At 36.5% G+C, this 121,896-nt stretch overlaps 2 protein-coding genes across 6 annotated transcripts; both read right to left on the bottom strand.

The window, feature by feature from the left end:
• Positions 1-1,079: 1,079 nt before the first annotated feature.
• On the bottom strand, positions 1,080-29,666 carry Non2 (upstream activation factor subunit spp27 homolog Non2). Its single transcript, XM_081734619.1, has 7 exons — positions 29,532-29,666; positions 20,085-20,175; positions 16,486-16,711; positions 11,872-12,042; positions 10,941-11,090; positions 6,908-6,962; positions 1,080-5,085 (listed from the first exon to the last, which is right to left on the bottom strand). The coding sequence occupies exons 1-7, from the start codon at positions 29,572-29,574 to the stop codon at positions 5,024-5,026; spliced, it is 798 nt and encodes a 265-aa protein (XP_081590745.1). The 5' UTR covers positions 29,575-29,666; the 3' UTR covers positions 1,080-5,023.
• Positions 29,667-46,025: 16,359 nt separating this feature from the next.
• beta4GalT7 (beta-1,4-galactosyltransferase 7) lies at positions 46,026-82,934 on the bottom strand. Of its 5 annotated transcripts, none has more exons than XM_081734616.1 (6): positions 82,911-82,934; positions 74,761-74,915; positions 73,181-73,383; positions 54,422-54,645; positions 53,701-53,847; positions 46,026-47,940 (listed from the first exon to the last, which is right to left on the bottom strand). In XM_081734616.1, the coding sequence occupies exons 2-6, from the start codon at positions 74,858-74,860 to the stop codon at positions 47,667-47,669; spliced, it is 948 nt and encodes a 315-aa protein (XP_081590742.1). In that variant the 5' UTR covers positions 74,861-74,915; positions 82,911-82,934; the 3' UTR covers positions 46,026-47,666. The 5 variants fall into 5 exon arrangements, with proteins under 5 accessions (XP_081590742.1, XP_081590741.1, XP_081590740.1 ...); XM_081734615.1 differs by lacking the exon at positions 82,911-82,934 and adding an exon at positions 82,525-82,661; XM_081734614.1 differs by lacking the exon at positions 82,911-82,934 and adding an exon at positions 82,490-82,650.
• Between the last annotated feature and the right edge of the window lie 38,962 nt (positions 82,935-121,896).

Here is a 121,896-nt window from a genome sequence, read left to right as displayed (position 1 = left end):
TTCTGACCAGGTGAAATAAACTCCTTATGCATAATTCCACGAATGTCGAAAAAAAAAATCAGCATCAACCCGATGCTGCTGCGAACTTGTCGAGCTTTTTTCGGCCTTGGAGAGGATGGTCTTCCATTGTGATGATTATTGCTTCGTTTCCGGATCATAACCATAGATTCAAGATTCATCACCTGTAATGATTCTGGATAAGGAGTTTGAACACTCTCGAACTCTTTGTTCCAGCCCAGTGGACATCTGAATCCTGAGGTTTTATAGTCGATGCTGAGAAGGCGAGGGACAAATTTCGCTGCGAGGGACAAGTCTCATGTTCAGTACATCGGATAGAATTTGTTGACATGTACTGTACGACAGTCAAAGTTTTACAAACAACATGAATTGTCTGCCTTCTGTTTTCGCGGATCACCACGCAGTTTATGATCGTTTCCGGTGTTGTGCATGTTGATGGTTGACCAGAATGTTTGTCATCCGTCACACATTCACGGCCTTCTTTGGAACGCTCGAACAACTCAAATGTTCTTGCTTGATTCAGTGCACTCTCGCCAAATGCCTCTTTCAGCATGCGGTGTTTCGGCTGTAGTTTTCTTCAACTGGACACAGAACTTGATGCAAATCCGTTGCTCCATAACGTCAGCCATTTGACAAATCGTTGCAGCACTGAAACACGTCCTGACACGCACAACTACAACTCACAACTGAATGCTCCAAACATGACGCAACTTGATGGTGCAGTAGCTAATACATGTACCTCGAGTCATCTAGTGGCAGAATGTCGTACTGCTACTGGTTTGTTCGGTGTAAAAAAAACTCGAATATTTTAGGTAGCACCTCGTATTACCCCTCCTGAACCCCCAAATTTCCATACTTTATAATAACAGCGACGAGAGTATATCGTATTGAACGTAAATTATTTGGTATATGTAATACAGAGTATAACGACTAATTAAGTTCAATGATCACTTCTTATAATAATTCAGATTTTGCATTTCTTTGCTGATAATACATTTAAAAACGTAGTATGCCAAGTTTTCAAAAAAAAAAAAAAAAAAAGCGTAAAAAACAAAAGAAAGTTACAGAAAGATACATTTTATTGACGTTTTCTCAGGATAAAAATAAGTACACAAAAACTCCACTGAAGATTAAAGACTATGAAATGACCAAACAGAAAATGAGGAACATGGAAGCTACGTTGCAAATTTTCCTGTTGTGATTTATCACTAATCGAAAACAAATGCCAGTTTTCGTTAATTCTTAATAGATTTTTTAAAAAAAATCTCTTTTTCAAGTCTCTGTTTTCAATTGGAGTCTCATGGATTTTTAAATGAAACTTCTGAATAATTGTTGTTGACCACTGAAATAAAAAAAAGTTCGTATTCCTGCTTTCGCTTTCATATGTACCCAACCATTCGAATCACACACGCATGCAAATCACATGAGTAAACGCTGTAAACAACAAGAGACTAGTCCTTCGATAAATATATATATTACAAATCACCTGGGGACAATATTTTCACACTCAACCGTTATAGAAAACAACTCCATTTTCCATTTCGAAACATTGAAACAAAAATAATACAAAAAAACTCAAAAGCTAGAACAGAACCTGATTTTATTTATTTATTTTTTAAATGGGTAACTCTAAATGTAATTGCCACTACACACACACTCAAAAGTATAGTTTCTAATAATAATAATAATCATAATAATTTATTACGCAATTCAAGTCTCAATATTCGTCACACAACATTTCCATAAGTATTATACGATTTTTGTTTTATTAATACCTCAGTCTTTTCTTAAACCAGTTGTATACTTAATACTTTTTTTATTTTAGGACAAAAAAGGATGTTAAACCTCATCGTTAGGAATGAGATTCTGGCACATTTGCAGTCTCTCTATTACACTGGCCCACCATTCAACTGAATTTGAAAGTCGGAACGAATGGTCATTGCATTTGCATTATTTTATTTACGGCGACGCGAAATTCTTAATTTACAGTAACTCCCCAAAGACATTTCGCAGCGTTACGAGTCTCCGGACATTGACAAACCAAGCGTATTCACTACAAGAAAACATGGGATTTTTAAATCAGAAATATTGCATCATTTATAAGGTTAACTGAACGAATTCTGATGGAACTTCTTTCTTTTGACATATGAGAAATAATACATTTCGTTATTACGAAAATATACTTCTTTGAATGGATGAACTATGATCTACTTCCGAAAATAATTGGTTTCTTACGGAAGTTACAACTTTTATTGTCTTGACCTGAAAAAGTAGTGAAAGGATTTTTTTTTTTTTTTAATTCTAACAGCAACGCTCAAGGTCTATGAGTTCATTAGTTAGTAGCCATATTGTTTCAACTCGTGAACATAATTTTTGGAACCCTGGACTTCGACAACACAATTAAATTGCAAATTGCTCAGTAATCCTTTTCAACATTTTTTTTAAAAAAGGACTCCATGTTTTCTTATGTGAATCATTTGTTGGTCTTCAAAAGGACTGGAAACTCCTTAAAGACCTCTCACCATTAATCGTCAGTTGTTTCGAGAAAAGACAGAAAGGAAAATATGCAGTGTACAATGTCTTGTGTTGGCAATGACTATGAAATTAACCACTAATCTACTATTGCTAAAGAACACCATTAAAACTGACTACTAAACTTCCCAGTACTTAAGAAAATCCGCAGGTAAACTGCTCTTAAAAAGAGTTCGTAGTTGTTGCTTATTGCTGATAAAATTTCGTTGGCTAACTCAATTATGTGTTGACTGACTAGTGGATAAGTTATTCTGTTGTTATTCTTTTAAGTACTGCAAAATTCAGCAGTCAAATTTATACATTCTTAAGCATCAGTACGTTTTAAGTGGTAAACCAGTATCAAGTGACAAGTTACAACACACGTGGAAATCATATTTATGTTCCTTAATATGTAACCAGAAGCAGAAAACAATGATAGACCAGTTTCAAACTCTCTCTCCAAACTTAATCTCACGCCTCTTTTCGTTCACATGCAGACACAGAAAAAAAAACAGTTGTTTTGATCTCTGTTTACACACAAGCAATATTACGAATTTGAAAGAAAAAAAAAATCCACTTACGTCAGTATAAAACGCTGAAAATTGAAACATGAACTGCTCGCAAATGCTCTCACTCATACGAACACATCTCCCCCTCCCCTGCATTATTTGTTTCCACAAATACAATAATCTACCAGAAAGCCCAACAATCAGGATTTTAAATCGTTTAAATGCAACACAAAAGTGAATGAAAAATGGCTTGCTTTCATCAAATTTTTCGGTTTGTAAATGAGAAGCTTATCGAACATTGAGCATCTCCATTCGCACGTTATTTTCGGTAAAATATCCTTCCCAATGAAAACGCTTCTTAGGAACACTGAAGTTATTATATTATTAATTAGTGCAAGAGGCGCCGAAATAACACGATCTCAACGAACTGGTGTCTTTCCACCAATCACTGCCAGATGAAGGTCTCATTTATCTTAGGCACTGTTTTTCTCCTGTGTCATATATATATTCTGAAAATTGGGTGTGAATGGAGATGTTCACTATTGAAAGTAAGGTCTTCTAATTTACCTTTTTGAAATCTGCACACGTATGAAGTACTACTTGCAGCTGGGAATCCTTACGCCCTCTGTATTCTAAGCGCAATGGAACTTTTGTAACCAAAGAACTGTTTTGTATTTGTTTCTTTAATTGTCCACGATGAAAAATATTACAATTACATACGGAAATCTGCATTTTCAAAGAGCCAATTACAACTTACATGTGTCGACGCTTATCTAGATGTTAATGCAAGAACTTTCTCACAATTTTTCTACATATGTTTTAATATTCTCCCTTGGATTCAGAAGATATTATGAAATTTTACGTTTTAATATCACATTATACTATGAACTTAGTTTAATTTTAACATAAACGGAATGCTTTTGTCGGCCTCAACGATGTTAATAATAAAGGCGAAAGCTGCAAGTAGTGACGAAGTAGAAAAAAGTATATTTGAAAATTTCCAATTTATTTGCCAGCTATTTCTTACTAGTCCTGTAAAACAAAATCTCCTGAACCACGAGTATCAAACAAACATTTTGTGTGTCGAGGGCAGGAATTTTTGAGAGAAAATTAACATAGATCCTAACTATATAATAAATTTTTTTATAAATGTATAAACCTGTTGAGCTTAGTAGACCAGTAAACACCACCACTGATAGGAAAGAAAGATAATACTTTTCCTCCTTGTTTAATAGAAATAAACTATTGGTTTTTTACATGCAAAATGCTGCAGGTCATGATATCAAAATCAAATTTTAAAACATGAGTTTATATAAATGTTATGATGCATGAGACAAGATGAGATGATAACATGACAATGTCTACAAATAAACGAAAAAAAAATTAAAAAAAAAAAAAGAATGAACAAACGAATATAAACTCTACTTATGAGGAAACTACACACAACACGAGAATTTAAACATCACAGTTGCTTAGAGTAGCTAACTGTAAAGACATCTTACTTAAATCTCTTGAAACGGTTACATCGACATTTACAAATATTCTAACAGTGGATTAGACGGTACCTCAAGTTATGAATTATGAACAACATTCAAGTATTGTAAAAATCTTGCTTAATTCTACCAATGGGAACAGGGTAGGAGACCTCACAAGAATTAATAATCATAATAATAATAAAAAAAAGCTGCCAAATACACAAATTGGCATCGCAACTGGTTTCCTCTGATGCCGTCGCTAACGGAAAATAATTCTGGTAACACTGCTACGAGTTTTTTTTTTCTTATTATTTAAATTGAGACACAAGACACTAAAGCAAGACAGGGAAATAATGTCCATGTACGCCACTAGAATGCTTCCGTCCCCTTTCTCTTCTGAATAAGAAAGGCTTCAACACACGCACACACACACAAAGGATCGGGGAAGAAAGAAACGGGGAACTAATCTTATTATTCTGGGGTGCACTCCTCTTTCCCTTGTCCCTGCTGTTAATCGATGAAGTGGTTCTTCAGGTACTTCATCATGCCAAATGTGCGGAAGCGCTTGACACCTGCAACACAAACATATTATATTATACTGGATAGTTCGAAGCGAAGAAAGAAAAAAAAACATATTTCCAACACTTATCTCCATGTTCCCTGAGAAAAGATATTTTAAAACTGCCATCTGCAATACCCTTCAAAGACAAATCGCTCTTATGGCAAAATTGGTATGTTTCTATTTCTTCTCACATTTTTGAAGAACTGAAATGAAATCTTATGTCCTGTAGCCTAAGAACAGACATGAATGATTATGGAAGAACTGATAGGGAGAAAATGAACGGTCCCCCGAAAATTCACGTGCACGATGTTGGCCTAAACTCATGGTCGGGGATTGAACCAGGGATCCCTTGTCCTAGAGAATAGCGTTCTACCACTGAGCCACCGTACCTCCGTTTTTCATACTTGTCAGAAGAATGATTTATATTTGAAATGTAAATGCAAATGATGATTTTACTTAAGGAACATGAAAATGTTTCTCACATTTTTTAACTTAAGAAGAAGGAAAAAAGATTTGATTACAATACAACAGCGCATTTGATTATTGTGGTTTTCTGTGTCGAGTACGCCAACAATCTTTCATAAAAGTCCTTTTCAAGTGGTTGATATGCTAGAAGCAGTGATACAAACAGTAAAATCCCAGGGATAGAAGCAAAGGGACGTAAAAGGAAAGAAATGTTAGCACTTACCAGAGTGGGCTGCACCTTTTAAGACCACTGTTTTGCCAACGTGACATTTCAGTATATGAATACGGCGGATACATAGTTTGTAGATGTAAGTACTAAACTGTAATATGAAATTTCTCGGTATTCTTGCGACGTAGAAGGTGTCAGTAAAGTTCTCGTAGTCTTAGGTTTGAATATCACAGAGAACGATGTCAGGGGAATTTTAATTGTTACTGCTGTCACAGATATCACTGTCTGGTGCCCGCTTTCACGCAAAAATGAGACATTATTCCATTTACTCATCATCTGGTGCTTAATTTCTTTAATGAAAATTTTCCATGCGATTGTGCATGTTTCTCCAACATAACCATTCAAATTAAAATGGCCCCCACGAAGCCCGAACTCTACACCACCAGATAACACATTGTGGGGAATAATTAAGTCACATGACTATCATGCCGGTCAGGACACAAAGAATTACACGAAAGTGTGGAGAAAACGTTTCGAACAACAAAGTCTGATTCTCTGCAGCATGTCAAGACATGGAAACCCATACATCTGTATGTATAGCACGATGGAGCACACACAGATCCACTGGATACATAGTTCGTCTACAAAAGTACTCAACTATAGTTATGTACTAAATAAACAAAGTACACTGACACCTAGGGGTATGGCAGATTTCTCGGACACCCTGTAGTACGCCCGAGACGCCAATTACGTTACAGAACATCCAGCTGGAAATGACTGCTCTAAAACAAGAAACAATGATGAAGAATTTATACAATTACTGGCTTCGACGAACTCGATCCAGAAGATGTTAGCAAGTAATTTATTTTTCAAACTCAGTTTATCACGCGCACCGTCAATTATACTTGCACCAAAGGGAGGGGATTTTTGAATTCCATTTATACGAGAGAGGTAGATAGATCAGCTCTAGTGTTGCCAAGTCATGTATGTGTTACCTCAAAAAACCGGAGTATACTTGAAGAGTCATAACCAAAGATCACTCAGCAACAGCTTATACTTCCCTGCTATCCCGCCTTTCAAACAGACGAACTTCAAGGAAATAAAAATTTTAGACGGCACAGTTACACGTTAGTACTATTTACATTTATACTGGGCTACTACTATTAACTACCAATATTCAATTCAAAGTAAAACTTACCGAAAACTGTCATCAATTCATCATCACAAATGGCGAATTGTTTATTTTTGGGATCCTGAAAGAGAGAAATTACTATTACACACAAGCAAAATCAAATTTCAGTTGGCATCTTACAAAAGGAGATATTAAAACGTTCAAAAAATAGGTTTTAACAGCTAATTCTAATATCTCTCGTTCCATGTTTCACAAGTGGACGCATCACATTTATAATTTTTTAAAATGCAGTATGTTTCAGAGCGACTAAAAAATATCAGTCACTTCAATGCCCCTGAGCTTTTGCTACAAATGTTGACATTTATGTTTGCGCCTTTTCTTCTGTTTGTGTATGTGTACGTTAGGAATAGATATAGATGTGGCAACGTATGAAGCAGAATGCAGATATTTCAGCATATGTGAACGATATATTTGAAAGTACGTTATTCAAGTTTTTCCGAGGCAAAGCGAAAAAGCACACAATGAAAACTACTACACGCTTTTCCAGTTCTATCACTGGTCAACTCCTGTGCCACGAGAAAGCAATCTCCCAAGAAACGACAGCGTAAAATGACAGGTTGACCAGAAATATTTGCACATTTGGGATGAATATACTTTATAAGTTGCTATTTATTTTATTGGTTCTATTCTTACACACACATTTGACATTTTTCATGACTGTATGGTAAAAGTTTGAAAGAATTAACTGCTTGATGACTTAATCCAGGGCCGGCTCAAGGCTACAGCAAAAGTCCGAAAAGTTACATTTCTGTAATTGATCTTACGGTGTAGTGTGGTATCTTAACTATATGTGATGTGAATCAACAAAAAAAGAACATTTTTTCAGAACGTAAAAAACTGGTCTACGGGCCTAAAAAATGCCTCACGGAAACTATAAATATCTTCTGCTTACAAAATACTACAATATAATGATTAATTTCTCAGGTAGTGCGCTGACAATATATTAATTATTTACCTTGCAGATGATACTGTTCTTATTACAGAAACTGAATCGAAAATTACGAGGAAGGATCAGAAACTTAGGTTACAAGGCCGATATTTCTGGAATTTCTTCTATTATAGAGGAATGAGGAGTGTGCGATAATTGCAATACATGGAGTAGGCAACTGTACAAAGTTTCAGTCCCCGTCACGTACTGCGTTAGTTGTAGGTAAACACGAATGGCGACTCGATTGGGATTTCGCGAAGAAGTCCGCTCATTTATTCGATTTCTGTGGGCAAAACATGTAGCTGCGGATGAAATTCATCGATAACTGGTAGATGCTTACGGAGAGACTGTAATATCTCGTCAGCATGTCGCAGAATGGTGTCGAAAGTTTGCGGACGGCAGAGAAAAGTCACCGACGAGAACAGTGGGTGACCCAGTAGTTTCGCTGGGGACATCATCGACTACCCTCCCTACTGCCCGGACCTTGCTCCAAGCAACTGTGGCCTGTACCCACACTTCAAGGAGTACGTAGCAGGCCGTCGCTTTTCTTCAGACGAGGAAGTGAAACACTACGTACCAACGTGGCTGAACACACAAGGACATAATTTTTATTAGGAGGAAATCTTCAAACTCATCCCACGATGCGACAAGTGCCTCAACCGATATGAGACGTCGTCGAAAAATAACCTAATGTACGTACTATCTGTTGGCTGTATTAGTTGTATGAAATAATATATACACGTTTCACTGCAGGCTTTGTAACCTTACTTTCTGATCACCCCTCGTACCGCGACTTGAGAAAAACCTGAATAAGATGTACATGGAATAAAATCAATATTGAAACGTCGAAAGGAATGGTAAGTGGAATATAACAACTACGCCAGTTGATGAGGAGAAAGAAGAACAGGTGAATAGTTTCCAGTGTGTAGGTAGCATCATTAGTAAAAAATATAAGAATCGAAAATGGCGGAAAAAGTCTTTTAGGAAGGAAAAACAACGTATTTTGTGGTTCAATAAATAAAAGAGTTGTGAAAAAGGTTCATCAAACGTTTAATGTGGAGTGTTGTACAATATCAGCAGAAACAAGGGCATTTCGACACTTGGTTCTATAATAATAATAAAAAAAAAAAAAATAAAATAAAATAAAATAAAATAAAAAACATTTAGTGCACTGTGTTGGGAATTAGTAGTTAACTATTTCACGAATTAATTATCACTGAAAAGTATTCTGTTTTTCTGTCTACACTGCCTGTGAATTATGTCTGTTGTTTGTGTCTCCCTACACTGTTATGTGCCTCGTTCTAAAAAAAATATCAGGCTCTGAAGTAATAAAATATTACGAGTCACTCACACTTTGTCCTGAGGCTACGGAGCTCACGCTTACATAGTGTGAGTGACTCGGCTTATGAATAAAAGGTTGGTTTACAGGAAACTGATTATACTTCCGTAGTGTTAATTATTGTATCCATAAAACTATGGTTCGTTCTCAGTTACGAGTTTAATTACCACCTACCCATTATGCATCTTAATGTAAATTTACAAGAAAGAATGAGAAAGTACAACGAATAGTGGGGGGGGGGGGGAGTATTGATCGAATAAGATCGATAACACACATTAATACTGTCCTCGGAGTATTCCTGTGGAGATTAAAAATTCTTCAAAAGATTATCGATATTTCGATTGCTTTTCTTCCAGATGGTTTAAAGCTTAAAACCGTGATACATAGTTGGCTAATCACATACTTAGCCAAAGTACTTTGGTGGTAATATCGTACTTAGTATTCTTATAACTGATTAGCTAAACAGTCGTCCTTCGCACTCGAAGAGTAATAAGTTTATGGAAAGGTTTGAACACCTACCTCCTTTAGGGCACGCATTTCAATGAACACATAATGACAAAAATCAGTAATGCCCTTCCCTTCCTGCCCCATTGACGATGGGTACTGAACTTGCACTTAAATAGCATGGGGTGCTATTCATCTCAGCGACCCAGAAAACTAGGACTGGGTACTAATATAGGTTTTCTATTATTTTTACTTCACGCCGTCCCCCTTCCTTATTCTTCGTCCCTATGCCGAAAATTATCAATGTACTGTAATATCGTTAAGATTCTTGGGAGGCCTAAGGTTGCAAACCACGTCAAGTATCACCTTAATTGGTTCGGTAATTATTGAGTGATGAGCTAACATAGTCGAACTCACAATCGCTTTTACATATACAGATTTATCCACTAAAGTACCAATCTAAATATGTAATTAGCCAGCTACGTAACAAGATTTACGCATAAAACGACCCAGAAGAAAAGCAATTAACAAATTTGACTGAAATATCGATGATCTTTTGAAAAAAATTTAAACTTCACAAGAATAGCTTCCAGGTCAATGTTGTGGTAATAAAAAACAACAATGTTGGATATAATTAAAGAGGAACAGATACTGCTACAATATTGAGGAGAAAAAAAAAAAAAAAAAACTAGTCGGCAGGACTGATACAAAGACTGGTTGAGTAAAGAAAAACTGAAAACATTACAGGTAATTCTAATAAGACGAGAACAGTATTTACGAAGGCTTCTAAATTTGCGACAGTGAGACTTGACAATAATGGCAGAATACTTACTGATTGGTTTATACTTCTGTGTTTGCTGCGGAAAGATGTTAAATCCAAAATCTTAAGAAAAACTGTTGTGTTTGCTCTCTGGTTCACATATCCCCAAGTTTCACTGCTGCACAACTAGGTTCAGGAGTGGAATTAGACTCAACTCTCTGTACCCTGCAGCAACTCTTATTTTCTTAACGTCCCTAGAATAACTCATTTTAGCCCATTTTAACCCCTTTACGCAGCAAACACATGTTTGTGCCTTTTGTCAGTAGCAAGAGGCTATACAAGACAAGACGCACCGTTTAAGGTGGAATCTGAGGCACTATACTGTGTTCGATGCTCTACTACCGAGACCTCATGTACCAAAAGCACGCACAACAGCCATTAGATGAGAGCGGAGGGCGGCAGAATACTTATGAAAACGATTATTTCAATATATATATTACGCAAATACTGCAGATGATATTAAGGTTAAAAAATACTGCTTACTAAGTTTCAAACTAATGCTACTTACATAGAGATTTCTCTCTTTGATGATGGTCCAGATTTTCTTGACCACTTCATGGCGAGGCATGCTATCTGCTCCTACAACGGCAGCCAACTCAGAACTCAAAGTTAATGCACGTGTGTAGCCTGTGCCATCTCGCTTTCCTCCGCGCTTGGCCTGCAAACAAAATCATTTATAGAGGATATAATGACATGATGTAAAAGCTTTAACAACTGTATCTTATTACAAACATTACACAACAAATCTTTACCATATGTACGTTTTGAAGTGGAAATATATTATACTAGGAAATTCATTAATACACATTTGACTGAACTAACATTTTACGAAAGGAAACCAAGATGTCATTGTTATAAATAAAAAGGAAAAGAACAGAATTTGAATTACCTAAGACCATTCTTTTAATTTACAGAATTTGCCTTTCCTATCCTAATAAATACCTGGACGATTCCAAAATAGTAGGCATCGAAATAATAGTTTAAAATACACTCAATTCACTTTCATTTCATCTTGACTTTTTAGTATGAATTTTAAATAAACCACATACTCCCTCACCATACTCAACAATTCTCGTTAAAGGAAGTATATGATGTACGTATCAAACAACGCAAAAATAATCGAGTTGGGTTGATTTTAACGTCCCTTTCAGCAGCGAGGCTATATGAGACGTGGATCTACTGATTAATGTGAAATCCGAACCACATGAGCTCCCGCCGGTAAAAATAATCGAAATTTGCGAACAGCGTATTATGTAAGTAATGGAAGGATGCAAATTAGTTAATCTTTTTAGATTTGAATCGAAACCATAATCCAGTTAGAAGTAAACAGAACACATGGAGAAATACTAATTTCCTTTTCATTATATTAAAATTAGTTCGTATATTTTTTATGTAACACAGGAGATTATGACATGAGACTGAAAATGGATGTCATTTACCCCTCCTCCGCCGCCGCCTCTCTTGGCAGTGCTCTTCTGCCGAGTCTTCGCCCAATCGTCGTCAGAATCATTGTCACTGTCGCTGCCCTTCTTCTTCTTTGCAGCTTTGTTGGGCTTCTTGGGAGCAGGCTTCTTCTTAGCTGGACTGTACTCGTCTTCGCTTCCTGCATCCTGGAAAACAAACATTTCATCACTGCAATTACTAATGAAATAAATTTTAAATTATTATCCAGATTACTAACCTCAATCTATTCCTGATAAATGACCCTCAACAGAATGATTTTAAAAAAGAAGCTTATATCACGTAACGCAGCAAATTGGTCACAGCTATGGTTCCAAACATCTGTACACTAATAACCGAAAACCCCAATAATGATATTATTCCATACTAAAATGATCCTATCAGCGTTTATCCAACCACATATACACTATGCAGGGAGTCTACTAAAATTCCAAAATGAAATTTCGTGACCTTTTCTTTACCAAATCATAAAATTTCCTAACATTTTCAAGAGCGAATTTGGGTGCGAATTAGGCCAAATTTTCATCCATGCGATAGAAACGTACTTTGCTTGCGATTTGGTAGCGTCTACAGCCGACCATAGACATTTTTGGTGGTGAATTCTGACGCTTTATAGAACAAAACTTTCCCATCTGTACTTACATTTGTACAGTTACCAAAAAAAATCGTGACCCAAAAGCTAAATTTCGTGACTTTCATGACGGTTTTCTGATTTCGTGACATTCGTGACAGATAGACACCCTGCTATGTTAAGAAACAAACTGAAGCCTTCTTGAAAACTTATGTATTACTGAACTGTGTATTAGCAGACTGACATTAGACAAATTATAGACCAGGCAAATACTGTACTATAAGGTCTTAATACATAGAATAATTTTAGTATGGAATAAATGTAGTTTTGAACTCCATTATTGGGGTTTTCGGTTATTGTAACTACGTACTGGTATCCAATAGTTCTTATAGCTACATAGTATCCACAGAAGTATGGAACGACAGTGTGTTACCAACTTGCAGCGTTACATGATGTAAAATTGTTAAATCACCCTGATGAAGAGCACTCGAGAAGCATGCTCGACATACTCATAATCATTTCAAGAATGTTGGTTACCACAGGAACACTTTCAGATACAAAAGTTACTTCTGATTTCAATAAATGTCTCTCGTGGGGTTTGTATACCCCCCCAAGTACGGCATTTCAATGTATTTTATCAATAGTAAACATTATTAAAACGAAACAATATTTAGAATTTTTTTGATTGCAATTGCATAACAATAACAACAAACTATAAAAATTCACAAAAGAAACATTCATAAACTTCTATATTTAAAAAAAAAAAAAAAAAAAAAAAAAAAAGTTGCTTTTGTAGTATAATTTCTCAGTAATGAATGGGGAATTTAGGTCTGAGTATAATACGTATAATATACGGGAGTGAAACGTGATAACCCACAAATGTGTGTTCATCTAGCTTTTACGAACACTTACACTTTTACGAACATTTTTCGTTTTTTGGTTTAAACTACCTTGATTTAAACCAGCCAACCTTGCCTAGGATCATGATTTGTACATTATTCTCTTCATAATAAATCAAATTTTCAAACGGTGTCCTTCAAATATCTCCGGCATGTATCTGGGGCGGGTTAATCACGAAAAAAGGAATTTTTTGTTAAAAATATATATTTTTTTAATTTTTACTCAGTGACCCCCCCCCCCCCTGTTTTAAGGCAGAGATCTGAAAATATTGAGGGGTACACTGAGTAAATGTGCAAAATTTCAATCCTTTAGGTGCAAAAGTAAGCCCGCAAAAAATAATATTCCCCAAATACCCCAGATTTCCGTATAAAACAGGATCTCAGGTAACAGTTTCCTGAGACATCTCTATTTATCCTAGGAGCATAGTACGTACATCATTTTCTTCAGAATAGAACAACGTTTCAAACGGTACCGAGGCGGGAAGATCACGAAAAAAAGCTATTTCTGTTAAAAAATATCCTTTTTTAAAACATTTTTGCCCCTCTGGACCCCGCTGTTCCCACGCCAAGATATGAAAACATTTGAAAATTATTAAGGGGTGCACTGAACGAGTGTGCAAAATTTGTCTTCTGAATGCAAAATGTAACCCGATAACAAAAAATACCTTTTTAAATTTATGACTTCATCACACACTATGCCTCAACGCAGAAAGGCGTGAAAGCATATGTAACGTGTTTTAAAATGCCTCCTGTCTTGAAGAAAACAATGTAAAAAGCCTTATTGGTACTTTTTTAATCGAATAATGAAGATACTACCCTATTACCTAATAATATGTGATATAATTTAAAAGGTTAAGCATTAAGGAAAAAGTACAGCAATGTTTATCAAAATAACACTTTTTTTCACAAAAGTTACTGATATTTGACAGGGGCCTATTTTTAAAAACTCAGAACTAGCTTGCGGCATGAAATACATAAATTTCGCCTAAAGTTATAAAATTAAAAAAAAAAAAAAAAAAAAAAAAAAAAAAATGATGGAGATGGGATAGGATTCCTCTAAATACACCCTATTATCTGGGAACAAACAAACAGACAGGCACAAAGAGAATTTTCGTCTTAAATGTCGATGGTGATTTCCCCGTCGGAATAGTTAACGATTTTAAAACCCAAACCCAATGTTACGAAAAGAAGAAAGCAGGATTGCTCCGTTACCTGTTCAAAACGGGATTTTCCCTAATCATCCTCTGCATGACACTTGTTTTCATAATATACTGTACATTTGAGTCTCGTTGTATTATGATTATTAACTTCCATAATCGAAATAACAAAACAGAAACTGGATTTTACTTATTTTCACTTTAAATTAATTTCTTTCGGAATTCGATTTAAATCAACGATTTTTATTTAAAAAATCAAGTGATTTAAATCAATCCACCCTGATTATATTCATTAAAAATTCATGTAGTTTTTAAGTTTAATGTAATTAGTAATAATCCCGTCCCAATCTCTCTCTACTTTTCCTTTATCGATATATATATATATATATATATATATATATATATATATATATATATATATATATATATTCCTAATGTAATGTCTCAAGCATATTAGCAAGATTGACCCCATACGCAGATGAAATTATTGGAGATTATCAGTGCGAATTTAGGCGAAATCGATCAACTATCGACCAGATATTTGCCATTCGACAAATACTCGAAAAGAAATGGGAATACAATAACCCGGTACATCTATTATTTATTGAACATTTTACAACATTCTTGCAGAATTTAAAATACCGGAAATGATAGTTAGATTAATTTAAATATGTTTAAATTAAACCCAAAGTAAAGTCCGAGTAGGAAAATTCCTGTCCACGAACATTCACTCCGAGAATGGCCTGAAATAAGGAGATGCGTTGTCGCAGTTTTTATTCAACTTTGTCCTGGAGTACGCTATAAGAAAAACCAAAGATAGCAATTAGGGTCTAGGGCTGAATGGTATTCACCAGGTTATGGCGTATGCTAACAATGTATATTTAATAAGGGATGACAGGAGAAAAACAGAAAGAAACGGGGAGGTCTTATTACTTGCATGGACTTGCGTTTAGAAGTAAATGCAGAGAGAACTAAATGCATGTAAGTTCGTCGAGATCCTAATACTGCAAATTATGGATGCGTTAAAATATCAAACACTTTCGATAAAATGGATAATTTTAAATATCTAGGATCAATATTAACAGACTAAAATCATATTCATGAAGAAATTAAATGTCAACTAAAAGCTGGGAATTCGTGTTATTATTCAGTTCAAAATATCTTGTCGTCGCGAATTCTGTCGAGGAATTTCAAGCTTAAAATGTATAAAACTATAATCATGCCTTTATTCTCTATGGTTGTGAAATATAGTCGCTTACTCTGAGGGAAGAACGTAGACTGAGAGATTTGAGAACTAGATCCTAACACGAATATTCAGACTCAAGAGGAACGGGAATGGGGGATGGCGGAAATTTCATAATTTATATCGTTTAGCAAACATTATTAGGGTCATCAAATCTAGGAGGCTCAGGTCGGCAGATCACGTAGCTAGAATGGAAGTAGGAACGCTTTCGGAATTTTAACTGGAAATCCAATCGGAAAACGACCATTAGGAACTCCTAGGCGGAGATGACAGAAGAATATAAAGATGGATCTCGCAGAAATAAGAATACAAAGTAGAAACTGGATCCAGTTGGCTAAGGGTAGAAGTCAATGGAGCTTTAGTGAGCGCAGCATTGAACCTCTGGGTTCAATCGGCCATAGAGTTAGTTAACGTCTGAAACACAATTCTTTCAGTATCGAGAAGGGAACCCGGTGAAGAACACTCCTATTCTGCACTGAGTGTTTGGGTTGCTTGAAGATGCTTTGATAACCCTGAGATAGCTTCATTGTCCTCTCTGAACTCCCCAAGGTGTTATTTGACCTAGTGCTGTTTCTTTTAGTCATTCATATATATTCATATATACGTAGCTTTACATGAACAGAAGTGGTAACTGCCGCTTAATGTATTTTTCTCTACAAAATAACTTATATTAGCTTGGCAAGAGTTTTAATGAATGAATAATACCAGGAAAAGACTCTTACGTCAGAAGCATCTTCGCTTTCATCGCTACTCTTCTTTTGTCGTTTCTTGGGAGCTGGCTTCTTTGCTGGTTTTTTCTTCTCCTCCTCCTCTTCCTCTTCTTCTTCCTCCTCTTCCTCTTCGTCTTCTTCATCGTCCTCATCATCTTCAGACTTTCGCTTCTTGCTGTCTTTTCCATCCTGCTTCTCTTCTAAGCACTCCATCACCAGATCATCCACCTCCTTCTTCCTACACACAAACAAAACAATACAGATTTACTTTGATTACTGTATTTTCTTTACCACAATTTATAAAGCTTTGTACGCACGATGGTACTTTTCATCATATCGAGTATCTAACCTTTCTTGTATAACAGGTTAATTATACATGATGGGTGAAATTTCTTTAAGAAAACATCATGTGTTAAAGATAACTACTGTTACTCACTTATATTCAGAATATCCTAGCATAAATAAAAAAATGAAATGAAATCTTTGAGTTTTACGTCCTACGCTTATGCCGGTTAGGCTAAAGAAGACGATGATGATGAGTAATGAATGAAATGGTGGAATGAAGAAAGTGGGAGGAAACGGGAGAAACCCGAGAAAACCCACGCACACGGAGTTTGTCCACCACAAAGTTCACTTGGCGGGGGCTGGGATCGAACCCGGGACTCCAACTAGCATAAATAAAATTAATGAGTAAAATTATTAATTTAAAGGAAGATTACGGTCTGAAGAATTTATATATACACACGTACTTGTAATCAGCTACTATTTAATCCTCCATAAGAAAAGCATTCCATGGTTATATACATCTTATGTGCTCTTCCGAACGTAATTTACGAGGGAGGATCAGAAACTCAGGTTACACGGCCGATATTCCTGGAGTTTCGTCTGTTACAGAGGAATGAAGAGTATGCGGTAATTTTTGTACATGGAGTTGGCAACTGTGCGAAGTTTCAGCCATCTGCCACCTACGGCGTTAGTTGTAGGTAAATACAAATGGCGACTCGTTTGGAAAACTGGTCTTGCGAAGAAGTCAGATTTATTCGATTTCTGTGGGTGAAACATTTAACCGCGGATGAAATTGAAGTTTACGGAGCGACTGTTATGTCTCATCAACATGTCACAGAATGGTGTCGGAAGTTAGCGGCTGGTAGATAAAACATCATCAACGAGGAGTGCAGTGGCCGACTCAACATGGTACCAACAGATTTGAACATAACTCACGTCGAGGAGCAGATTCAGGACAACACGGGGATCACGTTACGGAATCTGACGGCGGAATTTCATCTGTTCCCGCACTTGAAGGAGCACCTAGGAGGCCGTCGCTTCAGACGAGAAGGTAAAACGCTTTGTAACAACGTGGATGAACACGCAAGGACAGGATTCTTACCAGGAGCGAATCCTCAAACTCATCCCACGATGTGACAAGTGCCTCAACCGATATGGAGACAATGTCGAAAATATAACCTAATGTTTGTATTATGTGTTGTCTGTATTGATTATATGAAATAATATATCAGGGTCTGAAGAAATCTATTTCCCGTACTTCTCCCTGACCTTTGGCAGAAAATTTCCTGGATTCCATGACAGGTCGGATGACGTTGACATATAAATAAGGGATAAATAATGGTGAATATTTATATATAAGAAATTTATTCTATAGAGACAAATAATAATCAATTGCTCATACGTACATTCCACTTACCACTTATAAAAATCTGAGCAACGTTCCATACTGTGATCATTAATGGTTGGCTAAGCTGAAATTGGTGTACAATTAATGTTAGAAAAAAAAATACATTTTATAAAATTTTCCTGACCTGCACCATCTTCTCTGAATTCCCTGACCAGTAGGAACCCTATATATACACGTTTCACTGCATGCTGTGTAACCTTACTTTCTCATCACTCCTCGTAAGTCTGAGTAATTTGAAATAATGCTCTCCTTTGCGCCATAAACCTCTATGCCACTTGTTTACCTTTGCTACCTAAGGTTCCTATACTTCTCAGTGGATAACGAAATGAATTTTCTACATGGAAGCGAAATGGAAAAACGAGATAATGTTGCATTAATAATAATAATAATAATAATAATAATAATAATAATAATAAAATAAACTATTTTCAGTCACAATAGGAATATTATGATATTCTCAATTTCGACATTATTTTATACCTAGTTATCACTAAACTCATTACTTTATGATAATTAGCGCGCATATTTTCCTTAAGTATTAACCTGTCGTTTCCAGCTTCAAAGCTGGACTTCTAGCCCATTGCCTATCTCCTATTAATTACAAAATATACTTAGGTATATTGTTTGCCATCTTCAATTAAATTCAATAGAATTCTGCATATGCCATAATTTAACGCTTACGCACTATGCTTTTTATTAGTTTTTACGAGAAAATTGTATAAAAACAAGGGTACTTTAAAATAAAGGGTATTTTAAAGGTAAGAGTATTTTAAAATATTATCAATGCTATATGCACACTAAAAAGTTCATTCTATCCGACATCGTACACGTTATACTTTGAGGAATATTTCATACAATTACATCCAACCGTTCAATACTTGTAATATTCCATTTGAAATTTTCTGTACGGTGCTTCCCGTACTCTTCTTCGGGCCATAAAGAAAGACGACAAATTGCGTAGCACTGGAACCCAAGAAGCGGTATGATTAGCCAGGTGTCTTATTATTAAGTGACATATGGATCTGCACATCTGCTCTTCGCTATTATTTGTAGTTTCACAGGTCTTCTACCTATTTCGCCAACTATTCCCTCATAATTAAACCCAACTAACAAAGAAAAAAGTGTAATTTTACTTGGAATACGAAACCACACGTGGTACCATTTGAATACACACAACTACATGCAAAGGGTAAAATATTCAAGCTGTATGGATTTATTTTTTTTTGTTTTGTTTTGTTTGTTTCTAAATCACTTATCTACAAGAATGAAAGTTTAGTTGAAGGTCAAAGAGATGTATGGCTAACGAACAGTCTCAGTAATCTGGAGTTAGAGTTCGATTCCGGAACCAGTTACACGTTCTCTTGGATTATAATTAGTTTTCTTAGCTTATCACTACACGAACTTTTTTAACACACAAACTTTAATACTTAAGTTTTAATCTTCCCTTGTTTACACAATAATTCTCTACAAACTGCCTACGTAAAATATATTGTTCGGTTACGTAAAATGGTAATTTCTTAGCAACTCATCAAATATTTCAGTTTATTACAACTCAACCAATTGTTACTTTCATTTTCAACTCACCAATTTACTGAGTTTGATTGAGTTCGACGTATACAATAATAGTAAATATTTTAGAAACGTTTCGAAAACAACCTCAAATTAAATGAAAAGTACCAAACAAACAAGAAATCTTCAGAGTATTCTGTGAGGGAGAGAAAGTTTTTATATATAATTATATATAAAAGGGATCACTTATTATATATTGCATGTCCAGATGCAGTTTAGTATTTAGAAACACAAATCACTTCTGCCCTTTCCCTCAAAAACTTATGCTTAGGAAAAAAACATTGGACTAACTCTAACCTTTTAACACACTTCAACAGCAGATGGACACTTCAAAAGCAATAATATTTACCTGTCTGATAAGTCAACATCCAACTTTTCTTCGATCTGTTGTCTGACCTTTTTGGCAGACATTGTTGTGAGGTCTGCATCTTTAAGAATAGCTGGAAAGAGAAAATGAAACGGATCAGACGCCGTCACACAATGCACGAATTATATATATACTAAAGCAATTACCTCTTGTTTTGAGCTTTTTCTATCTAAATCGGTACTCTTTCCACTGGATAGGACTAGAAACTAGCTTTCTGGGTTTCTCGGCGATCACATTACACAGGGAACTGGAGGAAGAAAATAATGGAGAAGGAAGTGGTATGGAACCATTTTGTTAGGTACCATCCCAGCATTTGCTTCAAGTGGATAGCTAATCCGAAATTTTTTTCACACTTCTTCGACTAAGTGTCCCCATCAGGAATCAAACCCGGGACCGCTCGAACCAAAGATTACAGCGTCAGCGACTACGTACGATACGCGGGTCACAATTTCCAATGGAATTAACAGAGAAAAATAAGGGAACGAATATGGTAAAACTACCACACAATAATCGCTTAGTGATAGCATACATGAATAATCAGGAAGTCCTAGTCTAGAGGTGAGCATTTTGCAATCGTGTTTGTTCGGCGCAGGCTATGACTCACTCTAGTTCGCGCTTAATTATTATATTCGAGAGTTCTGCTGTAGTGTATAGTGCACAGAAAGACTTGGGTTGATTCTTCTCCATTAGTTCCAGTGATCCTACTGCTCTTGGACTGTGCCTGATTTCAGCGCCGCAAGTCTATGAGAAGCTCTGGGACTGTAATGTGCGCGTATTTACAGGTGCTCCTCCCTGCGTTTTTCCTAATACAACACTTTTATTTCTGACTTACGATTCTTCGAGTCTAAACAAACCAAAGTCTGAGAAGGTATAATGGGCAATTAGTACAAATACTCACTATACTAGAATTCTTTGAAGAGGTAACTGCAATGAAATTTTGTAACAGTAGTGTGTACTATTTATTATTATACGCAATATTTGGTAGTGTTCAATCATCACGGTCATGATGAAGAGACAGTTCACAATGTCTTCAGTACAGATACATCATATAGAATAACAGATTCACAATCCGTTATTATTTTTTAAGCACTGGAGAAGCTTATTAACTTTCTGAAGCAATGCAGGTACTCAGTAGATTCCCAAATGTTCCTTACTGACCGAAAATGTCAAGGCGATATTCTAACTCTCCACACGTGTTTTAAACTCTTCATATGACGGACTGACAAATGTGAAGGTCATCCACGTACTACATCTTTTTTCAACAGATTTGAGTTTTTATGTACCTCCACATAAAGTAATCTCCGGGTAAATCTGGTAGCTTTACGGAAATTGGATCACGGAGGTCACGGAAATTGGATCTCCTCTTCCTTTCATCCACATTAAGAAACGCTTCAGTAAGGAAATTATTAAGTTTAATCGCATAATGTTGTGCGGACACATTGAAATATGCATTCTTACAGTAATCTAAAAGGTGCAGTAGCTCATATCATGTTGAGAGGTATGCTCCTCCTATGACTTCCTGAAGTGGTCTAACCACATGATTCTACATCCAATCACACCATGCGTTGTTTTGAGTGTCTGGCTCGTGTTCTATCTTCAATATGGGTTTTCAAATCCCTAAATTCTGCAATTATCTTCGTGCACTTGACAACAAATATGAAAATGACTTGGTAATAAATACATAGTATTACTGAAAAATTTATTATGAATCCTATCAACATCAGACACAATTACAATAATGAACTCAGTCTGTGTTTATCAGGGTTGGCAAGAACAGTTTTTTTTTTTCCTTGATTAAAAGGTGAAAAGGATATAAAACTAATGCAGATGGTCTGATATGTCGAAACGTCACCATGAAGTTCACACGATTTAAAACATTTTTCTTTTTTTTTTCTTTCTTTGATTTAAACTTTTTTTTAAATATATATATATATATATATATATATATATATATATATAAAGCTAGTTTAAACCAACTTGGTTTAAACTAGTCAACCCAGGTGTTTATCACTTGTATGAATGTTCTGGAGCAGCTAGATCTTAGGCTACTGGCTCTAAGTCGAACTGTTGTGTGTGCAATTTGAAATTTGCAATTTGAAATATGCAAATAGAGACCCTGGAACTCCGCCATTCTTAGCTGTATGTGCTATCACGTACAGAGATGAGGAGATTTCATTGCCACTAAACTTTTCAAGTAGAGTACTTAAAACAGTCACTGTTACTACGAAATAAATCTTCTCTTGCTCTCCATATTATTGGAGATTGGCCGTAGAACTGACAACAAAGAAAAATGAAATGAAATCTTCGAATTTTACGTCCCGACGTTGTGCACTTCGATATTTTATAGCATATGAAAATAAAGCACCTCACATGGGACTTCAGCGGTTTTGTTTGTTTATTATTTCGAGCTGTGGTAAGTATTTAATACACATCTTTGTAGTTATCACATAACACTGCTAAAATAGTTAGGATGGCATTTAGTATCTCCCGAAAATCCATTCATGGCCTCGTAGGCATTACTATAACTTATAGTAAGCCGTTGTAAAAGACCTCGCTTGTGTATAACCACCATCGCTGACGCGCCTGCTACCTACGGACAACTCTTTGCTACCGCTCTGACCACTCTGCTGCCCTGACTCGGTTATATAATATATAGTGACCACCTAGCACAAGTTGATTGGTGTTTTATGCAATGTACTTTTTATGCCATACCTCCATACTGAATTTACGCTCATCACAATTAGAAATAACCAACTATAATCACTACTAAATGAGCCAGAATCACTACCAAGTGATTTGACGGAGAAACTAATACCCGTGACTGCAATCTATAAACAACACCTAAATTGGACCTATTTGGGAAGGTGCTAGAATGCTGGCCCACATACGTAGGTGAAGGTGGGTTAGTAGCCAGTGTGGTTCCTTTTCTTTATCAAAGCTCAATACTCAATTCACATAGAAACACCGAGCGAGTAAACGCAGGTTAGTAGCCAGGTTGATTACTTTCTGAATTACAACTCAATGGATGCGAGCTAGTGTTCTAGAACTCTGCCGAACTTTTTGAAATGACAAAAGGTTGCCTCACTGGATGCACAGTGGCTACCAGGCGCTAAATATCTGAATCAATCTATCAATCTATCTATCTATCTATCTATCTATCTATCTATCTATCTATCTATATATATATATATATATATATATATATATATATATATATATATATATATATATATATATATATATATATATAAACTATCATGGTTCTCGAGTTTATAAGCGTATCCAAGTCGCAAAACTTGTATTGTATGATATAGTAAAAGGCGGGACACGGAAAAAATTAAACACTTCAAATTATCGTCCCACAATTATGTCTCTTTACGGAGACGGATGATGATGGGAGAATTGGTACACGAGAGTTTGCGACAGGGTGGATTGATTTAAATCAGTCTGATTTAAATCGTTTTAAATCACTTGATTTTTTAAATAAAAATCGTTAATTTAAATCGAATTCCGAAAGAAATTAATTTAAAGTGAAAATAAGTAAAATCCCGTTTCTGTTCTGTTATTTTGATTATATGGAAGTTAATAATCATAATACAATGAGACTCAAATGTACAGTATAGTATGAAAACAAGTGTCATGCAGAGGATCATTAGGGAAAATCCCGTTTTGAACAAGTAACGGAGCAATCCTGCTTTCTTCTTTTCGTAACATTGGTTTTGGGTTTTAAAATCGTTAACTATTCCAACGGGGAAATCATCATCGACATTTAAGACGAAAATTCTTTTTTGTGCCTTTGTTTCTTCCCAGATAATAGGGTGTATTTAGAGAGGTCCTATCCCATAAATAACTGGTCCAAATGCATAAAAAAAAAGTTAATTTTATAACTTTAGGCGAAATTTATGTATTTCATGCCGCAAATTTATGTAGTTCTGAGCTTTTAAAAATAGGTCCCTGCCAAATATCAGTAACTTTTGTAAAAAAAAAAAAAAAAAAAAAAAAAGTATTTTGATAAACGTTGCTGTACTTTTTCCCTAATGCCTAACCTTTTAAATTATATCACCTATTTTTAGGTGATAGGGTAGAATCTTCATTATTCGATTAAAAAAAGTACCAATAAGGCTTTTTACTTCGTTTTCTTCAAGACTGGAGGCATTTTAGAACATATGCTTTCACGCCTTTCTGCGTTGAGGCATAGTGTGTGATAAAGTTATAAATTTAAAAAGATATTTTTTGTTATGTGTATTATTATTATTGGCGGGTTACATTTTGCATCCAGACGATAGAAATTTTGCACACTCGTTCAGTACACCCCTTAATAATTTTCAGATCTCTGTGTGGAAACAGCGGGGTCCAGAGGAGCAAAAATGCTTTAAAAAAGGATATTTTTCACAAAAGATAGCTTTTTTTCGTGATTTTCCCGCCTCAGATGGAGACATATGAATGGTACCGTTTGAAAGGCTGTTCTATTCTGAAGAAAATGATGTACGTACTATGCTCCTAGGATAAATAGGGATGTCTCAGGAAACTGTTACCTGAGATCCTGTTTTATACGGGAATCTGGGGTATTTGGGGGATATTATTTTTCGCGGGCTTACTTTTGCATATTTACCCAGTGCACCCCTCAGTATTTTTCAGATTTGTTTCAGGTCTCTGCCTTAAAACAGGGAAAGGGGTCCACAGAGAGAAAAATTTATAAAAGAAAGATATTTTAACAGAAAATCCCATTTTCGTGATTTACCCGCCCCAGATATATGATGGAGACATTTGAAGGGTACCGTTTGATTTTTTTTTTTTTATTCTGAAGAGAATAATGTACAAATCATGATCCTAGGATAAATAGGGGTGTCTGAGGATATTTTTATATTACATCCGGGTCATCTGGAGCATTCTGGGAATGTTCTTAGCTCATTGTTAAATAGTTTCCTCACCCTTACTACTCAACATAGAAGCTTGAAATTTTGTACACACATTTAGTACACCCCCTTAGTATTTCCCAGTTAATTTTGAGATCTGTGCGTTAACACAGGGGAATCCAGAGGGATCAAAATTTTAAAAAATGCCGATTTTTCTCAAAATTTCCCGCTTCAGGGACATGATAGGAAAATATAAATGTTACCGTTTCAAAAGCTGTTCTATTCTGAAGAAAGTGATAATGTACCATGATTCTAGGATAAATAGGGATGGTGCTGTAGCTGCTTGACTGAAAGTCTATAATTTACCTTTAAAAAGAGCCATAATTTAAAAGGGTTAAGAAACATTGTTTGGGATTGATATAGGTTAACGATAATTCAAAATTCAACCCCAATACTTTCACTTAAATGGCATAATTAGCATTTAATACTAATTTATAATGCTTTTTCTTCAGTTTGCGACTTGTATTATACGAGGAGGAAGATTTGAGTTAAATCAAAAAAATCGATTTAAATAAAAAAAACAACAAAAATGATTTTTTTTTTAAAAAAATCATGATTTTTTTACACCCTGGTTTGCGAGGAACCAACGAGAACCACCCCCCGTACACCAGGGTTTGCCCAAGTGGGCCCAGCCCGAAAAAACCCACCGTTTTTTTTCGGGTTGGACCCACCTGGGTTTTTGAGCTTTTTGTTAATATATTATTGATACAACCAAGGTGATCACATTGAAAGTGATTTTTATTAGATTTTGGACTTTCCTTGGGCGAACTGAATGCTTTCCAGTTAAGGTACACAACATTCAACATAAGACCTGTATAAAGTTCTGAATGCACTGAATGAATAAAAAAAACCTTACCTTACATTGAGATAATTAAGTAACAAATTAATGTATGTATTATGCTTATAGCCTATTTGAAAGAAGAAAAAAATGCAATTTTATATATTAGAAAATACTTTCCGTGAATAGTGTGCTCGCCAACTCGGCGACGCCGTGGGACGTTGTCCCTCATACGTTTGACGCGTTTAAAGCCATAGATGCTAGTACTACCAGTAAACATGAAGTGCATTAGTAAAACTATTAGTATTATTTCTTACCTTTGATGGTAACACAAGTATCCTTCAGTAAAGTTTAGTTTTCCAACAACAGTTCAGTGCAGTTATTTATAGGTACTCTTCAAATAAGCATTCTGTAGAATCAACACCAACAAAAGCGTAAAAATTCTCCAAGTTTAAGAAACTCGATACTCAGAGTTCCAAACTATGTACCGCTTACTATTTCAAGTGTTGAATTCGAACTTTCGTACTAGTGGAAGTTTCGATGTACAATAAAGGGAGCTGCATTTTCGAGGGAGGAGGAAAAAAAAACGTCCCGGAAGAAGTTCTCGGGAAATTCCCCCAATTGAACGCACAAAGCATCGGAACTGAATACTCCAACAATAAAACTACCGGTATGTATTTTATGCTGGAAGATATTTAATTTAATTTAAGACATTCTGAAACATCCTAACTATATATAAAACTACATGAGCTGACAAATTATTGAGCACTTCCTGTACGGCTACGATGATTAAATCTGGCATGATGGTAGCTTTCCGGGATTAACAGACAGAAAAATTGTCAAAAGTGAATATTTTTAATTTTTAGGGGGTCTAAAGAGGGGATGAAAAATCTCCCCATGCTATTTAAATGGGCCTTTTTTGGGCCTATAATCTCATGTTTTAGGTACTTAGAATTGGAATAAAAACTTCGAATTCGGTATCCTTGTACGTTTTCGTAGCAGTACCTAAGTAAATCAGTAAAAATTTAAAAATCCAACTTTAGAGTGGTTTTATAGAGAACTGAAAAATCTTCCCATGCTATTTATATTGAATATCTTTTACACCCCCAAATTATTGAGCACTTCCTGTAGGGCTACAATGGTTAAATTTGACATCATTGTAGCTTTTCGGGACAAACCCACAGCAAAATTGCCAAAAGTGAATATTTTTAATTCTGAGAGGGCCAAAGATTGGATGAAGAATTTCCCCATGTTATTTAAATGGACCTTAAAAAACTTATTATGTCACGTTTTAGGTTCTTAGAATTGGAATAAAATCTTGAAATTCGGTATGCTTGTACGTTTTCGTAAGCGTTACCTAAGTGAAACATCAGAAATAAAAATTTCCAACCATAGAGTGGTTTTATGGGGAACGGAAAAATCTTTCCCATGTTATTTGTATGGGACATCTTCCACACCCCAAAACGTTTAGGTCCTTCCGGCATGATTATAGCATTCCAGGGCTAACCGACAGGAAAATAGCCAAAAAGTGAATATTTTAAATATTGTTAGGGGTCTAAAGCTAAGGTTGGCTAAGGATAGAAGTCAGTGGAGAGCTTTTGTGAACGCGGCACTGAAACTCCGGGTTCCATAGGCCATAGAGTTAGTTAGTTTTTTTTTTAGTTAGGGGTCTAAAGGGTGATGAAGAAATTCCCTTGTTATTTAAATGGGCGTTTTCTTGGGATACAAAATCTTACCTATTAAATAGTTGAAATAGGAAAAGAAATGATGTGTGTGGGGAACGATGCCCCCGGATGGGCAGATTCAGGAAATATGAAGAGCAAGTTCACGAAATTCACTGTTGATGCAAAGGGCAATAGATAAGAAATGCAAGGTCGTAGGCCGGGCAAATCCTGGGGGCTGGGGGCAGAGCCCCCAGCTAGCCAAAAGCTAGTTTATTTTATAAAATATGAATTATATCTTTCTTAATGGTCTTAAATTAATTTTCTGGAAAGATCCCTCTTGCAACAAGTGCTCGGGAAATTCCCGTAATTGAACGCACAAGGTATCGAAAGTGAACTTCAACAATAAAAGCAATTTATTTTACGCTGTTAAATTAATATATTTGGTGTTCATATTTGGCAAACGTCACTGAGGTTTCTGGGATGATTCAATCTGTATTTGTTCGTTCGTCTGCTTGTACCACACATACTACAGGGAATCACTTCCGGTTTTTTAAGTGTAAATTTTCAGAATAGAAGCACGAGATACTCTAAATTAGCTGTATACATTTTGGCGATGATCCAACGTAAAATTTCAAAATGGCGGCCATTTTTTTCAAAACAGCAGTGAATATGACAATGATAATCTTGAAATATACATCACATTTTAACACTTTTGCCCCAAAGACATTGAAATATTTCGATAAAACCCAATTAAACCCAATAAAACCTGAAAATACCCGAAAAAACCCATATGGGCCCAGGTGGGTTGGGCTTTTTCAGAAAAACCCGGGTTTTTTCAAACCCTACCGTACACACACACCTGAGCCACCATGTCCCCACTCCCCGGCGTGAACACGAAAAATAGGGTGATCCCAGTACTATAACAAAACAGAAACTGAACACGTGGCGTGACATACTGAATATAAAAGCAGCTGATTTTTTTTTTTTTTAAAGTACACACACAATGGTAACTTCCCAGTACATAAATCTTTGCCTTCGAGTATTATGAATTAGACTAAATTAACATTAAAAAAAAAAGTGCAGATTTTTTTTCATACAAAACTTTCTTTCAACGAAGGAGATAACTGAATAACTACTGGTTAATAGAACAATGAAAGTATATACGACGCAAAATAATGTTACTACAACTATCACGTTCCCTCCAGTTTTCACAACTTAAGTGTAAGGGAAGAGTAATTAACTGTAATGTTTCATATGAAATGATTATTAGAATAATATGAATTCTAAACTTCAAAGACAAGAAGTACCGGTATAATGCAAGTTCAGCGGAAGAGGGAAATGCCGCAGTAATAAGTGGTTATTGAGGGGAAAAAAAGCAATCAAATCTAACATAAATAAGAAAATAATAATGATAAAACACTCAATCCTTCACCACGGATTTCAATCTAAGCAAAGTTGATTCGGCCACATTTTAAAATTATCACGCAACATTATTGCATCTTAGCAGATTTATTATCCATGATTCTAATTTTTAAAAATATGCATGTGCATATAAAATTCATATGCAGGGCATAAACACCAACAGTATACTTATAAAATTACATTCTAAAAAAAATTAAAATAAAATGAACAAACAAACAAGAAGCAATTTATTTCCTCGAAACCTCCTACTGTGTCGCGTCATTTTTTTTTTCTTTCGCATCATTGTTATCAAGTTTATTTTTGTGTAACTAAACATTTTCTACAATATAACTTCCATTATTATTTTAAAAGAATTTCAAAACATTTTCATGCCCATCTCACTTTGTTGAATCAGAACGAATGTTAAAATATATTTAATTTTGTGAGATATTCATATCGTTCCGCACCAAGCCATTTGGAATCAACCAAAGCTATCACCCCAAAACAACGGTTGCCTCATGAAGCCGATGCCGAAAATATAAATAATTATATGTATTTCCTGATTAGGACCTATAGCTAATATTTATAAATGTACAATATTAGTCAAGAAACACCATGCACTACAAAATTTATGTTAAATATACATAAAATGTCTAAAAAATGTAATTACCGGTTATTTCTTTTCTCAAATCTTCCCTTGTTATGTCTGCCATTTTGCCTAGTGTGTTTGAGGGGTACCAACATTTGAATACATCCACACAATGTGAGTACCAACGACCACAAATATCACCAGAAGACTTAAAAAAGCTACCATACAAACTTGTTTGAAGGATACCTATTTTGTATTCTTTAAAAAACTTACATTCATAGATAACTATAAGACCAAAAGAATCTTGAAAATATTGAAAATAAAAATTATTATGAAATGAAATTTCGGTAACAAAGGAAAAGTTATATTCAAGACTTAACTACTGTGGGCCCCATTCCGTATTGGTTTACGCAAAATTTGGGGAACGTCACGCAACGCAAAAATGCAACTACCACCCATTACTGCAATGTCGATTATCGCGAATTAAACCAAATTTAAATTGAAGACATTCGAGTTGCATTGAAAGTCAGGTGCCATGTGGCTGATATTTTTATATTATTAATTGTAAATAACAATTACATATATTATTTATAAACTTTCAAAAATTGAAATTTGCACTCGCTAGTACTCTTGCCCATGGGCGTCTCTGGCAGGGGGGCCGAGTATGGCGCGTCACCCCCAATATTTTGAAGTAGAAAATATTCAATATTTTATTCTAATTTAATTTATTTACTAACGACAGAATAAAACATAAATACTAATAATTATATTTACTTGGAATATAATATTCAGGCTGTAAAACAATTGTAACAGTTCTTGATATACCATAGGAGGTCCAAGAAGGTAAGCAGAAAGGTAACAATTGGAAGCAAAGATAATAAACAGGTTGGGCTAGGTAGTACAATTTAAATCACTTTCTTTGATGCCCCCAACTTTACGTGCCAGAGATGCTAGTGTTCTTGCCCAGTTGTCTTTTTCAATAGTGCAATTTCAGGTTTTGCTTGGAAACGTGGCAAAACTTTCCGATACACATAATAGAAATGTTCAAATCCTGATTTTTTAATATCCAGATTCAGGTGCGTCCTTTACGGGAGCAGGAGGGGCAATTTCCCCCCCAAGAGTTTGAGGAATACATATACTTTAACAGATTGTCTATTAATATACTATTATAAAACGTGAAAGTTTTATGTCGGTGATGCTCTTGCTCCTCTCAAGGAAAGTCTGAAATGACGCTCCTGTCTAGATTCCGGATAGTAAAATCGGAGAATTCCGGATTTCATTTACAAAATCAGAGTTCAGAAAATCTGGACTTAAGGGATATTTTTTTTTCGGATAAAACATGGAATTAATGAAAATCAAACTTTTGGATAAAATCCGAATTTAAGAAAAAATTGATTTTGGAAAAAGCTGGATTTTAAAAAGTCCTGAATTCGGAAAGGATATATAAAAATTCTAAGTCATAGATTAAGATAGAAATCAAATAGTAATGAATAATGGAATTTATGGATGGAGCATGGGCGTAGTTAGGAATTGTCTGGTGGGGCGGCTCGGATCTGTGAAATACTTCCTAGATGAGTGTGGAGTTAATATGAATAACTCATTTTTTTACTCGAGAAGTTGGGGGGGAGGCAATTACTCCTATAGCTCCGCTCATGGGATGGAGATACCAGTAAGAGAAAATAATACCCATTGTATTCACTAGTACAAAAATCGTAGCGATATAAGTTCTATGATAAGATCCCGATGATTTTTTTTTTCGTCTGTAGTAGTCAAATCGGCCTATAATTTACGTATGACAATTTCTACACATAAGACCCAGGTACCGGTATGATTTATAAAGCACATTCTCTCTACTTAGCTGGAAATTAAATTGTGACAGCTGCTCCCTCTTTCGTAGAAATGACAGCGAAGGAAACCTTTCCTCCAAGCATTTATGGTGTTAAGTAGTTTTAATTAGCAATTCTAAACGATTGTTTAGGCTTTCTGTAAATATTCTAGAAACATGCGGATATGCGCGCCGACTACGTGGGTGTTCCAGGGCTCCAGCACCCACATCACCAGATTTTTAATTTGTCAGGAACAAAAAATAAATATTTCTCACTTGCCATTATCAAAAAAATAATAAGCAATTAAAACATTGAGATAGAAGTTAAAATTTCTAACCTCTAAAATTATAATTGTTTCAAATGAGTTTGTGCAAAGGTAGTCAAACAACACACTTAACTTAGTCACTTTGTAGTTTATGTTCACAACAAAATTCTTGCAAGTTCTCTCTGCAACACCATTAAAATTATTTGCTTTCATAAAGATTTTTCATTTTAATTTCTATGAATGTGGTATTTTCTTCGATTACTGATGCTGATAATATTGTCGCCTCTTGCACGCATTGTTTAGACCTACATGTAAGTTGTTTAAAGTATGTTACGATTACATATGTTGAGAACATTCATTACAGTAACTTATCCTTATCTTTGGACCCGAGTTTGAACCCGTTTCTCTTGCGTTTAAGTCAGCCGTGTTACCGATTGAGTCAAGACAGCCCCAACTTATCCTTGTAGTACCGATATATTTTACTTTATCACAGGGTTCATAAAAGATTTTAACTAAAAGGAACTGAATCAAAAAATATCGAGACTCTCCTGAAAACATATAACACGTTTTGCCATTTATATACACCCACATAAATTTTGGAAAGTCGGCGCCCTTGTGTGGAAGTAGTAGCATGAAAGGGACCGGAACAGTTTTCGTTTTCTTTTATTTTTTCCTCCTTTTTTTCCCCACGCATATGAGGTTAGGAACAAATTACATTAGGTACGATAGTAAAATCATGGAATCCACAGTCAATTTCTGTGCCTTTTAATAGTCAGATGTGGGCATGATGAGCGAAATTTTTGGTTATAACTTAGTTTTTTACTAGCCATTCTCCTGCTGCTTCCCGAAACTCCTCTCTGTAATAATGAAAAATTTACTACATTCATTTTCTCGTAGATTTACATTATTTATTAACTCCTAAAATAGGGACACGTTAACATTTTCATTGTGTTATTTGAACCATTGAGAAAGTGGAAAAGTTGTAGTATTTTTGTGGAGACACATTGCAGAACCTAGGAGAGTGCGCCATGGAATTTCATCTTAGTGATGCCAGGAGGCAAGATGATAAGAAAAATATGGTTTTCTGTCTTATCTCATAATTTCTGTAGAAGTTTCGTCCAAATTCTCTAAGGTTTTTCTCATGACAGGATAGTACCTAACATACAGATCCCAGGCCGCTTCCTTCCTTCCCCAATCCTTTATTTCCTAGGATAGTGTGATCGCCGATGGACGTCATTCCTCATATACATGACGGGCTAACTTTACCATAGATGCCGAAAATCCAGAAATCTAATTCCTCATCCTAATCGAAGATTTTTCTCATCTCGCCTCGATCCTGGGAATTTTCTCGCATTGTCTCGTTTTGTAAATGTAGTACAACATTTGAGCCCTGATTTTTTTTTTTTTATTTCATATAGAAGTGATCATAATCCTTCTGCATCTGCTTAAGTTCACAATGGGCATGAAACAGTATTGCCAGTATTGCTAACTCTGGAGTGGGCTGAAAAATAGTACCAAATTGAAACGAAAAGGGCTGAATTCATTATTTTATACCAGTGTAATATATGGCTCTATAACATGAAAGTGGTAAAGTTCCAGAACACTTCCCCCATCTTCAAGAGTCCAAATCAAGAAAGTGCTCTTTTTAAAAATTAGTTTTTGAAAACATCCAAATAGGAAGGCCCCGAACAATCGTGGAAATAGATAAAACTTTTCGCAGGCCGCCGCAAATTAAAAGGGAAATCAGTTATCATCTTCGTTATGTATTGTAAGGAAACCAAACACGCCTCTATTTCAAAGTGACCAATAAACCAAAACTGTATTATTGCCATATATGAAAAAATATATATCAAACGAGGAACAAATCAATCAACTCCGAATTTGTGTATAAACAGTACATTATAATAAAATATTAAAATATAAATTATTGCGCATTTCTAGCGTCATTTGTTTTCCGGTATAGTTGGGATTTCGAATTTTCCACACAAAATTCTAGCTTTATGCGGTGCAACGTCAAAAGGATGAATGTTCAACAGCAGTATGAGTAACGTGAAATGTAGGAAAAGTCTTACTGACACTTTTAAAAATGTGACAAGTATTTGTTAAATGGTGCTGAATTGGGTAGAATTGCACCAACTTTTTCACAAAAGGGGCTGAAAATGCCAGCGTGGTACCAACGGGCCGATGAATGACAAAAAGGGCTGAATTTGATACAATTGTACTAAGTGCGGCAACACTGGCATGAAATAACAACATTTAAGCTAGTTTTACACGGAAGCATTTATCGTAGCATTTCTCGTAGCAAAAATCGTATCATCGATATCTTACCGTGTAAGGCTAGTTTTAGACGGAAGCATTTATCGTAGCAAAAATCGTATCATCGATATCCTACCGTGTAAAGTAGCAAATGCTATAGCATTTCTCATGCCATGGAATTTCTTGTCGATAGAACCTGCTCTATTTCGTAGCATTTTCCCCAGCAATTCTGCTCCGATTGCAGCGCCGTGATGTGTTAAAAGGAAGCGAAAGATTTTATTTAAAATATTCATGCTCTTTGTTTTTTGTGGGAAATTAAATTGTAGCAAAGAAAAATGAGTTGGAGTAGGGATACTATTATTATGTTGATTAAAAAATATGAGGAACATCCTTCTTTGTACAAAGTTAAAAGCGTGCAGTTTCACTATACAGATCCACACAGAAATTCATTTAAAAAAACTTTCTCGTTTCATTTATTGTACCTTCAGCAATCATTTCTGAGGTGTGCTCTTGCATTCTCCGGTACAGGTTCACTTTAACAGGTGGCAACGTGTAGTTTTACTATACGGATCCATAGTATAAGTAGTAGTAGTAGGAGGAGGAGGAGGAGTTAGTAGTAGTAGTAGGAGGAGGAGGAGGATTTAGTAGTAGTAGGAGGAGGAGGAGTTAGTAGTAGTAGGAATAGTAGTAGTAGTAGTAGAAGGAGGAGGAGTAAGTAGTATGCGATAGCATTTCCCATGCTATGGCATTTCTTGTTGATAGAACCTGCTCTATTTCGTAGCATTTTCCCCAGCATTTCTGGTCCGATTGCAGCGCCGTGCTGTGTTAAAAAGTAGCGAAAGGTTTTGTGCTAAATATCCATGCTCTTTGTTTTGTGTGGGAAATTGAATTGTAGTAAAGAAAAATGAGTTGGAGTAGGGATGCTGTTTTCCCACTATACTTCTTTGTGATTTTCGTTTTTTAATATGACCGACGAGAATTGTTGTTACAATTGCTATAGCTTTAGCTACCTCACGCTTAATTTCGGAGCCATAATTGAGCTCTTCTCAAGTGATTTGTTTGCTACGGCACGACAGATGCTTATCAAAATGCTACCGTTTAAAAGCACCATATACTTTTGATGCCATAGAATCAGGGTTGAATTCAGGGGGTAGCCCGGGGGGAATCTCCCCCACCGAAGAAAATTCATCCCCCCCCCGGAGAAACTCAAAGAATTTCAGTCACAAAATGTAGAAATTACTTCACATAATTATTTGCTTTCTTTCTGTGCACGTGCAGACGAAATCCAATCTCTCAATATACACATAAATGACGCAGACCCATTCTATATAAATATTAAACATGTAACATCTAAGATAGAATACCAAATAGCCAATAAAACTTGTATTTCTTAACGCTATGACCGAGTTTGGCAGAACATGAAATTGTCAACTGTTGAAGAAAGGTTTGTATCTTAGTAGGTACTATACTCTCGCCCTATATTGTATATTTGTAGGTAGCACTAGCACAGGTTGATATAGGAAAGGAAAGATAGGAAGATCTTTCGATCATTCCATATGATCTCTGATGTCAACAGATTTCAGTTCTTGAAAATGTACAGTTCTTGCATTATTTGAAATAGGGCACCTAAATCCCATTTCTCGCATCGGAAGTAACAGACGTAAATGTGTTTTACGATTGTTAAATTAAACACACCTTTCTTTAATTAAAAATAATTAAGTTAAAGGGAGAGATTCAGAGGACGTCATTTAGAGGGATCAGGGAGGAACAGTTATCCCTCCTGGATTAGAGACTTATATAGAATTTATCAATATGATAGTAGTATATAAGTGAAAGATCGCTATTGAAGGTGTTGAAGATCCTGCTCAGAGCCGTGCCATGGGGGAGGGGCAAGCGGGGCGACGGCCCCGGGCGCCGAAGTAAGGGGTGCAAAATTCGGGAGGGAAAAAGAACAGAAAAGAGGGAAAGAAAAACAGAGGAATAAAACACATGTGCACATATTATATAAAATAAAAGAAAAAAGTAATGAAAAGTGCTCAAAATCAGGGAAAAGCATGGTTTACTTTTTAAAATTTTCTCACCTTTGCGGCTGGTCTGTCGACCTCACTCATATATACGGGGGTGCCGTCGTATACTCTCGCGCCAAGCGCTGATTTTCCACGACACGGCACTAATCCTACTGAAGATTTCGTAAACTAAACTATTGATGTGTATGCAGTGAAGAAACCAAGGCTAATATGCTTGATTTAGAATCAGAAGTGTGAGAAAGAATGATAACTTTTTGTTAAGATATTTCTGTGTGTGTTTGTTTTAGGACAAAAAATATTTGAGTTAATTTAAATCTTTTTAAAAACTTCTACATTAGTAACAAACAATAACTACTGAATATAGGAAATAATAACAAAAATAGCTACTGTAAATAGCAGTTAAAGTTTAGTCTAAAATATTTTTGCCAGTCTTTATTTAATGCTTTAGATGAAATCAAACGATTGTTTTTTTTTTTTTTTTATTATAATTTCACATTGAATATTTATCAGCAATTAGTCTCAATATTAGGTAAGATGTGAATGTGAATGGAATTGTTAAATATGCTGCTGCTTTCTTGCAAAAATACAGAAAAACAACCGTCCCCCCCGAGGAGTTGACATTCCCCCCCGTGTGAAAATGTCTGAATTCAACACTGCATAGAATATTATATGAAATTTTTGGCAGCACATCTGCTACGAGAAATGCTACGATATATGCTTCCGTCTAAAACTAGCCTTAAGCTATATTAGCAAAACAGCACGTCCTGTGCAAGCAAACGACACTATTGTTGTCTGACTATGATACAAAATTTAAAATATTTATGGTTAGCAAAGTAGTTTTAATAATACGTTAATAATAACTTTAATTAAGAATTTCTCGATAATTACTCGAATTTAAGACGTCCTCGAATCTAAGGCGCACCTCGATTTCGCTGGGTTAAATTAAGGAAAAATTGTAATATATTCCGTTTTTACTATTAATAAAGCGCTCTTTGATATTATCCATTTTCCGTGATTTTTATATAGAATATCCCTCTCCCCTCCCCATCTTGCGGGGCACGGCATGATACAAATTATCCCAGGCTCGAATGTCATGTATGTTGAAAATTTGATCGAGATCGGTTGGATGGTTCAAGCATTAAGTTCTATTTATTTTTATATATTAATCTCCTCTACTCCTCCCCCTCCCTTAGGTTCCACCGTCAAAGAGAAAATATATATATAAAAAAAAACTTTCCAGGCTCGAACCTCATCTATGTTGAAAATCTGATCGAGATCGATCAGGTGGTTCAAGAGTTACTGTTTTATTTATTTTTATATATCTCTCCTCTCCTCCAACCCTACCGTCAAAGGGATATGATAAAAACCACTCCAGGTCCGAACCTCATCTATGTTGATAATTTGATTAAGATCGATTCGGTGGTTTAAGTGTGATAAATTCACAAAGACAGTCACTTTATTTTTTTTTTACATACCTAGGTATATGTTCCCCCTTCCCCTCCTCTACATTGTGCCTTCAAAGTAAAATGATGAAAACATCCCAGGTCCGAACCTTATCTATGTTGAAAGTTTGATCGAGATCGGTCGGGTGGTTCAAGAGTTCTTAAGTTTTTATTCATTTTCATATATTTACCCTCATCCCCTAAGTTCTAGCATCAAAATTAAATAATAATAATAATAATAATAAAAAAAAACTTCCCAGGTTCGAACTTCATCTATGTTGAAAATTTGATTTAGATCGATCGGGTGGTTCAAGAGTTATTAACCCACGAACCTAGTCACTTTTATTTTTATATTTATTGATTTTTGTATATCTCCCCCTCCTCCTCATTCCCTACGTTGTTCTGTCAACGCTGAAAATTTGATCGAGATTGGTCGTTTGTTTCAAGATTTATTAAGTTTTATTTATTTTTTTAAAAAAATTCCCCCTCCTCTAAATTTTACCGACAAAGTGAATAACTAAAAACACTTCCAGACCATAACTGCATCTACGTCACAAATGTGATCGAGATCGGTCGGGTGGTTCAAAAGATTAAGAGTCACAAATAGTCACTTTCAATTTGGATCTGAAGTTTTTTTTGTTCACAGACACTGCTATTAATAAGTAAATTGTGTAATGATTTGCGTATGTCGGTAAGTACTCTCCACTATGTTCATGGAATCACTTTATCAATTTATGATTTTTATACCATGAATCATGTAACGCTAAATCAATGTTGGAGATCTAAGACTTGAATGAACTAGTGCTGCCCACGAGATTCGATAAAATTATCGTCTTTTCTCGATTTTGAAAATGTACTTCTCGTCTTAAAGACAACCCGGGGAGGATGGGCAATCTTGCTTTGATTTGAAACTCTATACGAAAATGGAAACGTGTCTCAATTTATCCATAAAAAATTAACTGATAGTAAGCAGTGGCGCAAATCTGTCTTCAACATTGGGGAGGGGGATCAGGGGAGCAGAGTTGTCTTTAACATTGAGAGGTAGGTAGATCGGAGGCTTATTCTGGGGGAACATTAATTTCATCATCTCACTTTCGTTTGTGGCAATCGGACACAAATCATCACATTCCCCCCCCAAAAAAAAACATATTTCAAATCGGATTATTCGAGGAGACAGTTCTTCCAGTCCCAAGATTGGAGGGGGACATGTCCGCATTATCCCCTTCGGGATTTGCGCCAGTGAAAGGAAGCAATGGCTTTCTGGATGTTTCTTGAAAGACTCTTGAAGTTTTGTGTTCTTACAATCAGGCAATAGAAAGTAACTATAAAGCCATTTTTTTTATTAGTCCCAGTTACTATGTAAAATTTATAGCATTTTTAGATTATACTTAACATTATATGTACCCTTCAACGAAATAACTCACTACTTGAAACAATGCATTATAGCTTAATTCTAAATACAGAGGAGAAACTATAATAATGTAACTTTCAGAAATAAATAAGAAAACTTTACGTATTGTTTGTTTATGACAAAACTAATTCCTCGTTTACCATTAAAGTGTCAAATCATAAATATGGATATAAAAGTAAGAAATAAACTGAAATAGCTCAATGAACAATTAAAAAAAAAAAAAAAAATGTTACTATAAGTGAAAGTTATGTATCATGTTATGTGGGATGCTGGATCGAACTATAATCTTTTAAAATGTAAGCATAGTAAAGAAACGGTTTACGATAAATTTTAATAATAATAATAATAATAATAATAATAATAATAATAATAATAATAATAATAATAATAATAATAATAATAACTTGTGGAGTGGATTGCACAGAGTTTGATGCTTAACCTTACCTGGAACTGTGTATATAATTTCAAATATGTTTCAATAAAATTGAGGCATGTTCATCATGGCCGAAATTTTGGAAGCAATGCTCGTCGGAAAAGAATTGCAAAAAGCATAAACCGAAAGTCTTCTATCAAAGAACTTTAAATGTTGCTGATATTTTAGTAAAACATACAGTATTACGGAAGGAAATTATAAGATTAGGTTTAACGTAAAATTTGTGTAAACCAGCAAACGATACTTTTCTGCTACTTGTCTAATTCTAGCTTTGATATCTCCTACTTTCATCATTATTCCTTATTGGACAGAGAGCTAGCACATGAAAAATCACGTCATAAGGTACAAGTTGTTTCACCTCCACATCTGGTGCGGGTCGGCCGGAAACGTAAGAAAAACTTTGTCTTGCACGCCAAACCGGGGGCTTTTGGCTTTAGTGAGCCCCCGAAATTTTGAAAAAGGGCCAAAATTTAGTTCATAAGATACAAGAAAAAACTTAACGGGGTTGGGTGCGGAAGGATGCCCAAAACTAAAAACTCGTCCGTAAGACAAGATTGAAAATTCGAAAAAGGGCCAAAATTTACGTTATAAGGTAGGCTACAAGGAAATTTATTTCGCCATTTTGTTCCTTTCCATGTGCCTATCACCAAAACACGTCGTTAGTTTAAAAAATAAAATGGGGGCCAAATTCCATTAATACAAGGTACAAGGAAAAACTTAACGGGGTTTGGTGCAGAAGGATCATATAAGAGTTTGGATGTTCACATATACTATGTGAAAGTGGAGTTCTTGAACAAAATTCTGTCAAAAGATTCGCTTCTGGCAGATACTTCAATAGATCTAAACGTCTCCATCCTCTTTTTACACTAGCATTACAAATGTAGGAAGCACACAATTTTTTAGAGAAGGCCAAGAGTACATCACTGATGAAGCCTGCTCTGGACGCCGTGCAATATCTCATGGTGGTGACACTGTGGCCTGAGTACTAAAGTTACTGAATTCTGATCAAAGAATGAGTGTTCGGTTGTTAGGTGACGCAATAAACCTTTCGAAAAGTGTTATTCACCGGATAGTGACCGAAGGGTTGTAGATGCTAAAAGTGAGTGCGAACCTCATTCGCAACCAACGACCAGAAAAACAATCGTTTTTGTGTGTGTGAAGAAGACGCTAGTTTCTTTGGACAATGTAATAGCCGGTGATGAGACATGGATCTTTGAATATGACCCGCAACGGAAAAGCAAAGCGTTGAATGACACACGGCGCAGTCCCTTCGTCAAAGAAAGAAAAAAAAGGGGGGGGGGGAAGAATGAGCAAATCGAAAATAAAAGTCATCCTCACTGTCTGTTTTGATACTAAAAGAGTGGTCCATTCTGAGTTTGTACAACCTGGGCAGACCGTCAACGCCAAATTTTGTAAAAAAAAAAAAAAAAAAAAAAAAAAAAAAAAAAAAAAAAAAACCTGCTGGAACAAAGGATCAACCGCGTCAGGAGCGAGAACAAGGATTCGTGAAAGCTGCACCATGACAACGCTTCCTGCCACACCGCCTATGTCGTGCGCGACTACCTGACCAACATAATGATTACAACGGTTCCTCCGGTCTTGACTTGGCTCCACCAATTTCCTTCTCATTCCGAAGGTAAAAACAATCTCTGAAAGGACGTCACATGGACATCACCAAAACGACTTGCACGAGGATTTTAATACGGAATTCCAGGAGGCACACTGAACTAACTTTATGGTCTATGGAACACGGAGGTTCAATGCCGCATTCCCAAAAGCAATCCATTGACTTCAATCGTTAGCCACTGGATCCAGCTTCTATTTTGTATTCCTGTTTCTGCGAAATCAATCTTAATACTGTCTTCTCATCTGCGCCTAGGTCTTCCTAATGGTCGTTTCCCGATTGAATTTCCAGTCAAAACTTTGAAAACGTTTCTACTTTCTTCCATTCTCGCTACATGGCCTGCCTACCTGAGCCTTGGTAAACCTTATAAATTATGTAGTTCTTCTTGAGTCCGAATATTCGTCTTAGGATTTTACTCTCAAATATTTTCAGTCTGCATTCTCTCGGAGTAAGCGATCATGTTTCGCAACCATACAGCACAACAGGCATGATTATCGTTTGATATACAAGGAGTCCACACGAAACCTCCCTGATTATAAATATTAATTGCATGGAAACTATTAGTGCCAAAGAATAACGGTTTGCGGCATCTTGAAGACCAACTCTGTTCTTTGTTGTTATTTGTTGCAGATATTCAGTAACAAAATTTAGATGAATTTTTGTTATTTCTTGCAGATGTTCATGAACGGTTCGGACTATTTTTCTTCATGGAGCACACAATAACTGGTCCCGTTTATCTCGCCATGCTTGAACATTGCTTTTCCACAGCTAGTCCCTTTGCAACCAAACGTGATATTCCCACAGGATGGTGGCCCACCGTGCAAGTGTTTAGATGTTCGTAGGGCTTTAGACCGAACGTTTCCACATCGATGGATTGGGCACGATGTACTCACTCCTTGGCCACCGCAATCTCCCGACATAACCCCTATGGATTTCTTACTATGGGGCCATGTCAAAGATAAAGTCTACGCCACACCTGTACGTGATATTTCTGCTCTTCGTCACAAAATTGAAGCCATCAACTCCATCACACCGGACATGCTACATAACACATGGTGAGAAATTTAATATCGACTGGACACTGAGAGCTACTAATGGGGCACATATAGAAGTGCACATATATATATATATATATATATATATATATATATATATATATATATATATATATATATATATATATATATATATATATATATATATATATATATACCTGTTTGAGTTGTTCTTCAAGATGCCGCACATTGTTATTCTTTGGCACTAATAGTTTTCATGCAATTAATATTTGTAATCAGGGAGGTTTCATGTGAACACCCTGTATTTTAAGTTTCAAATATGTCAGGGAGCATACATTGCATGGAAATTTTGCTGGCAAATATATTCACGCAAAAGACATACTTTGAAAACTTTGAAGTTATTGTACCAATCTGATTAATAAACACTGATTTTAAAAAACCTGACGCATTACTTCTGGGACAAATCTTGTATGTTGAAGTTGTGTGTGAACATATCCAGAACATATCTATAAACAGACTCAGTTGAGAACCTCATTATTTCTTTGATGTAGGTCAACAACCAAGAGATATGAAACCAAAGAAGATATGAGATGTTCCGGGTAGTAAGAATGAACTCGAAGTTACGTGCAATTTGAACAGTCGGAAATTACATTTCAGATGTTCGAGTAGTATATCGAACTGCTCTGTGACAGTCACTTCTCCTGCGTATATGTAGGATTTATAGAAGTCGTTCCTCTTCCCCTTAGAAAATTATAGTTTCAAAGTAAATGAGCGATTAGTTACCATTCAGAGCGCATTTTCAGGAAACAAATTTTTGCTGGAGTCACTCTTACTACGCGGAACGCCTCGTATTTTTGTCTGTATCTTCTAAACAATGAAGTAACACCCGAGAGCAGAGAGATGGTGTATCCTACTGCTTTTGCTATTGATGATACGAGGCATGTCCACAAAATAAGTGTATTAGGGCCCTCCCGGGCAGAGGGAATTTGTAATTGCTATGTTGATCACACTGTCGTGTAGCTTAGCTCCTACCCTTTCAAGCGAGTCCAATCACGCGCCAGTACGACCAAAACTGTGGCCACAATAACGTCTCTCGTGAAAGATGATACAATTTGCCGCCAAGTGCGAGATTTGCAGCGTTATCCGTTATCTTGTTGTGAACAGAAAACCTTTGTCTGAAGTTTTTAACGAGATCAAAACAATTGAGAAGGGCAATTCAGAACAAGAGGAGAGAACTGCTGATGAAGTGAGTCTGCTTTTTGCACGACAATGCCACACCGCATAGGCCAATGCAACAAAGCAACTTTTGGAGTCATTCGGATGGGATGTTTTGAACCACCCCGCGCATTCCCTGGCCTGACGCCTTGACATTATCATCTGTTCACCTCCCTGAAGATGCACATGGGTGGGAAAAAATTTCAACTGACGAGGAAGTGAAGGTGGAGGTGAAGAATTGATCAACAGAGGAGGTGGCAGACTTCTTTGACCAAGGCATAAAAAAATTGATCCCTTGTCTCATTAGTGCCTCAAGAGGGATGGCGACTAAATGGAAAAATAGTTCACAAAGGTACTGATATAACCAAGTAAAAGTTTTGTTTTCAATAATTTTTTTGAAACCTACAAAAATCTGGTACATTTATTTTCTGGACATGCCTCGTAATATGGTAAAGTTGAATAAAATAACTTGAGTATAAAAAGAAAATATTTTATTTAGAATTTACAATAGTGATTAACATTGATTCCTCAAAAAAAAAAAAAAAAAAAAAAAAAAAAAAAAAAAAAAAAAAAGCATTATCGCTTAATAAATACTACCCAGCAGAAAACCAACTTCTCGGTTGGGAATGCCATTTCTTAAAGCTTCGGCTTAACAACTGCTTTTAATGACCCTTTCTCAATTACACAAGTATTATATTTACCTAATGAGTATATTTCTGTAATGAAGCTTAGCTTCTTCTATTCTTTAATAATTTCAATCGATGTTATGTGATCTTCATCGAGGGCGAAGGTTAAGTGAAAATGGTGTTTCTTACATAATATTATTGAAGTTTAAAGGATCTTTGACACTAAAATCATTGAGTTCTTATTAGTAATAAACATGAATCAAACAACTCCAAGTGAAATAATTCCATTCATTCTTCATATACTCCATTTAATTACGAAGTTACAGGGATGAATCAATACAGGTATTGAGCCGAAAGTGTAGCTACATCAGAAAGTAATTTATCTTTATGTAATTTCTCTTGTTAGAACTGAATACTACAAGTGATAGCTTTGTTACAGTGGAGCAAGTGACGATTATAATTTTTACCTATTTATTTTTACAGTTCTCTTAGTATGTCTTGCTTTGTGAAAATAAATTTTCCTACGCATATAAATATAGCCCCTCCTCTTCCTTTCTAGTGTCATAGCTTAAGCACTTGAAAGTTTAATTCCGCTGAGCGATTTGGATCTCGATTTGATCATTCATGATATCAGAATAATGTAAAGACGAAACGCACGATAAATACTTGTAATAAACAGTCCAACATGTGATCTAACACTTTGCTCACGAGATTAATTTTGTTGCGCCTGGAAGTAGCTCTAGTCATTCTTATGAGCCTGACATACTAAAAATAATACAAAATTTAACTTTTTTTTTCTTTTGCTTGTTTTTCATAAGTGAAAGAAGACAACGAAATGCAACTTATCACAACCAACGTTACTCTGCAACATAAAACATGAACCTGAAGAATTTTCAGTGTTGTCATCCATAGAAATTAGTGTTGCCAGAATAACATTTTCCCCAAAATTAAATTAAGGTAGCGACTAGAGGAACGAATTCAACTGCATTTGATAACGTATCATGTCGTTTTGGTATCCTGCATGAACTACTTTTTAAATAACATTATTATTTAATTTTAATAACTGTATGTTAAAACTATTTTGTTTATTACAAACTCAATACAACTATTACTTTAAAAAAACGTAGTTCACACGATTCCAAGACAACATGATACATAATCAAATGCAGTTGAGTTCGTTCTTCTAGTCTCTGCCTTAACTTAGATTTTGGGGGAATTGTTATTCCGGCAACACTGTAATTTCTATAGGTGACAACACTGAAAATTCTTAAGGTTCATATTTTCTGTTGTAGAATAACATTATCTATGTTGCATTTCATTATCTCCTTTCACTTATGAAAAACCAACAAAAGAAAAATGGTAAATTTTATATTATTTTTAGTATGTCAGGCTCTTAACAATGCATAGTTTTCTGAGCCATTAACGGATTGTTATGATGAAGAAAGTTTTACCATATAGAACACCACAGTAAATGTCCGTTAACGAATAATTCGAAGGAAAAGTCTACACTGAGACTAGGAAGAAGGTTGGTGTGTTATATAACCACGGTCTTCGAGCGTTGAGTAACAACAACCTTTACGGAATTGGTTTTTATACAGGGAACAATTTAACAGTGACGTTTTGCTTATATTCTGTGGCGGCCAACCTTTAAGTTACTATCGGGTTATTTAGACATCAGAGCATAGAAAGAAAAAAATTAGAAGACGAAAACGATAAAAATCTAGAGCATCAAACAGCCTGTAAATTTATTCCGCATTTCGGAAGACTAGACCATCTGGAAGACTAGATTTATTCTTTTTCTTCTTTTCTACGATCTGAATATCAAAAAGCCTCTTGTTAATATGTTTAAGAAGGGAAACCATATTATTGCTTTACTTATGTGAAGAAATGAATTCCTTTTATTAATGTAAATACACTTTCTATTTAACGTAACAGATAATCTTTAGAATCAATTACCTATCCGTCGTGTAAGTCGAAGAACCCTGAACAAGACTAAACCTTCCAATGCAGCAACAATTCTAGTCTTCTAAAGACCAACGAAGTCGTAAAACGGAACACGAGGTTACGATAATAATCTCTTGATTTCTAGAATTTTATGACTTTCATTTAAGAAAATTTGAATGCTACATTTATAAACGAAAGAAAATCATTTTTCACAAAGCAAAAGGCTTCAAAATAATCATTAAAAATATCTTCATTTAAAACATTTATTATGACAATGAATTGACTTTCCTACACGGTATGTGAGTCTACTGCTTATCCTCTCTATTCTAGAATAAAACTTTGGGAAGAATTTTTAAAAAATAATAATCATTATTATCATTTTAACTCATTTCTGCAGATAATTTCATCCCACGAGAACTTTCAACATGTATGTATGTTTTCGTTAGTGTGGTGTGAAAATGACAGCTTTTTATGGAGATTTTTTTTGGGGGGGGTGGGATAAATCACAAAAATAATAAGTTTCACGAGAACATGATGGTTCTCTATGGAAAATTAGCCGTTAGAGCTTCTTCGTGGTTAAGTGGTTAGAGTACGCGCCCTTGGCGTGGGAGACCCGGGTTTGATTCCCGGCGGGAGCTCATGCAGTTTGGATTCCACGTTAATCAGTAGGTCCACACCTCATGTAGTCTCGCTGCTGAATGAGACGTTAAACGCAAAATCAACTCAGCAATCAAAATTAGCCGTTGAATTTCACAAGTGAAACGTCCAACTATTATTATATTATACATTATCACTTTGCAAATATTCAACAGGTATTAACAAAACTATCCAGAGTACTATATATATTACACACGTGTTAGTAATATATGTAGTACCTTGATCAATTTTGTTTTATCAACTACTATCCCAAACGTTCTTTCTAAGAGAACTACTCTCTCTTCACCCTCATTACACCCCACTGTGGGAATCATTTGCGCGTTCTGAAAGATCACGGCGACCTGAAACTATCTGTAATCAGAAAGATGAGTAAATAAAATAAATTTCAATATCTTCCCTGTACTTCAGTTACGTTATTTTTTTCCTTTTAAAAATCTACTTAGTTATTGATAACAATGTCAAGAGCTGCAAAATGTTGAAGCACTCCAATACTTATTTAATATACGTGTTATCAATTAATAATGGCACTACTTTGTTGGAGCACATTGCTTCTTTCAAATTTTGGAAACTTTTTAAGTAAATTCAATTCTCACGGGAGCATTGAACAGTCACAAGTACGTTTAACGTACTTTATACCTTCGTTTGAAAGTAAAAAACAAGCATCAATATATTACCTACGTTCTTACTCGTCATAATGTTAACATATTGTAGAAAATGTCCTTTTATTTATTGATAATAGTAGTAACAACAAAAACGAGTTTAATCCTATGGTTAATCACTCCCCCTTTTCCGTAAGATATGCTGATTGCAAACGAAAATAGCACCCAATTTAAGTTGCAGAAATAAAACTCTGCCCATCGGAATCGGGAAGGAAAACATTTTCTGAGCTAGCTTTACAGTTTGTACCAAATGTCGAAAGTTTTGTTCCCTTCGCAACTTCTGGTTTGTTGATAATAAAACAATCTTACCTTAATTATCTTCTGAAATATTGATTTCATTTCATGTGGCATTAGTGATTTTATCAAGGAGGAAATGAGAACACTCAATCACAGATCAGCAAGGCCATACTTGAAATTGTATGCATGCAGCAAGGCATTATGAAGACAATGCTTACTTTATGCTCTTTTTTGGAACGAATACGTATTAGATCGCTCATTTCCTACAAAAGAAACGAACAGCAATATTCATAGAAATACCATATTATACTGGGTGAAATGTCCTTTTCTTAGCTAGTTTTAGTCTTCTTCTCTTTTCGTTGATAAAGCCTACTGATGACACACGAAATATTCAGGTACTGAAATAAATGTTTTAGAGATTATTAGGGTAAGATTATTTCATCCTTAGTGCGTCATGAAATCGGAAGCGTTACTGTTAATAATTATTCTACAATAATACACTCCTCGATCCTCCGAGAATATAGTTTCACAAATGAACCAAAACTTTTGTTGTTTGACTTAAAACTCTTTTAATATAATCACTTCGGAAGTTTCTTGGCTGACACACTTGATTTCTTCTGCCCGGACGTTCCAACTTCGTCACACTCACACCACGGTGTCAATTGACGATTACAGTTGAGCTGGACGTTGATGATAGTGACAGGCGCTTCATCGATCACTACGTTGTTCACCCGCTCCACTTTGTAAGCGACGTTGTGTAGACCCGTTTCCCTGTCTCTCCGCCTCGTCACTTCTCGCTGGTTGTAGCACTTCGTCATATCTCGTTTGCGGTGGGACCTGTCATGGATGTGCCTGCAACAATGTTTCCTTCGTTACTTTAGAGACTGGATTAAAATTAAACAAGGGTCTAAAGATGAAACATCCTTATGCTAATTAACAATTAAATCAACTTAATTGCAACGTAACTTATCAGAAATTCAAAAAGCCCCACGATCATTTCCATACTTCTGCAGACTTTTGACCTTGTTTAATATCGACTACTATCGTTGAATTCAAGATATGTCAAGTTTGCTAAATAACACTAGGTCCCATTTTTAATTGTTATTGTAATATTTTTCACGTGGTTATATTTATAAACATTAACATGTGCTGGTGCTTTTATTTTTAAACAAGGCCACATGCTTTCTTACTGAAAGTTACCACATAAAGCAGATGACAGAAATCACCGTCCCCACTTATGTAGAAAAAAGGCGACATCACTGCTCATAAAGAAAAGTATAAAACTTCAAGTACCGACACAAACAATACCAGTTTTATCTAGTTAACTCTTTTTAGTTTGCCTAGAGCTCTGAAAAATACCTAGCTTCATCCAAGCCTTTTACTTTGCCTCGAGCTATGAGGCCTCTTGCTCACTTTGCTTGCCTAAAACATTATAAAAACTTAACAGTGTTTTTAGCTTCCGTAGAGCTTTAAAAGTTTTTTTTTTTTTTTTCGCAACCACGCAGGTTGCCTAGAGTTTTGAGGAACATCAATTTCTATTTGCTTGCGTATAGCACTGATATTCTTAGCCCACCTCCACTTAGCTTGCCTAGAGCTTTGTAAAAATCCTTCCCCTAACTGTCTGGACCTTAAAACACCTATTTACCCTAATTATTTAGTAAATTTTATATTAAACTTAGTAAATCTCTGTTATATTATTTATAACAAAAACTTATAAAAAATCAATTCATCCTTGTCTAAATTGCTCTACCTTCTACCTCAACAATTTTTACATTACAGAGAGAAAGTAATTTTGCATTATTCACTTTCTTCCAAGAACACACAATGACTATACGTAAAGTCGAACTCATGAACATTTTTGACCTATCAGAACATAAGAAAGAATCTAATTGTGGACTAGAAGTACTTTAATCGACAAAAATACAGGGTGTTTCAAAAGTCCCTTACCACCCCTTTTAAAATCCGTACGGGTGTATCATATTGAACTTGATGTAGGAAATATACAATAGGGCCTGGAGTACACCTTTTGGATGATGGTTCGCGGACGGCCGCCATCTTAAATTTCAAATTTTTATTTCAAACGATAGGTGGGTCATGTGATACATAACCTTAGGCTAGAATTTGCTCAGGATGTCAAATCTGAAATCAGATTTCATGTATGTTTGTTTGGTGAGAAGTTATTCCTCTTTATTTGGTGATTATTCCTCTTTTTGTAGGCGGTAAACTATGCCTTAACAACTGAGAAACGCATCCAGATCGTCAAACTATAGAGTATGAGAAGTTCCTGTGCAGTAGCAGCCGGTTTCAATCAGCGCCATCCTGACATCACCTTGTGTCACATGTGGAGCACATTGTGTAACAGGTAAACATTAACTGTCGTTGTCCATAACTTCTCACGAAACAAAGATACATGAAATCTGAATTCAGATTTCCTGAACAAATCTAACCTAAGGTCATATATTTACATGACCTTAGGTCATATATCGCTTCAAATAAAAAAAAAAAAAAATGAAATTCAAGATGGTGGACCATCCGCGAACCATCATCCAAAATGTATGCTCGTAGCCCTACTGTATATTTCCTACATCAAGTTCAAAATAAATACATCCGTACTGATTTTAAAAAGGGGTGGTAAGGGCCTTTTGAAACCCCCTGTATAAGCAAAAATGATATAACAAATTGAAATTAGCTTCCGCTTGGATTGTGTTGGTATTTCTGTAAAAGATATTAGATGCAAATGAAATATTCATCCCAAGTGCATCATTCCCAAAGGAAGAGGAGGAAGGGGATGACAACATCTTATTAATCAAAATAGTCACTGACTGCAACCACATACTTTTGTTATCGAACACCAACGACTGGGTTCCGCGGGTAAGGAAGTTTGCGATGCGAAGTTCTCGCTGACACGCCGCATCGCTCGTTCATCAGGGAAGATTTTCCCTCCCAAGAAGGGCTCGTGACAATGGATGTCTGAGAATCCAACATACGTGAATATGGTGGATGAGGAACCAACTTATGAAAGATCTGCAACGTCCTTTGAGTGACATTTTCACGTACATTGTTGAACAACATGAAGACATTATGTCTTTTGAACATTTCTGGATGACTGAGAACAAAGCTGCGGTACATATCATGGAGGTAAGCATTGTAACAATTCGAAGAGGTGGTTTCGCCTCGATAGAGGAAGATATAATGGATCAACTCCTCCACAGATCACAATACCAGCAACAGCATCTAGGGGTTTTGGAAACCGTCCTGGATTTTGATCAGTATTCAACCACTGCCTCACCGTGTGCGTGGGTTTCCTCGGGATTCTCCCGCTTCCTCCCACTTTCTTCATTCCACCATTTCATTCATTTCTCATCTTCACCGTCTCATTTAGCCTAACCGGCATAACCGTGGGACGTAAAACTCAAAGATTTCATTTGATTTTCATTTCAACCACTGCCTCAACGTTTACGAGATCTATTTTTCCTCAATTCTATACAGGACACTTTCCAGATTATTCCATACCCTCAGATATACGGAAAGCTGGATTACATTTTGCTTGCAAAATATTACCGGAACTGTTTTCTGTTGATTTGTGTTAAGTTAGGTGTACTGATAATGTCATGCAAAACCAAGATGGGCGCCACACGAACACTTTGCTAATAGCTTTTCGCTAATAATTTCGCGGAAAAAGGAATGAATGGTTGTTTTCTCCTCTTTAACTTTAGTACAACTTTTGTGTACAAAAATAGATAAGTAACAAAATTTTATCAGGAACTATCATTGGTTGATTGAGATGGATTTGCGAAAACAAGTCTGCGTACTGCTACTGTTTTGTATAAGCTCAGAGTTTCATCCCATCATCAGGGCCATCATGTTCATGGATATTTAAAAAAATTAAAAAATAATAATATAAAAACAAAATATAATTGCGAAGATGCAACTACGTTTAAAGTAAAAAGTCAAAGTGTGAAACACTCAAAAGGGTTCACTTACATGAGGAGTTCTATCTTTACGTTTTCCAATGATTGTTTCAACACCATTGTTGTCTTTTTCGAATCAATAGATCTTCATGCTAGTAAGTGTTAAATCCTCTTTCTACATTTACATGTTCCCATTCACTGTAAACCTATAAGTACGAACACGGCGCCATGTTAGTTTTTAGCAACAATTGCAGCCTGCAAATAATATTTCATTTTTAAAAATTCTTTTCAATTCACGGTATTATAGTGGTACAAATGCTTCGTATTCTTACAGGATTTTCATAGAAGATAAAGGGTTTAGGGTTTTATAGGTTTAGAGTGGATGGGAACACTGAAGAGCATAAAACACGATGGTATATCGACTCGACAAAAACAACAGTAGTTGCTGAAACAATCATTGGAAAAAAATAAAAATACGACGCATCAGGTGGGCGAAGTCTTTTCATAACTTGAACAAATGTTCACATTTATTCACGTGTGATGACATACTGATGCATGATAAGATCCAACAACATTGATCCTGTCTCCACTGAGGCTCCATATTTTCTATACATTGAACAATCAGCTAGTGCATCACAAGTTACATTGGATGTTAAAATCTATCAGGAAGTTCCAAATATTTTGGTGCAAAAGCCAGAACTTTCGCAGTAATGTAAAAAATAAATAAAATTAAATAATACATTAGATACATTGATGCAGCAATCTTACTTATACAGTCAGTGACAAAAGTTCTTGCCGTTTGGTAACATTTATTTTGGGAATAACAGTGGTACGGCTGGAACGTACATAAAATTATATTCCTTTTAATTTACTGAAAACTGTACTCAAATTGTAATTCCATTCTGAAGTTATTTACGAAACTAATTTCATAAAACGGAAAGAATTTTTGTCGCTGACTGTACACAACATGGTAGCGTAATGACATTTTCTTTCTTCACTGCAGCAGAATCAAATAGATCTGATTTTTAAATAAGCCACTTTAAATAGAAATATCTTTGATAATTTCTTATAGAGCGTTAGGAACGTAATTAAATTATAAACAAAATTAGCGACCTAAGAACACTCTTATGACAACCAAAACTCCTCAACTGGTCTGGATATTTCGGACAAAAAACTCGCTTGTCCTCCTTTCAGCAGTGATAACCAAGCGTATATATCACCCAATACATAAAATCGGCCAAAAGTTAAGATGCTATAAGTCCAGTGGAAGTAATGGAACAGTTTAAAACTGTGAGACACCAAAACATATTTACAATGACGGAAACACCAATCGTATTCAAAGACGAAAGTCACTTCTACACTTACAAGACGTATTTTTTTTTTTTTCTTTTCTATTTTAACTGTAAGATGCACTAATATAGTATTTTAATGTCTATATATATTACAGGTTTTTTCAAAATCAGAATTTCTTTGATGTGTGGGTCCTTGAAGTATTTTTCTTGTCCATTCAGATACCGTTTCGCGATCAAATAAGCGACCCCTTAAAAAACAAATTCTAAAATTCAATGTTCCCACAATATTATTTTAATAATACAATTGGTGAATTGTATTTAGTTTTGTATAATCGAAAAAAAGAAATGTACAAAAGCTGAGTAATGTAAAATGGAAGAAATAAAGATATACTAATTGGTGTTTACTTAATTTAGGAGGACAAAGTTTGTAATAAAATTTCCCCAGTCTTTATCCCAATTACCTTTTTCAGTGTTAAGTTTGGGATTTTTTTGTGCTGATGAAATAAACATCAAATACAATTCTTTCGATTAAAGATGTTGCATAGTGCAAGACTGTCATGTCCTGTACTGTATATTCAGACAATCTGACGAGTTGTGGTCGTCATAGGAATATGTCTCAGGTCAGTAAGTTTGACCAATGACCTCCTAGAATTTACGAGAAGAGCTCAGAAAGTAAGGTTACAAAGCCTGCATGAAATGTGTATATATTATTTCATACAACCAATACAGCCAACAGATAGTACAAACATTAGTTTACTTTTCGACATAGTCTCTATATCGGTTGACTATCGGTGGGATGAATTCGAAGATTCGCTCCTGTTGAAAATCCTGTTCTTGTGTGTTCAGTCACGTTGTCACGGAGTGTTTCACCTCCTCGTTTGAAGCAAAGCGACGGCCTCCTAGTTGTTCCTTCAAGTGTGGGAACAGGTGAAAGTCGTTTGGAGCGAGGCTTTAGGGAGGGTGGTCGATAATGTCCCACCTGTTCAAATCTACTGATGATCTTTTGGGCCGGCCACTGTGTTCCTCGTCGGTGACGTTTTCTCCACCAGCTGCAAACTTTCGATATCATTCTGCGGCATGCTGACGAGACATTACAGTCTCTCCGTAAACTTCTACCAGCTGCCGGTGAATTTCAGCCGCGGTTACATGTTTCGTCCACAGAAATCGAATAACTGAGAGGACTCCTTCGCAAGACCAGTTTTCCAAATCAGTCGCCATTTGTATTCACCTACAACTAGCGCCATAGGAGGCGGGTAGCTGAAACTCTGCACAGTTGCCAACTCCATGTATTAAAATTACCGCACACTCCTCATTCCTCTATAACAAACGAAACTCCAGAAATATCGGCCTTGTAACCTTAGTTTCTGATTCTTCCTCGTATTTGAAAGCAGGAAAGATAAAAAGCCAACCTGAAAGTGTTGTTTGTTCCTGTTGTAATATTTTGAGGTCTTGATATGGTGAGATTGGCGTTCTTCAGGCGAACATAGAACTCGTCGTCTTCCAATCCCCAACCCCAATACTTGTTACTCATCCCGTTCACCTTCTCGAAATGTTCTCTGCAACAATCACGTGAAATTCAATTACCACAAAAACAAATAAAACACAATGCAATGTGTGAACCTGTAAGTATCTCAACGATCTCATTTAAGTCCTTTGCTCTTTCTTATAATGACAAATGATCTATCTGAAACTTTTAAATATACTTCATGTGTAATTTTTGCGAACGACACCAAATTATACAAAGAAGTCCACACAAAAAATGATTGATGTAAGTTACAGACGGATCTTAATAGACTAAATGAGTGATGTATTATAAATACATTTTAGCTTAATATTTCTAAATGTTATGTAATGACTTTTACTCCTAATAAAAAACACACTATGTTTGAATAAATATACTATAGGAAACTAATCGCTAAAAGGAAAGAAAATTATAAAGAGATCTGTAGAAACGATTTGTGCTGAAGAAAACAATTTTTTGCTGAAACGTATACAACCGTATAAAAATTCTGTGCGCTTTTGGGGTAAGTAATATTTTACAAATCAATACAATACTGTTATTATTATTATTATTATTATTATTATTTGCAAGAAATAAGTCTACTGTAAAGCGTAAACGAAATAACCCACCTATTGATTAACAAAATTCCTCCAACGAATGTCGGATAGTGGTAGCGAGGATGAAGTTCAGGCGAGGCGATGTGGAATGGTCCCTTGTGAGGATACGCGTAAGAGAGTTGATAGTTGAGAGGAAGGAGATCTACGTCGTGCATGGCAATATAATCACAAGTGTTACGAGTGAACAGGAATCCAACGTTGATCAATGAAGCACGATTGAATCGATATCGATCCACCTGTAATCAACACATACATTGTAATAAAGTTGTTACAACTTTTACGAAAAATAAAATATACATCCATTCCGAAAGTTCCTACAGCTTAGCTCTTTCAAAAAACTATTGCGAAGTATTAAATAGTATTAATTAACTTTAGACTTTGCGGTGTAACTGTGTAATACACTAAAATGTAACTTTGGGTTATCTCTGAAGTAAAGCTGTTTTATTCAACAATGCCCTGAAACGACAGCTTTCATTGACAAAAAAGCGTGCCACGGAAAAGGTGTTTGTCTGTAGGTAATGAAGCTCCTTGGTATTCCTCATTAAAATAAATTCATGTGAACAACAACCTTATTGACAGTATTCTTCGGGAGTGGGTGTATTAATTTATTGACAGCCGGAAATCACCTGAAAATCTGTTAAATTAATGAAGGAGTTGTACCAGCACCACAGAAAAGTATATATATATATATATATATATATCATTCATGTCCCTGGTCATAAAGGATAACTGTTGATGTATAACATTACACGACACAATTCTTTTTCAGAATAGATTTTGACTGATAGTTCACGATAAATACTTCGATAGCTGTATCTCCGCCTGATGATTTCCAGTTGTCTTCTAACAGATAACGTGGCATGAAATATTGCCGAAGTCTTGAATTCACAATTCCATTTTCGATCCAGAAACAAAGACAGTCCTCTTCTCCTCCATCCCAGACATTTCGCTACATTCCTTTAAACGAGGAGTCCTTTACGGTACTTTGTTGAATTCAATCGAACTAATTCTAGCTACTACTATGATACAGGCGTAATTCCATTGGGCAATATGTTCTATACCTTTTGGATAAACCACTTCCTGCATGCAACAAAATCTGTTACACTTATTATCAGGCTCGTATTTAGGTAAGTGCTATTCTGTGTTCGAGCACAGGGCGGCAAGATTTGGGGATTTTTTTTTTTTTTTCACAACAAAGTAATATTTAAAACTAGCAACCCGCAGACTCCCGCGAAGTGTTTAATTCATCTAATTACAGTAGTTACTAATTAGCTAGCTTATCTGATTATTTTTAAAAAGTTACCCCCCCCCCCCAAAGGGATGAGGATGAACTTTAACATCATGAAAACTGATACCGTTATACTCAGCAACCTCGAAAACTATGAACTCAACACTAATATCGGTCGTTTTCGATTACTTTTAAAATCTCGCCCCCTCCTTGCAAAGTGGAGTATGACTTTGAAGTTGAATTGGATTAAAAATGTCACTATTCATCTCGGAGACCCCAAAAACTATGAATTCAACTCTAATAATGGTCGTTTTCGGGAGGGGGGGGGGAGAAGGCTGAAAAGTTATGCAGGGGCGGCTAATTATTTAGAGCATAGAGGGCGCATAATATATAAATACGGGCCTGACTTATTATATCAGGCTATTTTAACTACTGAAATAATATACGGCAGAATAAAATCAAATAGCGATAAAACGATAACATCTGTACTAAATCTCGTTCGCGCAACGTTGAATTTGTTGTATTTTCTTCAGTCTCGTCCTTCCATCGCCTGGACTTCAGGTGAAACTGATCTAAGGTTGGCCCAGTGTCAATAGTCGCCACCGCAGAGATTGCCGCGAAAAAAAAAAAAAATACCGCAATCCAAATTCGTAGTTGCGGGGGTTGCCTCACATGAATTCAATAGTACAATTAATAAAAAATAGATATGGATTTTGGATAGTAGCTGAGATTCAAACAAATTTTTTCCGGCAACAACAAACTTATGATTCTGAGAAATGATTCCGACAACGAAATTTCAGGTTAAATTCTACTACAGGTTAAACAGGAACACATGACAAATTATACAATTAATACATAAAAGATGAAAACAATATGTAAAGGTAAGTAGCAGAGTAAATAATCATCCATAGTTTATACATTAGGCAATTCTTACAACAATCAAACTACACGCGAGTGTCCTAAAATATAAAAAGAAGCTGATCCATAAAGTCCAGATATTATATTAATTTAGTCAGATTGGTAGTATAGTAGTGTTTGACTCGCTATTAAGTTTTCTGTTGTAGTTTTGAGAGAAGTTATATATATATCTAGTAGTAATCTGTGCATGCATGCTAAAAGTAACTACATTAAAGCCCTTAAATATGGTACCTTCCTTGTTATTAATATCTGCCGTTTTTCTTTACATCTGGCGTTAGATTAGAGTGAATATGCAACTACTGATATGCAAGCATTGTATTGGTTTCTGATTCTTTCTATACACATATTAATATTACTATTTTACGTAGCTTTATATGATTCTCTTTTTACTTCATTATTTATATTATATCATTATTATTATTACTATCTATTCATATTCCACTTTATTTAGACGTATTCGTAATATGCGATATCATTGGAAGATCAATTAGACATAAGGAAACAGCAAACAGATATATGGCAACATGCAGTACATATACCATAGAGCCCTGACACCCATCTCAGTATCTTCTGTAGGCATAATTACATATAGATCCTAGCCTATTAATAAGTGTAGGCTTATTTGTTCCTTTAGTTGAAACTAGTTCAATTAAGGTTAACTACCCCATACTACCATTCACTCGGAACAGAAGAGGCCAAATTAAAAAGTAAAGCTTATACTGTGAATTTTGTTGATACATACTGTTTTAACTATAAATCTTTCATATTGAGTGGTTAACTACTATGAGGGGGAAAGGTTTCCACCCTCCGAACCCGCTGTTCAAGTAAACTTGCATTTTAATCGCCATTATCTTTCCATCAAAATCTACATTTAAATATACGTAGAAAACTCACAATACCTGACGTTGCTTCTATATCTTATATTAGATAAAGGCTCCACAGGTAGTCTATAACTTGTTCACTTTGATGCAATCAGTAAAATTGATGATTTTATGGGAATTTTCTTTCATTAAAGTTATTGAGATTCTTTTTCTATAAATGTTATTTACGGTATATATTCATTTTTTATTTAAAACTTCTTCTTTTCGAGGTGCAAATTTATTTCATTAGCGCTATTTGATTTTCCATTCGTAAAAGTCGTAACTTTAAACATAACATATATTTTTAAAATAATAATGAACAAACAGCTATTAAAATAATAACAGACATAGATTGAAATAAAATGGACGTGTTAACATAGTTAATAATATTAATTGTAGCGTAGATAATTTTAATTGTAGTGTCAGCTGTAGCGGATCACCACACATCTAAAAGCTCTCTCAACACTGAACTGAACTTTTCCTCAGAGATTGGTTATTTTAAAACTGATTAATTAGGAGCCAGATATTTCTCATCAAGAAGTGTATTTGTTCCACTAATTCCCTTTCCTTCGGGGTACTTTTAATAAATAGGTAGTTAAATGATGGTACGAACTTTTGCAATGCATCTCAATAAAACCCTGAATGTCGCTTTTATTATTCTTCACGTAGCACAAAAGCCCTAGTCTACTGCAAATAATAATAATAATAATAATAATAATAATAACCCAGCAGTTATGTTCTGTAGACCAAAAGGGACGAATGATCAATTGGTATAAACCGTGAAATAAAAAAAGTAGAAAGACACGAAAGAATCTTAGAATATTACAGACACGATGCTGCCCACCTCAAATTTACAAGGGCTGGGATCGAAGCAGGGACCATTCACATCAAAGACTAAGCGCTTAACCACTGTCACCAATACAATACGAAAACAATACACCTGACCTTTAGGTTTATTTACGTTCAAAGTCTCACACCATAATTTTTTCAAAAGTCATAAAATGTTATTGAATGGTAGAATTCTATGAAGCTAAAATAGTCAATTATACACGTAAATACCGTTTATAACAAAGGCAGATGTGGCATTTTCTCTAACCTCACAGCTTCTGGGAAGTCTCTCGTGAGGTTAATCACTTACACAGAGATCATGTTAAAAAGAAGTCTGAACTTACTTTAATTCATCAACATCACCAAATTGTAACTTCAGCCTAATGCTAACCTATCATGATGATGAGGTCGATCTCAGAATGGTGCCAAACTCTGGTTAAGACGAAATATCTTTTCTTTTTTTAATTAACTAATTTATTATTTATTAGTAGATATGTCTGTTCTTCACGTGGTTAGAATAAGTTTTAGAAAATCTGAATATTATAAGTATAGAAATTTCTCCATTTGTCTCTCTAGAAAAAGAATTTTCAAACCGGTGCAACACATATTGACTCATTTTTAATGAGGAGATCACACCTCCAACTTGCAGGAAGCTGCGCGTTGTCTTACTACAGAATCGAAAATTTAAATATTATACCGGTACAAATTTCTCCCCTTTTGATCTTTAGAAGTGTGTAATCGCCTGGTCATAGTCTGTCCTTCGTGGTTCTGCCAATGAGTATTCTCCTGACACCTGGACTTACCTGGGTAGGACATTGAAGGACCTTTCCAAGAAGGGATTACAAAATTGTTCCCAGATTGCTCGTCGGTCTCAATGATGAGATGAGCATTAGGCGCCGAGAGGTTCGGATGTCTCATCTCGAAAACCTCACGGACGATCAGACGGTCATCCAGACCATAACGCACACGAACATCACTCACGCATACAACGAAAACACACTGGGTAAAACGACACTATACTTATTTATTAGAATACTATTAAAAAGAAAAATAACGAAGAGAAACGATCACAACACTTAACACTGATTATGTATAATTATTTACTTTATTAAAACCACACTTTACTTTTCACTATACTGTAGCCCTTATCACTTTGATATATATATATATATATATATATATATATATATATATATATATAAGATTATAATTGAGATTTCACTATAAATGCTTTTCGCACACCATTGACGCACTTGAGGGATTAGCACTGGGGGAAGTGTCGCCGGGATAATCCCACGTAGTAATCTAGTTGCTGCTCCAAACAGTCCTGGAGAGTCGACATGAGTCTTCAGCAAAATTAAGTAGTCTCCAAAGTGGAATGCTAATGTTGGAGAGCGCGTTTATAACTGGTTTAGCGCACAAGGTATATGAACCTGGGACTTATTGACTGGGGGCTACCCGTAAGAAAACGTCCTTCACCGGCTAATAGCTTATGTCCCTTAGCATAATATTGTACTTGATGCTCAACACGACGTGCCTGGTTGCTGCCTCGAAACGTGGAGTAATACTCCCCGAACCATGAGGTTCGAGATACGAACTCCATCGGTCCATTAATCAATGTTGGCAGTTCATTCTTAAAAGCACCCAGGTTAAATCTCCTGCATGTACAAGCAAATAGAACATAAAAAGAGTTGACGTTAATATTAATCCACTGGCCACGACGCACAAGACATTGCGATAACTCGGGTGTGTGAAAGTACAGATAAGGAACTGGTAAAGCGATGTGGCTGGCGACGATCTGACGCTTCTGCACCTGGTCTACTCTGATCTGCTCTAATCTACCGCAATATTTCCATAAACGATTCAAGAAAGCACTTAATTCAGTTCCAAATAACTATAGAATATATACTGTGCATATTAATAAGTCAGGGAGAAACACTGAGAAGGTTCGTCGTTTACTGAAATGTTCTCACCACAAAGCAGTTTTAAATATATATATGAAAAAAAAAAAAAAAGATGAAAGACTTCTTTGTCCAGTTGCGTGAGAAAGAAGAAATTCCCACCGAAGAAAGAACTTATTGGCGTCGCAGAATAAAGTATAAATCGAAAAAATAATCACTGTCTTTACGAAATATACAAAGCGTCCACAAAAAATACTTATATAACCTGATGGCGGTTATAAGTGAAATATTCAAAAACGCTGAAATACGTGTTCAATTATTTTTAATGAGAATTTTACATCCTGAGTACTATCTACCTAACTTTAGGGACTTGTGGTATACTCAATTCTTGGAGGGAGGGAATAAGATATATATTTCTACAAGATATATACTTCTTATCCCTTGCTTCCATGATATTATCAGATTTCTGTCCAAATTTCATGATTCTACCTACAGTAGTATGGTCTAAGCATAGATAGGTTAATTACTTTTACTCTTTTACAGGGTGTCTACTAAAATTTCAAAATGAAATTTCGTGACCTATTCTTTCCCAAACCATAGAATTTTGAAACATTCAAAAACTAATAACAGTACCTATATTTTTTTTAGCACTTATCTATGTTATCTCTACTTTCTAAGGCTGTTCCCTGGAGCGATAAAAACTTGGTGTCTTCTCACAGTTGAATAAACTGGTTAGATGCGTAGGTGGTTTCGGCAATGCGATGCGATTTGTTTCGCTACTGCTCAAGGATGCCAGCAGAAAGACAATCTCAAGAGTGAATTTGGGTGCGAATTAGGAAGAATTTTCCAGGAGCGTCATTTCAGACTTTGATTTGAGGGGGGGGGGGAGACAAGACTACTTGATATAAGTAAAATTTCGGGTTTTAAACTCGTTTACTATTTTATTGATAAAATCTATATAAATCACACTCAGGGGGCAACTGCCCCCCTAAATGACGCCCCTGGAATTTTCATGCATGCGATAGAACCATGCTTTGCTTGCGATTTGGTAGCGTCTAAAGCCGACCATAGACATTTTTGGCGGTGAATCTTGACGTTTTATAGAGCAAAATATTTCCAGTCTTTACTTGTATTTGTACAGATAACAAAATTCGTGACCCAAAAGCTAAATTTCGTGACTTTTTCTTGACTTTCATGGCAGTTTTCAGATTTCGTGACTTTTTCATGACTTTCGTGACCGATATACACCCTGTTTTATATAATAATACTAGCGTCTATTACCCGCTTTGCTGGATTAAAATACGAAAAATTAGTAATATGTTCCGTTAGTTGATCACTTTTCACTATTACTGAAACGCTCTCTGATATCGGTCATTTTCATTATTTTTATGTATCTCCTCCCTCCCCAAGTTGCAGGGCTGAATTTCAATTTAAAAGTCATCGGAAGTGTCACTGTTCATCTCAGTGACCCCGAAAACTATAGATTCGGCACTAATATCGATAATTTTATATATTCCCCTCCCCTAAGTTGCACCGTCAAAGTGAAATGATAAAAAACACCCCAGGACCAACCCTTATCTATGTTGAAAATTTGACCGAGATCAGTTGGGTGGTTCAAAAGTTATTAAGTCACAAACATAGTCAGATTCATTTTTATATAGATAGATATAAATTGCCCTTTTCCGCTTCAGAAGTGGAACTTTCGAAAACGCTGAAACATGCAGCCCTCCATTTTTAATTTAGAATTTATATACCGAATTTCAAACCTCCAACTTACGTGTAAGCGGATTCTTACATTACACATTTTCTAAATAAAGAATCAGAAATCTAGCAATTAATCCTTTTCCTTCTTTAGAAGCGGAATTTTCGATAACACTGGAAAACAGTAGTCTCTTTAGTTTTAATCAAGAGCTTATATTCCGAATTTCACACCCCTAACTTAAGTAAATTCTTATATAAGACATATTCTCAATACACAGTAGGAAATTTTAATATTATAGAAATTCTTCTATTCCCTTTAGGAGCAGGATTTTAGAAATCACAGAAACACGTCTTCAGTCATTTTTAATGGCAATTTCATATACCGAGTTTTACCTTTACAATTCCAGAGATTTCTGAGATACTGTTTTTGGCAAAACATTTGCTTTCGTGACAAGATGATTTTTCTGCACAAATTTCAAGTTTTTATCTATAGTAGTCTGGCCTGGGCGTTGATCAGTAAATCACTTCTACTATTTTATATATTACTAGCTGAACCTGTGCTCTCAACAAAGCGCATCATTCACATATGAGCATGAATCTCCTTGTCATTCCTCACAACATCTGTACATGTTCCTTTACAGACAAAAGTGAAAGACGTCTTGATAAAAATCAGCAAGGGGTACCATAAACGGGAGATTTTTTTTTTCAATATCTTGCACCGTTTGCAAAATTGAGCCTAATTCCGGTTGGAGTTTCTAATTCATGTATTATCAAGGTTTTCTTTCTTCTTGCATGTAGCATGTAATAAGCAAATACATTACATACACAATTAATTATAATGTCAGTGATATATGGTATTCATTGGGCAAAACACTCCAAACAATAAAGATTCATCTTAGATTGGAGAAATGGCTATCCTTCGTTTTTCATTATCATTTGGCCATGAAACGCCAGAGATATACAACCCCTGTATACAAATATGTGTTGTTGGAATGTATAACTCGTAGGATTTGATGCTTTACCTTTTTTTAATTTCAACACTTCCAGTGTACCCCTAAAAACTGTAATAAAGAAATAACGGCCAAGTTTTTTTTATTTTTTAATTTTTTAATTAGACCTGGACAATCTACACAACATTTGGAATCGACCAGCGAAAGCGACACGCTTTCTAGCACTCCTGGCTTTCGAGATCTCATTGTCGGAAGGATTGGAGACAAACATATAAACCTAGCATTTTAATATATAAATGGATGCATTGAAACACTGTTGTACAGTCGCATACACAATTTAATGTATTCAAAGAAAATTCTAATTTACATCCTTCTTACTGTGTTAGGGTTTCTGATAATATACCAATTAATGTCATTCAGATACTTATCATATTATTGTAAATTATATTGCCATTTCCTATCTTTGTGACGTGAAATGGAGTTTTGTCATAGTGGAAGTTCGGGATCAGTTTTAGTCTTTCCACTTATCACTAACTTACTCACTGCGGATTCAATGGGGACGCCAGACTCGAGGAAAGCCAGTGGTAAAGACTAAAATTCTTCAAACGAAGCTCATAACATAAATCAATATTAAAACAGATAGTAAAAGCTTGGCAAAATATAACAAAAATTAAAAGATCGTGAAAGGAAAGGAAAATAAAAGAACGAATAGCAATAAGTAGAATAAAGCTAATGAAATAATAATAATAATACAACGGAATATCTAATGCTAAAAACCATAACAAAACGTAAGAAATTAAACGCTCAATGAGAGGACACTGGTTAAGTAATGCGTCATAAATACAACCTAATATCCATTCTCCGAGACGCAATTATGTTTTAAGCAACCCTAAACATTCTGTGTACGCTGAATTATCCGCACAAGAATTCTGCACGGATCTGCCACATATTCAGCGTGATGATATGCTTTTCCAGGGTTCTTATAGGTTTTGAGCAAACAGATTCCGTAACTTTTCCCAGACTTCATGGCTCATGGCTCTCCATAGAAATCCTCTTCTACAAGAAATTTCTATGAAATCGGCAGTGGCGTATTTACGATTTTGTTTTGGGGAGGGCTTTACTAACTTTCGGGGGGAAGGAGAAGGCTTTGCCTGAAAATGTGAAAATTCTGCAAGATATTTCATATACTTTACTATAGTAAGATTTCGGGCGGGGGGGGGGCTTAAGCCCGGAAGCCCCCCCTAAATACGCCACTGGGAGTCGGCCTCCTCCTTTTCCTACAGCCGACCGATCCTCACCAACGTGGATCCTTCACTCGTAATTTTCCTTTGATATTATGATTAATTAATACATATGTATTATATATTCGATATAATTGTTATACATATTCTATATTAATTAAATTTTGATTATAATGACGACGTTAACAAATATCACAATACTATAATTATACAAGAAAGAACAATTGTGTTCAGCATCTTGACAGTTTCAATCAGCACCATTGTTTTCAATACATTGAACCTTTTTTCTTCTTCAGCTCTTTAATTTCTGCATCAATTACACACTGTTTTCCTTCATTCTCCTGACGTACATGTCAATTTCTTCTTCTAATTTCTTGCATCCAATGTCACTTTTTGCAGCTTTCTTCTGTTCTTGTTCATTTCTCTCTACCTTTCTCTGGTACAAATATTCTTGATACCGTTTCCGTACATTTAAAATATAATCCAGCATTTTCCTTGAGATCTTGATATTCTGGACTTCACCTGCTTCTAGGATACTGTCGTACAGTTGACGCTGTGCCACAACTGTTTTCTCCAGCATGTTCTCTACCAATAAAGACTTATTTACGGAAAAATCACCTTCGACAGTTGCTTTAGCGTGAGAGAAAATCATGTAGATCTTTACAACATGCAACATCTCTTTGCAATCCTCCTTATCCAAGAGAATGTTTCTGATAGAAACATCCAGTCCTTCATCGCAAGACTGAACGATCTCCTCAAGCTTCTCTACTCCCGGATTACAGAATAAGAAGTGTTGTTTCTCGGCATTTTCAGCTACTATATCATCAAGGATGCATCACTTGGAGGAGTAGGTAAAATTTCTTCTGTTCAGTCACAGGGGATCTCTCGATAATCTCAGGACTCAAAGATGACAAAGCTCTTATGGTCTTGTGCTTTAGAGGACTTCCTTAGTGCAGTTTTCTTATCACTGAGCATAACACACTAGGAAACTCGTGCAAAAATTCATGTTTCTCCTTCTCCTTTACCGTCAAGACCTGCAAAAGACGATTTGCTGGTATATCATTTAAAAGATAATCTGAGAAAAATGCAGACACATAGTGACTCCGCGTGGCGTAGTGACTAACTCTCTCGCCTTTGCTGCGAGTTGTCCCGGGTTCGATCCCCGGTGGGAACACTCGATCGAAAAAGTGTAACAGCTTTTTTAGGTCGATCATCTTAAGTGAGATTTTTCCTGGGTTTCCCTCATTCACACCAGGCAAATGCCGGGATGGTACCTAACATAATGGTCCCAGGCCACTCCCTTCCTTCCCTTTCATTGAATAGTATGCTCGTCGATGGACGTCATCCCTCTTATCATATACGTGACGGGCTAAATGGCCTTAGATGCCGAAAGCCCATGAATCTAATTCCTAATCCTAATCCTGAAGACACATACAATAAAAAATACACGGCAAGCTCGTTTTTTAAAAATGTTTTAGGTATACTTCGGTGAGACGAATCGGATTTCTTACCATCAGCAGAAACACTGAGAGAACAACATGTCTGAGAAAAGGTTGATCAATATGGTCTTCCTAATTCCTTTCTTTCTTTTCTTTTCTTAAGGAATATACAAGTGTATCCTACAGGACTAAATAAAAGAAAACAACAGACACAGAAGTGCTCTCAATCTCACGTAGAAAGTTTACGCATCCAATCAACCACCTGCTGTGCTTTATAGAATGAAGACTAAGAAAATCTTGTGAGTCTAATCTTCACAAGGAAATGCAATTTCATCAAATATGAACGCTAGGACGCGCTAGTTCCTCAATTTCCTTGACTTTTCTATAACCGAAGACCCATTTCCCTGACTACATACACACACACACACACAAATAACTTTCCAGGTTGTAGGAACCCTGTCTTCACAATACGCTAAATAAGAACGGGTCAGATGATGTCAAATACTCAAACACAACAAACATCTCATCTCTGCAACTAGTAAGTGCTGATGTAAGTTAGCTCTTTAAAACCAGCTTCAGAGTGTAGCTTACATTCCTTATCTCGACTTCAACCTGACAGTAAGATCGCGTTCTAAGGAGAAAATCAAACAGAGATCGAAGCAAGAGAAAGGGTGCTCCAATACAACTCCTGCCAAGACAGCATGCTTGGCTGCTGTGTCAGCGTGATCGTTTCCTCGAAAGGCGATAAATCCCAGCACCCAGCAGAACACGACGACATAGCATTGTTGTTGTAGCTGATGACATCTCACTAGAACATTCTGGACAAGAGCGTGGTTACTAAAGATATTCTGTAGATTTTTCAAGAATGGTTTGTTCGGTGTTTCATCATAAAGGTTTTGAAGGAAGAAAAGGAGTAATCAAAGAAAATTAACATTAAAAGAAAGACTTGCATTGGTCTGTACCGGTGTGCATAATTTCAAGACGCTGCATTTATAAAAAAAGGTCCTTCTAGGATTCAAGTGCAGTAAAAACCTGAAAGATAAAATCTTCGTGTGTCTATCCGCTTTTGAAATTACACACAGGATGGATCAATGTAAGTTCTACTTTCAATTTAACTTTATTTTGTTCTTTTATTCCTTCAAAAATCTGAAGATGAACCACAAATAGAGTCGAAAATGAATTTTTTAAAATTTAATGTTTCATGGTTGTCATTAAAGTTAAAGGAGACGGGTCAAAAATAGAACTTTTGGTGAAATGAAAATGTGAAAAGAAACGGGCATAAGACCCACGGACATAACATTGTTCATGATGAACTTTCATAGCCTACGATTAAAGGAACTGAATCACCATGCTTCCGAAGAGCAGTTTCGGAATAATTAGTTTGGCAAGCAAGACACAATTAGTAGCTGCAAGAATATTTCTAAAATTGATATTGATTATTATTTCCTGGAACTGAATTTATCACAAGCTTACTTTAATATAATCTATTTGGTCTAGGAATTAATTCGTGCGGGTGGACAAGAGATGGCGCAACGAACGGAGCGTCCCACAGTTCCGTGTATCCACACATGTGTTGCAAACCCCTGTCATCGCGTATCGTTCGTAGTATAGGGCAGTGGATTAAAGCGTCAACAACACCAGTTTGTAGTTAAGTGAACATGGCGCAATTTGTGCCTGATAAAGTGTTTTTGCGGGGTGTCCTGCTGCATTACTTTAACATGCAGAAAAGTGCGACTGAAAGTCATCGTATTTTGGTGGAAGTGTATGGTGACCATGCTCTAGCTGAGCGAACGTGTCAGAAGTGGTTTGCACGGTTTAGAAGTGGTGATTTCGGCTTGGCAGACCAAGAGCGAGCTGGACAGCCAAAAAAATTTCAAGACGAAGAATTGACAGCATTGCTCGAGCAGGATTCGTGTCAAACGCAGGAACAACTTGCAGCAGCATTAGGCGTTGATCAAACAACAGTCTCCAAACGATTGAAAGCCATGGGAATGATTCAAAAGATGTCACATTGGGTTCCACATGAATTGAAAGACAGAGACGTTGAAAGACGAAAAACCATTTGCGAATTGCTGCTTCAACGACAGAGCAGAAAGGGGTTTCCGCATCGAATTATTACGGGTGATGAGAAGTGGATCCATTACGAGAACCCTAAACGAAAAAAGGCCTGGGTGAAACCAGGTGAACCAGGTCCATCACAACCAAAACGAGATATTCACTGTGCAAAGGTTATGCTGTGCATATGGTGGGATATGAAAGGTGTGGTGTACTATGAGCTGCTGCAACCGGGTGAAACTATGAATGGAGAACGTTATCGACGACAATTAATGCGTTTGAAGCAAGCTCTGGCCAGAACACGACCAGAATGGGAGAACAGACATGATAAACTTATTGTTCAACATGATAACGCTCGCCCACATGTCGCAAAACCAGTCAAAACCTATTTAGAAAATGTCGGATGGGAAGTTTTACCCCACCCGCCGTATTCACCAGACGTTGCTCCTTCGGACTACTACTTGTTCGATTGCATGAACAACGATTTGATTGGACAGCGGTTTACTTCTTCAGAAGATATCGAAACATGGGTCTCTGACTGGATCGCTTCCAAGGATGAGGACTTCTTTCGCCATGGAATCCGTACATTGCCTGACAGATGGGCGAAAGTGGTGGCTAGCGATGGACAATATTTTTCTTAAGGTATTTATGTATTTTGTGTTTGTACTACAGCTTCAATGTGTGCGTACCAACCGCACGAATTAATTCCTAGACCAAATAGCAATTATACATATTAATATTTTTAAAAAGTAAGTTAGTTTCCCTTAGAGCCTGTCTATTCCACCTGTGCCCTCGGAAACTATGCGAACTATATTTCGGCTCCACCCCCGCCACCCTCTGGCTGATGAAACCCTCCCTTTGGTCAGGGAAAAGAAGTGAATGACCTCAGCTGTGTTGCTAATTTGTCATTCAGTCGTTTGGTCTTGACGAGTGACGATCGTAGGCTACTTAGAGTGGCTAATAAGGCAGAGCACACCAGGGTTTGCCCAAGTGGGCCCAGCCCGAAAAAACCCAGCGGGTTTTTTCGGGCTGGACCCACCTGAAAAAACCCACTTTAAAACCCACCTGGGTTTTTGACCTTTTTGTTAGTATGTTATTGAAATGAAATGAAATTTTGAGTTTTACGTCCCACAGTTATGCTGGTTAGGCTAAAGGAGACGGTGATAATGAGTAATGAATGAAATGGTGGAATGAAGAAAGTGGGAGGAAACGGGAGAACCCCGAGAAAACCCACGCACACGGTGTTTGTCCACCACAAAGTTCACTTGGCGGGAGCAGGGTTTGAACCCGAGACCCCTAGCACCAGAGGTGAACGCTCTACCACTGAGCCACCGCGGCCCCCGTTAGTATGTTATTGATACAACTAAGGTGATCACATTTAAAGTGATTTTTATCAGATCTTGGACTTCCTTTCGGCGAATTAGATGTTTTCATGTTAAAGTATACAACACCCAACGATAGACCTATATAAAGTTCTGAATGCACTGAATGGATAAAAAAAGTTTACTTTAGCTTGAGATAATTATAGAACAAATTAATGTATGGATTGTGTTTATAGCCTACTTGAAGTAAAATATGCAATTTTATATTTTAGAAAATACTTTCCGTGAATGGTATGCTCGCCGACTCAGTGACTCCCCCATACATTTGACGAGTTTAAGGCCATAGGTGCCTGTACCAGCAGTAAATATGTAAATACATTTGTATTATTTCATACATTTGATGGTAACACAAGTATTCTTACCTAAAACTTTGTTTTCCAACAACAGTAGTATACTTCCGTCATTAGTTGCTACTCTTCAAATAAGCATTCTGTAGAATCAATACCAGCAATAGCGTAAAAATTCTTGTCAGATTTAAGAAGCTTAATGCTCGAAGACTACAGGGTCGTATCCAGAAGTAATAGGACTGATTTTTTTTTTTTTTTTTTTTTAATTATTGAACATTTTGGTACATAGACTTAATACTCTTCAAAATAGGCCCCTTGGGCATTCACACACTTCTGGTAGCGAGCCTTCCAGGTCGCGAAGGCCTTCTGGAAGACGTCCTCCGGGATGCCGTTCAGCGCCCTTGTCGTCGCCGCTTGGACCGCTTCCACCGAGTCAAAACGATGCCCCTTGAGCTGCCTCTTGATACGGGGAAACAGGAAGAAGTCCGGCGGTGCCATATCAGGGTTGTAGGGGGTGAGGCAACGTGGAAACGCCGAATTTGGTCAGGAGATCCCTCACAATCCACGACGGCGCGTTGTCATGGTGGAGCTTCCATTTCCCCACCAGGTCTGGTCGCACGCATATGATCCGATTTCGCAGCCGTTACACTCTGTCCAGGAGGTACAAACTCCTTATGGACAATGACACGACGGTCAGAAAATGCAATCAACATAGATTTCACTTTCGATTTCGACATTCTGGCTTTCTCTTTACGGGATGATTGTGCGGCTCATGGCATCCTCCTTGTAGGCCTGCGTAAGCATGTCATTGGTTTCGGTCGATGATTTTCCCAATTTGGCGCAAAACTTGATGGCGTACCGCTCCTCCAAATTTCGCTGCATCGCAACTGACGACGAGGTGTCACAACAGGAGGTCACTAACACAGTGGTCCACACTCAACTAACGTACGCAGGCGACTGCCGCCGGTCGACACCTGTTCCCAAGGCTCCCCTCCATAGCATCGGATCTTGCAGCCCCCCTACATTGCTCCGCGGGCGTGGGGAAAAAATCAGTCCTACTACAGGGTGCGACATAGTAGGATATTAAAAACACACTATCAGGCAGTAACTGTAATTTATTTATTACCTCTTATGTCAATTAATAGTTAAAGGTATGCCATTTACTAATGTGTAAGTCATTGTCCATTGCGTGGATTACTTTTTGAATATGACTCCTGTCAAATGATGCCCCCTCTGCACAACACATTCATCTAGGCGGTGTTGGAAGCTTTCCATAACTCGGTGTAACGTATTCCCTGGGACATTGCCGACGGCAGTTCTGATTCGATCCTTCAACTCAGGAATGGTGGCACAACGTGTTCGGAACACTTCTTGCTTCAGGTAGCCCCAAAAGAAAAAGTCTGCACATGAAAGATCAGGTGAGCGAGGCGGCCAGGAAATGTCACCAAAACGGGAAATTACTCTAGTTGGAAATGTCTATCGCAAGAAATCCATGCAAATTCTGGCTGTATGCGAGGTCGCTCCGTCTTGTTAAAACCACAATTGTTCCACATGCCAATCGACCATGCCTAATTGAGGAGGAACGATGTATTCCAGCATCTTTCGGTAGCGTTCACTGGTGACAGTTACGGCCACACCGCTGTCATCCTCAAAGAAGTAAGGGCCAATAATCCCAAAGGAAGCAACTCTACACCACACTGTGACATCACTCCAATAACGCATATTCTGTTTATTCACTGAACCACATAACTCGAAATGAGCTTCATCTGACATCAGGATGGTGTGCAACATTTGTGGATTTTGGCGAAGATCACGCATGGTTAAGCAGAATGTTTGTTTCTTGTGAAACCCAATCGCGAGGCATGATTTCCTGAACAATCTGCAGCTTATATGGGTGAAAATGGAGATCTTCGTGAAATATTCTCCTGAATGAGCGATCGGACATATGCACAGTTTGCGAATGACGACGAGCAGATATTTTTGGGCTACGCAATATTGCGGCACGAACATTTTCCACGGCTTCTGGTGTCCGCACACTTCTTTCACTTCTTCCCGGTTTGCCATTGCAAACAGAACCTGTTGTTCGAAAGGCACGTATCCACCTCACAATGGTCCGTCCATCTGGAACTTTCCCATGACATCCCAAGTTGAAATGTTGCCGAAATAGACGCTGGGTAGCAATAACAGAGTCGTTATTCTTGAAATAACTTTCAACAGCAAAGGCACGATGTTGTGCACTCCACCGCTCCATATCACTGTCACACTCGAAATGGCAGCTCATTAGGACACGAATGCGGCACGAGCTGGCGCGCATTCATGCAGTACGTCATTGTACTACCCAAGTCAAATTACGCTATGAACGCTGCCGCACCCTGTACTTCTGGATACGACCCTGTATGTAACTCTAGTATTTCGAGTGCTGAATTCAAACTTCCGTACTAGTTGAAGTGTCGATGTACAGTAAAGAAAGCTACATTTTCGGGGAAAACACGTCGTGAAAGAAGTGCTCGGGAAATTCCCACAATTGAATGCACAAAGCATCGGAAGTGAATACTTCAACAATAAAACTATTTATTTTAAGCTGAAAGATATTTAATTTCATTTAAGGCAGTTTGAAACACTAACTTTATAAAATGTGAACTGAATTATCTCTTTGTTAATTGTTTTAAATTCATTTTCAGGAAAGAGCCGCTTGCTAGTTCTAGGGAAATTCCCGTAATTAAACGCGCAAAGCATCGGAAGTGAACTTCAAAAACAAAACCATTTATTTTACGCTCTAAAATGTGCCATGAATATCTTTGTTTTAAATTAATATATTTGGTATTCATATTTGGCGAACGTACTAAGGCTCCTGGGATGACTTGATCTACACTTGTTCGTTTGTCTGCCTGTACTACACACACATTACAGGGTACAACTTTCGGTCTTAAATTTTCAGGGTACAAGCACGAGACACACTAAATTTCCTGTATAGATTTTGGCGACATATCAACGTAAAATTTCAAAATGGCGGCAATTTTTTTTTTTTTTTCAAAATAGCGGGTATCCACACAAGGCGCAATTTTGGGTCTTTTGAATAGAAATTTTCAGAGTAGTACGACACACACTAAATTAGCTGTATATATATTTTGGCGGCCATCCAACGTAAAATTTCAAAATGGCGGCCATTTTTCAACTAGAGGGTATCCACGCTACAGGGTGCAATTTTCGGACTTTTAAGTTTAAATTTTGAGGATAGAAGCAAGAACTTTCTAAATTTGCCGTGTAGATTTTCTCGGCGATTCAATGTAAAATTTCAAAATGGCGGCCATTTTTTCCAAACAGTAGTGAACAGAATATTGTTGCAAGTAGCGACAATGACAATCTTGAAATATACATCAAATTTGAACGTTTTTACCCCAAAGACACTAAAATATTTCGAAAAAACCCAATTAAACCCGAAAATACCCGAAAAAACCCATATGGGCCCAGGTGGGTTGGGCTTTTTCAAAAATACCCGGGTTTTTTCAAACCCTGGAGCACACCGAAGTCCGTGAAATAATTCATTATGGCAAAGCTTCCGCATCTAACAATTGAAAGATCTCGGCCGCAGCAACTTATCCCTTCTCTTTCGAGGGAGGCACGGGAAATCACATATCGACAGCCGCGCCAGCAAGAGACACAGAGATAGAAAGGCTCTACTAATTTTAGATACCACTTTCATCTACTTCCTAACTCATCTTTCAAAGCTTACAAACTAATTTTACAGGCAAGACGTTTCTTAAAAAGTCAAATAGGTTTACCAAAACATGAACATCTTTCCCAAACGATGAAAATGACTTGTTTACAAGGTTAATAATAATAATAATAATAATAATAATAATAATAATAATAAAAACTTATTTTATAAAAATGCTTTCACACACTTCGCATCCGTCTGTACGGAACAAGATACTAAACGGTAGAAGAGAAATGGCGAATGCGTTAAGAGCATGAATCTACCTGATTGAGAATAAAAATGTGATGGTTAATACTTTGTCGTTGAAGAAATCGATGAATGTATGGCGCAAATGTTAACAGTTCATCAAATCTGTCTCTAAATGGCACTAACACAGCCAGCTTATGGCCACTGTCACTTTCTGGTTGGTCCGCAGTGAACATCCTCTGTTCAGGTAACAGCGTTTCCTTTGGACATTTGCAGTCTTCTGAAACAAAGTAAAATAAATCACAACAATGAAGTTTTCTATGCATTTTTTCACATACAAACGACAATTTTATAAAGAAATTTTCCTATCGTCTGAGAATAAGTCTTTTTAAGAAGGTACAGAAATACCCACAAACTTATAAAGATATGAAATATATTTGCAAGAAATTACAAGTTCTTAATTTAATTGCTTTCCATTTCTTACAGTAATTTAAAATTTCGAATTTTTCGAAACAATTTGTGTTTCGTGAGAAGGCGTGCGAGGATGTGAAAAGTGGCAGATACTAAATTTAAAAATATAAACTACACCGACCAGATTTATTAGACAATACTTCTTTAAATAGCTGCGACAAAACGAAAGCGAAGGACACAGGGCGATTCGCACAAAACTAAACAATTTCTTCATTTCTTAATTTCTACAGAACTATATCGTAATTCATACAGGAGTCCGGTTTAGTTTAAATTAAACGTAGTCTTAAGAATTTGCTTACGCGTCAAGTGGTAGCAGTAGCATCTCCTTGTCAATAGATGACACACGCATTCACCGAGCGTAGCAGCTGTTCCTGTCACCAACTATTGCGAAGATGCAACGGCTCTTCCTAGTAAAGAAATACAGAATTATGAATTGAATCAAAGGTACGTAAAGCGCACACAAGAGAAAATTTGGTGTTCGTAACTCCCCTAAACGGAAGGCAATACTGGCGTTGGTACGTATGTTAGAAACAGCTTGATCTCTTACGAATTTTCACTGTTGATGGTGGCGGATGACGTCAACGCTCGACTGAAACAATCATTCGTACGTTATTAACAATCATAATCTGGAACTGTCGCAGGGAACTGATTGTTCGTACTCAACATGACAGAGAGCTACGAAGAAAGCTCACGATATCCAATACTTGCAGGAACCAGATCAGGAGAAACATGTTAAGTACTGCCATGGTTTTTAGGAGTCGGTCGTAAGAAATCGTAGCAAACTGGACATCACATGGTTCCATTTATGTGGCAACGTCAATTAACAGAACATACACAAATACCAGCCGCTGCAACTCCCCACGCCCTTCAGGAATGACCCGTAAATCCATTGAACATCGGAATTCAGAGCCCAATATATTTCAAGAAGACTGTGCAGAGTACTGATACACTTTCATGGAATTGGTTCAGTAACTGGGTGACATAGATGTATGTCAAGTTTATTTTCAACAAGATGGTACCATATCCAATATTTCAAAGAAGTCCACGGAACTGATTTTGAGTTTCTTGTACGTCCCGGTAATTCTTACCAAGATCACCCGACTACATCTAGGATTACTTGGAAGGCAAAGTATACACCAACTGTCCTTAGATATTAGATGATTGGAAGCAGAAAAGCAACACTCACCTGTGCTTGTCATTGGAGAAAGTGCCAGAAGGAAAACGACCAACAGAGAACATAATATCAACGGAACAAATAACTTTAACCGCCGTGCTATCCATGCCATGCAACGGAAAGACTTGATCTGAAGGAGTGGTGGAAATATGCGAAAATCTCACGAACTGAAAACAAAAGAAAACAATAGTTAAGAGTATACAACAGAGAGAAAAATTAAGAATGTCACCAGGCATCGGAGCGTCTAATGGCACTGAAAATAGCTAGCTACTTTGTAGACCAAATGAAGCACAAAAGGAGACTTTGTAGACCAACCAGTCTCTGATAAAAAAAAAAACTTCATAAATCAACTTTCAGTCATAAGTTAGAAAATTTAACACTTTTCATAGTGATGTACCTCTACCAAGATGCCAGTTAAGACCAGAAAAATATATATAATCTTCACAAATGATTAAGAAAGCTGAGGGACAACTCAGCTGTAAAGTCTTCAACAGAACAAAACTTTTATTTCTGGTCCTGGATGGCTTTTTTCAAAGATACAATATCATTATTATTTGACATCTCAGAAACATTATATATAATATATGTAACAAAACCATATATATAACAAAACCATTGCACTTCGATAAATTTTACTACTTCCCTGGTTGTGCATTAATGATTTACCCCTACCAAGACGCCGGTTAAATTCTGAAATAAAAAATATATTCATCTACCTTCCAATTTTCACAAATGATCCTAGGCATTAATTTTTGAACATATATAAAGAAATCTCAGCTGTAAAGACTTCCAACAGAACAAAGCTTTTATTTCTGGTTGTGACTGGACATTGGCGGTTTTTCTTTTTCTTTTCTTTTCTTTTTTTTTTTTTTCAAAGATATGATAACATTATTGTGATTTAACATCGCAGGAGCATTATATATGATATATAAAAAAAAAAAACCTTTGCACTTGAATAAATTTCAGTTCTTCTTTGACTGTGCATTAAAAAACGATGCAATAGCATTTATCTTCTTTTCAACACTTTTCTGAAGAGCTGGAATGTTCTTGTGCTCTTTGCGTTCCTCTTCAATGACATGACACCTTCCAACATCCCTTGAGCGATTTGTGCCTCCTTCAGGTCCCCTTTTCTAAGAGCCTTCCGAAGTCTATCTGTGGCTTCACCAAGCAGAGAATTTGCAGATTCTTTGGTCTCACTATACTTCCTCTTCCTTTCATTAAGCTGGCTTTCAATTTCTTCTATGTTCTCCTTAGCACTTCTTGCATTTTCTAGTTTTTGTTCTTCTGCTTTTTTCAACTTTTCTTTCTCTTCTCTGTGTGGCAATTCTTTCCTGGGCTAGTCGCTGTTCTTCCAGAAACTGTTGATAATACTTATGAGTATTTTGGCCCACGGTAATTATCTTTTTAGAAATTGGAACGAGATGAGGCTTGCTGTCATAAAACTTTAAGGCATCTTTCACAATCAAAATACTGTCCAAGGTTCTACAAGGCATCTGAGTCTTTTCCTCTGTTAGAGCATTTTTTGATACTGAGAATCTTCTTTCAATATCTGCATTACCATGGGGCAGGCAGAGTGCAGCTTTTATTACTTTACTTACTAGAGGAAATTTTGGTGAACCGTCCGCCTTCTTAATCCCATAAAAAGAGCCTGGGAGTAACTGTCAATACGTGAAGAAGTAATTTCACTTCCAGCAGGTTCATGCTCAAGCTGCAGACATTTCCATTCGTCAACAAGTTGACCATTTCGCACTGCTACAGATAGTTCTGATGTATCTGCAGCTACTTTGTGATTTTGTAGCCTCAGGATTGAGAAATGCTAGTGCTCGTTTAATGTGAACAGAATTAGTCATTGTATTTTGCACCAAATGTTTACCACCTGAAATATAATGTGCTTGTACACTCTTCAATTGTCGAGCATCCAATTCTGGTAGTTTAATTCTTATTTGCTCTGAAATGACAATTTGTTTTAAAGACAGTAAATTATCGGATTCAAACAACCTACAATTGGTCTAATCATATGACGCTGTCTTCACTTCATTAATAGCAGCACATTTAGACACTCTGCTTGCGATAGCTCCAATGACGTCTAATAAGTCTGCATGTAAAATATGAACCAGCGGAACTTCACTCTGAAAACGATGTGTAAATTTCTCATATAACTTGGCAGAAGACAATGTAAAGTGCAACTGAGCTAACATCCCAGGCTTCTTGAATAGATCTACATTTTTTCTCACAGACTGCTTGTCCAAAACAACACTTTTCCTTGTATATGGAATATGCTTCAAAAAGTACCATCGTACATCAGTCCACTGCTCAAGTAATCTTTCACATATTTATCACCTTGTATTTATGTCATTTTCTATTCATCATCATTATTCTTTTCTTTTATTTAATTACTGACATTTTCTAATACATTGCCACAATCCAAACACAATATAGTTAAGGATAAAAAAAAAAAAAAAAAAAAAAGAGAGACTTAGCAGACTAATGTTTCAAAGATAGAGACTGATAGAGACTTTGGCCAAAAAAAGATACTTTTAGATGAAAAAAAGACTCGCTCCGATGTCTGCAAAGACTCTGTTCAACTCAATTATTAAACTTTTGTCCATGATTGTATTTTTAGTTCATTACTCTTCAACATGACTTACAAAGAACAGTAAAAGGAAATTTTGGATATTTCAAAACTAAATTGTGATTAATTTATGAATTCTTTATCTGTAAAAAACTGCTATGTAATTCTGTCTTTGAATTTGTTTCCAAGTATTGAAGTCATCTGTCTTCGTGTAAGTTCATGCATTGACAAATATGATGAGAGAAGTATACTCGTAGGTACACTCATATCCAAAATTATTGTCGCATGTCTATAAATATGTTGTTGTAGGAATATAATTTGATAACGAATTCGACCGGTATTTCTTATAATGTTACTATGTGCATAATCGGCAAAGACATGTATGTGGAAAATTTCATGTCAAAAGAGCAGTAAATAAGAATAATAAAACGAAAATTAAACTTTCTTGTCCATTTAGCAACATTTTGTTTTACTCACTCTAATTTTCATATTTATAATTCTTTTGCTATGAAATTTATCCAAATATACATTTTCCGATTACACATATAGTATCAGTATTAACAGTATCCTGCAAAATCATTATCGAATTATATTCTTACAGGAAGACAGTTATAGATATGCGACAATCATTTTGGACACGAGTGTACATGTATTTACTATTTCACCATGAGCGAAGTAAGTGTATGACCTCAGCATTAGTGGCTTTTTTAAGTCGTAGCAGCTACGACGAAAAACTTACTGAGAACAGAACATCGTACCGGAGCTGGGACCAGACCTGATTGATCTATAGGACTTGCATTCTAGAGACATCTATATTATATATATATATATATATATATATATATATATATATATATATATATATATATATATATATATCTTAAGTCTACGGCATGTACTCGTTTTATATTTGTCAATGCCTAGTCATGAGTCAGTATTTCCAACAGATACGAATAAACATAAAATCAAACGCAGTAAAATCATTCCCTCAAAACTCTCGCCATACACACACTGTTCATAAATATTGGTGTAAGAATTATTGATGTCTAGATTTCTAAGAAAAAGTTGGTTATTGCTACGACTAAGATAACGTCAGTTCTATGTTAATTATAGATAACAAATAGCATAAAGGCAATATACATAAATTACATAAACTTTGTGATGCTGTGCAGTAGAATACATTCTTCATTGTTTACCTTTCACTATTCAACCACCGCTGAAGTACACTGAGAGCTAACAAAAATTGGCTACTTACCAATGAATCCTCCCTTGAAAAATTTGAAGATTTTGACGTTTGAGAACTCTCAGCTGTTTCCTTCCTCAGTGGCAAGGTAAAAAGGATTAAAACGGAAAGGAGATAAAAGGAGTAAAACCATGAATATATACCACTGTATAAAAGAAACGTACAAAAAGGATCCTGAGATGACCAGAGCAGAGTGAAAAAAGAATGGACTGAATCAAAAAGAACATGGTGTCTATGTTAGGCCACTATTGCCAGATTGAAAGTATGCATCAAAGGTAGGTACCCAAGTTCGATCAATGTTGCCAGTATCAAGGTTCAATGCAGGTTTGTATTTATGAATAAAGAACGATTCTTTAATTTCCCCCCCTTTTTTTTTTGTTTTTTGGCTGTACCTGTTCTTTTTTATTCAGTTCATTCTTTTTTCACTCTGCTCTGGTCATCTCAGGATCCTTTTTATACGTTACTTTTATACATTGGTATGTATTCCTGGTTTTACTCCTTTTATCTCCTTTCCGTTTTAATCTTTTTTACCTTGCCACTGAGGAAGAAACCAGCTGAGAGTTCCGAAACGTCAAAATCTTTAAATTTTTCAATGGAGGATTCATTGGCAAATAGCCAATTTTTTGTCAATTTTGAATATCCCCCCATGCGCCCATGTAATTATAATACAGTGAGAGCTCTTTAATGCGGCACGTTTGGGACCACAGTCGAAGCGATTTTGTCCGAATGGCAATATAGTTTTAATAGGAAAATCACTGACAAATCAGTCTAGATAAAAATGCAAACAATTAAAACACGTATGTTATGTGTTTACGCACATTCGGAACCTGTGTAGGGATGATATAAATATCCTATAAAGTATTTAGTCATTCCAGCAACGGAAATGTGTTGGCGCAGAACGCTGCGCATATCATGGACCGAAAGGAAAAGGAATGAAGACGTACTAAAGGGAGCTAATGAAGGACGAGAGATCATGAAGATAATAGAAAAAAAAAAAAAAAAAAGAAACAGCATGCTTGTCCATCTTATTCGGCACTCCGATTGGATCACCGTGCTGATAGAGTGAAAGACAGAAAGAAAACCAAGAAGAGGAAGACCAAGGATAAAATATCTAGATGGAGTTACGACGAAGAGACCTTATCAAAATATAAACAGCTCTCCCAAGGGAGAGAAAAGTTTTAAAATTTCCATGCTGCCCACCAACCCATGGTTGAAGTGAACAAGAAGAAGCAACGGAGGGACTTAAAATATTCTTATTTATAATTCAATATAGCACAAGATGAAATTCCAGCACTGAATTTTTATTTAATTGAATATTTCTGCGGCTGGATCGATGCCCGATTATACTATCTACCGAACGAACCATAGAATGCCAGATTAAAAAGCGCTTACTGTATTTGATAAGCCTGTACCGTAGCTCAGGAAACGAAAAACCTACCAAAGCCTAATCTACTTCTAGCTAACATGTTCCGAAGTAGCTGACAGCTTAGTTGACTGAAAATTCAGTAACTCAAAATACAAGGTATTTGAAAAGGTAAACACGCACATATATCAGTTACTAAAATATCATACTATTGCGGTTAAGCTATGTGTTATTTATGACTTAGGTAGAACAGGATGTATGCAAGAAGTATTGTAGTTACAGCAATAACTAACCAGTTTCGCACTATTCCTTACTCAGCAATATAGCATTTATGTTTTTAGTGTCCACCTAGAAAAGATTGTTTTTTGTTTTTGCTCTATAGATTTTATGACATATGTCCAGCAGATGCTGTTAATACGCACATCGTGAAATAATTGTAATTTTTCACCAAATACTTCTGGTGGTCCCTTGAATTTCATCTATGCTAAGCGGGTTATTGTCATGTCGCCCAGATAATCTTCGGGAAGACATAAAGGACATTAATAACAGAACTGTAATTTTCCAACGATTATTTCGAGGAGTACCCCTAAACGTTAGTAGCACGCAATGCTCTTTCATATACACTCATTCATTTTAGCTGGAAAAGTAACGGGTTAAGTGCCAGACAGTAGGTCCAGAAATATGAAAAATACATACAATTTACAGGTAAGAAATAGTGAATTGGATATCTTTCGTAAAATTCCACGCCATTACTCGAGCAGACGGTTCTACCAAATTTTGACACATTTCTTACATTTTCAGGTCAGGTTAGCGTTTTTTTTTTCTTTCTTTCTTTTAGCAGAACATACAGTAAATGAGGAGCTCAATTACTACTTGCAGATTGACTTCAGGAAAGCTCAGTATAAATACAGGGTGGACGTATGACATAAAAACAACAGTGCATAAAATATGAACCAACTTGTACTAGGTGGCCACTAAAAAGTACGAATGCTACCTAACCGAGTCAGGGTAGGAGCGCAAGAAGAAGCACGATGGGGTGCGTTCGTAGGCAAAAGGCACATCAGCGACGGGGGATATATGCATAAACGAGGACACTGGAAGAGTACAGTTACACATACAATACTTTCACTATCATTCAAATTTCATTTCAATATGTTATGCATTTGTTATGTTTATGGACAAGGCAGTATGGAAATGGTGCGTAAATAACAAGATTGTCATGTATCGTGATTGAGTTTGGGTTATGTTTAGCAGAAGGGGTCCAAAAACACAAAATATACGGGACAAATGAATAATGCAAGTTCTTAGACCTAACATAACGTAACCAAATCTAACCTATGATAACCTGAACTAACCTAATAATAGTAGAAAGAAGCTAAATTTTATGATTTTTTGGAAAATTAAGCTGGACCCCTACACTAACATAATGTAACATAAACTAATCTAACCTAACCTAATGTGAACAGAAATGACCGAAATTATAACATTTTTCAGAAACAATTGCTGGACTCATTCTGCTAAACATTAGCCTTGAGTTTAATCGAGTTATACAAAAATAAGCAGTATCTGTTGTTGAACTTGTATGAAAGACATGGCCTACTAAATAGGCGAACAATTTGTCTTAAGTGTAGAAACGAATTGAAACTACGCAAGAAGAACATCTAACCAAACCAAACTTAGTACATTTTGGTACTTGATTTGGATTGCATTTAGTATCTCCCCTAAACGTGGGAAACACATAAGCCATGCATTTTATGGCATATAGTGTTTTCCCACTAACCTCGTTTATGCGCATACCCTCCGCTGCTGACGCGCCTGCTCCCTACGGACGCACACCCTTGCTACTACTCCAGGCCCCTGCTCCGACTCGATTAGACAGCTTCGTGCGTTTTAGTTGCCACCTAGCACAAGCTGATTCGTGTTTTATGAACTTTCTATGCCATGTCTACTCTGTATTTCGAACAATAATCACTACCAAGTGAACCAAGGTCACAATTTTTTTACTTTGGATGAGAAACTAAATATTTTTATTACTATTATTATTTTCTTCGATATTCGTATGGTCCGGCGATACAGCAGTGATGCCAAATTTTAAGGTTTTTAAGCTTGAAAACATTAGATTTATTATGCGGGACAAAGGTAAAATTAACATTTTTATGATGGACTATCGGTAATCAGAACAGGGTTCAAGCTACGTTAAGAACAGTGTAATATGGAATCAATTTGCTTCATTTTCCAATACAAATGTAAGTAACTGATTACACAAACTACCGACCATCAATCCTATAATACATTTATTTGAATGGTTTAGTAGGAATCCGTATATCGCTATCAACGACTTTTAATTTCACTCAAATTACGGTTAATCTAACATGATGTCTAAAAATTATGATAAACTGATAAACACTGCAATTACGATATTATGTAATGAATAAAATATTATGTTTAAAGTAATGTCAGATATATTTGCCTCCATGGTAATATAACATGAATTTTATATCCTTGTACTTAAAATAACAATACTGTGAACACAGTCAATAATTAACTGATGACAACATATTACCTATATAATAACATTACACTCTAAGAAACACACACCAGTCCATACAGAACTTGAATCAGTGAAATTCTGATTGTTTTAGCAAATATATAAATAAATTCAAATTTAAGCTCAGCGAAGCAATGTAACTGAGATCCACAGATCTATCATAAGACGATTTCCCTTTTCCCAAAAAAATATTTACCATCTCGAAGGGCTCATTCTGTAGCAGCATTCGTTAACATTGCGGTGCGAAACACAAGACATTCAAAAATAAATTGGAGTTTGCACTAAAATATGTATTTAATATTTAAATTCAAAATAAATGTAAAACATTGATACAAAATATCCCTTAAAATATTTCTTCAAACACTTTTTAATACTCTGAAATTTCAAAGAAAGAAATACCACCCGAATTCTTACAAAAAACTCGTAACTTTATTACTTTAAATTATGTGTCCATGTAGTCCACGTCTTAGTTCAGTGCAATTAGACCAAAAAAGAGCAAAACCCGGACATTCAAAAAAAACAAGCCGAAACCTTTTCTAAAATGATCATGATACTCTATTCAGTGACTCAGAGAAAATCCAAAAAAATCCCGCGTCCGTTCTGGTCACTACGGCCGCCATATTGGATAGCCTATTTCCAATGCCAAAAATATTCGAGGGGACCTACCATTCACTTTAACCAGTGGTGCCCACAAGGGGGGGCTATGACGCAAACTGCGTCATTGAATTTTTTTTGGGGGGGTAAAAATCTATATAAATATGTTTGATGGGGGGGTAAAATTAATCGAAAAGAAGATTTTTTTCATGGAAGAACACCTACGGATAGACAATTGGGGGGGTACGTCATGGACATAAGGGGGGGGTGGGCACCACTGCTTTAACTGACCATATAATACAGGTTGTAAACACAGCTGAGATATGACCATACCTCGTTGAAAATTTATTTAATAAGTTGTTCTTATTGTGTTGAAAATTGAAGAAATTTACACTTTTCTGATGGGGAAAAAGGGAAATTTTACAAAATTTCTCAGAACAGAAGTGAAAAATTGAGTTTTGGGATTTTTATTACAAAGGGAGAAGAAACATAAAATATGTGAATACAAAACTATTGGCTACACCCTAATTAAATTATAGGCCACACTCTAATATTAATATCTTCTAAGGGCTAGGATTTTGAAGATTCATATAATGCATTAAATTCCCTCTTGATCCATATTGTAAAATTTTCACCTCTGCATCCACAAGTTTTGAGTGAAGTTATCACTGGGTAAGTATTTACAGAGGCTTCAATAACCTCTAGGAACCTAAATATTAGCTTCTTTGAAGAAAGGAAGAAAGGGAAATTTCCGATAATTTGAGGGAAATGTAGAAATAGTCGGCACGTTCAAAGAAATATGTCAGCAATATACTACATACAATGTTACTCCTTACGGAAAAAATTCTCGTTGTTTTTGATGGAAATAAGGATAAAAGATGAGGAGCATATTCAACGTACAGGAAAGACATAGAATTAGAAGATAATATTACTGTTACTTTAGGGCAGACTGTATTTCTCCTAAATCACAGCAACAAAATGAGTTTCAGACATCTTTGGAGTAAGTATCTCCAGAAATAGGATGCAAGTACTTCAGACCAAGGCAGATGTTGATATGCTGATTGCAACCACGGCTATTTCAGAGGGCAAGAAAGGCCTTAGAGTTATTTTGATTGGTGAAGACAAAGATTTATTAGTTCTTCTAGCTGCCCTTGCTCCACCAGATACATCTTTGAAAATGATGATGCCAGAAACGAATACTTGCCAAGACAAAATTCACTATATTGGTGCTGTTCAAGATGATATAGGTGGTATAAAGGACTTTCTTGTAATTGTACACGGCTTCACAGAATGCGATTCAGTCTCGTCAATTTATCGAAAAGGCAAAATCTCCGCTTACAAAAAGTTAGAGTAATAAGGAACCTAGAGAGAAACTAGTATTTTCAACAATTCTCGAGTCTTTCTGTTACTGTATGGGTCAAAAGATATCGGAAACTTGGACATTTTATGTCATCAACTATATGAGAAGACCAGTGGCGGCGGTTGGACGTTAAAAGTGAGGGGGCAAGACATGATCTGAATATTTGTATATAAATGTTAGTTTTCCTGGTTGTTTCTAACATTTTGTTTGACGAAAGGTTGTATAACTAATAGGATACTATATTTTCAGTTAAAATACCGTATATCGTATACAATAGTTTATTAAGTAAATTGAGAAGAACAACGCAAGTAGATACTAGCCCTTTGTACTCTTAAACAACGAAAGTGTAAGAAGAGATTTGATTCCTTGCTCATGAACATCTTAAAATTCTGTCTGGAAAATTGTGTGATCAGATTATTTAATAAATTTGCAAATCAAATAAATAGAAAGGATAATATTAATCATAGTAATGAATAATGATGCTTGTTTTGCAAAAGTTATATTGAAACTGAGGATTAATGAAAAACTTAATATTTAATTCCACACATGATATTAAATGTATGTTATTACTCTTAGAAAATGAAAGACAGTAAATACTACAAGCATATGCTACGACATTTAAAGAAATATTTGCTTTTGCAACTTCTTGAAATACGTTCGTTGCCATTAGGTGCAGATTTCACTTTCTTGGAACACATCAAAACACAACAATACTTACAATCCACACTTCACTTATACAAAATAAACTTAAAGCCTAGAATTATGTTCAATTTACTAAATTTTATTGTATATATACTCGTACATCCTTAAACACAACACTTCACTCGTATATTACACTACAAAACAATGGAAAAGGTAGAAGTTGTTTCTTATCACGCTCTTTTTAATCGATATTCCTTACTTTAGAAAGAAGAAAAGACATTTTAGGAACTGTCAATTTTTGTGCAATTAAAGAATAACTTGTGAAATAGGCCCTACTTTTTTGCATAATGTTCTTTCGATTAGCTTCAAAGCGGCTCACTAACATATCGAGCCCTTGTAAGAAGAAATGAAAGAATGCTGAAATTGTGCTCCAATAGGTTATTTTTTGGGGTTATTTTCTGTGGCGATTAAAACGCAATTACTGTAGCTTTCTTTACTCCACGGGAAGACAACCAATACGTATTCACGCAACAGCAAATATTATATGGCAGCATTTTTTCCTATTAATCAGTAACACATACAAAATCGTTACATTTCCAAATGAAACTATATACATTAATTGGTTACTTAAAAAAGTGAGGGGGCAACTGCCCCCCTTTGCCCCCCCTAATCGCCGCCCATGGAGAAGACAATTGCCAAACAGCCTATACATTTGCAGTTTAACTTAGCTGTACTTCCTCCTACAACAGGGACCGCTCGTGAGCATTCACTCCGAGTCTTTTATCAAGTGCAGCAATGGCGTGATGTTAACATGGATACTTTAAGCTAGGCTTTGAAGATAGTCAATAGTTATCTATGTCCTATACCAACTTCGAAGTCCGCTGCTGCTGAAGACTTACTACACCTTATTTCTTGTTCCTGCACCGACGACTGTGAAAGAAGTTCTGATTGCCGGAGAGGTATGTTAAAATGCTCAATCGGGTGTATGGACTGCATATGGCTTGGACGTACCAGCATGGACGTAGAAGATGAAGTGGAAGTGGAAGGAGATTTGATAGTTGACGAAAAGTATATCGAAGAAGAAACATTCCAAGATGCCCAACATACTTGTCTGGAATAGATTGAAGTAAACGTAAGTCACTTTCAAATTAAAATTAACTAAATTTGAAACCTTTACATAATAAAGAATTACTTTTTAGACCTTTTCCTCAGGCCGGTAGCCAGTCCGAAAATGTAAGGGGGTGGTAGAAGTTAGGGGGGAGCGATCCAACCATATTATAGTTCATTTGCTAGCCTACCGTGAAAATTTTAGGGGGCCAGCAAAAACGTAGGGGACCCGCCCACCTTAGACCCCCGTGGATATGGGCCTGCTTTTCCTAGTTCAAACATTACGAATTTTTTAAGTTACTAAATATGACTTTTTTCAACAATTTTGTATACAAAATCTGGCTTGCTAAGAATAAAGCATTTTATAAAAATTCCTCAAATTTTGGAATTTTTCCCTTCCCAAAAACAGTCAATATTGGGGGTGTAAGATATATTGAAGCCTTTTCAAATGCCTATCCATTGATAATTTCACTCAAAACTTGTGGATACACAGTGAAAATTTTACAATATTTGAACAAGAGGGAATTTAATGCATTACGCGAATCTAAGTTTAAAATCCCAGCTTTAGAAGATGTTAATATTGTGCATTTTTAACGTTTTACTATGAAAAGTTTAGCCAAAAATTTGCACACATTTTTTGTTTCTTCTTCCCACAGTATTGTAATAAGGATTGAAAAAAAAAAATTTCACTTGTGTTCTGAGAAAGTTTGTGGAATTTCCCTCTTTTCCCTCTAGAGAAAGTGAAAATTTCCTTAATTTTCATACAATAAGAACAACTAGTTGCATGTCTTTTCAATGAGGTATAGTTTATATCTCTGCTGTGTTTGCAACCTGTATTATAGTCAGTTAAAGTGAATTGTAGGTCTCCACGAAAACTTTTGGCATTGGAAATAGGCTATCCAAAACTATCCAATATGGCGGCCATAGTGACCAAACCCGACGCGGGACTTTTTGGGACTTTCTCTGAGTCACTGAATAGAGTATCATGATCATTTTAGAAAAGGTTTCAGCTTGTTTTCTTTGACTGTCCGGGTTCAAACCTTAATTGCACTGTACTATCTGTCTCCGCCCAGCATAGATAAACCTCATAATTATATTTTACTCAAAACAACTACTGCAGACAACAGATATCTATACACAGTTGTGTAATGCTAGAATTTTTGATAGGTATATGCTTTGTGGTCGAACTGAGAAGGTGTGCAGTGGTATGCCATACAGTCTCTGGTTTTCCAGTGATCAAGGCATACCGTCACTGGAAAGTGGATGCTAATATACCTTTAATAAATCAATTTTTATGCACAGTAATTAACAAATAGCTATGCATGCCAAAGATTTTATTTCTTATGTAGAAATAATTTCTAAGTTGCCAACACTTACAATTTTGTTATTTTTTCCTACTTTTTTTTTAATGAGGTGTCTTCAAAGAAGTTCACTTCTTATTAGTACGCAAGAACTCGTATTGTAGTTCCTAAGCTGTTAGCGCACGCGCCTTTGGGGTGAGAGATCTGGGTTAGATTCCCGACCGGAAGCTCATGCGGTTCGGATTTCACTATAATCAGTAGGTTCCGTCTCATATACCTCGCTGCTGAAAGGGGCGTTAAACTCAAAATCAACTCAACTGGTATTGTTGTGTTGGTTGCAGGTAAGTACAGGCGTGTAGCCACGGGGGGCCCATAGGGCCAGGCCCCCACAGATAATTTCCTGACCCCCCAAATGACCAGATTTTAAAACATCATTGTAAGATTACCTCACTTCACTCCTCCTTATACCAATCGGAAAATAATATGGTTTATTTTTATTTATTTATTATTTTTTTTACACCAAATTACACAATTTACTACGATTTTTATTCGACACTAACTAACTAACTCTATGGCCTATGGAACCCAAAGGTTCAATACCGCAGTTCAAAAAAGCTCTCCACTGACTTCTATCCTTAGCTAACTGCATCCAGTTTCTACTTCCTATTCCAATCTCTGCAAGATCCGTCTTAATATTGTCCTCCCATCTGCGCCTAGGTCTTCCTAATGGTCATTTTCCGATTGGTCTTCCAGTCAAGACTTTGAAAGCGTTTCTACTTTCTTCCATTCTAGCTACATGACCCGTCCACCTAAGCCTCCTAGACTTGACGACCCTAACAGTGTTGGGTATACCATGTAACTTATATAGTTCCTCGTTATGAAGTTTCCGCCATTCCCCATTCCCGTTCCTCTTGGGTCCGAATATTCGTCTCAGGATCTTGTTCTCAAATACTTTCAGTCTATGTTCTTCCATCAGAGTAAGTGACCATGTTTCGCAAACATACAGAACAACACGCATGATTATCGTTTTGTATATTTTAAATTTCAAATTCCTCGACCGAATTCGCGACTACAAGAGATTTTGAACCGAATAGTAACACGAATTTCCTACTTTTAGTCGACATTTCATTTCTTCGTGAATATGATTTTCCTCTGTTAATATTGATCCTAGATATTTGAAACTATCCACTTTATCAAAAGTATTATTTAATATTTTAACGCATCCGTAATTTGCTGTATTACGGTCCCGACGCACTTCCATGTATTTAGTTTTCTCTACATTTACTTCTAAACCCATGTCCCTACAAGCGTTGAATAAGATCTCTGCATTTCTTTCTATTGTTCTCCTACCATCCCCTATTAAATTGACATCATCAGCATATGCCATAACTTGGTGAATACCGTTCAACTCTAGGCCCTGGTTGCTATCTTTGATTTTCCTTTTATCGTATACCAGAACAATTTATATTCGACACTTTGAAGACAAACGTTTCAACAAGGTACCATAAATACTACCATAATTCATATGGTACTAAACTGATTTGTAAGTAGGTCTGCATTACATTTTTATATGCTGTAACTAGTATTAAAAAAAAAAAAAATATTTATATCAGATGGAAAATTTGGTGAAAAACGTTTTCAGTATGGATTTCAATTAATCGGTAATTTTCAATTATTTTTACATGTCACCCCCCCCCCTTAGGAGTACTAATGGGGACTGAATTTGGATTTCAACGGCATCGGAAGTGGCACTGTTCATATCAGCCACTCCGAAAACTATGATTCGACCTTAATATTGGTCATTTTCGATCATTTTTGTATATCTTCACCTTCTCTTAAAAGCGCACCTTCAAAGTGAAGCTATAAGAACCATCCCAGGTCCGAACCTCTATCTACGTTGAAAATTTAATCGAAATCAGTCGGGTGACTCAAAAGTTGTTACAAATGTAGTCACTTCATTTTATATATATATATATATATATATATATATATATATATATATATATATATATATATATATATATATATATATAAATAGATAGATAGATAGATAGATAGATAGATAGATAGATAGATAGATAGATAGATAGATAGATAGATAGATAGATAGATAGATAGATAGATAGGGTAAACGGTAACTAGGTGGACAAACTTGGACGGGTGATAGTACATCTAACAAGAAGCAAAAAAGTCCTAGTAAACATGGGGGAAATTCCGTCCCGTTTAGGAGTGACAGAGTGTCGAAAGCGTGAGAACATGAACTTCAGAGGCCAACAGCTTAAAAACAATACATCGTAGAGAGTGCGGTTAATAACGTCACTTAGAAAGTCATACCTACTTTATTGACAAATGCATGTTTGAAAACACAGCTATGCGTGCGCATGGGATTCCCCAAAGGAACGGAGGGATCCCCGGACATGCTGTATAGGGATGCGCTCGAGTCGAGTCGAATCGAGATTTAAGCCTGTCTCGACTCGTCTCGAGAAAATGTTGTCTCGACTCGTGTCTCGACTCGAAAATATGGTGCTGTCTCGACTCGTGTCTCGGCTCGACAGTCTCTGTCTCGACTCGACTCGAATTCGAGTCGAGACGTCTCGAAATTCGAGTCGAGACAAAATATACGAGTTAAAATATACACACACATCAGCAAGACCGTTATGACTACCTACCTAATTGTTAGTATGTCCAACTTTTGGCACGAATAACAACGGCAACACGTCTTGGCATGGTCGCAATGTTCCTCGGTGGGTCGCTGGAGAGAGTTGGCACCACATATGCACACACAGGTCATCTAATTTCCGTAAATTCCGGGGAGGGGGTGATGCACCCTCACGTTACGTTCAATCACATCCCAGATGTGACCGATTGGGTTCAGATCCGGAGAGTTTAGGGGCCAGCACATCACTTGGAACTCGCTCCTGTGTTCCTCGAACCACTCCATCACACTCCTGGCCTTGTGACATGGTGCATTATTTTGTCGAAAAATTCCACTACCGATGGAAAACATGGCCGTCATGAAGGGGGTGTACGTAGTCTGCAAGCAGCGTGCGACACCTCGGCCGTCATGGTGCTTTGTTCGAGCTCTACTGGATACATGGATGCTCACCTGAATGTTCCCTAGATAATAATTAAGCCGTAGCCAGTTTGTCTCCGTCCCGCAGTACAGATGTCAAGGAGCTGTTCCCTATGAACACTACGGATTCGCACCCTCACATCGTCATGATGAAGAAGATATCGGGATTCATCAGACAATGCAATGCTCTGCCATTGTGCCAAGGTCTAGTGGTGATGGTCACGTGTTCATTTCAGTTATAGTTGCCGATGTCGTGGTGTTAACATTCGCCATCGTTAGGAGTGTTCGGTGCACTGTGTGTTCAGACTAGCGTTGTGAAGGCCTGTGATAAAAACGGAAATTTTGGGTAAAAAACAGTTTTTTTACTGTTTTCCCGAGCTGGGGAAAAAACGGAAAATTTGGGTATGATCAGAATCATCATTCTTGTTAATCACAGAATCATTTTAGTTAATATGTTAAATCAAACATATATTTCATAGAGATATCTTCATTGTTCTATGTAAAATTCCGGAAATTTTGAAACCATTAGAAAAAATCATTTGTTCGGAAATATTGGCAAAAACAGGAAAATGTATTTTAAAAACTATTTGTTGGCCTGATGCTAGTGATCTTACTTGCTGTAACATGTCTGCAACATATACAGTGGGAAGTGGAAAATCCGAACTAATTGGGACCACAGGTATTCGGTTTTTCAAATTGTTCGGATTTTCGAAAATGACCAAGAAAATGTCTTTTAGGCTTACATATACTGTACGGTATGTTCTTCTATCGATACAGTGGTTATTCAGTACATACAGTAATTACAATACCGTACGTAAGGCTACTTACATTTAATGTTTCTGAAGAACTTGCTTTTACTCTAAGTCACACTTAAAACTTATAGGCCTAAGAAAAAATAAAAATAAAAATACATGACAAACAATTACATATAAATGAACTTTTGTAAAAACACTGACTTCACATAACGTCGATGGACACGCTATTGTTTGTTTATCGCTAGCGTTAAGACAAAATGTAATAACCTTCTAGGAACCGCGTTCGGATTTTTGACGTTAGGATTATCGACGTCCTAGTATATATACAATGTATTTCGCTAACGGAAAAATACTTAGAGGAACAGGTTTTAATTCTACTTTACACACATATACCGCACAAGTGAGTAAATTTGAGCAGCGAGAAATATATTAAATGAAACTTCCGTTAGTTATTACAGACTAGCAGAATATCCGTTATTCGCACGGGAAGAATACGTTTCATTTTGGACACAAAGGGCACCAAAACTGTCACCAATGAACTTGTGGAGCCCCAAAACTATGAATTTGACATTCATATCGATAATTTTCAATTATCTTTACATGTCACCATCCTCCTTAGAGTACTAATGGGGCTGAATTTGTGGATTTAAACGGCATCTTCTGTTCATCTCAGCGAGTATGGATTCGAGGCCATTTTCGATCATTCATATATATATATATATATACAGAGGTGGATCCAAGGGGGCTATAGCCTCCCCCTTCACACTCAAGTATACACTGCATAAAATGGGCTACAATCCTGCTTTACACTGGATAAAACTGCAAACTATGGTCTAGCCCCTCCCTTGATCATATCCTGGATCCGCCACTATATATATATATACTGTATATAATGCTCAAAAAAATTAGGGGTTCAGCTGAAATATCACACAAGACCTTAAGATAGTGTATGAATAAGCTTGTGTTTGACTCATATTATCATACAAGAAGGAATGCTTTAAGATACACTAGAAAAATGGGGCACATACTGGTGTTGGGGCACGGAAAACCTTGTTCACATGGCTCATGACACAAGACGGTTATGTGTGCACCTCTCGAACTGCTCACAAACAGGCAAGTCAACAACACTGATTGTTCCTTAATATGTCATATGATCACTTCGAATAGCCAACAGGGCCTGCGTGGCATGGATTCAATCAGATTATCGATGAGTTCTTGGGGGATGTTGTGCCACTCATCCAGAAGAGCGACTTCCAGCTCTGGAATGGTTTTTGGATTTACTGGCCTAGCAGCAATTCGTCTGCCAAGCATTATCCAGACATGCTCAATTGGAACGAGATCCGGAGAGCATGCTGACCACTTCATCCGAGCGATACCCTCAGCATCCAGCATCTCATCCTCTAACCGAGCTATGTGAGGACGAGTATTGTCATCCATAAAAAGGAACGAATCACCAATGGCACCAGCATAAGGAAGAACAAGAGTTTTCGTGATCTCATCCCTATATCTGAGAGCCGTCAAAGAGCCATTTCGGATGATGTGGAGCTCAGTACGGCCACCAATGCTGATTCCTGCCTACACCATCAGTACACCACCATGATACTGGGATGTTTCTCGCACAAACATGGGATTGTGTCGTGTTCCACACTCTCTCCAGATGAGAACACGTCGATTATCAGGCTCCACACTGAATCGAGACTCGTCAGAGAACAAAACATTGCCCCATTCATTGCGTCCCCACCCACGATGTTCCTCCGCCTACGCTCTTCGATCAACACAGTGTCGTGCAGTTAATGGGACACACCATAGGCCTACGTGTGTAGAGACCACCTTCTCGAAGGCGATTGCGGACCGTCTGAGTAGATACTGTGCGTCCTGTTGTTGTTCGGAAGGCTCGCGGCAGCAGAGTTGTATTCTGACGCCGGTTTTGACGGGCTGTTAACAAGAGATAACGATCGTCTCTGGCTTTGGTTGCTAGTGGACGGCCCTGTCCTTGTCTTCTTTGAACACTTCCAGTTGTTTGAAATCGATTCCACAATCGGGAAATCACACTCTGTGCCACTCTTATGGCATGTGCCACCTCCCGCCATGACTGACCAGCTTCCAACCTCATTGAGGGCCGCGGTGCCTCAGTGGTAGAGCGTTCACCTCTGGTGCTTGGGGTCCCGGGTTCGATCCCAGCCCCTGCCAAGTGAACTTTGTGGTGTACAAACACCGTGTGCGTGGGTTTTCTCGGGGTTCTCCCGTTTCCTCCCACTTTCTTCATTCCACCCTTTCACTCATCTCTCACATCACCGTCTCCTTTAGCCTAACCGGCATAACCGTGGGACGCAAAACTTAAAGATTTTTTTCCCGGCCCGCATACAATTATAGCTTAATTTGCAAATCATCGCAAATGGAAGTGTCACCATCGATATTAGTGACCGCGAAAACTATGGATTTGACACTAATATCGGTCATTTTGGATTACTTTTACATGTCTCGGTATCCGACCTCCCCCCTCCGGTGACCACTGGCCCGAATAGGATGAATTTGTAAGTTAATGTGATCAGAGTTTCACCATTGATTTCAGCGACCGCGAAAACTGAATTCGACAGTAATATCGGCCATTTTCTACCACTTTTACATGTCCCTGTAAGCGCACCCTGAGACCCCCTGGTTTGAATTTAAAAAAAAAAAAAAGATTCATCTTGATCTGGGGCCTGGGCCATGGTACCCCTGACTAAAATTTGGTAACTCTCGGTCCACTCGTCTGGTCCCCAGGCTGCATACAGACAGACAAACACAAACAAACTATTTATTTTATTTATATTAGACTAGATAGATTCTTGCAAATTATGCCAGATTTTCATATTATCTTTCCGAACTAATTTTAAAGACCCGCTCCTACTTATCTTTATATATATACACAGTATATCTATATTTATATCTATCTATATCTATATATGTATATAACAAACGCAGGAATTACACCCTAAATAACGCTCCTGGAGGACCCCTTTTTCAAAAAAATTGCTGGGGAAACACTTGTAGAAACTTGTTTTCGTGCCAGACGATTACCGAGACCTGGTGAAAAAAAAACTCCTTTAGCGATCGAATTAAAAAAATAGTTCTCCTCAGGTTAGTATTCACTGAGAATATTGTTATAAAATTGAAATTTTATGGGTAAATCAGTAGACTTTGAATACATGCACATCGTATCCACTGAGTTGCGAAATTATGTACCTCCACATATGGGCGGTCGAAGAAAATTTTCTAGGGGGCATCTTCAATGTTTGCTATATTAGTCTTGCATTTAATGTGCATGGTTTGTTATATTACGTATACGTGAGCCAGGGAGGTTCATTCTTATCAAACACGGAGATTATGAAGGAGCAGATCTACTGTACAAAATATAATAAAAACATCTCTGTCGGATTTCTATCATCCCGCAGTCCAACCCCGAGACGGAAACATAAGAGATAGGCTTTTTGTTTTTAAACAAGATAACGTGCCTAGCGAATGCTTTACATTGTGAAGTTTATATTAGTGAAAATTAAACGAATATAATTTTACAACTTAATATACATATTACTAAATGTTTAGCTCCCCGTTGCTATGTTGTTAGCGATGCGCCTTTCTCGAACGAGGTTTGATTCATGGTAGGAGCTCATGTGTTTCAAATCCGACATTAAACTGTACGTTCACGTCTTGTAGAGCTTTGTTCCTGAAAACGACGCTAAACTATAATCTAATTTATTATTACTAAATATTAGAAAATAATGACTTACCAAGGTGACGTCAATTTGGCAGTCATCAAATCCATTTTATACTTTCACTTAATCCAGTGGATACTAATATAACAATTACAAGACACACGCGCATATAAATACTCAGAAACAAGTACATACACACGTACACATACACAAATATGAACCCTTCAAATCTATTTACATGTGGTGGACTGCGCTGCATCAAGCACTGTTATCAGGGGTGTAGCCAGCAGGTTTGTGTAGGAGGGGCCCGTCGTTTTTGAGGGGGGGCCAGCTACAATGTACAAAGCAAAAAAAAAAAAAAAAAAAACTGTGTTGCTGCTAGTGTTTTTGAGGCCTGAAAGAAAGGAAAATTTTGGTTTCTTTCTGGAAAACTAAAAATACTATTGTAGCTTATTATTATTATTATTATTATTATTATTATTATTATTATTATTATTATTATTATTATTATTATTATTATTATTATTATTATTATTCATAAATTATATTCAAGATAGTTTTTATTATGCTTAATCAAGAACTACTGCCCGGGACCAAACACTATACTTTTGTGCATAACTATAAAGGAAACCAAGAAAGTTCTGTCCCTTTTCGTGGAGGTCTGTGTTCAATTGGACCTCACACCGTGAGTTGAATGCGAGTGGACATAAGGCGAACGTCAGTTGTTGGTGTGGGTATATCTAACATATTACCTGGTTGTGGCAGTTCAGATACACCGTGAATTTGCGTAAAGACAGAGGGAACATGGGACATCCACAGAGCGTCATAAGAGCATGTATGCTGAACGAGTTCAAATGGAGGTCAAACGCCGCTGTAGCAGGACAGTAGATATGCCAGGCCTTGGTAAGGGTGTCGCGACGACGCGGACAGTGCAGCGATGGTTTAACAAGTTTAAGGACGATGACGAAACACCCGAAAACACCACGTGCCAGAAGACCAACACATGTACAAAGAGGAACTGGGACTACAATTCAGTGTGTGGAGAAACCATTTGGCAGCACATCCATCAACTTGGGAAGCACTACAAGTTGGGTCTATGGGTCTCACATATTTTGACTCCGGGCCAGAAGGCAACGCGGCAGTCGCCTGTGTTTATTTACTGTTTCGGAGCCATTTCTGGACAGGGTGTTGACGTGTGATAAAAAGTGGGTCCTATACGAAGCTCCATGGAGCCGTCATCATTGGTTAGCATCCCATGAACCGATTTCAAAACATCCGAAACAAGCACTGTACCAGAAAAAGGTCCTTCTGTGTTTGGTGCATCGTGCATCGGGAACTGCTACCAGCTAGTCGGAGTATCAATGCAACTGTGTAGTGTCAGCATTTGAGCTGTGCTCAACAAAAACTCAAAACTCTGGAGCCATCACTTCTGAATTGCAAATGTGTCCTCGTTAACAGGACAACACTAAGTCCCACGTGGCTAGGATGACTCAGGACACAATTTTCCGAGAAACAATATTGCAACCACTATATTCCCCGGGTATTGCGCCGTCCGATTATCACCTGTTCCATTCTTTGGACAATCACCTTAGAGGACGCCAGTTCAAATACCTAGTAAAAGTCCAAAATGCACCTGAAACTTTCTTCGTTTCACGGCCCACCAAGTTCTACCGCGATGGATTCCATGGCCTTCCAGAACGTTTTCAGAAGGTCGTCGATGCTGATGGGGACTATTTTTGATCTTCCAGGTTAGGTGACATATCGATGTTCGAAGGTGGTGGGTGAAAAAGCAACAAAACTTTTCTTGGTTACCTTTATATTTAAATTTAAGACCTTTTATACAGAACCTATCTACACAAGATTGATTTTCTTTGAAATTTCACTTAATTTCTTTACGGTTTCCTGACAAAAATATTTATTTATTATTCGTGACTAAAAAAAAAAAAACAATTATTTGTTACACTGAGTAGAAATAAAAGAGAGCGAACGAAATCCAAATTGAATAAAAACATTGTTTCTCACCAAATTTTCCATCCTCTATGTCTTTTAAAACACTTGTTAAAACATATAAAAATATACTGTACTTACAAATCAGTTTAGTACCTTTGTTTTATAGCTGTATTTGTAGTATCTTGTCAAAACGTTTTTCTTCAAACTGTCAAATATAAATCGCAGTAAATTGTGTAATCTGCTGTCACAAAAAAGTATCCTATTTCTCGATCGGTATAAGGAAGAGATACTATACTATTTTTCGATTGGTATGGAAAAACAATATTTCTCCATACTATTTTACCGTAAATTATTAATTGTCAATAAACTTTGTTACTTTTAAATGAATAAAGCGACATAATTTTAATATGATGTTTTAAAAGCTGGTCATTTGGGAAGGGACAGGAAACCATTTGGGGGGGCCGGCCCCGATGGGCCCCCTCTTGGCTACACCCCTGACTGTTATCTTCATCATCATCTTCTCATGTATCTGCATTATTTGATTCATCCACAGATTTGTTATTTGTACGCATCATTCATTTTTGCATTTTCGGGAGGGTTCAGGGTTCTTTCTTCATTTAAAGAGTCGATTCTCTGTATTGGAAAGAGAATCAGGGGTGGAAGGGGGAATTTATACTTTAAGAATGGATAACATTTTAAGAAATATATACAAAACATGCCGCTTCCGACACAGCACTGAAGCATTTCTTTTAGCGGTCATACCCCCTCCCCTCTCAAGTTTTAAAGTGAGAAGGGACTGAAACATCCCAGACACTCAGGGTTCAGTTGACAATAATAAAACTATGGGTAAGTAAACATCTTGTACAGAGTCACGTTTTGCTTATTTTTGAACATTTCTGTGAATTCAACAATACAACAGCGGAAATACTAACTGGTTTTATTACTCCAACCATCGCTTTAACTAAGGGATAATTCCCAACGGTCAGTGAGCCATCTAAATTTTCGTTCTTTTTCTGTTCTCCAGAGGAAAGAATGAGATTTTGCCAAGATGCTAAAGTCAAGATGTTATATGCTAAATGGGAGTGAATTATGCTAGATCTAGCACCAAGATATGGCTTCACTGGCGGGCTTCGATATCTACAGAACTTTCTGCCAAAGCATAAAAAAAAAACAATAGCACAATAGTTTCGATAACATATGTGTGGTCCTTCGGTAGGCTACACATCTGGTAAGAAGCTCATCCCAAAGAGTAGTTTGGACAAAAGACTCGTAGCCGGCTTGTATAGATAATTGAATTCAAATATTCAAGTATCCATTTACTGAATGCCCATATCGTGTATGCATGCATTTGCATGCATTATTTAATAAGTAAATAAAGTACACACACAATTAATTATGTCAGTGATAAACGGTGTTTATTGAAAAAAACCCTCTCCAAACAATGAAGATTAATCTTAGACTGGAGAAATGGTTATCCTTCGTTTTCATTATCATTTGGCCATGAAACAAACGTCTGACAGATATACAACCCCTGTGATGTTGGAATATATAACTCGTAGGGTATGATGCTTTGCTTTTTCAGAAATTTCAGTACTTCTAGTGAAATTAAATCTTTAGTTTTACGTCCCACGATAATGGCGGTTAGGCTAAAGGAGACGGTGATGATGATGAGAAATGAATGAAATGGTGGAATGAAGAAAGTGGAAGGAAACGGAAGAACCCCGAGAAAACCCACGAGCAATGTGTTTGTCCACCACAAAGTCCACACGGTGCGATCTGGGATCGAACCAGGGACCCCATGCACCGGAAGTGAACGCCCTACCACTGAGTCACCGCGCCCCCACAGTACTTCTTGTGTACCCCTATAAATTTAATAAAGAACTAATGGCCATGTTTTTTTTAATATAAAAATATTCAATTAGAACTGGACAATTTACATAAAATTTGGAATCGACAAATGAAAACGGCACGTTTCTAGCACTTGTGGGTTCGAGATCTCATTGTTGAAAGGATTGGAGACAAACATATAAACTTTTCTGTGAGGAGAAACATATACGCGTAAATCTAGTATTTTAATATATAGATAATAATTGGAATAGTTTTATTTTCGAGTGCTATTTTTTAATATTCGCAATATTGAAATTTTTGAACTTAAATTTTTCGCGTGTTTGAAAAAAAAAAGAGGTATCATTACTAGTAAAATTAACCTAATACAAACATATTTATTTTTTCATTTTTTCCGGAAAATCGAAAAAAACATTAAAAAAAACAGGTTTAAAATTTCCGGAAATTTGACAACACTAGTTCAAACACACTTGTACTTTGCCCAGCATTAAACTCTGATCTTAGTTCCGACGCAGTTCGCCGCCTGTTCTGTTTTACCAGTCTGCCCAGCCTACGACGTTCGACATCTGTAATGAGGTGGGGCACCCAACCCCTCGACATTTGGACGTCTTTTCCCCTTGGTTTCGCCACTTGCTGAAGACAATCACCATAGAACTCCTCGAACACCTGACAAGTCCTGCAGTTTCCGAAATTCTCGTGCCGAGTGTTTCTGATCGAGCACTTTCTTCAAAATAATATTAAAAATTATAGAAAAATTTTCGAGACATTCGAGTCGAGTCGAGATTTTTACCAGCTGTCTCGACTCGACTCGAGTCTCGACTCGAAAATTCGAGTCGAGAAATACGTTTGTCTCGACTCGTCTCGAATTTTACAAAGTGTGTCTCGACTCGAATCTTGACTCGAATTCGAGTCGAGTCGAGTCGAGATTCGAGACATGTCTCGACTCGAGCGCATCCCTAATGCTGTAAAGGAAAGAAGTGTCACACGTTGTTAATCCCGTGCGCACACTAGTTCCGTTTTCAAATATGCATTTTACAATAGAGTAGGTATGACTTTCTAACTGACGTTTTTAACCGCACTCTCTACGATGTATTGTTTTTAAGCTGTTGGCCTCTGAAGTCATGTTCCCACGCTTTCAGCACTCTGTCATTCCTAAACGGGACGGAATTTCCCCCATGTTCACTAGGACGTTTTTGCTTTTTTTTTTTTTTTTTTTTTTTTTTAAAGATCTACTATCACCCGTCCACGTTCGTCCACGTAGTTACTGTTCGCTCTGTATATATAGATATATAGATAGATAAATAAATATTTCCATTAGTTTGGAAAGTTGAGAATTATAGTCTATATAAATTGAATCATACAGAAGAATTCGAAGACGCACTAGACACCAGCATGACTGGTGAAGAACCCTGTGTGTATTACAATACAATAAAACTCCGTTTTGTGGCTATCACAGCATTGCATTTACGTCACACACTTTTCTGGAGTTAGTTGTTAGTGATCGTAACCACCGCTTTAAAATTCCTTCGCGTTCCCACTTGTATCGCTATTTCTGAGAATATTATTTAAAACTTCTGATTCGAATCATTATCCACTCTTTTCTTCGAAGAAGTTTCGCATGTGAAACTGAAGTAACTTTTTTTCGTGAAATAATATTTTCCGCGACGGAACAATGCACGATTTTCAGACCTAAAGATATTAAAAACCTAATTCGTCGGATAGTAATGTCCTACTACTTTATTATTATTATTATTGGATTTGAATATTTCTGAAGAAATCGAGTTTATTCGCATTCTCGCATTGATTAAAAAAAAAAAAAAAAAGAATTTGTAAAGTGGTAAACTCAGTCCGAAGTCCAAAGAAGATGCTCCAAAGCTTGTTTACAAACGAGATGTTACTGCTCCTTCATGTGTGCAGCCACTTCGAATCTGTGGTCGACGAGGAACAGAACTCTGCATCGTTAACACTGGTGAACTTCAAATGCACAAAGCATCCTGGATCTCGGAAGAAGAGGTCGGTGTTATTTCTTTAAATCCTGTTTTAACTGCATCTTCCGCAGTACTTTCTCCTTGCCAATCACCAGTGACCTAAAATGATGAGTGCGATCTCCTTGGGGAAACGACAGTAGTTTTGAAGAATTAGGATTGGTTAATTAAATAACCTTATGGCGATAAAATATTATTACGAGTCTACCATTTTGTAATACTTTCATTTGTTGGCGAAAAACGCTACAAATACATTCACAATAATATAAGCATTTTGTAATAAAAAGTTCTACAATTAAAATAGTTTTTTTTATTGTAATAACCCTAAAATAATCAAAATAATGAAAAAATAAAAATCAAAAAGTGTTACGTAACAAAGGGGAGGGGTTCGGCCTTGCGTTACGAAGTGTGACAAGCAGGAGGGAGGGGGTTAAAAGTTAGTCAAAAATAGCTTTACGTAATATGCGGACGGCCCCTAGAACAGGAAATGAGACATAGATGTTAATAAAATAATGTTTTTTTTAAAGTCACAAATAATAAATATTTTTGTCAGGAAATCTTAAAGAAAATAAGTGAAATTTCAAAGAAAATGAGCCTTACGTAGATAGGTTCTGTGTACAAGGGCTTAAACTAAAATAGTTACGCACAAAGGTATAACGTTTTGTCCGGGACAGTAATTATTGGTTAAACATAATAAAAAACTACCTGGAATATAATTTATGGAGAAAAAGCGAGTAATGATAACAATATAATAATAATAATAATAATAATAATAATAATAATAATAATAATAATAATAATAATAATAATAATAATAATAATAATAATAAGCTAGAACCAGTGTTTTTTAGTTTCCCGGAAGGAAACCAAAATTTCCCGGTTTTTTCAGGCCTCAAAAAAACAAGCTGCAACATAATTTTTTTTTTTTTGGTTTCGTAGCTGCCCCTCCCCTCAAAAACGACGGGTCCTTGCTACATAAACCGCTGGCTACGCCCCTGGGTAAGGGTCACATGACAGAAAGAAATGAAGTATGGGCCCAAACAAACAAACAAACAAAAAATCGTGTATTAAGCAACTACTTTAAACTGAAATCGGAAAATATTGTTACGAGTTGATCGCTACTTCCTTTGTTCCTACAATGATAAAGAAATACATAACTGAGTCCGGTATTTACGAGAGGAAAAGATATAGTTTATGCAATCAAAAAATTTGTTGTTTAAATTTAAAAAAAAAAAAAAAACTTTTGTGTTTTTGTAATAATTGTACGTATAACACTGTGAAAACGTGCAGGGGGATTATGTGTGTGCGTGAATGTATCCCTAATATTTAGATCTTTGTGCAGATTGCTTTTAATTTAATCTGATATTGTTAGTTAATAAAAGTTAAATATTTTCAATATAAAGAAATTTGTAGTAAACATTAAAAAAGCAACTCTTCTCATTATATGAATTTGGCTGCATTTCCTGATTATCTTACTAAGCACAATGGAAGGCCAAATTTAAAGAACATACACGGCTGCATTCTAATCTGAAAATTTGATCATGGGTGAAGTTAGGGGTTGTCTACTGTAGAGAAGACGGACCTTCCGGGTATCTGGAATACCCTTCAGTCGAGTGCGAGTCCGGGAGCTGTCCCGCTAGAAATTGTTTAAAAATTGTTCATGCAAAAACTCGGTTTTTGAACATTTTCGTGTATAATTCTCTGTAATACAACATAAGGGAATATTCTTTTTATTTTTCTCAGAAAGTTGGGGCCGGAGGGGGGGGGGGGAGCAAAGCGTCTCCGTGCTCCCTTTCTCTGTTGTTCCGGAGATGTTTTTCCACGGTTTTGAATCATTGTGTAAATAGAAATGCAATATAGTAGACAGCATACCCTCACTGCATTTCATCACTTAGATAACCGGTATTTCGAATCAAATTTGTAATAAAACATACTGCCTCTGCTTTCTTTCCACTTCGAACACTGTACACGCTCGATCGTTTTCAATAGTATAGCGTATATGCAAGACTACTTGGCATTGGTGCAAATCCCGGAAGGGGGGATGAGGGGGGCATGTCCCCTCCAATCTTGGAACTGGGGTTGACTGTCCTCCCCCAATAATCCGATCTGAAATGTGCTTTTGGGGAGAAATGTGATAATTTACGTCCGATTGCCACAAAGGAAAGTGAGATGAAATTGATGTCCTTCCAGAATAAGCCTTAAACCTGCTCACCTCCCAATGTTGAAGACACCTCTGCCCCCCTGACCTTCCATAGCACTGTTTATCATCTTCAAAAATATTTTGAACTTCGCTTGAAAAAAAAAACTATATGGGAACGGTCTACCCCCCCCCCCCCCCTTCATGTTGAAGACAGATTTGTGCCGCTGCTACTTGGCATATACGCACCCCAATATAGACTCATTCTTTCGTAAATTTAAGGTGAGTAAACGCTGGACTATAAAACTTTTAGGTGGGTATACTCCCATATACACTCCATTACATCCCTGTCTATACAGTTAGGAAGAAGGATTTCTGAAAACTGATCCATCGCAATATCAAATACTGTGGAGCTTGAGTAAAAGAAAATACGAAGAGTATTAAATCACGTGTGGATTCCTCACATACACCAAGAACCTTTCACTACGAGAGGGAACTGTACTCAACTGAATTGAAAGACGAAGAGGTAAGCCTTTCGGCTGATTTAGTGGCTAGTGAAGTGTCGTTGGTGCACATTGTCCAGTGTTTGTTTCCCAATGAGAGAGCGCAAATAATAATTTAATCATTAGTCACTTTCAGTAATTATGTCTCCTTTAACCTACTTTTAGTTTACGATGATAGCTACGACAGTTACAATTGATTTTTTGCAATTTTAGGTTGCGTTACCCTTGCGATTCTTGCGAATGTTTGTATGGAATAAGGATAAAGTATTTACTTTAAGTGCTTCGTCCGTTGGTCCATCGCTTGTTGTACTACGCGTGTCGTCTGTGTCCTTGCAAATAAACAGAGCGAGGTCAAACATGAAAGAAATGAAAGAACACTGGATATCAATCATTTCTGATCATCCAACTGCAAGTAATCACACGAATAATAAAGCGAATATATATATTTACTGGGACGGATTAAGTTTACCTACAAATTTACCTCTAATTTTTCCTCTCCAAGATTTTTATTCAAAAATTTTCCTTTATCTCGGGAAATCTCCCGTGCCTCATTCCACTGGCGCAAACTCCGGGAAGACGAGGGGGACATGTCCCCCCACTCTCGGACTGGGGGGACTGTCCCCCGCAATTATCTGACTTAAAAAGTGCATTTTGGGATAAGTGTGATGATTTGTGTCAGACTGCCACAAAGGAATGTGAGATGAAATTGATTTCTCTTGGCTTTTCCATTTCTTTTAAAAAGAATCGTATTCTGTAGTATTTCAAACTGAACTTCGTGCTATAGTACGTTTAGTAGTCTCATCAATATGCATTAATTCCACTTCCGCTACTTGGGCATAAATTGCAATAAATGCCAGAGAAGGATATACCCCTCTCCTCATGCTGGAAAGTTGTCTCAGCTGCAGGTACGGGCACAAATTCCGGAGAAATGGGGAGACATGTCCCCCCCCCCAACATTGGAACTGGAGGCTCTCCCAACAATCCGATTTGAAAAGTGCTTTTTGCAGATAAGTGTGATGATTTGTGTCCGACTGCCACAAAGGAAAGTGAGATAAAGTTGGTTTCAATGGTTTTTCCATTTTTAATGAAAATGAAGGTGTGCGACTGTGTGTGACGTAACCTGATGTGAAATCTTATATCCTTCTCTCCCCTAGGCCCTAGAACACGAAGAGTATATGGACTACCCAATGTCAGTAGAACCCATCTTTTCAGTAAATGCGCATTTCATCTATTTGTAGTATCAGCCTAGGCATCTACTCATGCTTCGTACCCCAACTCTTTGGCCTATGGAACCCGGAGGTTCAATGCCGCGTTCACAAAAGCTCTTCATTCACTTCCGAAGCCAACTGGATCCAGTTTCTACTGTGCATTCCTATTTTTGCGAGATCCATCTTAATATTGTTTTACGACGGCTCCTACGTCTTCCTAATGGTCGTTTTCCGATTGGTTTTACCGCTAACACTTTTAAAGCGTTCACACTTTCTTCCATCCTGGCTATATATCCTGCTCACTTAAACCTCCTAGACTTGATGACCCTAACAATGTTTGGTAAGCCGTATAATTTATGTAGTTCCTCGTTATGAAGTTTTCGCCATTCCCCATTCCCGTTCCTCTTGGGTCCGAATATTCGTCTGAGGATTTTGTTCTCAAATACTTTCAGTCTATGTTCTTCTCTCAGAGTAAGCTACCATGTTTCGCAACCATACAGAAAAACAGGCATGATTATCGTTTTATATATTTTAAGCTTCAAATTTCTCGACAGAATTCGTGACGACAAGAGTTTAAACTGAATAATAACACGAATTCCTTGTTTTTAGTCGACATTTAATTTCTTCGTGAATATGATTTTCGTCTGTTAATATTGATCCTAGATTTTTGAAAGTATCCATTTTATCAAAAGTATTATTTAATATTTTAACGCATTCATAATTTGACTTGTTACGGTCCCGACGCACTTCCATGTATTTAGTTTTCTCTGCATTTCTTTCTATTGTTCCCCTATCATCTCCTATTAAATTTACATCATCAGCGTACGCATAACCTGGTGAACACCGTTCAACTCTAGGCCCTGGTTGCTATCTTTGATTTTCCTTACAGCGTATTCCAGGGCAAAGTTGAATAATAATGGTGACAACGCATCTGCTTGTTTCAGGCCATTCTCGACGTGAAAGCTCGTGGCCAAAAATTTTCCTACCCGGACTTTACTTTGGGATTCATTTGAATATGCTTAAATTAATCTAATTAGCTTTTCCGGTGTTCCAAATTCTGTAAGAACGTTGTACAATATTTCTCTCCTAAGCGAGTCCGCCTTTCTACATTAAATAAATAGTTGATGTACCGGGCTACTGTATTCCCACTTCTTTTCGAGTATTTGGCGAATGGTAAATATTTGGTCGATAGTTTATGGATTTCGTCTAAATCCGCACTGATAATTTCCAATAATTTCTTCTGCGTATGGGCTCAATCTTGCTAATAGAATGTTTGAAAGGATTTTATAGGATGTTGGCACAAGAGAGATGCCTCGATAATTATTACAGTCAGTTTTGTCGCCTTTCTTGTGGATTGGAACAAATGATTGATTATTTCCACTCTTGTGGCAATTCTTCCTTGTTATAGATAAGGAGGATGAGTTTGTGTATCTTGTTCCACAATTTTTCGCCTCCAGGTAAAATTAACTCAGCCGGAATTTCGTTTACACCCGAATATTTGTGTTTCTTTAATTTCTTTATAGCGGTTTCTATTTCTATTCGGTTGGGTTCTGGAATATACGGTTCTGTGATGTGTATCTCCCTTTCTCCCCGCACATTAGTTTTTGACTGCGTGTTAAGCAAATCGTCAAAGAAATCTTTCCATCTATTTAAAATGCTATCTGTATCAGTGAGAACTGTTCCATCAGCTTTCTTTAATATAAGCACGAGGTTGATAGCCTTTCTTAAATTCGTTGATCCCCTTATACATGTCCCGAATGTTTTTATTTTTACTATTATCTTCAAGTTCCTTAATTTTAGCTTTCAAAAAATTGCGTTTCTTTGTTCTAAAAGTTTTGGAAGTTTCCCGCCTGATATCTATGAAATTTTGAGATTGAGATTGAAATTGATATATTGAGATTGAAGCTCGATATTGAATTCTATAGAAAGTGTTACCATGTTTCAGATGTGCTTGCTTTATCTTTCATTAACATAATAGATTATTATTATTTAAAGACAAAACAGGCACAACGAGATTGTATTTGTAGTATTTAAGCCTTTCTGGGTGCGAGTTTAGTTTCCCTCCCTTTCGTTGTTCGTGCTGGAATAAGATTTGTTTTTCTGGAGAAAGGGGAGGCGGAAAATAATGCCATTGGAAGGGGGGGGGGCAAAGTGCCTAGGGTCGGCCCTGATATGTATGTAGGATGAGATAATTTGAAGCAATGCAGAGTGTTTCAAAACGAATATTAGGGTTTTTGAAACTTTGTAGTATCAATTACAATTATAAATAATATCAAATGGAAGAGCAACTCAAATAGTTTTGTACACACACATACGTATGCACTGTTTCCTCTGTCTGTCGTTAGGAAGAGCTAGTATCAAAGATGCCGACTTGAGAGAGAAAGCTTTCTGTGTTTTAATTTTGCAAGGACTGAATCTGTAGTTACAGTGCAACCATCACTGTGTGAAGAATTTTAAGGAGATGCTTACAATGGTGAAAGTTGCTCCTTATGGTTTGCAGTTGCTACAAGCTCTAAAATCTACAGACTACGGTTTACGTGCCAATTTTGCAAATGAAATATTGCTGCATGACGCTAAAGATTTTCTGGATTGTGCCATATTCAGCGATAAATCGACATTTCACCTAAGTGCTTATGCGAGCACTCATAATGTTCTCATCTGGGGTCAACAAATCCTCACGAGATGGTACAGTAGCAACGAGACTTCCCTAAAGTGAATGTGTTTTGTGCCACATGGCGGAAAGTTTATGGGCCTTCTCGCCTATCGACTCGATGTGTGTCGTGTGACGAATGGTACTCACATTGAACACTTGTAACAAAAACTGTTGAGTTGCTCTATAGACTGAAATAGCGATGTCGTCATTTCCTTTCCGTTGCCATGGTGATCGCCATGTTTTTTTCTATACAAACGCGTGAAACGAATGGTGTATTTTAAATTTTAGTACAAACAAGGGCAGCAGCTGTAAATTTATTTACAATTATAAAATGTTTTAACGGCTATAAAGTTGTTGGGAAAGGATACAGATTTAGAATATGGATATGCGTTTAGGAAACTACGAATAAAATCAAGAAAATTCCAAAAGAAAGAGTAATATGTAAGGAACTTATTTGTAAAAGCTCCACATTTCTAAGTGATAAGGTAGAAATCAAATAATTAATGAGAACGTCATTATCATGTAATCCACCTTAAGAAGCAATTATACACAATATAAACTTCTTAACGTGCAGATTGACAAACTGTCCGCACAAGGAAAAGTGTAAAAATATACGATTTTAAAAGAAAACAATGTTTTAGAATAATGTTAATTCTACTGGGACATTTATTTTTCTTGTGATCACTTTTGATTATGGAAGTGCATAATATTAATATCTACAATATTACAAAAGAAAGGGGAGAAAAGCAAGCCTTTGGAAATTTTCAATCCGGACTATCAGTGGATATAGGTAAGATCTTTTCTTATATTCCCTATCAATATTTTTAAAGCATTTAGAAACAGTACAATAAAAAAACATCCAATTATCAATGGTTCAGCATATATTCTAAACAACTGCTAAACATTAATCCTGTTCATGTATGCAATGTTATGATACATATATTAATGAATCAAAAAATTTCCAGAATTACTTAAGGTTAATATCTGATTATGAACAACATTAGTACACTTGTTTTCTCTTTCTCCTTTCTGTATCCCTCTTTTTTTTTAAGTTTCATTGATTAGACATATTTAAAAAGAAACATAAATATTTCATTCACTATAATGTTTGCAATTCCGAAATATTTCATCACTGTTTCCGCTTTGCATTTAGGTCTTTAAGTATTTAAGCTACTAGTTGTTTAGAAAATAAAATGGCGATCACCATGGCAACGAAAAGGATGTGACGTCACACTATTTCAGTCTATTACTTGGTGTGTTGTTTATAATTGTATGTAAAATGTAATAAGTAAGAGAAAATTTTTCTTATGAAATTACTGTTTATAACAAGAAGACTATTACTAGTCGAGACTATAACTACTACAACAACAGGAGTTACTAGTGAAAAAAATGTAATCAAATGTACAATAATCAAATAATTTTGCTTGCATAGGTACAAAGAAACAAAGGATTTGTAAGTTACGAGATCTTCGGTTCAAGTTCTGCTGATTATTTCACTTATCTGCAACATAAATCAATAAATAAGAGTTACCAGGAAAAAAACTACATTTGAGAAAAAAAGCATGGAAAAGATCGAAAAAAACTTGATCGTTATTGAAAAACTTCACAGAAAAATAACCGTTTTTTTTTTTACAACACTATTCACTTTGATGGTGTAACTTAGGGGAAGGGGAGGAGGGAGAAGTATAAAAAATAAGTGAAACTTAGTAACTCCTGAACCAAACGACCAATCTCGATCGAATTTTCAACATAGATGAAGTTAATGCCTCGCATGTTTTTTTTTTTTTATCATTTCATTTTAACGGATCAGTGTAGGGTAGGGGGAGGACAGGGACAAGTACAAAAATTAATAGAGTCTAAATATAAAAATAAAAGTGACTATGTTCGTGAGTTAATAACCCTTGAACCAGCCGACCAATCTCGATGAAATTTTCAACATAGATGAAGTTCGAACCTGGAAAGTTACCTATCATTTCACTATAGCGGTAGAACTTAGGGCAAAGGAGGGTCGAAAATGATCAATATTCATGTCGAATCCATAGTTTTAGGGGTCACTGAGATGAACAGTGACACTTCCGATCCCGTTTAAATCCAAATTCAGCCTTGCAACTTCGGGCAGGAGTAAGGATGAGATACATAGTAATGATCAAAAATGACCAATATCGGTGCATTCAAGACCAAGACCAAGACAGAATCTTGCGCAAGAGTCTTGCATAAGTACAAGCTCAGTGGTAGAGTGCTCACCTCTGGTGCATGGGGTCTCTGGTTCAATCTCAGCTTGCACTATGTGAGTATTTGGTGAACAAACACCGTGTGCATGGGTTTTCTCGGGATTTTACCGTTTCCTCCTAATTTCTTCATTCCACCATTTCATTCATTTGTCATCATCAACGTCTCCCTTAGCCTCGGTGCATAATCGTGGGATGTTAAGCTAGGTATTGAGATGAGCCCTATATAACACGTATATCATATAGTATGATCCTTCTACTATCTTATACTACGCTTCAAAACCTGAAAATTAATTCGTGAGACACTCACAAAATATAAATAAATTTGCTTACTAATCGTCTAGGTAACTAGTAAACAATAAACTTAATATCAATACCCAAGCTTCAGGGAATTTTATATCAATCAGACCTTTCCAAGTAGACTAGTTTATTCAAAATTTCAAAAACCAAAAACAAAAAAAAATAATGTTCTCTGAGATTAATATTCCTTAATGTAAATGATTTCTCTAATAAAAAAAAAAAAAAATCTTTCAGGTACACATCTAGACCCAGAGGTCCCCACCTATTTAAAACCTTAAATAACAGTTCGCTCCAAACATGAAGCTTCCTTTAAAATTTGTCTAAAATTCCTTAAGAGAGGTTCTGAACATGCGTCCTCGTACAAGCCATCATGAACCTCACATACTCTAAAGACAGACCCAACATTCTGAGTACAGTCTGGCCTAAATCCCTAATTCAGGAATCGCCCTTTATTGGACAACCCTTAAGGAAATCAGCTAGCTAACAGACTTTAAAAAGGTAAAGGGAAATGGAAAATTCCTTCATTTAGGAATAAAGCACCTTCATTCAGGCTCGGTAGTAGGAATAAAAATCAAAACAAACAACAGCCTGCTACCATCCCCTTATGTGAGGAATCAGCCGTGTAAATTCTAATCGGCTAATCAGAAACAACTAACCGAGGGGAAAAAAAAGTATATATTACTCATCCGGCTCGGTTGCCATAGCAACAGCCTTCCCTAAAATCAAAATAAAGAAAATTACTGTAAACATACAGCGTTCGGAAGGAACGTTGTCACAATAGATCTCTACTAAATCTAGGTATCTAAAGATCCCTACTAAATTTCAATTCCTTAAATATCCCTAACCGGGAATCGAACCTATCCTTAGACCATACCCATGGACATACAACCAGAACTCAAATATTCTGATTCGTATTCCGCTTAACAAGTCTAAAGGTTGACCCTATACACAGCCATCTCTTTCGGTTGTACCCCTGCTCTGACTTAAAAGAAAAGTCGCGAAGCAATAAAGCCCGCTAAAAAATTCCGTCTCGATTCTATCAAAAGAATCCAAAATCTGCCTCCTCGCTGCCATTCCCTTCTTACTTATATACGATTTAACAGCTTTCCCCCTCTCCGCTACGACGAGAAGAAACTGTCACTGAGCTTAACAGTGTTTCCAGAAGAGCTAGCTAGCTACTAAACTTTTGCCTTACTTGGAATTAATTTTTTTTTTAAACTGACATTAAACAATACATAAATGCACACATGAAATATATAAATTTATATAAAGATTAATAGACAAAAATACCAATCTATAATAATTTTACCAGCGCTGGTTTTTAACCTAATTATATATGTATTAATAAACAAGAAATAATATGAATATTAGATTTCCTTTAAATATATGCATATATGTACAAAACTAGCAATGGGCCTGAAAGTGCTCATTGCAGTATTTCATTTCATTTGAAAACATATTGGGTGTTCTTCTTCCAAAACTTCAGAGAAATGTAGTATTTAACATCGTTAATCCAGCACAACACAGGTGCCCAATACATGGGTATTGTCTTGACTCTGAGGCTCAATCACTCGTTGGAAATTTTTAATGTTTGCTCATAAAATTAATATCGAAATAACACTTTCATGACATTGACAAAAACGTGCACATGACCGCAAGTTTGGTTTAATGCGCTGATGTTTATACGTTGAATGATTGTTTATAAGTATAACTTTTAGCCTCCTTAGGTATACGGCACATCGAGGATTGAGCGATGTAACATTATACAACAATAAATAATCCATATTCACAAGTGAGAGTGATTATGTACACGTATTTCAAATAACTTGGGATATTTTGTATTTCTAATATAAGTCAAAAGTATTTATATAAGTTGAGTTTACACAAAAGACATAGACCAGGGTTTTTCAACCTGGAGCTTTCATGGGGGTCGCGAAGATAAGCGGAAGAGATAAATTTAATTAGAATTTAATACTGGAAAATATTTTAAAATATTATTTTGAATTTTGTCTAAATTTTCATACATACTGTTAAGAACAACAAAAACTAGATCTAATAAACATTTTCAAAAGGTGCAGAGTTGTTTAAAAATCAGTTTAAATGAAAGAGGTACGATATAAAATTAACGGGAACTGTATATTGAAATACCAGAAAAATACAAATGCAACAAAATCCGCGTATTAAAATACAATTAAAATTGGAAACACTAATCCGCAATAGCTGTGTTGCATTGAACAAATTATTCTGTCGGCAATAAAAGGAATTGCGTTTGTATAGGGCCCGTTGTTGTTCTTCGCAAAATTGTACACACATGTGTGTGAGCGAATAGTCTTTTTTCCACCAAGCTGGCCAGAATGAAGGTATATTTTTGGTGTGGGGTTTTACTTGTTTCCAAAATTTTAAATGTAAATAAGCTGCTTTTAACAGTTTTTGGTGCTACTGAACACATATACAACAATGTACCAAATTCACAACAATATGAGGTAACTCAAAGTGGCGGCCTCTCAAAAATTAAAGCACTCAATAACTTTCGTAACTACTGCCCAAGTTTTTTTAAAAATAAAAATTAGAAATCACTTTATTTTTTTTAATTATATGACAAAATTAAGTGCGTTATGAAGTTTTAAAATTTTCGAATGGGCTTGATTTTGAAACAGTATGACGGATCGGATTCGATATTTGTAATATGAATGAACTGAACAAATTTTGTTTTAATCGATTCGCTTTTAGGGAAGTTACTGTATTCACTATATACAAGAAATGGATTCTACTATTATAGAAGTAGATGGATATCGTGAGATCTCCGCAATAGATATATTAAAAATCCCACACAAGGTTATTAGAACCAAAAATTACAAGGGTGTCGCTGGCTAGAGGATGTGATAAAATGGGGGTCGTGATAGGAATTAGGTTGAGAAACACTCAGTGGCGGATCCAAGGGGGGGGGCTATAGGGGCTATAGCCCCCCCCTTGACGCTCAGGTATACACTGGATAAAATGGACTTCAATCCTGTTTTACACTGGATAAAACGGTAAAATATGGTTTAGCCCCTCCCTTGATCATATCCTGGATCCGCCCCTGGAAACACTGATATAGACAATTGAGTCATTTTCAGTTTTCTCTCAAATTATTCTAAAATATTAAGAGGTTTGATTATAATCATTACTATTTTATTTTTTTCTCTTTTTTGGCCAATATTGCTAAACATATCATCATCATCATCATCATCATCATTATAGTTATTCTGTCGTTATTGGCAGGTCACTTACAGTAACTGAGAAGCTTCAATGTCAGGTGATCCTCAGCTAGTCTCTTCGTCTTGTAGCAATTTTCCGTTTTAATACCTTCCTTCAACTACAGTCTCCTTCGCCTCCCTCCCTCTCTTTCCTTCCACCTAGGGATGGGCACGCGTCGAGCTAAAACTCGGCTCAAATTCGACTCGAGTTCCGAGTAAAGTCAAAGGTAATTTTCTCGAGTCAAGTTCCGAGCCGAGTCACTGTTTTTGAAGTCGGTTTTTAAGTCGAGTCGAGTTTGATAAATGACTCGCTCGTTCAGCTCGTTTTGAAATCATGTCCTGATTACACTGGAAAGAGAAAACTGTAAGAAATGTAAACAGTGATGTGAATTATTTTTAGTGTTGCTCACTAGATGGGATACTGCTTGCAGCTCGTCTCGTTTCGATAACTAGACGACAAGAAATTTTTATAAAGAGCTTAGTTCGGCCCACCTCAACTGATGGCTCGAGCCGGCACGCTTAAAGTGAGTCATCCGCTCTAGTCGGATCAGTTGGGACGAGCCATCTGCTCCGTTTGGCTCAACTGAGCCGAAGGTTCGAGCCGGCTCGATAGGGTGAACTGTTGTCTCGCCTCATTTCTCGGTTTGGCTCGATAGTGAATGAGCTGTGAGCCGACTACTCAAGCCATTGACAATCCTGAACCCGGGCCAAAAAGTTTTGAACATATTTGATTGGGGCTCTATAACTTTTAATAATTTTTGGCTCGAGCCCGAATATTTCCTCCTCCGGAACTCAAACCCAGAACCTCCTGAACGATGTCCTTGCCTCCTAGACTCCACGACTACCAAGTCAGCAGTCAACTAGTTTTTAGCATTCAGATACAAACAGCCTATCTTTCACGTTTATACACGGTGTTATAATAATAATAATAATAATAATAATAATAATAATAATAATAATAATAATAATAATAATAATAATAATAATAATAATAATAATAGTAATATGTTGTAGTAGTAGTATCATTGATAACAATTATATTCGAGTCGAGTTGGGGAAAATTTTTCGAGCCGAGTTCTCGAGTCGAGTCCAAAGATGTATGTTTCGAATCGAGTCGAGTTTCGAAGAAACTCGCTCGAACTCTCATTGCACGTCCTTCATAATACAGTTCCTCCTCAGACAATATCTCAATCAGTTTCTCTTTCTCTTAAATACACCTAAAATTCTTCTTTTATCCCCTACTGCTACTATTTCTAACACCTCATTCGTTTTCTGTTCAACCCAGCTCCTTTTTTCTCCATGCCCACGTTTTGAAAGTCTCCCTTCTTTTTTCATCGCTTTTGCGTAATGTCCTTGTTTCTGCCCCATAGAGTACATATTAGAATCAGTAAAACAAAATCTCAATATTTAATTGGAAGTTTGTTCATTACAAAGATTAGCTAATCGTGAGTGAAAAGAAAAATCACCAGAAAAGTCTGAATCAAGTGCGAGGAATGTGCTGGAGCATTGTCGTGACGGAAACGCCAAACTCCTGTTGACCACAGGTCTAGTTTCTTGCGCCGCACAGCATCACGTAGGCGACGGATGACATCCCTGTAGTGCTCTTTGGTGATTGTTTGACCCTGTGGTGCGTACTCGTGGTGTACCACACCGCACGTGTCAAAGAAAGCAGTCAGCATCACTTTGACCTTGCTGCGCACTTGGCGGGCTTTCTTTGGTATTGGTGACGAGAAATGCTTCCACTGTGACGACTAGGACTTGGTTTCCGGGTCGTACCCGTACACCAGGACTCGTCACAAGTGATGATAGTGTTCGTGAAGTTGGGGTCACCGTTTGCGGAGTCCAGCATGTTCTGTACGACTTCACCATGAAGTTGCTTTTGCTCCGCGTTAGTGGCTTCAGCACGAATTTCGCCGTCACTCACTTCATGGTCAAATCTTCTGTCAAAATGGAATCTGCCGAAAAAATGCTTGTGCCCACCTCTTCCCGCTATTTTTCGGGTAGTCACACGACGGTCCTGCATTACCACAGCGTTCACGTATGTAATGACCTGGTCATTTCGGCATGTTGATGGGCGACATGAGCTTGGCTCGCTCTCCACCGATGTTCGGCCGTCGTTAAACCGGTGGTACCACTTTTTAATCTATATGACGCCCATAGCGTCATCCTCGAAAGCCATCTGAATCTTTTGAATGGTTTCCACCTGGCTGTCGTCCAGTTTTTGGCAAAATTTGATGCAGTAGCGCTGCTCCAGTCGTCCATCATTTCACTTGCACTGAAAATCCGACGCGAGCTCTACTCTTCCGTCACTAAAACACTGTTTGTCAGCAATTGATGCTATCGACAGGCGGGAAAAATTCACGTATGCTATGCTCACCAAGGTTCAAGATCGACTCATGCAAGCGTGCTTGCTTCAACTCTATCAGGTTTTCGTCAACAAATAAATAAATAAAATAAATAAAAAATAAAGTCGGATAATTTTCTAACAGACCACGTAAAAATAATTTTGCAATTGATGATATTTTAGTAATCTATGCCGTTTTGATTTTCTTTTATGCTACTTGGGGGTAGCATCCCCAGTTTGGGAACCAGTGAAGTATTGGATCTGTTAAAAATATAATAAAGATTAAGAATCATTGTGATTTATCTTATATGTAGTGAAACGTGTGCATCCATTGAAAAAAAAAGTAAAGGTCATCGCCTATGTTGTACACTATCATCAAACTTACACGAAGATAAACAATATTACATTTAGAAACCTACATTGTATTCCCGTTACTATTGTCGCACCTTAGAATTTATTATCCATTATATCCAGAGTAAGTTTTACCCATGGAAAGCATAAGATTTCTTAAAAGCAAGACTTGCAAGACTTGCAAGCAAGACCAAGACTAAGACCAAGACTGGGTATGCAAGACCAAGGGTTCCAGTGCAAGACCAAGACCAAGACTGGATGTGCAAGTCCAAGACCAAGACCAACGTCTTGGTCTTGGTCTTGCATTTGCTCGTCACTAGAGTTTATCGATGCAATCCGAAATATTACCATGTCTGCAGATATTAATATTCCCGCTTATGCTCTTACTTCGTTTCGCCCCTGCTTCTGTGAGGTCATATAGTAAGACAAGGGCGACGATTTCTCTGTAAATTTGAGGGGGCCCATTCAGATGCAGAAGGCATATATGAGGATTTTAAGACAAATTGCACTCAAATTATGCCAAATATTGTATATTCATAAATAAAATGAGGGGCTCACATGAGTTTAGGGGGGCCCGGGTCCCCTTTCCCCCCAGGTTGGGCGCCCTTGGAGTAAGGATGTAGTATATGAAGTTTCAGGCTTTCAGCTGTTCTTCCTTCTGAAACTAAATCATGTGGCTGTGGCGGCGACACTCAAAGCAGTTCGGGTTTATCTGGTGTCACAGTCGCATTATTATTATTATTATTATTATTATTATTATTATTATTATTATTATTATTATTATTATTATTATTATTATTATTATTGAAGACTTGGGAATTCAAAAGTATATCTAAAGTTGCAGAAGGGGGCAGCCAAAGACCATGTATGGCCAACAAACAAAAGGTACGGGGGAGGGAAACGTGAAGTATATAAGGTTTATGAAGGAGAGCGTCAGATAAACAAGGTTGGAAACCACTAGTCTCGACTTTTATGCCTCCTGCACGTCATAAACTTTAATTCGAAATTCTAAAATTTTGTGACACATTTTTTTGGGAATTGCTGCGTTAATTATATGGCGTAGCCTAGAACCTATCTTATTCAAATAGAATAATAAGATGCAGACATTTGAGAATGAGCAAAGTCTTATTTCCAACAGCGCGGGAACCCTGGTCTGATCTCAGTTCGCGTCAAGTGAACTTTGTGGTGGACAAACACCGTGCGCATGAGTTTTCCCAAGTTCTCTCTTTCTCCCTCACTTTCGTCCCTCTCGTCATCTTTTTGTTTTTTGACATTTTGTTTTGTTTTGTTTTGTTTGTTCATTGTTGTTGGATGTTGAGTGTCGTGTTCTCGTCCTTCCTAGCCTTTTCCTTGTTCCCTCTCTTCCTTCCAATTATTGCAAATAAAGAATGATGAAAAAAGGCTAAAGAAAATAAAATGCGATGATGATAGCCCGTTTCGGTTGTAGTCTTCAGATGCCGAAACTGAAGAGACGGATCTGAGCATTAAAAACAAATCGTCATTCCATCATTTGTTCATTATCATAATCATTGTTCCTCTTAGCCTCGGTGCTGAATTGTGGGACGTTAAAATAAAACAACGATAACAACAAAAGCTATTATTAGTATACAAAGCATAGCATGTATTTTGGTTCCATTGTAAAACTGTAGTCCATACCATCTATTGTAATTTTCTTACAAATTTCAACAGGTAGATATTATTCATATGATTGTCTTATTACGTTATTGACTTTGATTATTGCATTGTGAGAATTTTCACTTTCATCATAATGTGGAATTCGTTTTCGTATCTTATCCTTATTTTATCACCGAATTCCTACCAATGGATTTGTCTATTAGACCGTAAATAACAACCATTTGATTAGCTTTCCATATTTCTGTAAACAAACAAACAAATCTATAGTATAGGGTTGTTTTCTCCCGAAGTGACTCAAAAGGTATTAGTAAACTTGTATAAAAGACACATGCATTGATAAGACAATATAATATTTGTCCTAATTATTGTTAATATACACTTCATAGAACTTACCTTCTCAATATTTCAAGTGTTGGACAACAGAAAAAGATTCCGGTTGTATTTTCAGCCTCCCAGCTGCCTATGCGAGAATAAGTGATAATAGCAATATGAAGCTAGCACCAAATATTCTCGCTATGAAGTCATTTTACGAGGGAAGGGAATTGTTCATTGTAATATTAAGTTGAAACAAAGTACAGGAAAAATGGTAATTGGTTATTGTCCAAGACGGTTTAGTGCTCGTTACGATAAGTTTAAAACTGGGGAATTGGAAGGCGAGGCTATTGTTATTACGTTTTCAGCCTTGTTTATATTTAGATCGGCTAAAAACACGATATCACAACATTCTTTGTTGAAAAGCACAAGGTTTAGGCGACGTATTGAAGTGTAATCGAAGGTAGCGTGTTCGTGAAGCAAGAAAAATTGTAAATATCGAACTGGTTTTGATCAGTTTTGATAGCCAATAGAATACGCTATTCCAAATTTGGCATAGGTGTTTCCTTATCTCTTTAAGGCATTTTACTTACTATTGTAAAAATATACAAGCACTTAACTATGCAAATGAAGGATGAAGAGTGCACCACTAGCGGAGTGCAAAGACGCCAATGTTTTTACTAAACAACATTTTGTCTTGATTATGAAAGTGTTGAGAACTGAGCAACACGTAGACCATTAAACACAGATAGAGGATGAGTTATATTAAGTTGGAAGAATATACGAGGAATGATCAGAAAGTAAGGTTACAAACGCTGCAGTGAAAACCCTGTATATATTATTTCATACGACCGATACAGTCAACAGATAGCACATACAGTAGGAATTTTCCGTTTTTTTTTTTTTAATCTCATTAACGGAGGTAAAATATGTTCCTTTCAGTTCCGATTTGATTTTCGTAAAAAAAAAAAAAATCACAAGGCCAAATGCCAAATCAGGCTAGTACGGCACTGCAATGTTTTAAAGCCAAAATTGCAGTACGGATAGGGCATTGTGAGCGGGTGCATTGCACAATTTTTTTTGCATTTGCAATTCTTCTGTTAAGATGCGTCTCACTGACTCTCTGCCCAAGTTCACAGTCTTAATAATTGCTCTAACACTCAATCTGCGGTCATTTCTCACAACACGACAAACATTTTCAATGTTTCTTTTAGTTACAGAAGAACGCGGGTGGCCTGTTCATTCATAATCATCACGGCTCTCGCTGCCCTCCAAAATCCTTATGTGCCACTCAAACACTTGAGTCCTTGACATGCAGGCTTCACCGTAAACTCCCTTCAACATTTGAAATGTTTGAGTGACAGATTTTTCGAAGTTTCACGAGAAAGTTGATGTTTAGCCTTTGTTCTACTTTCACGCTCGTCATTTTCAGCCAAGGCACTCACATATGTGTTCACTCTTTGTCACTTATCTCGCGAATGCCTGGACCAGGTGAGTCCAGTTCTCTATACTAGGTAGGGAAGATATGGTAGTTTACCTTTGCAAAAACAATATACATTATGTTAATTATTTATAGTAATACAGCTACAATCCGTTTTTTGTATGTCGCACCTCGTATATATAATAATTTTCCTATTTTATTTGAAATGAACTTTGATTTTAATGGTGCGATTCCTTCTTCACTTCTATATAAATAGTCCTTTTGGCTTCTTCAAACTGAATTTCAATTATATATACGTTTAGTTACAGTAAATTAAATTTAACTTACGGTAGGTGTGCGCAATTTCGCCACACTAAGCTTTGAACACCCACTGTAGAATCCTGAACATTGATATGATAAACATAATAGTTGCAGTAGGTGGTTTCGTACTGAAAATGTATTCTATAGACCAAAAACTAACGCCTTCCAAACACGAAAAACAAAACGCTTATCAGTGGCGAAATTGCGGAACATAGTATAGGCAATTTCACCAATTCACTATAAGATTATCTGGAAGCGGATTACTTACATAACGGAAGAGAATGAAATGTGTCGTAAGATTATTTTATAGTTCACATGGTATCTATTTTAAACTTGACAGTTTGCACTCAATGTTGTAAAGCAAATGATGGCTGGCAATAATTATTTCAAGGCATTTTTTATTCAACATAAATCTATTGATTATTAGATTAGTAATTATGTAATATTTTGTAGGCACGTACGCAGGAATTTATTTCGGGAAGGATTCAAACTTTTTTTTTTTTTTGGAGGAGTCTAAATTCAGTATGAGGACAAATTTATTAAAATTTATAAAATCAACCCTAACAATTAGACTAAATTTAAAGAACAAGGGTTTCAGGGGTGTCCGAAACCTCAGGACCCACCCTTTACAACATGTTTGTGATGTTTTGTGTTATTCTTGACCCTTTACGACAAATATACTATATAACTATAAGTGGGGGCTCTAATACTGAGCCACTGTCCCTTCAAGGGAAAGACTATAAGTTGTAAATACCTTTTTGGTAGTGGAAAATAATAATAATAATAATAATAATAATAATAATAATAATAATAATAATAATAATAATAATAATAATAATAATAATAATAATAATAATAATAATAATAATAGTGACCACTACCTAATACAGTCCAACTTTGTTCCGTAGAATCATAGCAATTCAGATAACACTAGTAAATGCAATGGACATTCTTTAAACTTCCACTAGAAAAAAAGAATGCTGCAAAAAGCTGAAAGAGAATGATGGTAAATGGAATTGCGAGTAAAGTATGAAAGAATTAATAGAGTTCAGTTGAGTTTATTTTAGTTTAGCATCCGAACTGCATCAGCTCCCGCTGGGAATCGAACCCGGGACCGTTTGGCCACGAGGGAGCTCGAAAGAATTAATGGAGTAAGAAAGTGAGAAAAAATGAAATAATTTTGAAATGAAAATGAAATGAAATCTTTCAGGTTTTACGTCCATTGTTTATGCCGGCTAGGCTAAAGAAGACGGTGATTATGGTAAATGAAGGAAAAGGTGAAATGAAGAAAAAAAGTGAGAGGAAATGGGAAAACTCACGCACACGGTGTTTTCCACCACAAAGTTCGATTGGTGCGAGCTGGTATCGAACCAAGGACCCCATGCAACAGAGGTGAACGCTCTACCACTGAGCCACCGCTGCTCCGAAATAATTTTGAGAATATTAGAAATGAAATGAAATTTCTAATTCTATTATAATTTAAGGTCCCACGATGCACTGAGGCTAAGGAAGACAGTGATGTTGGTAATAAATGAAATGATCGAATGAAGAAAGAAAGAGGAAATGGGAAAACACCGAGAAAACCTGTGTACATGATGTTTGTCTACCACAAAACCCACCTGAGAAAACTCAAACATGAGTAGTTCATCACACTTTACATGCATTGAGATTGAACGTGTCACCATTATGAAAACATCTAGGTTTGACTATGAAACAACAGTTGGAACCATCTTGTCTCGGAAAGGCGCTGTAGAAGTGATGTTTTGTAACGTATTTTTGTCTATTTTTATAAAGCGTTACACTATAGCCCACATCTAACATATAGTCTACTATTTTACCAAAAGCCACATAAACACTCCCTCTTGATATTACCTTTTATTATAATGCGTAATGAAGGAAACATTTACACCCTTTAAATAACATACTTGTAGATTAAACAAGATGGATCCTTTATTATATCTTATATCTCTCGTTGCTATGACGATCAATAACATATATCTCAGATTGCTATGTTAACAGAACATCAATCATAATATCAGAAAGAAAATTAATTCTAGTGTGTTTTTTTTTTTTTTTTTTTTTTTTTTTTTTTTATCAAGGATCTTATAATATAGAGGATCTGCCCTTACAACATAATCTTGAAGCCATATGTCACAGTTTCGCCACCCCTACTCTGCCCACTCCGCCCAATAGGATCGCAATGTTTTGAGCAAACAATCATGGCGGAAGCGAAAGTGACCAATGAGACGATGGCGGAAATAAGAGTAGCAAATCAGACGTGCCGATGCTCGGTTGATTTTTTTGGCTTCATTGATTTAATAGGATGAAGGTACATATGGGCAGATCCTCTATTTTATAAGATCCTTGTTTTTTTATATATATATATTTGGTCTAGGAATTAATTCGTGCGGGTGGACAAGAGATGGCGCGACGAACGGAGCGTCCCACAGTTCCGTGTATCCACACA

This window comes from Thermobia domestica, chromosome 12 (assembly GCF_964235325.1).
Source record: "Thermobia domestica chromosome 12, izTheDome1.hap1.1, whole genome shotgun sequence".
NCBI lineage: Eukaryota > Metazoa > Arthropoda > Insecta > Zygentoma > Lepismatidae > Thermobia > Thermobia domestica.
This window is presented reverse-complemented; position numbering and strand designations above follow the sequence as displayed.

Bases quoted from the DNA above. Each gene is read 5' to 3' on its own strand.
- beta4GalT7 (XM_081734616.1), bottom strand. From the start codon at position 74,860: ATGGCATGGATAGCACGGCGGTTAAAGTTATTTGTTCCGTTGATATTA. The intron at 73,384-74,760 runs GTGAGTGTTGCT...ACTTTGTTTCAG, and splicing joins TTCTCCAATGACAAGCACAG to AAGACTGCAAATGTCCAAAG. The intron at 53,848-54,421 runs GTGGGTTATTTC...TGATTGTTGCAG, and splicing joins GGAATTTTGTTAATCAATAG to AGAACATTTCGAGAAGGTGA.
- Non2 (XM_081734619.1), bottom strand. From the start codon at position 29,574: ATGGCAGACATAACAAGGGAAGATTTGAGAAAAGAAATAACCG. The intron at 11,091-11,871 runs GTAAATGACATC...TTTTGTTTGCAG, and splicing joins GAGGCGGCGGCGGAGGAGGG to GCCAAGCGCGGAGGAAAGCG. The intron at 5,086-6,907 runs GTAAGTTTTACT...TTTGTGTTGCAG, and splicing joins TGAATTGATGACAGTTTTCG to GTGTCAAGCGCTTCCGCACA.